The 138,896-nt window shown below is 35.4% G+C and overlaps 3 protein-coding genes across 3 annotated transcripts; 1 reads left to right on the plus strand and 2 right to left on the minus strand.

The window, feature by feature from the left end:
* Positions 1-699: 699 nt before the first annotated feature.
* On the plus strand, positions 700-63,772 carry Oct-TyrR (Octopamine-Tyramine receptor). The gene is made up of 3 exons (XM_028304336.1): positions 700-959; positions 61,448-61,523; positions 61,625-63,772. The coding sequence occupies exon 3, from the start codon at positions 61,788-61,790 to the stop codon at positions 63,222-63,224; it is 1,437 nt and encodes a 478-aa protein (XP_028160137.1). The 5' UTR covers positions 700-959; positions 61,448-61,523; positions 61,625-61,787; the 3' UTR covers positions 63,225-63,772.
* A 42,972-nt stretch (positions 63,773-106,744) lies between these two features.
* On the minus strand, positions 106,745-107,164 carry LOC114352694 (microsomal glutathione S-transferase 1-like). Its single transcript, XM_028304367.1, has one exon. The coding sequence runs from the start codon at positions 107,147-107,149 to the stop codon at positions 106,745-106,747; it is 405 nt and encodes a 134-aa protein (XP_028160168.1). The 5' UTR covers positions 107,150-107,164.
* Positions 107,165-107,865: 701 nt separating this feature from the next.
* On the minus strand, positions 107,866-108,443 carry LOC114352693 (microsomal glutathione S-transferase 1-like). Its single transcript, XM_028304366.1, has one exon. It carries the CDS (start codon positions 108,383-108,385, stop codon positions 107,999-108,001), a length of 387 nt encoding a protein of 128 aa, XP_028160167.1. The 5' UTR covers positions 108,386-108,443; the 3' UTR covers positions 107,866-107,998.
* Between the last annotated feature and the right edge of the window lie 30,453 nt (positions 108,444-138,896).

Below are 138,896 nucleotides of genomic sequence, written 5' to 3' on the forward strand. Positions count from 1 at the left end.
AAATTTATTACATCAAAAATTAATGAGTTAAGCGCGTGTTTAATCGTGTGTAAGCAATGTTGTACGCATGGATTTTATATAGCGAACCAATGAGCTCGATATAAATTAATTGGATTGACATACCGAAATGATAAACCCTTTTCAATTTATTATTCATAAGATAAAATATTGATTTTTCCCTTTGCCTTCAAGAGGCGTAAACATAATTTTTATGTATGTTTTTAACTTCAAAGAGCATTAGTAATTGGTATGTATTACAATCAATATTTCCATTAGCCCCTCTAACTCAGATAAATATGTGTATTATGGTCATGTTAAGAATAGGTTCAATACAATTCACCAGCAGTTGACGGAGATCAAACTACCGACCCTCGAATCGGCAGCCGACTCTGACATCGTAGTAGGTAAGTAGTAGTTATTATAAGAATAGGTAATTGTAAGTATCAAATTAAATACAAGGCAGCACATATTCATGAGGATAAACTGATAAATTATTTCAATGAAAATGCGTAATAGGAATGTCACGGCGACTAACCGAGCGAGTGAAATATCACAAAAATTAAGAAAAAAGGAATTCCACCATCATTCTATATGTTACTCTTTTTATAATAGTTCTTATTGCTTTGAGATAAGATGCATTACAGACAAGTTTGGCTCGCGCGTACTACGGCGTAGCTCGTAGCTGTAGCACCAGTAGATGGCTGGCCGCTACGACGGGCGCCCGCTACGCGACTACGAGCCGATGCTACGGAACTCAGGTCAACTTCGAACGATGTTGTATTGAAGTGAAAGTGGAACTTTCTTTTATTTAAAGAAAAATACTATTATGAAAAATATTTGCAGTTATTATCAAAGCATTAGGAACAATTTTGGATTTATGTGATATTTTTGTGAGCATAAAATTGGAAAAATTGGGAAAACATGAGAGAAAGTCTTCACAAGCTGATAGAAGTATGTGGGTAAGTGTATTGTTTAGTTTAAAAATAATTTTCTGTTCGTTCTGTTCATGTAAAAAAATATATTAGTGGTCGATGAGGGCAAACGTTTTTGCAGATTAAAAATAGATAGAGCTATATTTTATGAATATTTTTTGCAATGGAATTTTATACTACGAAAAGCTACAATGTTATTTTACGTACATGTTTTTTTGAGTATTTTTTTTGGCTACCATTTTTGAAGAGTCGTCATTTAATCAAGAATGTCGTTTAGGGTTTTAATTTTCATTCGGGAAGTTACTAAGACTAAAAATATTTCATGAAATTTTATTCACAGTTTTTAATTTTATAGCAAAAACGTTCATGATTACAACTTGTCAGGGTAATAAAGACTTGATGAAGTGATAGGTACTGGTGAAGTGATAGGTATGGTGATGAAATCGATTTAAAGAGTCAACGATTTTAATTTTGAATACGCCTTGTCTCATGGACAGAAAAATGGAGTAAAACTAACATATTTATTCGACAAAAATTTTGACTTTTAGTAATTCAAGCGCCTCAAACATTTTAAAGTAAAAGAAAATAGTGCCCAAAGGAAAAAAGCCACTTCGTTTGAAAACTAGGCCTCCATTTCAGCTCAGTAGGTCGTCTGAAACGGTTCTCGACTCTGCTTATGTCCAACAAAAAGCATTGTAATATTTCACCGCTAATGGCGCTGTTTGTCGCAAATATTTGTACACAGGTACTCGTTTGCTGTTGCTATTATAATGTACTAACATTACAAGCTACTAAGCTTCGGATTGATTTTACGTGCCAAGTGATTTTAACGATTAGTCCTTCTAAAACGAGTGTTCCAAACAATAAAATGTATTTTTTTCTAGCAAATAATTGTTTATGATAATAGAGACGAAAATTCTGATTGAGTATATTTATCATACTAAAATAAATTGATAGTTTTCACTAGCGCGGACTAATATTACTCATTAAGACTAGTTTTAAGAGTTACCCGAAAGATTATGTTTCTGAGAACAATAATAACCATTTTATTAGTCTATATTTTTTGATACTTTATCAAGAATCCAAATGAAATTCATAAAATATCTCTAAAAAGAACTAGATCGAGATGATTTTAATACTCATAAAAGACTTAACGATAAATCTGTGAACGACAACAATCATAAAAGTTATTTTGATCTTAATTGGAAATCTAAACTCATTACTTTTTTGAGCCAATACTATTAATTTTACTTGTTCCAATTTTCTTTTCAACTTATTACTTGGGTACTTGGTGTTTTCATTAAAATTATTTTGTGAACAGAATAAACTCTGAGAATAAATTAAAACCGAAGTATGATGCCGATTTACTAAAAACAAACGCAGACGTTAAAAGCCGCAGTAATTAAAAGCTTTTAATTTAAGGTTCTTAAATATTATAAATGTAAAAGTCATATTATTTAGAATTAATTTTAGATAAAAAGCTTAAAGTAGTTACGAAAAAGATATTACAATAAAAAAAAGTTCTTGATAGTTAAAATTATTTTATATCTCTTAGCTTGAGTTGCACCATCTAACTTTACCGTAACTATAACGATAACTGGTGCTTTTTGTATGGAGTTTGACAGATTTTTTACGTGTTTTAATGTTAAAATAAGATGGCTCAACCCAGCTTTAATAAATAAACTTATCGGCTCATAAAAGATGTACACGGAAAATTATGTACGCACAAATCTTGTTTTATGAAACACAACAACTCCCATAACGTCAAACCTTGCTTCCTGGCTTTATAGGTAAAAGTTTCACAATTCCTTGTAACTTCTGAATCGACAACTTTATGATCATCCGAAGAAATTCCTACGCAAATAATAATATTCATTTATCAATCATAATATCAAGAATTGACGGCGAGAATTTGGTACAGGCGGCATATCATAGTATATTTTTTTGTTGCGAAATAGCTCCTATTACGTACTAAATAAGATGCCACAGTGGTAAGCTTGATGTGCTGTCGTCCGTACTATGACTTATGGTCGTGACTCGTGACCGCGTCCCTCCTAATGACGATTTATTGAGGTAAATGATTTGGTTATTACATCACACCCAGTTTATGGGCGTAAATATTTGCTGTTATTAAGTGATGTTGATATCATAGTTTAGGGTAAACATTCAACGNGTATATTTTCGTAAAGTACTATGATTTGCCTACTTATACTACTTAACAATTAATGAGAAATTAGTATAGAACATTAAAAAAATCACTTTATTTACCGGGTCCAGCGGACTCAAAAACACCTTTTTCGTATGTAGCACTCACATGCAGTGGGCTATTTGTCAAGTATGACCACTATTGGACGTGCTACAATGTCGAAGAAAGGTACTAAAAGCGACACCATCGCAAACGTCAAAACTTAAAAGTTATTACACAAAAATTGAAGGACTGGGTCCGTTAGACCCATTAGCGAGTCCTTAAGTGTTAATCAAGAATGTCGTTTAGGGTTTTAATTTTCATTCGGGAAGTTACTAAGACTAAAAAATTTTTTAGACTTACTAAGACTAAAAATTCAATTTCATGAAATTTTATTCACAGTTTTTAATTTTATAGCAAAAACGATCATGATTAAAACTTCTTAGGTTAATAAAGACTTGATGAAGTGGTACTGGTGAAGTGATACGGTGATTAAATCGATTTGAAAAGGCAACGATTTTAATTTTGAATACGCCTTATAAATGTCTCCTGGACAGACAAATGGAGTAAAACTAACATATTTATTCGACAAACAAGTTTACTTTTAGTTGTTCAAGCGCCTCAAACATTTTAAAGTAAAAGAAAATAGTGCCCAAAGGAAAAAAGCCACTTCGTTTGAAAACTAGGCCTCCATTTCAGCTCAGTAGGTCGTCTGAAACGGTTCTCGACTCTGCTTATGTCCAACAATAAGCATTGTAATATTTCACCGCTTATGGCGCTGTTATTGTCGCAAATATTTGTACACAGGTACTTGCTTGCTGTTGCTATTATAATGTACTAACATTACAAGCTACTAAGCTTTGGATTGATTTTACGTGCTAAGTGATTTTAACGATTAGTCGTACTAATACTACTGTTCCAAACAATAAAATGTATTTTTTTTCGTAATAATTAATATTGTTGATGATAATAGAGACGAAAACTCTGATTGAGTCTATATTTATCATATTTAACTAGATTGATAGTTTTTACTAGCGCGGACTAATATTACTCAGTAAGACTAGTTTTAAGAGTTACCCGAAAGATTATGTTTCTGAGAACAATAATAACCACTTATTGGTCTTTATTTGATACTTTATTAAGAATCCAAATGAAATTCATAAAATATCTCTAAAAAGAACTAGATCGAGATGATTTTAATACTCATAAAAGACTTAACGATAAATCTTTGAACGACAACAATCATAAAAGTTGATTTTGATCTTAATTGGAAATCTAAACTCAATACTATTTTGAGCCAATATTATTAATTTTACTTGTTCCAATTTTCTTTTCAACTTATTACTTAGGTACTTGGTGTTTTCATTAAAAATATTTTGTGAACAGAATAAACTCCGAGAATAAATTAAAACTGAACTTTGATGCCGATTTACTAAAAACAAACTCAGACGTTGAAAGCCGCAGTAATTAAAAGCTTTCAATTTAAGGTTCTTAATAAATGTAAAAGTCATATTATTTAGAATTAATTTGAGATAAAAAGCTTAAAGTACTTACGAAAAAAGATATTACAATATAAAAGTTCTTGTTAGTTAAAATTGTTTTTGATCTCTTAGGTAGAGTTGCACCATCTAACTTTAACCGTAACTATATCGATAACCGGTGCTTTTTGTTTTAATGTTAAAATAAGATGGAGCAACCCAGCTTTAATAAATAAACTTATCGGCTCATAAAAGATGTACACGGAAAATTATGTACGCACAAATCTTGTTTGATGACACACAACAACTCCCATAACGTCAAACCTTGCTTCTTGGCTTTATAGGTAAAAGTTTCACAATTCCTTGTAACTTCTGAATCGACAACTTTATGAACATCCGAAGAAATTCGCACGCAAATAATAATATTCATTTATCAATCATAATAACAAGAATTGGCGGCGAGAATGTGGTACAGGCGGCATATCATAGTATATTTTTTTGTTGCGAAATAGCTCCTGTGAGGTACTAAATAAGATGCCGCAGTGGTAAGCTTGATGTGCTGTCGTCCGTACTATGACTTATGGTCGTGACTCGTGACCGCGTCCCTCCTAATGACGATTTATTGAGGTAAATGATTTGGTTATTACATCACACCCAGTTTATGGGCGTAAATATTTGCTGTTATTAAGTGATGTTGATATCATAGTTTAGGGTAAACATTCAACGGCAAAATATTTTTTTTAAACATTTGTCTGCTCGTGCCACGAATTAAGTTTGAAAACATCTACAATGGCCTTCAATAGGTACATAATATGTTGCAATTTTCTCTAAACTAAAAGTGCCAACATCAATTTCAGTTAAAAATGTTAACAGTCAAACTCCACATTACTACTGAATTTCGAAACATGTTAAATTAGCATAAATAACGTTATGTTTATGACTCATCATTTAGCTTATTTTATCCACATCAAACAATGATCCAACACTAATCAATACCGACTTCTAGCTTTTCGAATCATCAATATCCCGGGCGAAGTTCCCAATCCGTACAGAAATGCCAGTCATAGCCATCAAGTCACTTGATTCCAATATTGCAACGGAACAAACACAGCCACCGAAATCGCAAAATCCACCACACGACGGCTGAGTCACCATTACATACGAGTATAGAGGAAAATTGCATGGCCTGTCAATAACAGTTCTACGCAACATAATGGATTTTTAATAGTAGTAGTAGGTACCTATTGCTTTTGTTATGCAATTCGAAAAGTTTGCGTTTGTTGTAAAAATATCTGTTTATTTTAATAATTTGTAAATAAAAAACTCGGATTACTAAATATTTGTTGCTAAATTTATTAACTGTTTACTAACAGCGCGCACATTGAAAATGAGTAAAAACGATACAAAATGACAAATACGAGTTGTTGGGAATGTAACAAGGGCAGTTTTCAGAACTAAAATTTCGTAGAATTTAATTTGGATAAAATATGTCAACATCAAGACCTTTCTGGCCCTTGTCTTCATTAAATGTCATGACTATTATACTTACGAGCATCTTAGCGTGGTTATGTGAAATTAACGATATTATAAAAGCTAAAATGTCACATTACCTGTATCGCTTAAACAGATTTAACAAAAGGTCAAGTTCATGTTCCTAATGAAAATTGTATTACCTCTAACAAAATGATTAATTAAACGTTATTCTAAAATCTTTTATGCTTTAGTACGAAGGGAATTAATTGCTTTAAGGTTTTAACCGGCGCAAAGGTCGAAGTTTAAAGTCAAATGGGATTCAATTAACAATTAAAGCTTGAACAAAGGATGATTAAATAGTTTAAGGTTTCAGGGTAGTTATCACAGTTTAGGTACGTTTTCGGGTGCTAAGTTAACTTTACAAAATCAAGAAAAATTTCCACCATTGAAGAAATTTTGTATCAAAGTCAACGTTTTTCCGAAGAAAAGGGGAATCAGACAATATATTTCACAATCCCATTTTACCTCTAAGCAAACCTTTGATCATTTAAGTATGTGACTCGCAAATTCTTTTTAAGGTTTTGTTCCATGTTTCTTGGGAAAATTATTACTTTTTCAATGCTGTCTGCAGCTTTTTTTGTATATCTGATCAATTCATTACATAAATTTTAAACATAATATGTAGAGTCACTCAAATCAAATCGTATTCTGTGTCTAACCTATTTCTGAAATGTGTTAACTGGATCGTACACGTGTAGATCACAATACGTTCCAAGTATTTGCTACCAAATATCATGATAGTTGAATAAGTTTAAATTGATATAGGGTTCAAAACTAACAAACAATTGCCTACTTGATTACACCACACACCAGCAATTTGAATTCGGGTTTAATCAATCACAGATACAGCAAACAGAACTGTTAATCCCATGTAATGACTTCATATCGTTTTGAGGACAGCTTAAATCTAACCCCGTAATACCACATAGTATTGGAGGACCTATTAGACTAAACGGTATCTCTAAATTAAGATTTATCTATCTCTTTCACCCATTGACACCATTAGGCGAGTAAGTGGGACGTATAGAGACGAAATACGGAAATCGTTTTACGGGGTAAAGGTGCAATTCTTTTGGATTCAGACAATGTAATTGGCTACTTACGCCTGCTTCTACGGGGATTGGTGGATTGGGTCGGTAAAGGTCTTTATTGGATCAATCGATTCACCGTAGAATAGACTTTTGATTCGCTTGGGTGCGTCGCATACTTCAAATGTTGCGTATGTAGATGATGAACATCCATAAATTAGATATTGAGATGAAATTCACAATCATATTAGCATGATTTTTTAAACGTCTCATCGTACATACTCGTAGTAGATAGGGAAGCGTTTAACTAAAATTAAATTAATGTACTTATTTTACTGCTTTCACAAAGAAGTAACTTGTCTTACTATGATCTAACTAACTAAACAAAGACTTTCTTTTTTACAAAGTTAAATTTACAAACCTTTAGCTTTAGTTTTTTCAGAATCAGAATCAGAATCAGAATCATCATTTATTTGCTTTAAATGTGGTACAGAAGATTTTAACTTGATGTTACAAGTTGAAAAAGTCACTTTTCAAGTTTCTTTTCCTCAACTCTTTCTTGTGAATGTTAAGGCATTACGAGTATAAGAAAACATCTTAGAATGTAAATGAAATGCCTTTAAATCGAGAAAACAGCTTTGTTAGTTGTCCTTAGTAAATAAAGATCAACTATAGAATAGCTATAGGTATATTAACATACGGTCAACTTAGCATAAGTAGCGAAATTGTGAGTTCTGGACCATTGCCCGGGGAGATTGCGTCGCCTTGCCACGAAACAATACCGATATATTGAACTAGTCTTGTTGGATGACGTCCAAAGCAATTCCCCTGGTTAGACGATGAGACATTATACGAATTTCCATTACTTGTTTGCATTGGTTTTGCTAGCCTAAATGAATATTAAGTCTGGGTTGCACCATCTTACTTTAACTTTGACAAACGTCAAAAATCTGTCAAACTCCGTACAAAAAGCACCGGTTATCGTTATAGTTTCGGTCAAAGTTAGGTGGTGCATCTTCTTTTACTGTAACAATAAACGGTGCTTTTGGAGTTTGACAGATATTTGACGTTTGTCAGAGTTACAGTAAGATAGTGCAACCTAGCCTAAGAAGTTTACTTGATAATGATGATGCAAAAATGTGTTATATTTTTCTAAAGATTACTTATAGCTAATAAAATAAAACTGAGGAAATATTATTATTTTCTATCGGTAAAAGAAAGTGCTACATAAATGATCTTTACGTTACGGTATTATGATTCCTCGTCGCCAAAACAGTGTTCTTTGAAGTTATTTAAAAAATAAATCAGATCATAACCATCATGCCCAATGTTAATAGTTACAGGCAAAGCATGTTAGTCTAGTTTTAAAGTATATTAACTTAGGTAACAAAATTATTAACAAAGACTAACGCCCATATTCACAAATATTACTATGAGGTCTCACAGTACGTGTGGACGCACAGGGTGACACATGAACCCATCACAGAGCTCTATTCAACGCTGTGCGTTCGATTTTCTGTTTCAATTGAGCAAGCATCAAGCAAAGGGAAAACGTACATCTCCAAAACTTTTCTGAAACAATCTAAATAAGTTAAGCTTACAAGATCTTCATACAGCCGGAAAATCAACAAACAGAGATACTGACTAAAACGACTGGCCATTATGCAGATATAAAAATCCCCTGCCGACCGTTGGTATCCGCAAATATAAACTACGCAAACAGAAAACACCCCCATTTATATAATAAAACGTACGTGAGGAGTTTCTAGATCTGGAATGTTGACTAGTAGGATGAAAAATTGCGTGTATAAAGCCTTCCGGGCGCTGACGTAGGTATGCCGAGGTGACGTTTAGAAAGACAGACGACCGCTTTATAATATCCAGGTAGGAGAGCTATCAGCGACTTTTTTTGATCGTTTTATCACTTGTGAGTGGTACTCACTTTAGGGAAAGTTACTCTGTTGGTGAGTTACTATTTCACGCCTTTTGTAAAATAATTGAAACCGTTATGATTAATTCTGGAAATAGATTATACAGTATGAGAGTAGACGAAACTTTACATTGTCTATCACACTTACCTAATTTATGTTTATGTAATTCATCTTATATCAGGATTTTTATTACTGGAAAAGGAATATTTTCGAGTGAATTTATTCTCACTGCAAATATTGTTTGATACGTGATAGTATTGAAACTTTATCCCGTTCGTATTTTGCAAATTAATTTTGAATGTCAAATATTGATAGTGAATTCCTCCTTTTGTTATAACTTGTGTTAAATAAATAAATGATGTATTTGTATTTTGGGAATCCCGTTCGCAATTTTCAAACTACCTACATCGACTTTATAAAAGCGGATAATACGTAGCCATTAAGGGAAATAGCCAATAGAATTGCGTTAAAACACGCTGTTACACCCGAAAGGTTGTAATATCGAACGTTGCAAAACGTAACGATACACATTTCGGCCGATTAGACCACGAAAAAGCCGTTACGTGACACGCGGAGGAGCGTAAAATGTGGGTAGACCGAAACCTCGACGGGTTGAACGCTAAATTATTGGCATTCAAAATTGGAAGACGCGACAGAGATGGATGGGGGCCGGTGAGACCCCGAAGGTTCGCAGATAATCGAAGAGGTCGGGGAAAAACTTTGACCATATTTCTACAATGGACGTTATGTTTTCAGCGAACAAATGGCATGTTGATTTGAAATAAATTCTCGCTTGCTTAGCTTTAATTAATGATGTTTTGCGGAAAAAGTCAGGCAAATATTAAATTTCACTGCGAATATAGGTACTCGCATTACCAATTTGTTTGGAGTTTCGTAAAAAATATCCGAGTTTTAAAGTATCTGCCAAATACACATTTCATTTTCATTTTTTCACAAATAAAGGGTTTAAAAGAGAATGAATTTTTGATAAACCTTTTATTCTCTTGTCGTTGCGTAAAAAGTGAATAGCGACTTTCCATAAAAGGAGCAAATCACATCTTACAAGCGCCTAACCCTAAAAAAACACTTCGACAAAAGAAACAACCTCGCGTCCAAAATACGAATTGATTTTGCTTAAAATGCAAATATTGCTGACTCAGAAAACAGCCGGGCCTCAAGTCGTGGTCCCCAAGGATCGGGACAAAGGCTTTTGTACACAAAATATGCGAATCGAGGTGGCCATTCATATTTTTGTGGGAAATGTGATTAATTATTCAACGTTCTAAGTTTGAACTTGGGGTGAGGACGCGTGACTTTTTCGCGAAACATAAAAAATAAGAAGAATTTAAATTTTTCGAGTGGTCACTTGAAGATTTTTGTATAAAATAAATTGTATTATCCGTTTTTATGTATATTTAAATATTCACAGGCAAAAAGATTTATAAATGTATAAAGATTTTGACATTTTACGTATGTACCTACTTAATTACATTTAGGCAGTTTTATCTATGCTTTTACAGAAAACTTGGTTATAGTTGTTTTAGAGATTATTTAGAAGATACATCGGGCTATAAATCTCTAAACAATAAGATTCAATTTTCTTCTTAGCTATTATTCAATTTAAATGCTCTCTAAGAAGAACCTTGTTAAATGATTTTGAAATAAAATATAGTAACGACAAAGATTAAATTAAGGACACGTCTTTCACAAAAACAAAGGACAGCTTAGAAGAGGAATAACGCTTTTTATGACGAAAACGAATTACGTACGTGATCAACAAACAATAGAGCTCATTAACTGGAAAGGACCTTAGTCATAAAAAAGATATAGTCAGTAAGCTGACACTAGAGGTCGTGGCGGTGATTTTGGAAATAACGTTAACACAAAATATACGGTTAATGATTTGCATGTGCAAATTGTAAGATCTTCGTTTATTCCAACGCGGAGAGACTTAAGCATATTAGAAATATTTTGATAAGTTTTATTGAAAATCTGACATTTTTATAATAAAAAATATACATTAACATTTTTTACCACTTTTAACAATATTCAGTAACTGAAAAATACTTTATCGTTTGTTTTGTTTTTGAAGCAGCAAATGCTGCTAGATTAGAAAAATAATTTACGGTGCATTGAAAATTTATGAATTTTCCTGACCCTACTGTATTGTCGTTTAATAAAGGTACTTAAGCTTTTCCGGTGGGTCTTTTTCTAAAGCATTTCCCGGCAAAAATTCGTCGCCCCAAGTGCAATCTCATGCCATAAGGTCTGTTATGGCGTGAAAGAATTGCTCACGCCTGGGAAATGGGTCAGAGAAAGTAGAGGCATCGATCTTGTGGCTGTGGGGCTGGACAGGAAATTAGCCCTTAGAGCCGTGAGGACATCCACACAATGAGGTTCCGGTGTATGGTGTAGTTGACAAGAACTGCGTTCATGGAGGTAGCTAGTTATTTCCTTGTGTTACCTCTGTACTACAGAAAAACAGTTCCGTATGTCTTAAATTTTAACGTTATGGTAGCGTAGCCTTTCAAGCCCCGCGAATCGAGACACAATAGGAATCAATTATTACGTGACCGCGTTGGGTTTGATGGGCTTATTTAGTTAGATTAATGCCCGTTTTCACCATCAATCCCTAATTTTTAAGTGACCCCTATGGTAACATATAACAGGAAATTTGTTATCATAGGAGTCACTTAAAAATTAGGGATTGATGGTGAAAACGGGCTCATTTTACGCTTATTTTACGTACTTTGCCACTATTCCGCTGTCATGACGAATGAGGTGCAGGGTGACCTTTACGTGTAAAGTTGACAGCTATGGAGTCAGTCATTGCTTGACAGAATCACGTGACGCACGAACGTTGCATGTCATTTTCACACAGCGAGGGTTATTTTAGCAAAACATTCAGTTTTGTAATTATGTCCACCTCCTAATAATTTTTGGTTTTTTGCCAAGCTTATCTCTCAAACAATCTTTAAATTATAATAATAGTCCAGTCATTTCATAGTTTTACCTGAAAAGTTTTCCGGGAGTCCGTACGAGGTTCCGAAAGCTTAAATTTAAAAAAAAGCTATATAAATACCAATTTTCAAAACTCCCGAAAAACTTTCCAGGTAACCACGTGAATTTGTACTAAATGACTGGACTATATTAAGGGATTATTATAAAAAAGGTAAAGATAAAAACGTACAAAAAACCATAAGAGAACCCAGTTATTCTTAATATAAAAGAAGCAAAGTATCGAGAGGTCAGGTGTAGGTAATTATTAAAGGTAATTATTAAATTAATACCTAACTGATAAATAATTTGCAGAGGTATCAAACTGACCTGACTTCGGTAGTCAACCCAAATCGTCCGTTACTTGTCACTTTCGGCTGACGGTGAAGTTCAAGAGTTTATGATCCATGTCTCTTAACTTTAGGGAGCACCCTTGTAAAACTACTGCCGGAGTGTGGAAGACGTTGATAATTTTAACATCATTTACGTAATTTGATAAATGCTTTGATATGAACATGAGAACCAAGTTCAGCATGGTGTTGTTCCTTACAAATAGTTTGTAATAAGCATTTTGTATTAGGGAGAGCAGTTGCCCGGCAAGCGAAAGGTCGTGGGTTCAATTCCCGCCTTAGGCAGTTCGATTTTTTCAAGTTTTAATTTAAAATTTAGTTTGTACTTATACAATATAAATATGAATAATGTTAGCTGCAAGTTTTCTCGTGTGCTTAGCTAGTGTGCTATAAACTAAAGCTAATAATATTACCTAATTCGGTAATGTACCTAATTTTGGAGCACTTCTATGACAAAAGTTTGAATTTATTTGTCCCGACTGACACGTTAACGTGGCGGACAACGCGTTGGTTAGGACCTTCTCGAGACTTGGAAATAATAATATTATAAGATTTTTTGTTGTTATCAATTTCCAAATAAGGGCTAGGAGAAATAAAAGAAGATTATCAATTTACAAAGATGCCTGTTAAAACAATAAATGGATCACACTTCCTCTATAAATAACCGGCAACTAATCAACAATTTTACTCCGTATATTATAATTAAGATTGAAACTATAATAGTGTGAACAATTTCCATCTAAAGCCGCACCTGTGGGATGCCTATTAAGGGCGAGCCTGGTGAAATATTTTGTCAAGTGTTTATGTTACAGTCAAAACTCATAATCGGTCAAAACTACTTTTGACTGCAAAAATCTGTCAAAAGTGTTTTTTTTTAACGACGCACTTGGTCATAATCACTTTTGACGGATTTTACCAGTCAAAAGACCAACGAAGTTAGTCATAATCAATTTTGACAGCAAATAATCAGTCAATCAGTCAGCAGAATTCATACAATATTACGATTAGTGAAAATTCATCAAAAATGTGTTATAAAAATATTTTATAGTGCAACGTTTATGTGATTTGTGCATACAAAATGAGGACACATTTCTTTTTTGCAGTCAAAAGTGGTTCAGACCGATTGTGAGTTTTGACTGTAACATGTATAAGCTTTGGTGACACGCGAAAATTATGTCCACAAACCTTTGCAAACAAGCATTGTTTTCGTTGAAATATTGACCGGCGAGTTATTCGTTGGGCTGAGCGCTTGGGATATTTATGTTATCTACACAGGGTGTTGTTCCCAATGTGTGACATATTTGCGGAAATAGGTTTGCGTGTCAATCAACAAAAACAACGTAAACAAAAGGTACTGATTTAGTCTCCAAGGTAATAAGTATGATAACACATCAATATATTAAAATATTTAGGTGTGTTATTATATCTAAATAACATTAAATATGGTTTACAGCTATTAAAAACACCTAAAGCTTTAAAAAAAACAAGCGTAAAAGGAATGTATAAAACACGAAACGACACACGCTACAAGAATCAGTCTTTATTCCAACATGATGTATTGCTGTATACTTATATGCACACTGCACAGGGCTGTTATAGGGCAGAACAAAAAAACATACATTATCCTTCTCGTAGAGACAGAGAGTTATTCAATTTCAAAGACGTTTTCAAATTTACCATTTACGAACTAAAATTCTATTTACTTTTTTGTGTCTGAAAATCGTTTATTTGTCACCAAAGCCTCGTTTAAATAACCTCCTGAATAAGTTAGCGAAAGTAAACTAAATTTTGTAGCACGTTGAAGATCAAAGGCTATTTTAATATCATTCGCTGTCAAAGTAAGCAATGCACAAGTAATTACAAGGTAAACTAATAGGTTTTCTGGACTTCCTTCCCTTTGAGTCTCGTTTTCCAACTTAATTTAAGATGCTTAAAGTTTGTAGCGTCAAATTTCTTTTGTGAAATAAACTTGAACGATATTGAGTAAATGAAAGCTATGCGTGTTAGATGTACGAGTATTACTTTGAGAACTATAAATACATAATAAATACATGAGACATACATAATATGACATGAGAATATCATATTCGTCATTTTCTAAGAAATAAATTAGGACCCTCTAGCTATTTTTAAAGCACTTATTCGGCAATTGACTATCCAACCAGAATTAATTCCAGTAACGATTATAGTAGAGATTTTTCCGAATGCTGACAGAAATAGCCTCGATTCTGGCTAAATTGGAATGCGATATAAACGCCTCGAGGGATCTTCCCACAAAAAAGTCGCTGGAATTTCCAGAGGCGTTACCCAGAACTCCCATGCTCTTAGTATGTGGGTATCTATCACCATTTACCCGATGCTCGATGGCCGCATGGCGTTTCAGCTTTATACGGCTGGGGCGTCAAATAAATTGCTTGCCAAAGCTGGGTTCAGGCAGGCCTGGCTCACTCCGCGCGGTACATCCGATAATTACCTACAGCGAAGCGCCCCGCCGGCGGGTATTATATCAGTCGAGTGTCACGCGCGCGCCCGTCAGGACGCTGGCGTGCGTTGTAGTACCTAATTCTATGATCGAAGTATTATTTAAAAATGGACATAAAGAGAAAGAAATATTGTGCGGCGTTCGGGTGTTTAAATTCGAAAAGTAATCTACCGGATTTATCTTTATTTTTCGCTTCCCAAAGATGCTGAAAGGTATGTTGGCCATGTAGGTAATCAATAATTCTTTGGATAGTATAGGAACCTAACCTACTATGATGGTTTTCCACAATGAATGCATACTTACCTACATACGTACCTCATTACAAATAAGTAGATTAATTATTTTTGCACTAGACAGCAACCCTAACAGCGTAAGAAGAGTTCAGAGGCACGCGATAGAAAGAGACAAAACTTGTAGGTGAATAAAATTGTAGGTACGTAGTGCTGTGCGAGCTGAATTCCACTGTATCGCGTCGTAGCAAGACTCGCATTTATTTAAATCGTCTTGCGGAGTAATCCTTCTGTACCTGTACTATTACTTATTCTGTGNGCGGCGAGCTGCTGCAGCGCGGCTACAGCACCATGCTGGGCTACTGGGCCGAGCCCGGGAAGACCAGCGAGGTGCTGGCTGACGACGGCTGGCTGAGCACCGGGTGAGTCATACACNGGTTCAGGCAATATCACATGAATACAAATCTTTTTGACTGGCCTTGTAAAGGCTTATATAGGCTGTTAAGGAATATAAACACTACAACTGTGTACAAACAGCGTCATTATTTTATTGCCAAAGTTTACAAGATACAGTTTGCTTAAAACTTGCACAGTCGGCACAGATTTGTTGACACCAAATCACCAAATAACAAGGGCGATGAACTTATAATTTGTACGTATTCGACGTACAGCTTATAAACTGCTGTGCACATATTTTGTGGGCACGAGGCTCATCAAATCAAATACTACGGTGTGAATACTGCCTACTACTACTTAATACTACTTGTGTAGTTGAACAAGGTGTTATTTTTAACTAAAATGTTCAGTCTGATGTTCTGTTTTATACGCAGCTTTCAGCATCAGTTTGTATGGAAATATTTTTGTTTATTTTTCTCAATTACTCGTATGTCATATTTTTTCAGTGTATGTTTTTGCAAATTAAAATTCATGTTTGCCTTTCTCTGATAACTTTTGCACATAAAATTTAACTGCGCATTTTTTAGTTTCACCTACATTTTTGTACTAATTAAATGACATGTTGATTCCGCAGTTAAAGTTGTCGTATACGAGTAGTAATTGACTCGTTTTGTTTGTGCACTTTGTTAAAAAACGAGTAACATAATACATACAGGGTGGCGCAATAGAACGTGCGTTTTTAAAATAATTATTAAAAAATAAATACAAAAGGTATAGTTAAAATAAAACTAAGCAATTATTAAGTGATAACTGAAGTTTATTTTTTAAAAATAACATCATCTAAATGATGACCCTCTCTACGTTGGCACTCCTCTAACCGCAAACGGAAATTACCGAAAACTTTCTTAAGAAGTGCTGGTTATTCCTTTGGCAGAGATTGCGGCCCAAACTGTCACTTTAGGGCTATGTAACGGTTTTTGATGTTTGAGTCTGGGATTCTCACTATTCCAATAACGACAATTTTGGCGGTTTACGAACCCATTCATATGAAAATGTCGCCGAGTGCAACTTGATAAGGCAAGTAGATGGATGTGATACGCTTGCGGGTATGTGAAACTGTGATGGGATGGGAAGTTTGAGTTATTTAAATTAGTAGAGTGAGCCCCTGAAATGGCAATTTAGTGAATGTAATTTTGCCTTTTTACCAACGAACTTTGAGCTTCTGTATAAGGCCTATAGTGAGAGGCCACGTTTCCGAGCCATAAGTTATCACTGGTAACACACATTGGTTATACACTCTAGTCTTCAGGCATTGAGGTATTTTGGACGAAAAGATGTTGCGTAGTTTCCCGAACGCTGCCCAGCCGTGCTATGGAGAGGGCTATGCTTGGTGTTTCTTTGCGAGATCGGATCAGAAATGAGGAGATCCATAAACGAACCAAAGTCGCTGACATAGCCCGACGGATTAGCAAGCTGAAGTGGCAATGGGCAGGGCACATAGTACGCAGAACTGACGGCCGATGGGGCAGAAAGGTTCTGGAATGGAGGCCGCGTACCGGAAAACGCAGCGTGGAACGTCCACCTACAAGGTGGACCGACGACATCGTAAAGGTAGCAGGGAAGCGCTGGACGCAGACCGCTGCCAATCGATCAACATGGAAAGCATTGGGGGAGGCCTATGTTCAGCAGTGGACGTCCTATGGCTGAAATGATGATGATGATGATGATGATGACCAACGAACACGACGACTACCCATTTCATCATCATCATCATCAGCCATAGGACGTCCACTGCTGGTCATAGGCCTCCCCCAATGATTACCACAATGGCCAGTTGGTGCTATGATTACCTATTTACTTTCCAGGTATATTCTCCTGACGGCAATATCAAGAGCTAAGGGCGGGGACTTTTGCTATGTTCACCACCTAACTAGGCTAAATAAAGTCCCGAGGTCAGAAATTGTTCCACGGATTTCTCTCTACACCGTGTCGTTAAGGCATTCATTGACTGGACTAAATGTATAATAACCAAAACATACTAAACCTTTTTAAACACTTTTTACTAGATAATGCCAATAAGTTTTGATTCAGCACTTTTAATATCGCCCGAAGCATCGAAACTTTCGTACGCCATTTATAATCATTACGTCACGGTAAGTAGGCACGCTAGGTAGAAAATAAAAAAGTCAATATAACGTTATTTGGCACAAAATGATAAAGGCAGACACAATGTAGCTTTCAAAACTTTTCAGAGGCAAAACGTGCGACAGGCTTGCCGCGCACATCGCGTTTTGCGTCGCACTTCCGCTTCCCCCTAACACGGATCTTCACGTACTCTGAAAGGGGAACTTCCGAACTTCCGGAAGGAATGTAAATCTCCGTACCTGCTCTAAATCTTGCCAGTGCAGAGTTTTAATTTATTACAGCCGGGATGTGAAACAAAACGTGAGCACGGAGCGCACGGATTCCTTTGGAAGAGCTTCATAAATAGTGGAAGAGCTTTTTATACCCTTAGTGACAATTCCATTTTAATTTATAAAGAAAAGGAAAGTTGGTGTCGGGGTATTTCTTAGGCTGGGTTGCACCATCTTACTTCATCTGTAACAAACGTCAAAAATCTGTCAAACTCCATACAAAATACACCGGTTATCGTCATAGTTACCGTTAAAGTTAGGTGGTGCAACTCATCCTTAGTCTGCCGCATGTTATATTATCCTGTCATTCTTTTAAGAAATCCTCTGCTGCATATACTCCTAGGCACATAGACCTCTCTGATTCGTTTGGAACGTACTCGTAATATCTTTAGGCTGTTTACATGATGCCATATACCCTTATCATTTCTTTAGATATGTATTTTAAATAGGTATCTGAATAAGGCCCAGAACAGACGGTGAAACGCAACTGCAACGAAACTGCAACTGCTAGTTACTTTTGAGTTGCATCTAAGTTTCTGCCATAGCGTCCGTTGAGAGACCACACGTGACGCGATCAGTTTGAAACTTTCAGTTTCATTCATAAGAATCATCAGAAAGTTGCAGTTTCGTTGCAGTTGCGTTTCTCCGTCTGTTCTGGGCCTAAGAGAACGATCTTACCCACAAGATGATCACAAATTCATCTCACTCAATGTTCAATCTGTGATCAAACTAGCACGCATTTCTAGTTAAAGCTGTGTAGGTACTGTCTGAGACGCTCAGATGTTATATGGCATACTAATTCACAACCGTAATCATAACCTCGGCTTTCCTTTAACGACTACAATTTAGTAGAGCGTGTGATATTTATCAACACATTAAGGGAATTAAGCGAACATTAATAAACGAGAGGCGTTTGGAGATTCCGTGTTAACAGTAATGATATTGTAAAACAAGTGAACCCTGGTCTTTTTGATAAAATGCAATAGGTGCTTCAAAAAACAAGAAAATTCGTGGAGCCCTTATAATACTAAGTACCCAGCAATTAAATACATGCTTAATGCTTATGGATATGATATTTTTTACAAATGGAACTTAGGGACTATTAACAACAAAATTGTAAAAAAGGCAAATTATTTTTTTACTGATAAAAATCCTACTTTAAAAACTACTTAATTCCCTTAAGATAGGTACCCCGCAGGCGGCCGACTCTATGTTTGTAGTTAGTGGGGTGTCTAAAGTATTCATTTCCTCAAATAGTATGACTAAATGTTCTTATCCAAATACCCAGTATCCAATATCCAGTGCAGTAAAAGCATACCTCAATTATCCTGCTTTCGCCTCCGAGATTTATTTTACCATGTAGTACCCCTGTACGACAAGCCAATCCGCACACAATATTCAGCGCAGTAGTAGTAAAAAACAAAAGAGCGGGCAACCCCACCCCTACCACGCTGTGGGCTCGGTGTCCGAGCGGTCTCATTCCTTTGTGCGCACGCGCAACGACCGCACGCAGTATAAGAAAAATGCTTAAGTGACGTCACCAGGACGTTTTTACCGACAAAAAACGTAATTATTTTAAGTTGTGCAGTGTAGTGACGAGAATTAGACCCAACACAAGGTTGGTTGTAACAACTATTTNAAAACTTTGCGCAAAAAGCAAATCTAGTATGAAAATCATCAAACTTCTAATGCTCGTAACTCAGTTCAGACTGAGTTTAGAGGTATACATGTCATAGTAAGTTTGGTCTATTACACTATTTTGTAATCAAAAAACAAAGTTTGGTCGATGGCCGCGCGAAAAAAAAAAGACGCCAATTTCCGGCATTGTCTTTTCTTTTGTAAAATAAACTTGAACGATATTGAGTAAATGAAAGCTATGCGTGTTAGATGTACGAGTATTACTTTGAGAACCATAAATACATAATAACTAAAGATACATGAGACATACATAATACAGACATGAGACATACATAACACAGACATGAGACTTACATAATACAGACATGAGAATATCATATTGGTCGTTTTATAAGAAATAAATTAGGACCCTAGCTATTTTGGAAGCACTTACTCGGCAATTGACTATCCAACCAGAATTAATTCCAGTAACGATTATAGTAGAGATTTTTCCGAATGCTGACAGAAATAGGCTCGATTCTGGCTAAATTGGAATGCGATATAAACGCCTCGAGGGATCTTCCCACAAAAAAGTCGCTGGAATTTCCAGAGGCGTTACCCAGAACTCCCATGCTCTTAGTATGTGGTATATCACCATTTACCCGATGCTCGATGGCCGCATGGCGTTTCAGCTTTATACGGCTGGGGCGTCAAATAAATTGCTTGCTAAAGCTGGGTTCAGGCAATATCACATAAATACAAATCTTTTTGACTGGCCTTGTAAGGACTATAAACACTACAACTGTGTACAAACAGCGTCATTATTTTATTGCCAAAGTTTAATTACAAGGTTTAGTATGTACAATTTGCTTAAAACTTGCACAGTCGGCACAGATATGTTGAAACCAAATCACCAAATAACAAGGGCGATGAACTTATAATTTGTACGTATTCGACGTACAGCTTATAAACTGCTGTGCACGTATTTTGTGGGCACGCGGCTCATCAAGTCAAATACTACGGTCTAAATACTGTCAACTACTACTTGAAATACTACTTGTGTAGTTGAACAAGGCGTTATTTTTAACTAAAATGTTCAGTCTGATGTTCTGCTTTGTACTTGCAGCTTTCAGCATCAGTTTGTTTGGACATATTTTTGTTTAAATCAATTACTCGTATGTCATATTTCAGTGTGTGTTTTTGCAAATTAAAATTCATGTTAGCCTTTCCCTGATAACTTTTGCACATAAAATTTAACTGCGCATTTTTGAGTTTTACCTACATTTTTGTACTAATTAAATGACATGTTGATTCCGCAGTTAAAGTTGTCGTATACGAGTAGTAATTGACTCGTTTTGTTTGTGCACTTAGTTAAAAAACGAGTAACATATTAGTTATTTTTTGTTATGTATGCAGATGATTTATTTTAGCTGTTTATTTTATGCTAATGTTTACAACGTCGGGTCTTGTCTCTGATGACCGCGCGATGTGCTTGATGAGAGTAGCGCGCCATAATTTGCTCAACTTAGAGTGAATAAGGCCGAGAATTCACTGATGATTTTATTTTGTATTTTAATACAGAAGCAGAAGAATTTGGTATTCGTATAAATTATAATCAAAATGTCACTCACCTAGTGACGAAAATTTAAGTTTAATAAAAGCTCCTTTCTCATAAGTGAATCAAAATAAAGCAGGTAAATGTTTCAACAGGTGAGTCATAAGAAATTTCACTTGCTTCGTGTAAAAATACAAAGAGGTTTATCTTCCAGATTAAAAGTGTAAGTAATTAAAATTTCCAGCTCACCTACAACAAACTAGGTGCAAAAGTATTAACTAAAGGGATCAAAAGCTTTGTGCACCCTCCCTAATCCTGGAAGAGTGCACGGTGACATTAATTAAGGCTGCAGTGTGCTTAAAGTAATTTAAAGCCGCCGAGTGCAACTTGATAAGGCAAGTAGATGGATGTGATACGCTTGCGGGTATGTGAAACTTGTGATGGGATGGGAAGTTTGAGTTATTTAAATTAGTAGAGTGAGCCCCTGAAATGGCAGTTTAGTGAATGTAATTTTGCCTTACGAACACGACTACCTATTTCATCATCATCATCATTTTAGCCATAGGATGTCCACTGCTGATCATAGGCCTCCCCCAATGATTTCCACAATGGCTGGTTGGTGCTATGATTACCTATTTAATTTCTTCCAGGTATTCTCTTGGCGTCAACATACCTAGTTATGTCTTACCAACTATTAGTAATTTGGGAATAAAAACTGGACTAAAATATTTACTTAATATGGAGAAAATAGAATTCTCTAAATTAGCTGAGACATCTACAGACACAGACATCTGAGACATAACCAAAACATACTAAACCTTTTAAAAACTTTTTACTAGATCATGCCAATAAGTTTTGATTTAGCACTTTTAATATCGCCCGAAGCATCGAAACTTTCGTACCCCATTTATAATCATTACTTCATTGTAAGCCGCTACTGATAACTTGTCGAGGAAGGAAAATAAAAAAGTCAATATAACGTTATTTGGCACAAAATGATAAAGGCAGACACAATGTAGCTTTCAAAACTTTTCAGAGGCAAAACGTGCGAAAGGCTTGCCGCGCACTTCGCGTTTTGCGTCGCACTTCCGCTTCCCCCTAACACGGATCTTCACGTACTCTGAAAGGGGAACTTCCGAACTTCCGGAAGGAATGTAAATCTCCGTACCTGCTCTAAATCTTGCCAGTGCAGAGTTTTTAATTTATTACAGCCGGGATGTGAAACAAAACGTGAGCACGGAGCGCACGGATTCCTTTGGAAGAGCTTCATAAATAGTGGAAGAGCTTTTTATACCTTTAGTAACAATTCCATTTTAATTTATAAAGAAAGGGAAATAAAGTGTCGGGGTATTTCTTAGGCTGGGTTGCACCATCTTACTTCATCTGTAACAAACGTTAAAAATCTGTCAAACTCCATACAAAATACACCGGTTATTGTCATAGTTACCGTTAAAGTTAGGTGGTGCAACTCATCCTTAGTCTGCCGCATGTTATATCCTTTCATTCTTTTAAGAAATCCTCTCCTAGACATACTCCTAGGTACATAGACCTTCTCTCTATTCGTTCTGAACGTACTCGTAATTATCTTTAGGCTGTTTACATGCTGCCACATACCCATATCATTTCTTTAGATATGTATTTCAAATAGGTATCTGAATAAGGCCCAGAACAGACGGTGAAACGCAACTGCAACGAAACTGCAACTGCTAGTTACTTTTGAGTTGCATCTAAGTTTCTGCCATAGCGTCCGTTGAGAGACCACACATGACGCGATCAGTTTGAAACTTTCAGTTTCATTCATAAGAATCATCAGAAAGTTGCAGTTTCGTTGCAGTTGCATTTCACCGTCTGTTCTGGGCCTAAGAGAACGATCTCACCCACAACATGATCACAAATTCATCTCGCTCAATGTTCAATATGTGATCAAACTAGGCCGCATTTCTAGTTAAAGCTATGTACAGTCTGAGACGCTCAGATGTTATATGGCATACTAATTCACAACCGTAATCATAACCTCGGCTTTCCTTTAACGATTACAATTTAGTAGAGCGTGTGAATTTTATCAACACATACACACATTAAGGGAATTAAGCGAACATTAATAAACGAGAGGCGTTTGGAGATCCCGTGTTAACAGTAATGATATAGTAAAACAAATTAATGCGAAACCTCATCTGGTTTTTTTGATAAAATGCAATAGGTAAGAAGATGCCTCGAAAAACAAGACACATCGTGGTGCCCTTATAATACAAAGTAGCAATTAAATACATGCTTATGATTGTACGAGTTTTTACAAATAGAACTTAGGTACTATTAACAACAAAATTGTTAAATTGAATGCTCAAATTGACAATTGACTTTTTTATTGATAAAAATCCTACTTTCAAAACTACTCAATTCCCTTAAGATACCCCGTAGGCGGCCTACTCTATGTTTGTAGTTAGTGGGGTGTCTAAAGTATTCATTTCCTCAAATAGTATGACTAAATTTTCTTATCCAAATACCCAATATCCAATATCCAGTGCAGTAAAAGCATACCTCAATAAATTGATACAGCTAACGCCTCACCGGGCGCATTCTAATGTTATTGCCAAATGTCCTTGCGCTAGTTCCCACAGAAACGACACAAACAAAGATAACTTTATGTATGAGATAAGTAGATTGTACAATAAGTACATGATTTTACTTGCAATATTGCTCAGGGTGAAATCTGAGAAGGGAGGTGACAACTTCTATTAAATCTTTCCATAACAGATTGCAATATTCACTGAGGGATTATCCATTTATTTTATTCAAAATTAAGAATTGCGGATATAAATATTCACTTTTTATCTCTTTAGAAAGACCTATGGTTCCTTTGGACACATTAATCTTCTGCCAGAGGAAGCGGCTTAGATTTTAAAGTTAAATAAATATTAAAATTGCTAAACATAGATCGGCAGCTTCTTATATTTGAAACTTGCTTTTTACAAACTACTTCAAGAAATCAATTGACTAAGAAAGTTTGCTTGTCTAGAGATAAAGTTGAGCTTGCTAAGCTTTAAGTTTTAAAGTTTTGTAGACTTTTTGTTTATTTTATCACCGGCGTGCAGGCTTGGAATAGAGCCAGCTTCTTATATTATTAGAAATGTATTTGGCCACCGCGTTATATTTATTCATAGTTTATGTGCTGCGATAACAGTTCTGCAAGAGATATGAAGTAGAGGTAACCCATAACTTTATTTTATGGCGAAACAATATTTCAGGGTAAGGTAAAATTAGAAATGTATGAAGGTGAGTCGGTTGCCAAATTGTGGGACAATGTTTCCTTTATGAACATTTAGCTTAAAGTTTTAAAAAACTTACTACTGTGCTAAAGACAACGATATCCTTTTTCTTAGCCAAACACAACATAAGCGAAGTAAAATGTAATGACTGTCTCTTTTTATTAATTAAAAATGTATGTACGTACAATGTTGTAAGTTGTCTAGTCTTAACATAGTAGAAGCCTACAATAAGCCTTTGTTTTAGCACGCCGCGAAACTTTTACCTGTTTGAACATAAAATACGTCAAAGCTACGGAAGGGTCATACAATTATGAGCTTGTTTAAAATACAGTTGCACTCTAGGTTATAGTTTGAGAAACCGTAAGACATTATAAATGTCTTACCTAAGATACATATCACTCGATACAAAACTCTCCTATATTATGTTTTAAGTGGGATTTATTTTCAATGAATATTGAAACTAATAAATAAGACCATGAATATTCACTAATAGTCGGTGTGAACAACCTCGCATCCCCGTTCAAATAAACAATCTGGAGCCGACACCGCCCTATTCTATTAGACGAAGATCCCGCCCGGGATCAAGCATCAATTCTATCTGGGCTGTTTGTTCCTATCGAGTGCCTTTGCAATTATCTGCCAGAGATGCGATCCCGTTTTTATAACGTAGGTATTGAATTCAGTTAAATTATCTTTGTAAATTATTTTCAGGGAATACATAACTATTTGGGGTAGTAGTTTGAAGTTGGAGGGCTGGACTTTTTTTAATTTTTCTTTGATAGCGTTTGGCTTGGCATGTTCAAAGTGTAATTTTGGACAAAAATACCATCCTAGACTGCATCTCACTTAACATCAGGTGCGATTGCGGTCAAATACCTGCCTTGTCTTGCATAAAAAAAATAAGCTTTTGGTTTTAAAGAGCAGTAATTTGTTTTATCAAAATTATTCAGATAAGGGAATTTTCATAACGTCGTCCATTACATTGCGATTAAAATTCAATCTGGGCTTTCATTTCGGTAGGGAAGTACGGATACTTTGTACTTCTATAGACCGCTGCCACTTATACAGTTCGCAACTTTTATTCATTCGTGTCTGGTATTTTTGGAATATAAAAGTTTTAAGAGGAAAGTTAATAATTCGCTGTTGATATGTATTTATGTTTCGGACAAAATATAAATTGTAGAGACGAGATCAGTTTAAAATGTTGATACATTCAATAACTAGGTACCTACTTAAAAAAACAAATGTATTTATTTCGTTTGCCTCCTGTCACATAAAAAAAAATCTTATTTATTATTATAAATTGATTTTAATTTTTATTGTAAACTTACCAATTTAATTCGACTACGAAAATGATTTAGGCAAGAAATAAATTGTGTTCTAGAACCGTGTTTTGTATCATCCTAAGTAAATATTTTTTGTGATGGTAATCACAATCGGAAACAAATCTATAGAAAAGTAGTTTCTCCGTAAGTTGTTACGTCATTGTTAAAAGATCTTATCCAGTCCTTAGAGCCTAAGGCGGATATACATACATCAATCCTTCGGTTTTTCTTATACTTGGGAGTTTCCTTGACGTTAAGAAGCATCTAGAACTTGCCCGATATTGATTAATGATACAACTTTTCGTATAAGATAGCTTCTATAAAATACACTGGCCATGACCATGATATACCGGAAAATTAGGAAGAAATATTAGGGCACGGTTCTTACGGGCCTTAGTACATTCAGTAATACATTCACAAAAAGGTTAATAGAGCCATGCATGCGATAGCCATTGCCTTTCTAAGTTGGTTATTCACTTATCATAATGTGGGTAGTAACTTTTTTTGGTTAGGATATGTACGTTAAATGATAGCCTCATTTTCTAAATGGAGCTTCATCTATTATATGAGTTTTTTTATTCAGTTTTCCTTCATACATTGTTACTAGGCATGGCGAGACTGAAGATTTGTATTTATTGTAATCAGTCGGTTATATTGGCAATTTATAGCGATTAAGTTATTTTTCGTTAACAGCGTCACAATTAAAAACTTAATTTTTTATCTACCATAATATATTGTACTATGCTTCAGATACTGACTGATGGTACTTCAAATAAAATCATTACTACTTAAGTCTTTGACTGTCGAGACACTAAAGGTACGTACCTACTAGAAACAATTAGTCTCCCCATTCACAAACACAACACATCAATTCGACGAAATAACGATTATATTGCCAAAATTGCGCCCCTATACGAAACGCAACGTTTGATTATTCGCCTCTCTTTGTACTCAAAGGGTGACGATGCCTACTTAGTGTGCGAGTGATGTTGTGTCATGTCACTCGATATTGGACAGAGGATCAAATTCTCAAAGCTTGTGATGTGTTTTTCTAAGCTAAAATGAGCGCAGTGCACGTGAATGTTGAAAAATTTGATTAAAAGGCGAGCGTCAGGCCTCCCCAACCCGTCTGGCTAGCGTGAAGAGCTCTGGTATACTAAAGAGAGTCGTGTTTCTGTATGAAACGCAATAATAATATAATTGTATAAAAGCGATATTAAAAATCCTATAGTAGAGGAGGCTCATAGTCCAGCAGTGGACTGTAAAGGGCTGCTGATCATGATTATGATGATGATATTAAAAAATTGGTAATTCATTCTCTTTCTTCTGGTGGTCTGGTGAAGGTCGCTAAGGCATTTGAATGCAGGCAGCAAAGATCGTTGCGGAAATCCGTGAGGAAACCCTATATTCAATAGCGGAAAGCATTAGCTTGAAACGAACGAACTTTTTGACAGATTAATAAACCTAAAACATTCAACAATATTAAATTAACGATACGCGCTATCAAACAATGACAGAACATAAATTAGCAGTATTCTAACTCTGAACGTTTTCGACCCTCATTAGTGATTTCACTCATAATGTTGGTTTGCCTACAAATGTACGTTTGTATACGGAGTAGACCTACTAAAACGAGTCAATGTCGACGATTAAATCCTTTTCTATGAACCTAAAATCAGCCACTTCACATTTTAAGCGCTCTTTTGAATTGTAGAAATAATCGTTTGAAGTTACACGTTACATAGAGAGCACAATATAATTTTCTTCTATAGTTCTATACTTAGTTTCTGCGCATTTGACATTTTCCTAGGTTTTAGAGAAGACTATTTTAACGTGCTTTCCGAAGCACCAAATCGTATTTTCTGGCACTTTGATCAAAACAATCCGGCAATGTTTTGCCGAAAGAAGAACCAATACCCAAAGTGAATTTACATTTTAATTAAATGTCCCAATAATTAAGCATCATTACCTCGGCAGTGAGTAAACAATGTAAAGCTATACAAATTCTCGTTTACCGCGTATTTATCTCCTCAAAGACGCACAAACTAATGATTAATTACCCACATTTGCTTTACTTCAGCCTCAGAATTATCCAAGTTACAGTTTAATTTGCGTACAAGAATTTTCCGGGCGTAATGAGAGTAACTTGATTAAACTACCTGCATTGATGTACTAATGAGTGATTAGCGCTTAAGTAACGGTCTCATTCGCTAATGAAGTGTATTGAATTTAGCTTCGTCTGGGCTGTGTAATAAATCATCGCGTTAGCTTTAGAATTGTATTGATGGGTAGCGTTAACGTACTTGTTACAGAAATTTGTTTTTTTTTTTACCAGTTTATTCGTTAATATGGTTGAGAATCGTCCATGTCATAAGATCAATAAGTAAGCCCTCCTTGTCTGAGGTAAATCTCACCAAAAAATCTATTTGGTAAAATGTTGCCAAGACGAACCGTATGGCTGGCTCCGTAAAAAGCTATCAGATCTCATGTAGAGCTATGCTTCTAACTCTACACGCCTTAACTCACCTCAGTCAAAATATGTGGATAAACTCAAAATTAGATTAAATATGACATAGTTCTTGCAATTCACGAAGGCGAGTGAGCTTTACATGTGTGGTGGCTCGCTACTCTTCACAAGTTTTGATAGATATTACGCTATCGTTATAATTATGCATGTACACGTACACACACAAGTAAAGCTCACTCGCCTTAGTGAGTTGCAAGAACTATACATCTATATTCTGCTAGTAATACAGACGCGTCTAATTACAACAAAAACAGTATTCAGAAAATCATTCTATACACGCAACAGGACTATCAAATACTAAACGATAAAATCGTAGTAGTAGAGTACTAACGAGCTTTGGGTTATCAAGGTTGGCTAAAATAATACGTGTATTAATTATTTAAGTTCCAAAACAAAATAATCAATCAATCTATATAATACTAATATTATAAAGAGGAAAACTTTGTTTGTTTGTTTGTTTGGTTGTAATGAATAGGCTCAAAAACTACTGGACCGTTTTTAAAAATTCTTTCACCATTCGAAAGCTACATTATCCACGAGTAACATAGGCTAAATTATATTGTGGAAAAAAATAGGGTTCAGGCGTCCACGCGCGCGAAGCCGCGGGCGAAAAGCTATGTTGAATAAACTAATAATACATCAAGTTATTCACTTCCTTTCCATTGCGGTGTGACTTTCAGGAAATCAAAGGATGAGTGATCTATTCACTGCCACCATACGGATTTAAATTATATTTATTGAAAAAATTAACCCCCCTCTTCTGGCGCAGTCGGGTAAAAAGAAAAAAAACGTGTTTGAAGCATTACAAAACTTGTACTTTTTTGTACCTCTGTAACATTATGGGCGCAATAAAAATTGCGTATTGAGTAGGTAGGTACTTAGTTTACGTAAAATTCTTAAAATACTCGTTCATATTATTTTGGCCAAATATTATCGTGCGCCAAATCACATAATTTATTCATGCGTAAAATTATCATTTACATCATCAGCAAATGATTTACCTTTTCGCATGTTATCTTTTGTAATAAATAAAATATTCTGTTGATATATGAATAAATTATGTAAATTACAATTTTTCCTGAAATAATTGTTCAACTTCAGGGAATTCTCACTCAATGGGTGAAATCGCAATCTATGTACCACTTACATATAATAGTTATTTTCCTAATATTTTCTTTCTCAATAAGTTCCGCATAATTTACTAAAGGCTCTTCATTACTTAATGAAGGATCACACGAAAAGTTATCACTTGATATTTAATAATTTAACAAGTTTGAGTCATAACCTAAATTATCCGTTAGAAGTTAGGGCCGGTGACAAAGTTTCAGCCGATATATTGTTTCCGAGAGAATAGGCTTTCGTAAAGTTATTACAGCGCCACACTATAATCAAAGTATGAAACTAGGTTGGCCCGCGCATCCGCATGCATAGATTTTGGATTCTCCCGCAAAGTTATTATCCTTTGGAAATTGCTTATTTTCCTTTAAAAAATTACACTTCTAATATTGAGTGGTTGGCATACATTTAGTATGGAAGCCGGAAACATTGAATTTTCGGCTAGATCCAGTTTATTATTTAACCTAATATTGGTACCGTTTGATAGAGCTCATGAAGCACTTTCAGGATCAGTAACTAGTTTTTTGATATCTTGTATAGTTTAGAAATAATCGAGTGAGATCACTTATCGTTTCCACCCTGTATAAAGAAGTCTAAAACCCATAATATTTCTTATAAAAACAGAGAAAAAGAATTTAATTTTTTCAAATAATTTTACATGGTACGAGTATGCGGTCTTTAATTTCAAGTTTGTCATTTTTTTACCACAGACGGTGCCCTGTGATGTATGTATCTGAAACATTGAAAACTTGCATTTTAGTTAACTGGAAACGGTCTAAAATTGTAGCGTAAAGTGTTTTTTATACTTAAAAGTTTAACTGCCTAGCTCACATTAATATTTATGACTATTTTAAAGACTGTAAACACTGACAATAGTGACTTTTTTGCGCTGCTTTTTCTTAGTATTGGCCCATTTATTGTCCCGAAGCAGTGGTACTGGTAGGGTTAATACTGGGACGTGTAAAAGTGTTTTTAAAAGGCTATTTGGAAAAAATAAATGAGTTTTATGAGATTTTTATAAAGCCTGATTTTCCTACAACTCCGAAGAAATACAGACTTAAGTATTCGACTTTAGATATCCCCACGCATTCCTAACAATAGCCTTGACAGCTATTCCTGTGAGATTAAAATCAGGAATTAGGTAAAATGAGACAAAGGAGGCTGGGAAATATGACCTCTGACCTACTTATCATTTTATAATCAAACGAACTGGTGATTATACCAACCACGCGATCCATTCCTCCGACACGTGCGACAGTCTAAAGGCTGCGTATTGTTCAGTCAGGCAACAATCCTGCCAGATTAACTATTTGTTAATTAAACAGGGTTTATATTAATGCTAATTCGCACGGAAGGTATATGAACCGAGGTTTGGAATCCCAGCCCCGGGTTTGATTAATTCCAGAACTAACACCCAGATTATGTTCATTTGAATTATTGCTGCTGACGCTGACAAGTTTGCATTGTGGTAGTTGTAGGGTAGAAGTAGAATACTAGATACACCTAATTTCGGAAGTATTTGTAGAGAAAAAAAAATGTATATAAAACATAGTCAATGAAGAGATATTATACCTACTTGAGAAGACAACTAGGCCGGGAGGCCAAAAAAATGACCTAATTTTAAAATTAAATGTTTCATGAGAAAGCCTGAAGTAAAAGTTAACAATCTATTGCCAAATAAAACAAGCTTGCTATTGCTATTGCCATGAAGCATACTCGCGGCCCGTGGTTTAATTAAAAATTCTTTCAAGTTTATGATGCAATCGTTGCAAGACTCACAAGTTTTATGGTTGAAGAATAACATAAGTTAGGTTTTTCTAGTTTCGGTGCAATGAGTTTTAAAACATACATAGTAAAACATTAAGCACCATTTGTTGCAAAAATCATTGTTGTTTGACATAATAAATGTGAAAAAAAATCTGAACAAATCTGTAGTTTCAAAGATAAGTATATTATAGAGTTGGTAGGTAAGCTATGTCGTTTAAGCCAACAGGTTATTGAACGAATACAGTAAACGGAGAGTAAGATGCCATTCTGCCTAATGGATCAACCACCTCAAGAAGATGGTGTCCCTTGAGGACTTGTGGTAGACCTTCATCCTGCAGTTCATCCATAGATTGAACTTCTGCGGATAATAATGACAGTAAAGTTCACGTAAAATAATGTCCCAAACCTCAGACACATTGTAAATCTGTTAAATAACAGATTTACAATGTGTCTGTCAATACATTTTGTATTCAAATGAATACAAAATGTATTTCCTACCTTGTTTTCTTTTACCCAACAAGTTGTTATGACGTAACACGAAGCGAAAGAATACACAAGAAAAATAACCCAAGCTGTGGATAATGCGTATCTAAAAGCTTTCTGACGCCAACCCTTTGAAGTAGACAGACAACGGTTCATTACCAATCTCTTAGCAGGAAACAATAGTTAGGGCATCTCTTTGAAAGAAAGATAAAAAGATGAATCCTTGTCTTGCCCTTGTGTACCGAGAAAATGAAAAGATTCAGTTTAATATAAATTGGATGTTAAGCCTTATTTTTTGATGAAGGATCACTTTGACTTGAAAGTTTTCGTTACCTCTATCGCCATAGTTAGTAATTAATTACATATTAATTATTAAATGGTTTAAAGATTCTCTTTCACAGATAATTTGTTAAAGAGTACTCGTAGCATGTAAGTTTAAATGGAGTTATAAAGTAAAACTTACGTCACAGTTTTCCTTTGCTTCCTTTTATTAAAAATCTGTAGTGAAAAACACTTTGTCTTAATAAAACAATAATCAAGAGAACTTTTAATAGGCTACTTAATTCTTTTTCTTAACTTTTCTAACGAGTTTCTTGCTAGCTTGCTCTCAATTTAAAGTTTTTAAATTATCGATTTACTTCTTTTGATCTGAGAATAGACGTAACACGTTCTAATCAACTAAATTAGTCTTAACCTTGCCTTTGAGAAACGTTATTGATTTCTTTTACTTTTAAACCAGCTTTTCGGTCTCATAATATTAAATGCATAATACTTTTCCCTTACCTTTTTCCTCTCATTTAATGAGCCTTAGATATTACACAGGGAAATAAATAAACAAAATAAACAGCAATAATTACAAAAAGTAAATATTCTTCTGTACACGTGTAAAAAAAGGCTTTTTCGGCACAGATATCATTGTAGTTCCTTGGTAAATATACAATATTTCTCCTATCGTAATCTAAAACTAACAGACAGCTCCTAAACTAAGTCGATATGGTCTAGAGCATGCCAAAATCATCTTTGGTAGACGTAACAAATGTTGGCAAAATATGATAGTTGATACCGGATCAGTCCATTACTCCATTAGTGCTGGGGTTATATTATTATTACAGTGAAGGTACATCCAGTATACCCACTTAACAACGCATCAATAATCCTAGCTAGAAGATGACTACTCGTCATTTACTAGACACTGAAAGGCAAGAAAAAAGGACGGCTTAGTCAATCACGTGCGGAAAATAGCACAGAACGTGCTATATTAAGTGGTGTAAGCAGATTTTCCACTCGATGGACCTCCGATCTGGCGAAGGTCGTGAGAAGCGCCTAAATTCTGACAGCGTAGAAACCAGTCGTTCTTCAAATCCTTGGAAGACTGGTCCCTCAAAGGACTTTTAATATCTAGATCACCAATGACGTAATGAAGAAAATAACCAAGATTTATTCTGTTAGACAATCTATTGTGGTCATATCAATTAATGTTACGACCTCAAAAACACAGGATAGTAATACATTGCGTAAGACAACATCCTAATAAATCAATTCGGATGGCTACTCCATTAATCACATAAGTCATATTATACTTATACTATAATAACAATTATGCTTTGTTCAGTTTTTTCTTTGCATAACTATATTCAGCACTTTTCCTCATTTTTCTCACTCGTATAATATTCATTTATCCGTCAAAGTTGATATTATTATATCTTAGTTAGATGCATCAGAAAGAATCATTTTTGTTGTTTGATTCATTGAAATCATATTATTATTTGAAATCATGTTTAATATCATAATAGCTGTAGATACATTAGTATTTCTTTCGTATGGGAATTCATTTTTCAAATACTTTAGAAGTAAGTATTTTTGATTAAATCTGTAAGTTTATTGTTTCATCTTTAGTTACTATGTGACTCGTTCCCAAGAGAAATCAGTTCTATGAAAACTTGTATTTCAGTTGGCCTACTTCCACTAAGTCACATTTTAAAATTAATTCTGGGATTACACGACGTACAATACTAATATATTATTGTAGTTTTAGATTTCGTGGTTGAGTTTAATAACAGTGTGCTGTTTTAATGCACATTGTAAGTAGGTATCATGTATCATTTTTGATGAATTGAAAAGTTAGGAAAGTATTAAATCAGTGATAGCGTGTCCTGCATCATGATAGATATATCATGATAAAATATGAATGGCTACTTGTACTTAGATTCTTCAAACATGTATGTGATGTCCAGGGGTCCTCAAGTTCAAATTAATAATTACTATAACTGGTCTATAGTTAAGATTTGCAGTTTGATTCCCAATGAATTCCAGCAGGAAAGGCTGCAAAAATGAACAACTGTATATTTGCAAAACTTACTGACATGTTAAAATAATAACCGATTGAACCATAGTTACTGCTATTCCAATTAATACTGCCTGGCGAATGGATACGCCCTCAAAACACAAAGGAATAAGATATATTTTTTTCAATAAATACGACAGTATTTTTCTGAAACAAAAATTGTGTTATTTAGAAAATAGATCCGTATCTGACATGAATACAGACGGCCATGACCGTAAAAGCTAATTTTGTTTGCTTACATACAACCTTTATAGATGGGTAGATAATAATCCTGAGACCATCGATTATACAATTACTGCCTAATGCTATGGAATACAAAATAGTACTAAATATTACTACAATCAAAATCGATCACTGTTTCTACGTAAGTGGACGTACGTTTTTTCTAGGCTAATGATTCTCTTGTTTTCAATCGTTTATGTTAAGCTTTCTTTTGAGTAATAGTAGAAGTATTTTTCTAAAACATTTTTGCCGAAAAGTTCTTACCTACTACTTACTACCTAAACAGGCAACTTATCTACGACTTGCGAATTTTTGGTTCAAAAATGTTTTTAGAGGCTAATTGAATTATTTTGAGATCAAATTCCCACATAACAATATAGACTGCATCTCATTAGCATTTACATGTCAACAACTGCTACTGCTACTATTAGTAGGTTATATTTTAAACCTTATTGACTTGTGCTAAGGTCGGTCGCAAATGAAAAATATCTACCACGTTAATATTCACCCNAAGGGTTAAAGAACAGTAATTTGTTTTATCAAAATTATTTAGATAAGGGAATTTTCATAATGTCGTCCATTACAATGCGATTAAAATTCAATCTGGGCTTTCATTTCGGTAGGGAAGTACGGATACTTTGTACTTCAATAGACCGCTGCCACTTATACAGTTCGCAACTTTTATTCATTCGTGTCTGGTATTTTTGGAATATAAAAGTTTTAAGAGGAAAGTTCATAATTCGCTGTTGATATGTATTTATGTTTCGGACAAAATATAAATTGTAGATGAGATCAGTTTCAAATGTTGAATACATTCAATAACTACTTAAAAAAACCTCCTGTCACATAAAAAAAATCTTATTTATTATTATAAATTGATTTTAAATTTGATTGTAAACTTACCAATTTAATTCGACTACGAAAATGATTTAGGCAAGAAATAAATTGTGTTCTAGAACCGTGTTTTGTATCATAATAAGTAAATAATTTTTGTGACGGTAATCACAATCGGAAACAAATCTATAAAAAAGTAGTTTCTCCGTAAGTTGATACGTCATTGTTAAAAGATCTTATCCAGTCCTTAGAGCCTAAGGCGGATATACATCAATCCTTCGGTTTTTCTTATACTTACTTGGGAGTTTCCTTGACGTTAAGAAGCATTTAGAACTTGCCCGATATTGATTAATGATACAAGTTTTCGTAGAAGATAGCTTCTATAAAATACACTGGCCATGACCATGGTATACCGGAAAATTAGGAAGAAATATTAGGGCACGGTTCTTACGGGCCTTAGTACATTCAGTAATACATTCACAAAAAGGTTAATAGAGCCATGCATGCGATAGCCATTGCCTTTCTATGTTGGTTATTCACTTATCATAATGTGGGTAGTAACTTTTTTTGGTTAGGATGTACGTTAATATAAGCCTCATTTTCTAAATGGAGCTTCATCTATTATATGAGTTTCATTATTCAGTTTTCCTTCATACATTGTTACTAGGCATGGCGAGACTAGGGATTTGTATTTATTGTAATCAGTCGGTTATATTGGCAATTTATAGCGATTAAGTTATTTTTCGTAAACAGCGTCACAATTAAAAACTTAATTTTTTATCTACCATAATATACTCAACATCAAATAAACCGCACCTTCCGCGACGCGAACTTTAACGATTTTCTTCTGACACAATCATGGTGCCCCAACAATATTGGTGTTATTTGAAAGCCCAATAAATATCTTTAAAGAAAAACACATTTAATTTCTTAATAAATGATTAACATATACCATAAATGTGACTTGAAAAAATACCTTACTTTGGGCCCACCTATGGGATCAATTAGACCAATTTTTATGGTTATAAAACCAAATAATGATCTCACGTATCCTTTTTAACAGATGGATAGCAATTAATCCCAACTTAACAGTTTTATAGCCATAAAATTTGGCTCTAGCGTAACTACCTATTTTTTGAAGAAGTGACTCTGGATCCTTCTAAAAACACATTTTTGGGGTAAAAACCTTTCCTTTAATGAAATGAAGGTTAGAACTAGGCTTTCAAATGATACCAATATTGGTGGGAAGTGGGGAAGCATACGTTTGAAAATGCTTGTCGCGTGAGGTGCGATTTATTTGATGTCGAGTGTATATTGTACTATGCTTTAGATACTAACTGATGGTACTGCAAATAAAATCATTACTACTTAAATCTTTGACTGTCGAGACACTAAAGGTACGTACCTACTGGAAACAATTAGACTCCCCATTCACAAACACAACACATCAATTCGACGAAATAACGATTCTATTGCCAAAATTGCGCCCCTATACGAAACGCAACGTTTGATTATTCGCCTCTCTTTGTACTCAAAGGGTGACGATGCCTACTTAGTGTGCGAGTGATGTTGTGTCATGTCACTCGATATTGGACAGAGGATCAAATTCTCAAAGCTTGTGATGTGTTTTTCTAAGCTAAAATGAGCGCAGTACAAGTGAATGTCGAAAAAGTCGATTAAAAGGCGAGCGTCAGGCCTCCCCAACCCGTCTGGCTAGCGCGTAGCGTGAGGAGCTCTGGTATACTAAAGAGAGTCGTGTTTCTGTATGAAACACAATATAATTGTATAAAAGCGATATTAAAAATCCTATAGTAGAGGAGGCTCATAGTCCAGCAGTGGACTGTAAAGGGCTGCATCATGATGATGATGATGATATTAAAAATTGGTAATTCATTCTCTTCTTTCTGGTGATCTAGTGAAGGTCGCTAAGGCATTTGAATGCAGGCAGCAAAGATCGTTGCGAAAATCCGTAAGGAAAGCCTATATTCAGTAGCGGAAAGCATTATCCTGAAACGAGCGAACTTTTTGACAGATTAATAAACCTAAAACATTCAACAATATTAAATTAATGATACGCGCTATCAAACAATGACAGAAGAGAAATTAGCAGTATCCTAACTCTAAGCGTTTTCGCTTAGCGCCGACCCTCATTAGTGATTTCACTCATAATGTTGGTTTGCCTACAAATGTACGTTTGTATACGGAGTATACCTCTAAAACGAGTCAATGTGGACGATTAATACTTTTCTATGAACCTAAAATCAGCCACTTAACATTTTAAGCGCTCTTTTGAATTGTAGAAATGTGCTAATCGTTTAATTTAAAGTTACGCGTTACATAGAGAGCACAATATACTTTTCTTCTATACTTATTAGTTCTATAGTTTCTGCGCATTTGACATTTTCCTAGGTTTTACAGAAGACTATTTTAACGGGCTTTCCAAAGCACCAAATCGTATTTTCTGGCACTTTGATCAAAACAATCTAGCAATGTTTTGCTGAAAGAAGAACCGATACCCAAGTAAATTTACATTTTAATTAAATGTCCCAATAAATAAGCATCATTACCTCGGCAGTAAGTAAACAATGTAAAGCTATACAAATTCTCGTTTACCGCGTATTTATCTCCTCAAAGACGCACAAACTAATGATTAATTACCCACATTTGCTTTACTTCAGCCTCAGAATTATCCAAGTTACAGTTTAATTTGCGTACAAGCATTTTCCGGGCGTAATGAGAGTAACTTGATTAAACTACCTGCATTGATGTACTAATGAGTGATTAGCGCTTAAGTAACGGTCTCATTCGCTAATGAAGTGTATTGAATTTAGCTTCGTCTGGGCTGTGTAATAAATCATCGCGTTAGCTTTAGAATTGTATTGATGGGTAGCGTTAACGTACTTGTTACAGAAATAAAGTTTTTATTTCACCAGTTTATTCGTTAATATGGTTGAGAATCGTCCATGTCATAAGATCAATAAGTAAGTTCTTCTTGTCATCAAAAAATCTTTTTGGTAAAATGTTGCCAAGACGAACCGAATGGCTGGCTCCGTAAAAAGCTACCAGATCTCATGTAGACCTAAGCTTCTAACTCTACACTACACGCCTTAACTCACCTCAGTCAAAATATGTGGGATATCCTCAAAACTAGATTAAATATGACATAGTTCTTGCAATTCACGAAGGCGAGCGAGCTTTACAGTGTGGTGGCTCGCTACTGTTAGTTTTTCATAAGTTTTGATAGATATTACGCTATCGTTATGTGCATGTACACGTACACACACAAGTAAAGCTCACTCGCCTTAGTGAGTTGCAAGAACTATACATCTATGTTCTGCTAGTAATACAGACGCGTCTAATTACAACAAAAACAGTATTCAGAAAATCATTCCATACACGCAACAGGACTATCAAATACTAAACGATAAAATCGTAGTAGTAGAATACTAACGAGCTTTGGGTTATTAAGGTTAGCTAAATTGTAAATACCTACGTCTCATAATTATTTATGTTTCAAAACAAAATAATCAATCAATGTTGAATAAACTAAAAATACATCAAGTTATTCACTTGCTTTCCATTGCGGTGTGACTTTCAGAAAATCCAAAGGTACAGTGAGAGTGATCTATTCACTGCCACCATACAGATTTAAATTATATTTATAGAAAAACATAACCCCCTTCTGGCGCAGTCGGGTAAAAAGATATAAAAAATATTACTTTATTGTACCTCTATAACATTATGGGCGCAGTATGAAATTGAGTATTGAATACTTAGACTGAGTTGCACCACCTAACTTTGACCGTAACTATAAGATAACCGGTGACTTTTGTATGGAGTTTGACGTTTGATAAAGTTAAAGTAAGATGGTGCAACTCAGCCTTAGTTTACATAAAATTCTTAAAATACTCGTTCATATTATTATTTTGGCCAAATATTATCGTGCGCCAAATCACATAATTTATTCACGCGTAAAATTATCATTTACATCATCAACAAATAATTTACTTATTGCATGTTATCTTTTGTAATAAATAAAAATATTGTGTTGATATATGAATACATTATGTAATATTTTTTTTTCTGGAATAATTATTCAGTTTCAGGAATTTTCACTCAATGGATGAAATCGCAATCTATGTACCAGTTACATGTAATATTTATTTTCTTAATATTTTCTTTCTCAATAATTTACTAAAGGCTCTTCATTACTTAATGAAGGATCACACGAAAACTTATCGCTTCAAATTTAATAATTTAACAATTTTGAGTCATACTCTAAATTATCCGTTAGAAGTTAGGGCCGATGACAAAGTTTCAGCCGATATATTGTTTCCGAGAGAATAGGCTTTCGTAAAGTTATAACAGCGCCACATTATAATCAAAGTATTAAACTGGGTTGGCCCGCGCATCCGCATGCATAGATTTTGGATTCTCCCGCAATTGTCCTTTGGAAATTGCTTATTTTCCCGGTATATAAAGGAGTCTAAAACCCATAATATTTCTTACAAAAACAGTGAAAAAGAATTTAATTTGTTCAAATAATTTTACATGGTACGAGTATTTATGCGGTCTTTAATTTCAAGTTTGTAATTTTTTTACCACCGACGGTGCCCTGTGATGTATCTGAAACATTGAAAACTAGCATTTTAGTTAACTGGAAACGGTCTAAAATTGTAGCGTAAAGTGTTATTTTGCTGAAACAACAACAACAACAACAAAGTGTTATTTATACTTAAAAGTTTAACTGCCTAGCTCACATTAATATTTATGACTATTTTAAAGACTGTAAACACTTGAAAATGATACTGACAATAGTGACTTTTTTGCGCTGCTTTTTCTTAGTATTGGCCCATTTATTGTCCCAAAGCAGTGGTAGTGGTAGGGTTAATACTGGGACGTGTAAAAGTGTTTTTAAAAGGCTATTTGGAAAAAATAAATGAGTTTTATGTGATTTTTATCTCTTCTTCTTCGGAGTTGTAGGAAAATCAGTCCTACAACACCGAAGAAATACAGACTTTAGTATTCGACTATAGATATCCCCACGCATTCCTAACAATAGCCTTGACAGCTATTCCTGTGAGATTAAAATTAGGAATTAGGTAAAATGAGACAAAGGAGGCTGGGCAAATATGACCTCTGACCTACTTATCATTTTATAATCAAACGAACTGGTGATTATACCAACCACGCGATCCATTCCTCCGACACGTGCGACAGTCTCAAGGCTGCGTATTGTTCAGTCAGGCAACAATCCTGCCAGATTAACTATTTGTTAATTAAACAGGGTTTATAATAATGCTAATTCGCACGGAAGGTATATGAACCGAGGTTTGGAATCCCAGCCCCGGGTTTGATTAATTCCGGAACTAGCACCCAGATTATGTTCATTTGAATTACTGCTGCTGACGCTGACAAGTTTGCATTGTGGTAGTTGTAGGGAGGTAGATCAGAAGTACAATACTAGATACACCTAATTTCGGAAGTATTTGAAGAGAAAAAAAAAGTATATAAAACATAGTCAATGAAGATATTATACTTGAGAAGACAACTAGGCCAGGAGGCTAAAAAATGACCTAATTTTAAAATTAAATGTTTCATGAGAAAGCCTGAAATAAAAGTTAACAATCTATTGCCAAATAAAACAAGCTTGGTATTGCCATTAAGCATACTCGCAGCCCGTGGTTTAATTAAAAATTCTTTCAAGTTTATGATGCAATCGTTGCAAGACTCACAAGTTTTATGGTCGGTGAATAACATAAGTTAGGTTTTTCTAGTTTCAGTGCAATGAGTTTTAAAACATACATAGTTAAACATTTTGCACCATTTGTTACAAAAATCATTGTTGTTTGACATAATAAATATGAAAAAAAAAATCTGAACAAATCTGTAGTTTAAAAGATGAGTAATATTAAAGAGTTGGTAGCTAAGCTATGTTGTTTCTGCCACAGGAGTCAGAGTCAACAGGTTCTTGAACGAATAAAGCAAATGGAGAGTAAGTTGCCATTCTGCTTAATGGATCAACCCCTCAAGAAGATGGTGTCCCTTGGGGACTTGTGGTAGGCCTTCATCCAGCAGTTCATCCATAGTTTGAACTTCTGCGGATAATAATGAGAGTAAAGTTCACGTAAAATAATGTCCTAAACCTCAGACACATTGTAAATCTGTTATTTGAATACAAAATGTATTTCCTACCTTGTTTTCTTTTACCCAACAAGTTGTTATGACGTAACACGAAGCGAGAGAATACACAAGAAAAATAACCCAAGCTGTGGATAATGCGTATCTAAAAGCTTTCTGACGCCAACCCTTTGAAGTAGACAGACAACGGTTCATTACCAATCTCTTAGCAGGAAACAATAGTTAGGGCATCTCTTTGAAAGAAAGATAAAAAGATGATTCCTTGTCTTGCCCTTGTGTACCGAGAAAATGAAAAGATTCAGTTTAATATAAATTGGATGTTAAGCCTTATTTTTTGATGAAGGATCACTTTGACTTAAACTTGAAAGTTTTCGTTACCTCTCTATCGCCATAGTTAGTAATTAATTACATATTAATTATTAAATGGTTTAAAGATTCTCTTTCACAGATAATTTGTTAAAGAGTACTCGTAGCATGTAATTTTAAATGGAGTTATAAAGTAAAACTTGCGTCACAGTTTTCCTTTGCTTCCTTTTATTGAAAAATCAGTAGTGAAAAACACTTTGTCTTAGTAAAACAATAATCAAGAGAACTTTTAATAGGCTACTTAATTCTTTTTCTTAACTTTTCTAACGAGTTTCTTGCTAGCTTGCTCTCAATTTAAAGTTTTTAAATTATCGATTTACTTCTTTTGATCTGAGAACAGACGTAACACGTTCTAATCAACTAAATTAGTCTTAACCTTGCCTTTGAGAAACGTTGATAATTTCTTTTTCTTTTAAACAAGCTTTTCAGTCTCATAATAATAAATGCATAATACTTTTCCCTTACCTTTTTCCTCTCATTAAATGAGCCTTAGATATTACACAGGAAAATAAATAAACAAAATAAACAGCAATTTAATAATAAATATTCTTCTGTACACGTGTAAAAAAAGGTTTTTTCCGGACAGATATCATTGTAGTTCCTTGGTAAATATACAATATTTCCCCTATCGTAATCTAAAACTAATATACAGCTCCTAAACTAAGTTGATATGGTCCGGAGCTTGCCAAATTCATCTTTGGCAGACGTAACAAATGTTGGCAAAACATGATAGTTGATACCGGATCAGTCCATTACTCCATTAGTGCTGGGGTTATATAATACAGTGAAGGTATATCCAGTATACCCACTTAACAACGCATCAATAATCTTCTAGTTAGAAGATGGCTATGGTCATTGACTAGACGCTGAAAGGAAAGAAACTGAAGGACGGGTTAGTCGATCACGTGTGAAAAATAGCACAGGGAGCTTGAGCGTAGTGTGAGTTTACGTCAAACGCATTAATTTATCGACTGCGTAAAAAAGTGACATAGCGGAAACTTTCAAGGTCTAAAATCTTCATATTTACATTTTTTTAACGCAGTCGATATCGAATGCGTTTGACGTAAACTCACACTACGCCCCCAGAACGTGCTATAGTATACAGGGGTGTAAGCAGATTTTCCACTCGATGGACCTCCGGTCTGGCGAAGGGAAGTGCCTAAATGCAGGCAGTGCTTCAAGAATTTGAAGCACGTTCTAACGCTGGTCCCTCAAAGGACTTTTAATAGTAAGATCACCAATGACGTAATGAAGAAAATAACCAAGAATTATTCTATTAGACATTCTATTGTGGTCATAATATCAATTAATATACCGACCTCAAAAACACAGGATAGTAATACATTGCGTAAGACAACATCCTAATAAATCAATTCGGATGGCTACTCTATTAATCCCATAAGTCATCATCCTATTAATAACAATTATGCTTTGTTCATGTTTTTTCTTTGCATAACTATATTCAGCATTTTTCCTCATTGTTGTATAATATAATATTCATTTATCAGTCAAAGTTAATATCACCTATATTTTACTCGTAGATGCATCAGAAAGAAGAAGCATTTTTGTTGTGTTTGATTCATTAATATTTTAATCATGTTATGTGAAGTCTGGTAAAGGTCGCGGGAAGAGCTTAGATGCGGGCAGCGCAGGACCGTGCATTGTGGAAAACCTTGGAGGAGGCCTTTGTCCAGCAGTGGACGTCATTTGGCTGAAACGAACGAACGAACGAACGATGTGAAATAATGAATGTTAATATTTTATTAGTATTCCTTTCGTATGTGAATTCACTTTTCAAAAAGTTTTGAAGTATTTTGGATTAAATCTGTAAGTTTATTGTTTTATTTATAGAAACTATGTGACTCGTTCCCAAGAGAAATCAGTTCTATGAAAACTTGTATTACAGTTGGCCTATTCCACTAAGTCACATTTTAAAATTAATTCTGGAATTATACGGACAATAGATATTGTGGTTTTAGATTTTGTGGTTGAGTTTAATAACAGTGTGCTGTAAAGTATCATGTATCATTTTTGATGAATTGAAAAGTTAGGAAAGTACCTATTAAATCAGTGATAGCGTGTCCTACATAATATTATTATCATAATAAAATGTGAAGGGTACTTTTACTTAGATTTTTCAAACATGTACGTGATAACCAGGGGTCCTCAAGTTCTAATTACTAATTACTATAACTGGTCCATAACTAAGATTTGCAGTTTGATTCCCAATGAATTCCAGCAGAAAAGGCTGCAAAAATGAACAACTGTACATTTACAAAACTTACTGACATGTTAAATAATAACCGACTGAACCATAGTTACTGCTATTCCAATTAACTGCCTGGCGAATGGTTACGCCCTCAAAATTTATTCCTTTATAGGAATAAGAAATATTATTTTCAATAAATACGACAGTATTTTACTGAAACAAAAATTGTGTTATTTAGAAAATAGATCCGTATCTCACATGAATACAGACGGCCATGACCGTAAAAGCTAATTTTGTGTGGTTACACACAACCTTTATAGATAGGTATTAGGTAGATAATAATTCTGGGACCATCGATTATACAATTACTACATAGAGTAGGCGCACACCGTTGATTTTACGTCGGCCGATAGTTTAGTCGGGCAGTTGATCAGTATGGGCATGTATGGGAGTGCGCACACTACGCCGATTCGATTTGGCCAATTCTTCATATAATTTAAAATCGGGCCAACTAAAAATCAACGGTGTGCGCCCACTATTAATGCTATGGAATACAAAATAGTAGTAAATATTACTACCTACTATCAAAATCGATCACTGTTTCTACGTAGGAAGACGTACGTTTTTTCTAGGCTAATGATTCTCTTGTTTTCAATAGTTTATGTTAAGCTTTCTTTTGAGTAATAGTACTAGAAGTATTTTTCTAAAACATTTTTGCCGAAATAGTTCTTACCTACTACTTAGTTACTACCTAAATAGGCAACTTATCTACGACTTGCTAATTTTTGGTTCAAAAATGTTTACAATAGAGGCTAATTGAATTATTTTGAGATCAAATTCCCATATAACAATACAGACTGTATCTCATTAGCATTTACATGTCAACAACTGCTACTGGTACTATTAGTAGCTCATATTTTAAACCTTATTGACTTGTGTTAAGGTCGGTCGCAAATGAATAATCTCTGGTACCACGTTAAGATTCACCCGATAGTAAAGATGTGACCTCCCTAATTGATCGCAGGCGCCTCAATCGGAACCGATGTAATGGCCGCGACCGCGAACAAATTGAATCTTCACTCAACATCGATCTCAGCTCAGACCTTATTCTTGTAGAGCAGAGAGAGTAGAAACGAAACGAACTTCATTTTAGCATTACGCCAAATAAAGGCGGATTTATAATCTAAATTAAAAATTATCTGACGTGTTGTGTCGTGACGCATCAGAACGGAATTGGTTCATACATTAAGTAATGGTAACCATAGGAGAACCAAAGTGACCGACATAGCCCGCAGAATTGCTAAAATCAAGTGGCAGTGGGCGGGGCACATAGCTCGTAGAGACGGTGNAAACGATGGTCGTTCGGGCGGAAAAGTTCTCAAATGGCGACCACGGACCGGAAGACATAGCGTGGGCAGGTCTCCCACTAGGTGGACCGACGATCTGATGAAGGTCGCGGGAAGAACCTGGATGCGGGCAGCGCAGGACCGGTCGTATGTCGCTGATACGTCGAAATTCCGTTTTACCTTTAGTTCTTGACTACTGTAACTGGAATAAGAGAAGTTTTGGGTTCCTTAGTGGTTCTAAATACACGTTTAAGATATCAAATTTCTTTCAAATCAAATCAATTTTTTTTATTTGCGTAATTCCAGGTACATAGTGGTCTTACATAGATTTGGTAGGTTTCACTGAAATTTGCTCGAACTAGGAAGCGTGCAAATATTAAAAAGAGTAACTAAGTAGTCATATTAAATTAATTGAATAATAGCATAAAGAACCAATAAATTATCATGGATAGGATAGGGATATATGGATGTATGGATATATGGATATACTCGTATGGATAGAAACATACGTACTTTGCTCAAGAGTTTAATATTAAGTCGATCGCAATTGATATCAAGTATTTCATTTAATATTACCGACTAGCGGCCGCCCGCTACTTCGTACGCGTGGATCCCGTTTTACCCCCTTCATCTATCTTACGCGGTTTAGAACTTTTCATATAAATGTTTTTTCCCGCTAACTCCCGTTCCCGTAGGAATTTCGGGAATTCCTTATTGTAACTAAGCTTTTGTTTTATTAAGGTACCTACATNAGACGGTGGTCGTTCGGGCGGAAAAGTTCTCAAATGGCGACCACAGACCGGAAGACATAACGTGGGCAGGTCTCCCACTAGGTGGACCGACGATCTGGTGAAGGTCGCTGGAAGAACCTGGACGCGGGCAGCGCAGGACCGGTCGTATGTCGCTGATACGTCGAAATTCCGTTTTGCCTTTAGTTCTTGACTACTGTAACTGGAATAAGAGAAGTTTTGGGTTCCTTTGTAGTTCTAAATACACGTTTAAGATAGGAACATAATAATATGTAGGTACCTACTTTGCTCAAGACTTTAATATTAAGTCGATCGCAATTGATATCGAGTATTTCATTTAATATTACCGATAAGGTACAACGAATATTGGAAAAGTGAATAATTTTCGACGATGGAATACTTCTCCCACGTTAATAAGACAGATGTCAATTTCTTTTACCATGAATTCAAATTTCTTCAGATCGATCTTTCATTTCATTCCGGGAAAGTATGGGGAAAGTAAACGTTGTGCTTTTACCCAAAAAATAACACAATTCATCGGCGAGGTAAAAGGAAAATGCTGTTGTTTGTTGTGCCTATAGATATGAAATTCATTATTATGTCAGGTATCGGATGGACAGACAATCTAATTTTAATTGTATGCCTTCGTGCAATAATGGACTTATGACAGCTGATTGATTTGATGTTTTATTGAAAAAGAGTAAGTTAACACGCAAACAATTGAGGCAACATTTTCAATTTACCTACTGTACTGCTGACAAAATAACGCGATGCTGGATTTGTCTCATATTTTAAATAACTTAAAAAAGTCGAACTGCCTAAGGTTGAGAATCGTATCGATGACCTTTGGCTTGCGGGGTCTTGCGCACTGCTCTTTCATCTGAGCTACGGACACTGGATAAACCATAAAAAAATTGAGGTGTCATAAATTTAAAAATGCCAATCACCGTTAAATTAAAGCGGTTGAAATCAAAATTGATGTCATCTATCCTCTACTAATTTTATTACTGATGAGAGATTAATATTCATGAGTCGACATAATGGCCGCATTAATTAATAATGTTACGTGTTAAAACATGTTTACAGTCATAATAAAATCGGTGACATAATGCATTACGGTGAATAATGAGCTTTTGTTCGTCATTTCGGAAGATTTATTAATTTATGATGTGGATGAAATGACATCAGTTGAAGCTTTTATGTCACATACCTACCTGTATTTCAGTCTATTCGAATCTAAGATTCGCTTTGGTGTAGACTGAAGAAATGCCTGTTGCACAGTAGGGACTGTACTTTCAGTGTACAATAGCCTCTCAATTTTGGAATATCCTGTTGTAACTAAGCTTTACGTTCACTAAGGTACCTGCATGCCAAATTTCAAGCTTCTAACTCAAGCGGTTTAGATTTTTCATACAAAAGGATTTTCCCGCTAATTCCCGTTCCCGTGGGAATTCCTAAGTATCCTATAACCTGCCCAGGAGTATGAAGAATAATTGTACCAAGTTTCGTTAAAATCCGTCAAGTAGTTTTTGTTTCTATAAGGAACATACAGACAGACAGACAGACAGACAGACGGACAGACAGACAGACAGACAAAAATTTTACTGATTGCATTTTTGGCATCAGTATCGATCACTAATCACCCCCTGATAGTTATTTTGAAAATATATTTCATGTACAGAATTGACCTCTCTACAGATTTATTATAAGTATAGATAAGGTACAACGAATATTGGAAAAGTGAATAATTTTCGACGATGGAATATTTCTCCCACGTTAATAAGACAGATGTCAATTTCTTTTACCATGAATTCAAATTTCTTCAGATCGATCTTTCATTTCATTCCGGGAAAGTATGGGGAAAGTAAACGTTGTGCTTTTACCCAAAAAATAACACAATTCATCGGCGAGGTAAAAGGAAAATGCTGTTGTTTGTTGTGCCTATAGATATGAAATTCATTATTATGTCAGGTATCGGATGGACAGACAATCTAATTTTAATTGTATGCCTTCGTGCAATAATGGACTTATGACAGCTGATTGATTTGATGTTTTATCGAAAAAGAGTAAGTTAACATGCAAACAATTGAGGCAACATTTTCAATTTACCTACTGTACTGCTGACAAAATAACGCGATGCTGGATTTGTGTCATAATTATAAATAACTTGAAAAAATCGAATTGCCTAAGGCGGGAATCGAATCCACGACCTTTCGCTTGTCGGGTGACTGCTCTTCCATCTGAGCTACTTAGACACTGGATGAACCATAGTTAATTATGGTCATAAATGGGTGTGCCATAAAAATGCCAATCACCGTTAAATTAAAGCGGTTGAAATTAAAATTGATGTCATCTATCCTCTACTAATTACTGATGAGAGATTAATATTCATGAGCCGACAAAATGGCTGCATTAATTAATAATGTTACGTGTTAAAACAAGTTTACAGTCATAATCAAAGCGGTGACAGAATGCATTACGTATGAATAATGAGCTTTTGTTTGTCAATTTGGTGGGATATTTTATTTATGATGATTGTGGATGAAATGACATCAGTTGAAGCTTTTATGTCACATACCTGCATTTCAGTGCAATTAGTGACATTAATTCGAATCTAAGATTCGCTTTGGTGTAGACTGAAGAAATGCCTGTTGCACAGGAAGGGACTGTAAGAAGGCAGTGTACGGTCAACAGCACGTCAACGTAAACACTGTGGTATCTTACGTAGTTGCGATAGGGGCGACATTGCAACGAAAATGTATAGCTTGATGTGCTGTCGACTGTACAATCGTTATGGCCTCATACTGAGCAGAGACCAATTTGGTACAACAATTTTATTATTTTTGCTTTATGTCAATTTGCTTTATGTCAATTTGTAGATATTCTATTTTTAGTGCCAAATAAATATTTTTTTCTTTCTTTCTATTTTTCTTTCTTTCTTTCTTTCTTTCAATAGTAGGAGTACTTTAAATGGGTGAATTAAACGTTTTTTTAATACAATACCTAGATAAATACAAATTAATTCTCGAGATTTCATCATAGAACTAGAAACAAAGTTGTCCAACAGATCAGAATTCTAAAAGATATTTAAGAAAGGGTACTTAAGCATCGATATTTATCATCTCATTCGTTTTCGCAATCGACTGATAAAGTCACCATCACCCCTTTAATGTACGATTATGTTCCGCAATGGAAGTTTATGGTCCGAAACGATAATGATGAAATGTAACACGAAAACCGCATCATTATACTTCCTGTCCTCATTTCTTCCGAACCAAATACGCGACAGGCAAAAAATCGGTCGCGTAAAATTTAATGACATGTGACTTTTCACCTCGGAAATTAAAATACTTCTAATGAACAACCGAGTCAAGACCTTTGAACCGTGACAAGGTGATACATGTGTGATAAACGACAACGATATTTTCCCCCGTAAAAATAACGATCAAAGTGAATAAAAATAGCCAGATAATAAAATGTGCTAGCATCCTGTTCGTCTCAATAAAAAGTGTATATTTCTTCTTTGAGTTATTTTTTATTGCTTAGGTTTCGGTCTGAGACGATAAGAAACAAATTTATGTCAAGTCATACTCTATTCAGGCTTTGTTTTGTTCCATACAATTTATATTTAGGTACCTACGCAAAAAAATTGCGATGGTAATAAAGACAAGGTCTGTATCACAAGATAGTAACTTAATCATAATTCAAATTATAAAGATCAGTAGGTACTCGTAGGCAATATAGGATGTAGAACCGACAACGGACCTCCATGGTCGCTGACCTTGGGAGGTCCTTTGTGGATAACCTCTGAATGTAAGCTCTTGGAAAGCTCAAACCCACTAACAATCTAAGGGAGAGGCATTTTATTCTGCAATTGACTTCTAGATTGTTATGGTAAAGTCAATTATTTTTTTCCCTGAAGACGGTTTGGTTTATTTGTAGTTGTAATCAAATATCTGCTGTTAATTCCGGAAAAAATATTAGCGGTCTGCTTAGTTAAGAATCGTTTATTGAAATCACCATGCACCGTGTAAATTACAAATCTAACCTTTTCTATAGTGACTGGCTAGAATCTAGTCTCATCATAGGACTCGATTATGCCTAATGTTCTTTTCATCGGTATCTTTCAACCTCCTTTGTATGTCTGCTAAATCATGCTCTATTCTGATTCAGATAATCATAATGCTGACCTCCATTAAAAGCTTTGCTACATCCATGATGATAAATTAGGTTAGGCCATTCGCACGTCTTGGCTAAGCCTGGAGATAATTTTATAGACATTGTGATATTAGCGAATATTATGACTGAAACAAACGAGCCTAAGAAGCTGCTGACTTGTTCCACCAAATTAGGTTTGAGAAGCCTATTTTCTTTCATTTCTTTTCTATTTTCTCCATAGTAAGTAGGTCTACTTTCTATTTAAGATAAAAGTCAAATAAGCATTTTACTTAATCATTCCTTAAACATAAGGACTCATGTTATGAACAAACTATTATATTGTAAGTAAGCAAATAANCCTAAGCAAATAATGTTTATTCTCTCACGACACAGGCTTGCCTAGTGTGGAGTCCAACGTTATTATGTGAAAATATGTAATGATATTTTGGTAATAAACGATTTTATTTTATTTTATTTTATTATTTTTTAATACCTAGCAAACGTCTAAACCTTGAGTCCTTGACTACAATTCCGAACCTGAAGACAGTGTAATAAAGATTGTATTTCTCAAAATATTTCAGAATTCCAAAGAAAACTATCACTGTTGCCCATCCCATTGGTGGTACGTTTAAAGTGAATTTACTATTTCATGTACCTGACTACAAATAGTAATTTTATAAAAATACTATTAAAGATCTGACAAGCGTAGGGCCACCAATCTTGTTCTGGAATGTTCGGAAGTCGTCCCTGCGACCTCAACCTAAATGGCGATTATCGACTTCTCTATTATGGAGAAGATTGCTGCCGGTCGGGCCGACGGTCCATTTATGGGTCATTTATATAGATAAATGCAGAAAAGAAGTAGGTATATACATGTTGCTTATTTTTGAACCAGCAGGTCAATTTTTTAACACAATTTAAGCGAATTACAATGTGCTTTTTCAAGCTTTAAATATTAGGCTTCATACCAAATAGGTGCGATGTCAGAACAGACAAATTAAGCTTTGTATAATTTTAACAATCGATCATAATATTTTACTTGTAACGGAATTATAATTATTTAAGTAGGTTTTTTAACCCTAATGGTGCAATGGTAAAATATTCCTAAGTAATTGTAAGTCCTTGAACCCATCACTTCAAAAAAATAAACTCTACCTACCATTTCATAGTACATAATTTATAATAGTTTCATAGTATAAAGATTCAACACGTATTGTTGAATTGCCCTGCTGTTTAAGCCAATTGAGCCAGGTCCGAGGAGTGAGGAGTGACGAATCCAACCATGTGAGTGACTAAGTTGGTGTCTTGTGGCCACAGACTAAGTGAAGTGTCGATATTCATTTAGATTTTAGAACAAATGGCTGGACTGTGGATTTCACTTGTTTACTTTAGTGTTGTTAGTGGATTTATAGACAGGTATATCGATGTTTTTGAAGTGAAGTGAATTAATGAGGCCACGTACCGGAAAACGCAGCGTGGGACGTCCACCCACAAGGTGGACCGACGACCTGATAAAGGTAGCGGGAAGGCGCTGGATGCAGGCCGCTACCAACCGTGCGATGTGGAAGTCATTGGGGGAGGCCTATGTTCAGCAGTGGACGTCCTGTGGCTGAAATGATGATGATGATGATGATGAATTACTCGTGTTTCCAATTTGTCAATAAATTTGATCTGATTATAATTAATTTGAATTTACTGGAAATTTTGAAGTTGTCAAAAAATACCGAGAATCATGTCTAAACTATCCAAAATGTCCGTTCTCAATTTGAGATCAAACTCGTGTCTGCGATCTATCGATTCCGAAGTAAAACAATTGATGGCGAAATGTACTTTGAATAATATTGATCTCACAACGATGGGTAATCGATAAAAACCGACTCTTTTTAAAGTAACGACGGATGATATAAGCGACGCGTCTTATTTTGCAACATAAACAATAAGAGGTCGTATTTTATTCAACAACAGCTTTTTTGACGGTTTCCACAATTTGTTATTCCGACGGTGTATTTTATTTTGCGTAATGTATTCGCCGAGCAAAATAATGTTATTTCAGTTCACCCAGTGGATCGAGTGTTTCGATTAGCATATTCGTTGAAAATTTAAACGCTATCGACTTCTGATGGAGCTCGTCTAATGCCAGTTTACCATACATACCTACTAGTAGTAAATATTTAACGTTATACCTACTGACTAAGCAACTATCAAAAGCTACACTTAAATATTTTTTATGTACGGTATTTGACCGTAATCGCACCTGATAATCACTGAAATTAAAAATGACTACAAATATTGATGAGTTTTATTACATCGAAATATTTTAGTGATTTTTTTTTAAATGAGAGATTGAATCTTGCAAATTAATTCGGACATCGTATCAATGGGTAATCTGTCACTTCCCGTTGTAGGAAATAAGAAAATTTATAAAAAAACCATTCTGTCTCTGACTGAATAATTTTTGGCGGGCAAAACCTCGGGCAGAAGCTTGTGAACAATAAAGGTATTTCGGCTAACCAAAACATAGTTTGCAGCAATTTTGTACCCGCATTAGCTTGTTGTGAGGTTAATTAATTAGTCGAAAATTTATCTGACATTATCAGCTCCATATTTCAGCTAATAGTTGTGTTCAAAACTATTCATACTGGTTCTAATTGTATTAGGTGCATTGGACTATTATTATTGTATTGTAGGTGCGTTGGACTGTACGTACATTCATAGAGCAAATATCATTTCAACCACTGAATTGAATAACTAATTGTATTCAGAAAGACTAAATTGATAATGAAAGCAGAAAATGTTAATAATAGACACATTGTTTTTTGTCTTTAATATTTTGTGAGCTACTACACTTTTCGCACATTCGGTCAAAACAGNAAGTCCTTGAACCCATCACTTCAAAAAAATAAACTCTACCTACCATTTCATAGTACATAATTTATAATAGTTTCATAGTATAAAGATTCAACATGTATTTTTGAGTTGCCCTGCCGTTTAAGCCAATTGAGCCAGGTCCGAGGAGTGAGAAGTGACGAATCCAATCATGTGAGTGACTAAGTTGGTGTCTTGTGGCCACAGACCAAGTGAAGTGTCGATATTCATTTAGATTTTAGAACAAATGGCTAGACTGTGGATTTCACTTGGTTACTTTAGTGTTGTTCGTGGATTTATAGACAGGTATATCGATGTTTTTGAAGTGAAGTGAATTACTCGTGTTTCCAATTTGTTAATAAATTTGATCTGATTATAATTAATTTGAATTTACTGGAAATTTTGAAGTTGTCGAAAATACCGAGAATCATGTCTAAACTCTCCAAGATGTCCGTTCTCAATTTGAGATCAAACTCGTGTCTGCGATCTATCGATTCCTATGTAAAACAATTGAAGGCAAAATGTACTTTGAATAATTGATCTCTCAACGATGGGTACTCGATAAAAACCGACTCTTTTTAAAGTAACGACGGATGATATTAAGCGACGCGTCTCATAAATTTGCAACATAAACAATAAGAGGTCGTATTTTATTCAACAACAGCTTTTTTGACGGTTTCCACAATTTGTTATTCCGACGGTGTATTTTATTTTGCGTAATGTATTCGCCGAGCAAAATAATGTTATTTCAGTTCACCCAGTGGATCGAGTGTTTCGATTAGCATATTCGTTGAAAATTTAAACGTTATCGACTTCTGATGGAGCTCGTCTAATGGCAGTTTACCATACATACCTACTAGTAGTAAATATTTAAGGTTATACCTACTGACTAAGCAACTATCAAAAGCTAGACTTAAATATTTCTTATGTACGGTATGTGACCGTAATCGCACCTGATAATCACTGAAATTAAAAATGACTACAAATATTGATGGGCTTTATTAGGTACATCGGAAATATTTTAATGATTTTTTTTAATGAGAGACTGAGTCTGGCAAATTCAGATATCGTATGGGTAATCTGTCACTTCTCGTGGTAGGAAATAAGGAAATTTATAAAAAAACATTCTGTCTCTGACTGAATAATTTTGGGTGGGCAAAACCTCGGGCAGAACCTTGTGAACAATAAAGGTATTTCGGCTAACCAAAACATAGTTTGCAGCAATTTTGTACCCGCATTAGCTTGTTGTGAGGTTAATTAATTAGTCGAAAATTTATCTGACATTATCAGCTCCATATTTCAGTAAATAATTGTGTTCAAAACTATTCATACTAGTTCAGATTGTATTAACTGCATTGGACTATATTCAATTGTAGGTGCGTTGGACTTTACATTCATAGAGTAAATATCATTTCAATCACTAATATGCCAATTGCTTGAATAACTAATTGTATTTAGAAAGACTAAATTGGTAATGAAAGCAGAAAATGTAATAGACAAATTGGTTTTTGTTTTAAATATTTGCATTTTAATGTCAGTAATTTGTTGTACACTAACTTTTGCCCGTGGTTTCGCCCGCATTGAAGTTTAAGTTAAGTTAGTAGCAAAGTAAATCCCAGTAATTAAAAAACAAATACGTAGTGATTAGGTTTAAATCAGAATCGTTATACAGAAAGCAAAGCACTCCACTCGAGTTTTGCAGTTAAAAAGTAGTTAAAAGTTTTTAAAAGTGGATAACTATAGGATCGAGCACTAGGAAACAGTTATTACCACATGTTTGCGAGAAATGTGAGCTTTCGGATACTAATATTTTAGTAAAAAATAGGGAGGGAAACCTCAAAAAATTTTTTATAATTGCTTTACTGAATTTCCGACTCTATCGTTCAGTGTTGAAAGGACATCACAGGAAATGTTTTATTTCTCTACCAATCTTTTTATGACGGAATATATTTTTTTAGGCATTCGAAAACGTTGAAACGAATAACGTTACGGTAGGAACTATCTCTACATAAAATATGTAGACTCGATTAACCTTCCTGTATAACGCATTGGCCTGCCACCGCCAACGAATTTCATTTTGTTGTTCAGGTACCATGCGAATAAATAAATAAAGTATAAAAATTTCACGGCATTCTCGTTTCAGATCGGGTGTGTAATTTTGATTTTCCATATGTAATTGTAAGCTTGTAGTTTGTTCTCCAATTTTGTTCATTAAATTTTTCTTGTTAAGAAAGTTGACAGAAACACTACTGTTTTCTAGGTCTACACACCTATGCCTGTTTTCACCATCAATCCGTAATTTTTAAGTGACCCCTATGGTGACACATAACAGGCATTTTGTTTTTATAGGGCTCACTTAAAAATTAGGGATTGATGGTGAAAACGGGCACGAGTCTACTGTTTCTTTCAACATAAGTAAGGGAGACCGAGGTGAGTTGTAGCAGAGTAGAGTTGTGACATAGTAGATTTTTGTTCAAGTCTCGAGCTTACAAAAGCGCGCTGTTGCGAGCTAATAGGTTTTCGAAAATCGTCAATGTCACAACTCACCTTTACAACTCACCTTGGTCTCCCCTAATTCAAGACAAGTCTTTTCTATTATCCACACAGAGTAAAATGTATGTAGTCTAAGGTCAATGTAGCACGTACAAATATGTAACACATTCACGTACGCAAACAGTACAAAAAACAGTTTCCGGCTTTCCCAGAAACATCTCCGTGACACCCAACAAAGAAAAATATGAATGTTTGGAAAAATAATGTTTTGGCTTACTCGGAAAAAATATTTTCTGTATAAAGGAATTTTTTCTATACCATCAAAATTATTATAGTTCAACGTGTCTCCAAAACGAGTACTCAGGCACTGTTTTGAAGCTTTAATGATGGTTTACTGTTCCATTTTTCAAATGGTTTCACTTCTGCATTTCAAGAAGGTCTTTTTAAAGTATAAACCCATATTGTGCTTGGTTTATTAGTATTGGTATTCCCGAAGCGAGTATGACACTGAGTGCACTGCAACGTTGAATGGGAGTTAGTTGCATGGAAGAATGCCACGTCTCAGTGAGTTTCAAGCTTTAAGGTCAAAATGGAAGCTGGTATTAAGTTGGTTTTTTAAAATACTTTATACTATCTTCTGCTCTTGGTGTTCCCTAAGTACTTGGGTAAACATATTATTATTATAGCTAACATGAGAAATTATGAATTTTTTTACTTCATTTTATTTATTTATATTAGGGAAACAAACAATTGAAATTTACATGCAACGTTTATAATTCCACAATTCATAACTTTTAACATTCTGTGTGCTGTGACAAAATCTTTTTTTATTCGATTAACACTTTATCAAAGTTCAGCCTGTTATACAAACAGTATTTACCTATTCACATTTTACATGAGATTTTACAATAGGTCGGATTCCACTGCACAAAATACAAACGGTGACAAAGTCGATGTAATACCACAGAATAATAATAAGTACTACAACAAGTACTACGTACAGAAGTTTTACTTCGCGAATGTATTTAAATAAATGTATGCTCAATGCCGTTAACAATATGGTGTAATTTAGCCTGTCTCAAGAGTCAAGCACCATTTTGTTGACAAACGTCAGTGATCGGCACTGCGCCGAAGCTATAGGGCTGACTTCGGTAAAATGATGTGACGTGAGGTGCCAAACTGCGGAAAATGGCGGAGGAAATACATGATTTAGCATGAATTATCATGAATAATATTAACTACTTATTTACCTCTCAGTGTCTTGAGGCAACATAAAAAAGTACATTCTGTGTTTTTATTATTATTTAGGCAGTTAAATATTGCACAGTATTTTAAGTATTTAGTACACCATTTTCTTTATTTTCTTCCATCATACACAAGAATACGCGTGCGTGAGTCAATGTTCGCTCGTATGTGAGGCCTTGTCGAATAGTATCCTGTAGGTGGGCCATCGTGCGTGTTTTGTTTTCGATGTAAACTCGCGTAGATGAACAGGCCTGGTAATACAGACAAACATTGATATCTCGGCAGGCCTGCAACTTTTGCTAAATTATATAATTTCTTTAGCCAGTGCAATCCTCGACTTTACCACGACTTTACCCTCCAAGTTATATGTATAACTAGCTGACCCGGCGAACTTTGTTCCGCCTTAATGGCAATAAATAACGGGATACAAAGTATCCTATGTCCTTCTCCTGGCTCTAAACTACCTCCCAGACAATTTTCAGCTAAATCGGTTCAGCCGTTCTTGAGTTATAAGCGAAGTAACTAACACGACTTTTTTTATATATATATAGATACATATGTATTGAAAGTTCAACGACTTGTTAAATACTTGATGAAATGCAAAACTTCTGAAGCAAGTTCAACGCTGGATGTCGAACTAATGTAAAAGTCAAACGTATTTCAAGCTGTAAAGGTTTTAATTAAACGTTATTACACTCGTATATTTTACGTAGTTTATAAATATTAGATAAATTCCAAAGCTGCTTTAAAAAGAAATCTCAACTTAAGGTGAGTTTAACAGTTGTAAGCTTTCACCTGAAGCAACAAAGTTCTCTAGGTTTTGACCAACAAGCACCAAGTGACCGATATTTTCGTGTTTCCGTTTCCTTTGAAAGCTTTTACCTTGGCTCTACGCTACGAGATTTAAAAAGCATTAATATCCTCTTCTGTATTTGGAACTAAACCTTTAAAGCTTTTCAAAATGTTTAAAGGTCGTAGGTTATCTTCAAATGTTTTAAACCTTCTTACAGTCATTACTTATGTTGGTAATTTACTTATCACAAATTAATACTCATTTTATTTAAGAATGAAATAGAAAGATAGTAAGCAATTTATGCCCGTTTTCACCATCAATCCCTAATTTTTAAGTGACCCCTATGGTAACATTTAACAGGAACTTTGTTTTCATAGATGTCACTTAAAAATTATAGGGATTGATGGTGCAAACTGGCATTAGGCATGTAAAAATACTATACGTCATTTTAAATTTACACATTGTACATTATACAGGGTGTTTCTTGTAAGGTGTCAAGCCGAAGGCAGATGATAGGTGAGGACTAGACCTATCGATTTCACCCCCATGTATGTTCTACGATTTTTCGTAGTTTAGAAGTTATCGTTAATTTTGTGATTTTTTCAAATTTCATGACCTAGTGGCTTAATTTTTTTTTTACCTTTTTTTNGAACGAACGAGCTACTACACATTTTAATGTCAGTAAATTATTATACACTAACTTTTGCCCGTCGTTTCATCCGCATTAAAGTTTGGGAAAACGCTTTCTCATTGGAAGCTTACGTCATAATAACTATCTGCGTGCCAAACTTTAGCACAATCTGTTCAGTGGTTTGGGTTTGGTCAATTAGTGGCAAAGTAAATCCCATAAATAAAAAACAAATACGTAGTAATTAGGTTTAAATCAGAAACCTTATACAGAAAGCAAAGCACTCCACTCGAGTTTTTTGTTAAAAGTGGATATCGATGGGATCGAGCACTAGAAAACAGTTATTACCACATGTTTGCGAGAAATGTATGCTTTTGGGTAGTAACATTTCAGTAAAAATAGGAAAACCTCAAAATATTTTTTAAAATTGCTTCACTGAATTTCCGACTCTATCGTTCAGTGTTGAAAGAGCATCACAGGAAATGTTTTATTTCTCTACCAATCTTTATATGACGGAATATATTTTTTTAGGCACTCGAAAACGTTGAAACGAATAACTATATGGTAGGAACTATCTCTACATAAAATATGTAGACTCGATTAACCTCCATGTATAACGCATTGGCCAGCCACCGCCAACGAATTTCATTTAGTTGTTCAGGTACCATTCGAGTAAATAAATAAAGTATAAAAACACGAAATTCTCGTTTCAGATCGGATGTGAAATGTTCATTTTCCATATGTAATAAATTGTAAGCTTGTAGTTTGTTCTCCAATTTTGTTCATTAATTTTTTCTTGTTAAGCAAGTTACTAGGGTCTACTGTTTCTTTCAGCATAAGTAAGGGAGACCGAGGTTGTAGCAGAGTAGAATAGTAGATTTTTGTTCAAGTCTCGAGCTTACAAATGCACGCTGTTGCGAGCTAATAGGTTTTCAAAAATCGTCAATGTCACAACTCACCTTTACAACTCACCTTGGTCTCCCCTAATTCAAGACAAGTCTTTTCTATTATCCACACAGAGTAAAATGTATGTAGTCTAAGGTCAATGTAGCACGTACAAATATGTAACACATTCACGTACGCAAACAGTACAAAAAACAGTTTCCGGCTTTCCCAGAAACATCTCCGTGACACCCAACAAAGAAAATATGAATGTTTGGAAAAATAATGTTTTGGCTTACTTGGAAAAAATATTTTCTGTATAAAGGTATTTTTTCTATACCATAAAAATTATTATAGTTCAATGTGTCTCCAAAACGAGTACTCAGGCAACTTCGTTAGTGAATGTTTTATGGTACCTACTAAATTACAATAAATAAATTGTAAATGTACCTGTATTTTTCATGTTTCGTACATTCCTGTTATTAAGGCTGAGTTGCACCATCTTACTTTAACTTTGACAAACGTCAAAAATCTGTCAAACTCCATACGAAAAGCACCGGTTAATGTTACGGTTAAAATAAGATGGTGCAACTCAGCCTAAGGGATTTAGATTATGACGGTGGTAAAGCTTAGTTTCTAAGCTAAAATCAAGTGGCAGTGGGCGGGGCACATAGCTCGTAGAGACGATGGCCGTTGGGGCAGGAAAGTTCTCGAGTGGCGACCACGGGCTGGAAGACGTAGCGTGGGCAGGCCTCCTACTAGGTGGACCGACGATCTGGTAAAGGTCGCGGGAAGAGCCTGGATGCGGGCAGCGCAGGACCGTTCATTGTGGAAAACCTTGGGGGAGGCCTTTGTCCAGCAGTGGACGTCATTTGGCTGAAACGAACGAACGAAAGCTTAGTTTGAAAAGNGGGGGAGGCCTTTGTCCAGCAGTGGACGTCATTTGGCTGAAACGAACGAACGAAAGCTTAGTTTGAAAAGTTTTTAATTCTGATATGAAGCTTTAAAGATGGTTTACTGATCCATTTTTCAGTGGTTTAACTGCATTTCAAGAAGGTATTTTTAAAGCATAAACCCACATTGTGCTTGTTTTATTAGTATTGGTATTCCCGAAGCGAGTATGACACTGAGTGCACTGCAACGTTGAATGGGAGTTAGTTGCATGGAAGAATGCCACGTCTCAGTGAGTTTCAAGCTTTAAGGTCAAAATGGAAGCTGGTATTAAGTTGACCTTTTAAAATATTTTATATCTTCTGCTCTTGGTGTTCCCTAAGTACTTGGGTAAACATATTATTATTATCGCTAACATGAGAAATTATGAAATTTACATGCAACGTTTATAATTCTACAATTCATAACTTTTAACATTCTGTGTGCTGGGACAATATCCTTCTTAAAAATCTTTTTTTATTCGAATAACACTATATCAAAGTTCAGCCTGTTATACAAACAGTATTATTACCTATTCACATTTTACAATAGGTCGGATTTCACTGCACAAAATATAAATGGTGACAAAGTCGGTATAATACAGAAAGACATTGATATCTCAGCATGCCTGTAACTTTTTCCAAATTATATAACTTCTTTAGCCAGTGTAATCCTAACTTTACCCTTCAAGTAATATGTATAGTATGTATTGAAAGTTCAACGACTTGTTAAATACTTGATGAAATGCAAAACTTCTGAAGCAAGTTCAACGCTGGATGTCGAACTAATGTAAAAGTCAAACGTATTTCAAGCTGTAAAGGTTTTAAACGTTATTAAAGTCGTATTCGAATACAAAATTCAAACCATACTTTACGTAGTTTATAAATATTAGATAAATTCCTTTTTGCCTCCTATCACATAAAAAAAAAAAATCCAAAGCTGCTTTAAAAAAGAAATCTCAACTTACGGTGAGTTTAACAGTTGTAAGCTTTCACCTGAAGCTACAAAGTTCTCTAGCTTTTGACCAACAAGCACCAAGTGACCGATACTTTCGTGTTTCCGTTTCCTTTGAAAGCTTTTACCTTGACTCTACGCTACGAGATTTAAAAAGCATTATCCTCTTCTGGATTTGGAACTAAGCCTGTAAAGCTATTCAAAATGTTTAAAGGTCGTGGGTTATCTTAAAATGATTTAAACCTTCTTACAGTCGTTCCGGGTTGGTAGTTAGAATATGAGTATTTTTCTATTAATAATTATTTTAAAACGTACAATAGGAAGATGTAAGCAATATAGGCATGTAAAAATACTATACGTCATTTTAAATTTATACAAATTGTACATTATAGAATTTTTCAAAAGTCATTGTACGGCGTTGAACGAAACCAGACGGCCGCTGCTTAGATATGTCCGTCACGTTTGCCCTCATCATGACCCTTCCCTGTCAACTGCATATAGGGACTTGTTTTTATTATGACCCCCAGCAACCAAAGCTATTAAACAAAACCATCCGCGCGAGTTCAAACGAACAATGTTTCATCAAAAACCAAAAAGTGTGAAATCAAAACGTTTTCCAAACAACTTTTTATTACAATACTCAACCCATTCTAACGGCTGTCAACTTTTGTTACAGATTCGACCGCCCTCTGAAAAATGAACACAGCACATCTACGTAAATGGGAGCTCTTGGAAAAGAAATCAAACAGACGGTAATAATAACGCAATTCATCATAATACGATGCGAAACTCCAGCGAAACCTCCACAATATTTCTCGATTACACATGAAAGGGTAATTTGTTTTTGTTACAGAAAAATGGCATGTGAGAGGATGAAACATCAAGATATCACGTTTGCTCAAACGAAGAAATATTATGGGCATGCTCCGGCTAAGTATTCGGAAACAAGAACCGCGTTAAACTTTAATGTGTTCGCAAATAACGCCACGTGAAATGTAGCCATAAACTGCGGCAAAATGGGGCAGACACACACGCACGTTGATACAAACTTCACTCTGGTGAATTATTCGGAGATTTATGACGTCATCGCCGATGATAAGGACGCGTGCGCCGTCGCTGACGAGCCCAAATACCCGAGCAGCTTTGGCGTCACGCTAGCCGTGCCCGAATGGGAGGCTATTTGCACAGCCATAGTACTTACACTCATAATAATCTCCACTATCGTCGGGAACATCCTGGTAATCCTCAGCGTATTTACATACAAACCGCTTAGGATCGTGCAAAACTTCTTCATAGTCTCGCTGGCTGTTGCGGATTTGACTGTAGCTATATTAGTACTGCCTCTCAACGTAGCCTACTCCATTTTAGGACAATGGGTCTTCGGAATTTATATGTGCAAAATGTGGCTAACGTGCGACATAATGTGTTGTACGTCGTCCATCTTGAATCTGTGCGCGATCGCTCTCGACCGGTACTGGGCCATTACGGACCCCATAAATTACGCACAAAAGAGAACACTTGAAAGGGTACTCCTAATGATTGGTATTGTATGGGGTCTTTCATTGGTTATTAGTTCCCCTCCGCTGCTCGGATGGAACGACTGGCCTGACGTGTTCGAACCTGATACGCCCTGTAGATTGACTTCCCAACCCGGCTTCGTAGTTTTCTCATCATCTGGATCATTTTACATACCATTAGTTATTATGACAGTAGTGTACTTCGAAATTTATCTGGCCACAAAGAAAAGGTTAAGAGACCGGGCCAAGGCAACAAAAATCAGTACGATATCAAGCGGTCAGAATAGGTTCACCGCTAAAGAGTGCGATCAGAACGACCAAGACTCCGTTAGCTCGGAAGCGAACCACAACGAGCATCAAGGCGTTACACGCTTAGTTTCCGACAATGAAAAGAAAAAGAGGACGAGGAAATTGACCCCTAAGAAAAAGCAAAAGAAGCGATATTGGAGTAAGGACGATAAGTCACAAAATAAATTAATCATACCGATTTTGTCCAACGAGAATTCTGTGACAGATGTGGTGGATAACATGGAGAATAGGAATACGTCTTCCGAGAGTAATTCGAAGGAGACACACGATGACGAGTTATTGGAAGCCGCAGAACCGGTGGTGAAACCCCAGAAGCGGGCAAAACCGAACCAACCTAACGCTGTTTATCAGTTCATCGAAGAAAAACAACGTATCTCGTTAACGCGCGAGCGACGCGCGGCCAGGACCCTTGGGATCATAATGGGCGTGTTTGTCGTGTGTTGGCTACCTTTTTTCGTAATTTACCTTGTGATTCCCTTCTGCGCCAGCTGCTGCTTATCCAATAAATTCATTAACTTCATTACCTGGCTTGGATACGTGAACTCTGCGCTCAACCCTCTAATATACACCATATTTAATATGGACTTTAGACGCGCGTTCAAGAAACTGCTCTGTATAAAACCGTAATAAGCATGTGTTGTGTGCCAAAGACTGTAAAATTAATTAGTTTTGTGCTTCGAGTATAGTTATCAAAAGCCGCTGATTTGCTCAAATTAAAGTTTTGAAACATTGGTAGTTATATGATTATGTGAATTTATCATTGATAATTATTAAGATAAATATGTATTTCAATGACTGTCTTAAAAGTTTTAAGCTTAAGTAGTGTGGTTGTATATAAAATATCGTCATTATGTAACTCGTGAAAGCATTTAATATTAGAGTGAACATCGTAGCACTACAAGTTTTATTGTATTCTGTAAATATTTAACGGTTACATCGTGCATAGCACAGTAGTTAGAGTTCATGTATTTATTCTCTGTAAATAATGGATTTCGTGATACCGAATTTAATGATAACGAGTATAGTACCAACGAAAGTCGCTGATTGTGACGATAAATTAAAACTTACATGTACATACATATCTTTGTCCGTTGTAAATAAATTATAGAATGTTTGTATAAAGTTACTAGTCATACAATAAGTCAAATACTAATCAGAAATGTTTATAATGGCGACCGTAATAGAAATAAGACTAAGATTTTTTTTACGTAGTTAATTTTCAAGTATTATATCCCTTTGAAATAATTTGAGCCCTTATTGAAAAGGGATATTAGTATTTCTGCGGTTTGGTTGTTTCTCCTGGACTGTAATAAAGTACTCAACTGTTTGTTGGTTTGTTTGTTTAATGGAACACCTTCGCCGTCACGTCCCGGCGCCATGTTTAAAACATGCCTCCATTTGTATGCAAAGAGATAAGTCGAACATTTCTCATATTCAAAATTACTGCTGTTGTTTTAGAAGGCATGCAAATTAATTAGATTGACCCACAACTTTTAATAATTAAGAGAAGTAATTAAGAAAAATGAATTTGTGTTGAATTAGCAGGTACTTAGGTAAGTTATTAATAAGATAAATTAATCATAAACAAAAAGTAAGGATAAAATTGATATAATAATCTCACCAGTCAGGATTAATATCTTCCGATCTGATATTTGAGAACAATCCGGGTCAGTGGTGGAGTTGGAGTTACTCCGAAAAACGTTATCCGAATTTTCGAATGTTACCATCCGTACCACGCAAAGCGAGATGCCAATATGAGTGACGGTTACAGATATAGTCGAAATTACGTAAACAGCGGAGTAGACCTGTAGTATCGAAGCAATCAAGTATATTCCTCACTCAATCTATGATGCATAGTTTTGTGGATTATCTACTCGTATAATCTCCTCTCGTATAATGTCGAGGGTCTTATCTCGATTGTTATTTGATTTGGATAGATTCTACGTCTACAAAATTGCGTGGTACTTATCCTTAAAAATACTTATCTAATCTAACGTAATCGTAATAAGTGAAGCTTTTAATAGATATCTTGGAACCTAAAAGTTTCCTTAATTAGATCTACCTTTATAAAGCGTCTGTCATGTTGTCACATCAAAGAAAACTTGATAAACACAAAAAAACACATTTTGTATCACGAGAGCGTAATAAGGATCAAACACAAAACGTCGACTTCAAAGCACACTTTTTGAGGTATTTTTCCATCAAAAATAGCCCAATAAAAGATAATAATCTGTTAAAAGGAAAGCCATCTAATGGAGAAAACGACACAAATTTGCTAAGTGACTTCCTGAACTGTTTCCTAGTCGGGCTGATCAATGAGATTGGTTGCAAAGAACAGGATTTAGCGTTAGTAAGAAAGGAGAACTAAAGTCGCTGATAGCGAGCAGGAAGGCGCTGGACGCAGGCCGCTACCAACCGGGCAACATGGAAAGCATTGGAGGAGGCCTATGTTCAGCAGTGGACGTCCTAAGGCTGAGATGATGATGATGATGAGAAAGAAATCAGGCCTCAGTGATCCTGTCGATTATCTCGAGTTGAAGATTCTGGGTTCGACTCCCAAAGGGATGCATTGTACAATCATTTCAACCTACCAGTCCACTATTTGGAGTAACTCTCCCCCCAGGTAGCCAAACAAAGAACAAGTTCTCGCCACCATCTAGCCAGTAAAACTGGCAGAAGTCAGCTTTCATCTTGTGATCATGGGTCCAACGAGCAGCCCATCGAGAACTTCATTTGTCGAGACGTATTCTCCATGGTGGTGACTTAAGTGTAATCCACTGTATTTAGTCCTTATTTGGTAAGGATAAGGACGTTGTAGCTTGAGTTATTGACCTGTTTGTCTGAAAAGAAAGATGAGGCAAGATAAAAAACACTTAGACCGATTAGGTACCTAATGAGACTAAAATTAAAAACCTGCTCTACATTTTTATCTAAAATAAAGTTATGTTTATTAACTCTTTTCTAAAGGTAAAGTTTTCGCTATCTCTTCATACTTGAACCAGAAATAAGTTTTTCGCGCCATAGATTTCTCGTTAAGAGCCTCGCGGGCCAGCAGTGATCCCGAAGTTCGTGAACCGATACACTAACTTAATTGCCTTCTGTTCCTTTGGAAAATATAATATTATCAATAGATTTTTAAAGACAAATCGATATTATGATTTTAGCTCCACATTAATGTAGAGCTGAGCAGAGCAGAAAATATATAGGTAGACTACTTAAAATATTTTTTTAATTATGCAAGGGTCACCTAAGATGTATAGTGTTGGCAGGCTGTTGTCGGTGACTTGGTGGTCGACGATTTGGTGAAGGTCGCAGGTAGCACCTCTATGTGGACTTGGAGAAAACTTATATATCTGGAATCATTAATATTTAAGTAAGTATGGGTTTGTATCAGATTAAATATTCCTATTTCAGAATTTATTTAACCCTTGTCGTCATTGTAATATAAAATCAGGGCTAGGTAACTAATTACATAAATTCAATGTTAAAATGAAACATTTTGTGCTGTCTATCAACGTCTGCTTATTTCAAAGCTATGAAGTTCTCAGAATGTAATAATGATTTTGGTGATAAGTGGTGCAAATAAAGGTCAGGTAAATTTCATTGAAAACATAATGAATGTTTTGGTATCCAAGTTAATGAAAATTTATTAAAATACTTTACAAGGTCCTTCTCACCTTCAGTAGCTCTTGGTTATCAAGATATTACGAGACCATAAAAATAAATCGAGCGCACCAAACTTGAGTACAATTTAACAGCTATGGAGCTGGGTTAATGGTGCCAGTTTTTTGGGGTTTGAAATAAAATAAATTAATTTTGACTCCTGGAAAGTTTTTAATACATATTTCAAAGTTTAGCATAATCATTGTAAAGCCTCTCACTCACCAGAGGCATTCTTGTGTAAAAAAATAACTGAAAATTATTTTTTTGGCTTCATGATAAACAATAAGATTTTAATACGTATGTATAAGTTTTTATGACTTACCAACAGCACAAAATCTGAAAACTCCTGAAATGAAAATCATAACAAAAATGTAAAGCTCAAATTCATGGTGAAAAACGTTAGTTTTCGTGTAGACACGCATAACAACAACCTTAGCAGTAAGTCAGTACAAAACCAATACAGATAAATAAAGAATCCATCTAACCTTCACACACTCAATCTCGCAAATAGAAGGCACTCCACAAAATCAGCCGCCCAATGTTTCGCACTAGCTCCGAAGAAAGCAATGGCTCTGTAAAGATAAACATTTTAGGGTTAGCTCCGCACTAAGCAAACGGACGGTAAGTATATCGAATAGTAAGCGTGGAACGTTCCAAGAAGTGTTTCTGACTTTTGCGGCCACAAAATGTGCGATTGATGCCCGTTTTCACCATCAATCCCTAATTTTTAAGTGACCCCTATGAAAACGAAATTCCTGTTATGTGTTACCCGTAATAAAAGGGTCATTTAAAAGTTGTTGTTGTTGTAAATGGTGAAAACGGGTATGAGTCTTCTATTTTTAAAGCCTGTTAAGGTAGCTAGGGTCAATAACTGTTCCATGTTCAACTTTTAGTTCTCAGTAGTACCTGTGGTAGCACAGTAGGCGCAAAAAATTACATATAATTTATGCTTGAAGCACGAGTCGCGCTAGTGACAATCGCGAATCACGCTGCGCGATGCTACGCTATACCTACAACGCAAAAGATATGCCTCCTAACCTCCTTACTTAGGTACTGTTAAGTAGTCTATCATCAGATAATTGGCATAGTTTGATCATATTTGTCACAGTATTTAATATGTTACTTAATTATTACTGTTGAACCCTCAATCGCCGTTAAAAAAACTAGGTAACCATAAAATATTTTTCCCATCTCATACACAACTCAGTTTGCTACAAAAACTTTTTCAGTATGGAATGTTATTATTCATTGTTCTCTCAGTTGAAAAAAAACAGGTTGAAAATTCTTCTCGGCAAGCTCAGCGCTCAACAAATGGATGTAGGTACGAGTATGTATAGCGATTAGCGAACCGTGAACTCCAGGAAGGCCTGGACGATCCAGGTTGCTGGAATAACAAAAACGTAAGTGAAATAAAGCGGATTGCTTTTGTATAAGAGATACGAACGTGTAGACTTTCAGGTGTACGGGAATAGTTCTTTCGATATCGTTGGCTATTCGAATTTCCCACGTTATCATGTTAGCAATATATATTTTTATTATGTGCTATCTATTGTTTTCAATTAGACTTTCTGAGAAACTTTTTGTGATAGAACGAGATTTTAATGTAGTTGGCGAAGCTATGTTTAAAGACAATTAATTAATACTTTAAATTAAATACAGGCATTCGTTTAAGTTATTACATTACAAACGTTCATTAATATTTCCCTTGGTGATTTGACTTCAGTCATTCCATTACTAAAAATACCAAAACCTAAAAGAACACTTCATTCTAATACCTTGAAAACGCGATTAGTTTTCAATTAACTATAATAATTCGCTGGCTACGAAAACAATAATAGTTAATGAAAATAAATAAATAATAATAATAAATAAATCTTTGGACAATTTCACACAGCGCCAGCTAGCCCCAAAGTAAGCAACTTAATGCTTGTGTTATGGGTGCTAGCTTAACGGATATACTACTTATATACTTTTTTTTTAAATACATACATATTATACATACCAGACCCGTCACAGAAATTAAAATTCATCATTTCAATTTCTGCCCGGCCGGGAATCGAACCCGGGACCTCTCGGCATAGTAGTCCGTTCTGAACCACTACACCAAACGGCCGACTTTTTTGTATAATTTGTAACTAAATTAACGTATTAGCTGTTGTCCGTTCCTTAACAGAAAAATATCGTTTTGGTAGCTCATAAAAAGTTAAAATGTCAATTCACTTCGTACGCGTTGATCCCGTTTTACCCACTTAGGGGTGGAGTCTCGTAAAATCCTTTCTTAGTGGATGCCTACGTCATAAGATCTACCTGCATGCCTTTCAGTCCGACTTGTCTAGTGATTTGGGCTGTGCGTTGATAGATCACTATGTCAGTCAGTCAGACCTTTGAGTTATATATTTAGATAGATAGATACTTTCATTCAATGTCTTTGAACTATTTTGATATTGGCCCTTTCTCCCCCAACAATGTATTCAGTAACAGTTAACAATTGCAATTTCCATGGATAGTGTGGTATACAGAAGGGTACCCATAACATTTGATGATAACTGTCAATAGCGTAAGTTAGACAGTGATTACCAATATCAACTATCAATGGGGGGAACTACGCATTCAAAGTTTACCAAAGAGGCTCGGTGGGACAGGATATTAAAATACTTCAGTTCACGATAATGCGCCTTAGTTAGAAATTCGCAACATGTGAAAATTATTTAATTGGCAATATGCTGTCGGTAGCTTAAGCTTCAAAGCAATTTCTAGTAAGGGGTTTGGGCGATGTATGTATTATGTATTGTTAGGAGTATTAGGGACATAATTATGTATTTTGATTATTGTTAGGCTCTACTCTTTATTGTTATTTATGATCTTCTTCTTCTTCTTACTTCCAGTCATTTCTTGACAGTGTGTTCGTGATCGTCATGAGTAGTATTTATCTCTCCCTGCTGGTATAATATGATAGGAATTGGTAATGTTATAGGAATAAGAAAATTTACATCACTAAGCGATTGTAGTTTATTATTTTTGTAGTAGTGAGTACATGCTCGCTGTAAGTAGTACATCACAGTCGATGTGCAGATCGAGCTAATCATAGCGATCTTACGTAGATGTTGCTATTTTGGTAAATAGGTACTCGTAAATGTACTATCAACAGCACATCAATATGTAGGTACTGTTGATGGTACTAACAGACTCTTTTATATTTTCTTACACTTAAGCTGGCTATAATGTCTATGCTTTGTCATGATCTATAGCAAGAAAATGATCTTTTGACTCATAAGTGTCTACATAAACTAATACTCCGTCCCATTTCATTCAGAGGAATTAAATGAAAAAGCCGTAAAGGCACCGTGCTAAAGCGTTTTATTTCTGTCGTTTTAAGCTAATTCACACAGCGCGGAATTAGGGAAAACTGTTTCAAAGAGCCTTTAACAAAAACAAACCACGCGGTATATCGAAATTCGTTTGAAGTGGGCTTACTTGTATTAAAGTTGGGTTAACCTCAGCCACTTTGCTGATGAATCGTTTACGTAATTTCAATTACAACTATTTNTTTACAGTAGTAAAGTTTGAAAAAATTATTGCTGTGAAGTACAGAATCACTTTCGTGGCATCAAAAAATTCAAAACGTTAAAGCTTCCAAACGAGACTCACTATTTGACTGATTTACTGAGAATATAATCTTCACATCAAGCGCTACAATTTTTGTTTACAAAAAGTTGAAATAAGTTAGAAATAAAATTCGCCACGAAGGTGACGATGAGAACCGTGGCGATGAGAAATAGCCAAACATTTTAGGGTTAGCTCCGCACTAAGCAAACGGACGGTAAGTATATCGAATAGTAAGCGTGGAACGTTCCAAGAAGTGTTTCTGACTTTTGCGGCCACAAAATGTGCGATTGATGCCCGTTTTCACCATCAATCCCTACTTTTTAAGTGACACCTATGAAAACAAAATTCTTGTTATGTGTTACCCGTGTTATAAGGGCCACTTAAAAATTAGGGGTTGATGGTGAAAACGGGTATGAGTCTTCTATTTTTAAAGCCTGTTAGGGTAGCTAAGGTCAATAAGTGTTCCATGTTCAACTTTTAGTTCTCAGTAGTACCTGTGGTAGCACAGTAGGCGCAAAAAACTACAATTATAATTTATGCTTGAAGCACGAGTCGCGCTAGTGACAATCGCGAATCACGCTGCGCGATGCTACGCTATACCTACAACGCAAAAGATGTCTATCATCAGATAATTGGCATAGTTTGATCATATTTGTCACAGTATTTAATATGTTACTTAATTATTACCACTTAACCCTCAATCACCATTAAAAAAACTAACTATCAAATATTTTTCCCATCTCTACACAACTCAGTTTGCTACAAAACCTTATTTGACCTATGGAATGCTTGAATTTATTGTTCTCTCAGTTGAAAAAATCAGGTTAAAAATCCTTCTCGGTAAGCTCAACAAATGGATGTACGAGTACGTAGCGAACCGTGAACTCCGGGAAGGCCTGGACGATCCAGGTTGCTGGAATAACAAAAACGTAAGTGAAATAAAGCGGATTGCTTTTGTATAAGATATACGAATGTGTAGACTTTCAGGTGTACGGGAATAGTTGTTTTGTTGATACAGTAGCTGTTGAATTTTCAACGTTATCATGATAGCGATATATTTAAAGACAATTAACAAAGCTTTAGGGCATTTGTTTAAGCTATTACATTACAAACGTTCATTAATATTTCTCTTGGCGATTTGACTTCAGTCATTCCATTACTAAAAATACCAAAACCTAAAAGAACACTTCATTCTAAAACGCGATTAGTTTCCAATTAACTATAATAATTCGATAGTCTGGCTACGAAAACAATAATAGTTAATCAATTTGTATAATTTGTAATTAAATTAACGTATTATTAGCTGTTGTCCTTAACAGAAAAATATCGTTGTGGTAGCTCATAAAAAGAAAAAATGTCAATTAACTATAATTTCATTCAATCATCATCATTTCAGCCATAGGACGTCCACTGCTGATCATAGGCCTCCCCCAATGACTTCCACATCGCACGGTTAGTAGCGGCCTGCATCCAGAGCCTTCCTGCTACCTTTATCAGGTCGTCGGTCCACCTTGTGGGTGGACATTTCATTTCATTCAATGTCTTTGAACTATATATATTTTGGTATTGGCCATTTCTCCCCCAACAATGTATTCAGTCAGTAACAGTTAACAATTGAAATTTCCATGGATAGTGTAGTACACAGAAGGGTACCCATAACATTTGATGATAACTGTCAATAGCGTAAGTTAGACAGTGATTACCAATATCAACTATCAATGGGGGGAACTACGCATTCAAAGTTTACCAAGGAGGCTCGGTGGGGCAGGATATTAAAATACTTCAGTTCACGATAATGCGCATTAATTAGAAATTCGCAACATGTGAAAATTATTTAATTGGCAATATGCTGTCGGTAGCTTAAGCTTGAAAGCAATTTCTAGTAAGGATAGCGATGTATACAGGGTGGAATGTTGTAATTCCATCTGGAGGGAAAGTACTCTTAATACTGTAGATAGAAAACTTTCTGAAAGAAAACATTCCTTTATTTTTGAAAAGAAAGAGAACTGCATTCAAGATTTTCGAAAATTTTTCGTAAATTCACTACCATAACCATACATTTTTCTGTAACATAATCAAAATAATTTTAAATTTTATGGTTTTCCTTTCATTTCATTTATCAAGGTTGTTAGAGAGATTTCATCCTTATACTTAACCCTAACGATCGATGTCATAAAAATACAGGGTGTAATTTTTAACAGATTTTAGTTGGTTCGATTCCCGGGTGTGGCAAGCAAATTTTTGGAAATCTTTGACTGCAGTTCTATTTCTTTTCAAAAATAAAGGAATGTTTTCTTTGAGAAAAAATGGCTATCTACAATATTAAGAGTACTTTTCCTTCAGGTGGCATTACAAAATTCCATCCTGTATTGTTAGGAGTAAAGGACATAATATATGGATTGTGATGTATTTTAATTATTGTTAGGCTTTTATCTTCTTCTTTATTGTTATTATGATCTTCTTCTTACTTCTCAGTCATTTCTTGACAGTATGTTCGTGGTCGTCATGAGTAGTACTTCAATCATATGATAGGAAGTGGTATTGTTATAGGAATGAGCTCACTGTACATTGTTAGATGCTCGCTGTAAGTAAGAGATTGCGATCTTACATAGATGTAACAGTTGCTATTTTGGTAAATAATCGTAAATGTACTATCAACAGCACATCAATATGTACTGTTGATGGTACTAACAGACTCTTACACTTAAGCTGGCTATAATGTCTATGCTTTGTCATGTTCTATAGGAACAAAATATTCTTTTGACTTATAAGTGTCTACTTAAACTAATACTCCGTCCCATTTTATGTGTAAAAAGGCCATTATTATGCTGAACAAATGCTGAAATAAAACAGTTCCGAATAAACGTTTTTCAAATTCGCGAGTATTAACCTCGTTTTATTATACGTACATATAATGATTTTGAGCTAGGCTGTAGCTCATCTGAAGGGTTAACGTGTAAAATACGAATAATAACAGTCTGCGCTCAAAGCAGTGTTGTAACGGAAAACAATCGAGTATCGATTATGTATTTTGTAACGGGATTCGAATTTTAAAACCTTGTTTTTGGGGGAAAACTATCAATATTTGTGCCATGGCCTTTGATCATGGTACTGTGACACTAGAGGGATGTGTGGAAAAAAGAATAATACGTACCAGGTAAATAGGCAGTATCATACAAATTATTAATTTTTGTGTTTCCAGCAGGCGACTAACCGTGTCATGATACTATCGATAGAGCTTAATCATTTATCACATCACTGCCTATTTATTTGTAAGAAAAATAAACGTTAATTTCACAGATAGAGAAATTAAAATAAAAAAGCCTTAAAGGCACCGTGCTAAAGCGTTTTATTTCTGTCGTTTTAAGCTAATTCACACATCGCAGAATTAGGGAAAACTGTTTCAAAGAGCCTTTAACAAAAACAAACCGCGCTGTATATCGAGATTCGTTTGAAGTGGGCTTACTTGTATTAAAGTTGGGTTAACCTCAGCCACTTTGCTGATGAATCGTTTACGTAATTTGAATTAGAACTATTTTCACAGGTTTCACAGTTTCTGAAATAGTAAATAGTAACTAACTTTTTTGAACACTTAGGCTGAGTTGCACCACCTAACTTTAACGGTAACTATCTAACTATGACGATAACCAGTGCGTTACTTTGTATGGAGTTTGACAGATTTTTGACGTTTGTCAAAGTCAAAGTAAGATGGTGCAACCCAGCCTTAGGCTGAGGGCCAACTTATTTTAACCGTTACAATAACATTAACCGGTGCTTTTTGTATGGAGTTTGACAGATTTTTGACGTTTGTCAAAGTTAAAATAAGATGGTGCTTCTCCTTAGTAGGTACCTAGTTATCTACGACAACACAGAAAGCTAAACATAATGGTGCTTATCTTGTTGTAATACAGGCCATTTTGCAAAAAAAGTGTATAGTCTGNGTAGTCTGATGTGCTGTCGACTAAATGCTTCTAATGCTACTCCGTCACAACAGAAACAAAATGAAAATAAAAAAAATAATGAAAATCGTTCGGCTTTTGTTTTTGGGATACAATCATCGAATTCAGCAGAGTAATCCGAGTCCGCTATTTGATACCAACCAACTCGTCTATTACACCCTGTATTGGATACACAACTTTTAAATCATATACCCCGTTTTTCGCGTGCTGTTCGTTCACATCCGGTATACATTTAACCATTTTTGTTAGGTAAATACTGTTATTGATGCAACAAAAAGATCAATTTCCTGGCAGACTATATCTCAACGTCGCATCAATTCCACGTCGCAAAAACAAGCAACCGGAAATGGATGGCACTGATTTATTAAAATGAATATCCAGAATTCCCGTGGCAAAGAAATGGCGGTCGTAAACAATGATGTGAGATATGACAGTGTCTAAGAAAATAATAGATTTTGTTGCAAAATAATCCTTATTCAAAAGTACACGCACGCTTTAATCTCGCTTGAAATCCTCGGCTCTGAGTCATGTTAGTTAATTTTATGACATTTTTTAATTTTAATTATGACCTATAAAAATCGTTAAACATAGGTACAAGGAAGTGAAATTGACAGGTCTAGTCCTCATCTGCCTTTCGCTTGACATCTTACTCGAAACACTCTGTATAATAAAAATATTTTAAAATATAATAGGCCTACAGTATTACAGTATAAATAAGATAGAAAAAGAATTAAAACGCATTGCATTTTCCGTATTAAAACTCAAACACTGTTAAATTTATATTTAACTCCGTTGGAATGCCGATATTGAAACTGAAGTGGCGCAGTATTTTACATTTCAAACAGGAGCTGCACCGTCTTTATTGGTTTTTAAAATTCGAAAGCCTTTTGTTTCACGTTGTTTCTTCTAAACTGACGATTAGTTAAGTGCTTTCTATCTTTCAGCTGTCAACTTAACGTGTTTGAAATTCAGTCATCCTTTTATTCCAATGACTGCAGCACTGTTGAGACAAACGTGTATTTAAATAGGATTTTACTAGGATTAACAGGATTATACATTAAACATACCTACATTTCTTGTCACGATTCACCGAATTATACTTCACTTCAAACTAACATTTCAGTAGAATCTTATACTTGACGCTGTTTTCGCTAGCTTTTAATTAAATTGGCTCATTTTTCGTGTAGTATTTTACACTAAACGCATTTTTGCCCTTTCAATACTTGCTAGGGACTCCATAACTCCCATATTTTTCGGATATAACACTTCGCTCCCAATCAATATGAGATGTAGATTATTACAAAATCCACTACAAGTAGGTCACGAAACGCCTGACAAGATTATGTTAGTGCAAGATTGCAGAAAGGATACTTCAAGCTCAGTTCAAGAAGCAAGTCATAATAAGGTTAAAGAATCATTAGATACGGAGTCAATGAACAGAGCCGTGTGGTGACGGCAGAGTAGAATACATTTGTCACCAACCCCTACTCTTCCCGCGGGTGTCGTAAGAGGCGACTTAGGGTCCACACATCAAACAGAGAACGGGCAGCAGCGCTCTCTGAAAAACATCAATCTTTTAAACTGCGATCTCCAACCCGCCTGCCAAGCGTGGGGATTATGGCAAAACCCTCCACTATAGTGGAGGAGGCTCATAGTCCAGCAGTGGACTGTAAAGGGCTGTTGATGATGAACCGAACGAAGCTGGATCAGAGGTGGATCCCTTATTGCTATGATTTATCCAGCGAGCCAAATCGGTGAAATGAGAATTTTGATTTATTGCTACCAACGAGTTCCGAACGTTCGAGCTTGGATTTCAGCAGTAGCTGGAATTAGACTCAATTCAGCAGCAGTCAGGAAAATTGACACTTAACATCAGGTGAGATTGCGGTCAAATACCTGTAATTGTGTTGTATTTTCATGGGGATCTAAGGGTTACAAAACATACAAAAATAGCAGGAGGGTTACGGCCATGATAATATTTATAATAATGTTGAACAGTATATTATTATGAAACTTTATCCTAACCTACCTACTTTCTTTATTTTTATTTTCGTAAATACCTACTTAAAGAGGGGTTTCGTGAGAGTGATTTGAAACTATGAACCTAAGGGGTTGAGGTGACGATTTAATCTCACTCATATAGATCTAAATTGTCGATTTCGCTAGAATCACGCAGTCTGCGATAAACTTTTATTTTACTACCACTGATACGTAGACATTGCTGTTTACTACGAGCGTTCACACACGATCAATTTAATCGGTTTTTACCAGATTATTTGATTTTGTCATAAAACAACACATCAAGATTATGTAGGTAGGTATTAAACATATTAACAAACATAGAACTGGGGCGCTGAATTAATGTATGTATGTAAATGTAGGGACACTAAAATAGTTATAATTGTTAAGGTGAGTATAGACTAGAGCATGTCTGTCTATGTAATGTAACGTTCTTACGAATGGTAAAATACAGGTAAAATGTACGACGCGACGTTTGCTTCGTGAAAGGGTGACACTGACACTAGAACATTTGATAGAGCAGCTCGTTGTTCCGATACAAATAAAATGATCTAGCTAGTCTATACTCACATTGAAAAGAACATTATAACACTTTTTTTTTCAAATATTTAGTTACAATTCAGGCGTTAACTGAAAATTAAATACACAATAAAAATATTAAAAACTCTTCAAGAACATTCTCAAATAATTGTTCAGAAAACAATAGTGGTGGATTGCAAGCTTTAGCGGAGCTCACAAAAGTTTGACAGCTGTCAATTAATCACCCGATGTTTGGACACCTGGAAAATATTCGTCCAAAGAACAAAAGACGTGAAACTCAATAATCATTTGTATAGTAACTTGACAAATTACGGTACTCATAAATGATTGAAGCTGGGACTTAATGACTGTTATATTTATAGTCACTAAAGGAGAAAAAATATTGTACTTACCAAAAGGATGGCTTTTGAACGACTTTTAAATCAGCGTCTTTTGTCCTTGCACATTTGGAATTCCACCTAGTCCCAAGCTAAGTAAAACTAGTACTATAGGCTAGACTGTACCAGAATAGGCTAGACGGATGATTAAACGTAAAAATTATGTACTAATAAGTGACAATAAGGCCCGCCATACACGGACAGCTCCAAGCAGCTAGTATCCGACTTCAAGCTGCGACTGCATAGCAAACTACAGTACACTACGTACACACATACACGGAACCGCTCAAGCAGTTACAACTGTTTCCGTAGTTTGCTATGCAGTCGCAGCTTGAAACTGCCGACACTAACTGCTTCAAGCTGTCCGTGTTTATCAGGCATAATGCTATTTTGTTTTAGCATAAAAGTATTCAATACTCAATAATCTTTTCTTAAATAAACAACTGTGAATCCTTTTAAGGTACGTCAAGTAATTCAGTACTACTACAGATAAAATAAGTACTACGTGGTACTACCTAGGCAAACTGATTACAGACGACGGCACATCAGGTTAAACAAGTAGCACCTTCTTATATTTGTAATAGGTGCGATTTTGCAACAAAACCTCTGAAGAAATGTTGTCTTTAAATTTGGATGCTGTAGATAATTCATATTGTTTGACATGAAAGCCTGCCAACTGTTGATTAACGCCAACGGTATTTAGAGCAAGCCTAGATTAGAATACTTGGAAACAATTTCCAAGTGTTCGATATATTGAACGAACACGTACCAAAATTGCTACCAGGAATCTTAATTTCTACGGAAGACATATTTGGGGTATGTAATAGGAGTTCAACATGTATTCCAATTATTAGGGAGTTTAATTAATTTAATTTGATCGTAGCTATGTTTGTTTCAAATAAACAATCATGTAAGATCGAGATATTTCATTTGATAGTGGAAAGATCAGTAAGAGTCCTAAGAAAATAACTAACTTTTAGACGCAGCTCCTCAGTTAGTTAAAAAAATGTTAATTCAACAAATTTTATTAGTGTGGCATACGATAAAGATTTCCATTAAAGGGACCGCAATGAATCTGGGCTAGGACATTTAAGACTTTACCGACCAGATTGCAACTCCTGTGTAAAGTACAGACAAAGTTTGTCCCAGGGAAAGTTTAACTGTCATTGGATAGATGAAGAGAGGCAAAACTTTATCAAAAGAAATACTAACGCAATTGGTCAATTTAGAGTAAAGCAAAGAAGATGGCACAAGATAAGTATAGAAAACTAGCGGCCTTAAAGGCACTTAGCACCAAACAAATAATATTATTGTTAAACAGCGAGCAAGAATAGTAAGAATTAAAGATAAAAACAAAATGAACTATCGTTCAAAATATATAGACGCGGTCGGCTCAGGTACTTATTAAACACATTTCAAAATATTGTCCATATAATGTACCTACCTAAAAGCAAAGTTAGGTTTTAGTAATGACAGAGAATAACACAAGCATTATTCTTAAGTGCAACTAAAATGACTCATTTTAGTTTTGTCATTTCATCAATGTAAACTCCATTTTTGTGAAGCAAAACTATTTTATGAACCGAATTCCACATGAATGAGGCAAAGATAGGTAAGATCATAAAGCTTTAGTTCGGTAATTCTAATTAAATATTGGCACAGTCTATTTGGTTTCCGATGAAGCCGGCTCCTCGCGGATTCCGTACAGTCATTCACTTAAGGTCAGAGTGGAGTCAATATTTGTACGAGCCCTGACTAGTTCAAGCCTGATTTTAGTTAAAAAGCTTTTTGTAGTTTTCTTCTTAGGGCAGTATAAGTAGATTTTGTGTACCTCTATAAATACTTTCTTTATAACAAAGTTCCAATATCGCTATATTGATTCAAATGAATTGGATTCATAAGTACATAATTATAACAAACGTCAAAGAATATGTTTCTTCCTTCATTCATGGAAAAATAAGTATTTAGCTCATACATTTACCTACCGAATTGAAAAAACCGTAACTGCAATAGGTTCGCTACTTATTTTAATAATGGAAATATTCACGTTCAATAATAATGTTCATGAGTCAAATCAAGATGTTTTACTTGTATTTTGTTACAATACAGGGGTTCCCCCCGAAGCCGGAGTAGTTCGCTCGAGAGCGAACCAGCCTGAGACGGATCTGCGAAGGAGAATGTTCAAGTAAGGTTGTCTTTTTGTTGCGATTGCGGTCAAATACCTACCTTGTTATAATAATATAATAATAATAATATAATATTTCTATATTGCACAAAACTTTTACAATGGTAGTAACACAATATAAATATAAATAGTGCATTGCTGAATTATGCATAAAAAATCTCTAAAAATTTCGTAATAACTAGCGGTACCTATTTTATTGAGCTCCAGTGGACACCATCGAGCTTTAGTGGGTTAGACCCCGCCCTTTGGTCTTTAGTGGGCTGGCCCTGGCGGGGAGTCTCACATAACCCACTGGTCGTCCCCATTAGCCAGTGGGTATGCTCATAGCATCTCCCGACGTAAAAAAAAGTTTGTTATGATTCAGAAAAGGTCATCGACACCGAGTAACTTTGTAGTTTGTAGGTAAAGAGCAAGGTTAATCACCGAAGGTCGATTTCAGTCGGTTTCGATGGCCTTATGCAATACGAAGAACACGCACATAAATAATATGTACTCAATGATGCAGTCTTATGTATTTATTTATTTGTTTGTTATATTCAAATGCATGCCTACATAATTAATTTTACAATGCTTTAGATGAAAATGATATGTAGGCAATAATTTAATTAGGTATTTAATATGCGAATTTGTGATAATAATAAGTAAAAGTAAACTTATGAAAATTGAGATCTAAAAGTTTGGAATTATACATGTTTGTTTACATGGAATTTAATAAGCGTAAAAATATTTAAAAAGCACTTGAAGTAAATTACAAAAATAATTTTATTTTCCATGCTGCTATTACAACTATTGATTTCATAATAATATTTAATTAGTAAAATAACCATATCAGTTTATGGATTGCTAAGTATTTAAACTTCTTGTTTGTGAAGAAGACATTAACATAGTTATGTTAAGAATAATTTTACGATCATAAAAACTGTGTACTGAGTAGGTACATATTTACAAATCGTCAAGGTAAAAAATTATGCTAATCACCGTCTAAATTACATATACCACATACTAATTTTTTACAGAACATCCTGCCCAGTCAGAATCTTGAAACACAATATTATGACAATGATAAATTAGGTAAAAATTAAGATTATTATTCAATAAATTGTGTAAGATTCGTAAAATTGACCATATTAAATACAAAAATTTAAACGACACTATTTACCGATTTTATTGTGATCTTTCCTTGTATCGTATTATTCTATAAATTATTAATTCTATCAGATAGTTGTCAAATAAATAAAACCATAATAATATGCAAATGAAAGAGTCAAAACACATTTGCCGAATTTTCATATTCGACGACAAAAACAAACACAATGATGGAATATAGACAAACGGTCATGGTCAACAACAGGTTCTTAATTCGTTGGTAAAATAAGAAGATAATGAATACAATGCTAATAAAATCTTCTATTATGGATAGACACGAATACATTCTTCAATTAAACGTAATTCCTCATAATAATGTAATGGAATTAGGTTTTTTGCTAACATTTTGCTAACATAAAAAGTGAGTGCAAAAAGCTAAGTAAAATAAATAAAATTAAAATACATTTCTCTCCTGAGCATAATTACATCTCTACGATGTTTTTTACATATCGCACACGTCCTAAACAATTATTTGCACAATAAATAAACACTCAATAAAAATACACTGGTCGTCATTTGACACAAATATTGTGTCAATATCACAATCTTGTATCACACTTGAGAAGGCACAGCCTTATACACTTCCGTGCACAAAATGAGAACACAATCCCGAAACACTGGACTCCTTAATCATTTGGGAAGCAGACCTCCCCGACCATCTCGAATCCTTCAGGGCAGTCCTTTGGTAAAGGACCTTCTTCTCCTTCCCCGTACCTTACATCGATGAGCTTGGAGTAATCCTGCACTTCGTTTTCACTCGTATCGGGGTCAAGGTCGGTGTCCTGACCTTTATAATTTGTAGGACCCTCAAACACAATCGCGTTGGGGTCTTTAGTGTCAGGGTAGTAGATTTTCCTCGCGTCCCCAACGACTATGAGAACAAGTGCAGTGGCGAGCAAAAGTTTAGACATGGCGCTTATTGGTGTAACGTGCGTTCGTTAGCGATACAGCGGTGTGTGTGGTGCCTGTGGTTTGACAGGCGGTTTTAAATAGTCAACAGGTGGGCTCGATGCGTCATTCTGCAACAACGTTGAGAATTTGGTTGGGAGATTAATCTCGGTTATGAAATTGGTGAAAAATATAGTAACTTAGTGTTTTTGTTTTAAGATTTTTAGGAGCTTACAATTATTAGAGCATGTTTCATAAGATTTTAAACGCTCGCGTCCCATTTCAACTAAAATAGAAAGACACGGGTAAAAGTCGCGTCAAGAGCAGTGTCTTTTTCTATTTAAGAGCATGTTTTGATCTAATTGATTTATACAAAATCTCTTTTGTAATTTCCATTATAAAAATATTTTGATTCTTTTATTCAACTGTAATGACTTAAGACTCAGCAACTATTCTAATTCTGGATATTCTTGGCTGAATGCCAAAATTGGTTAATGTTATTTATTTTAAGAAATTATCACATAACGACAAAATTCACAAAAAGTCGCAGAATAAACCGCTAGCTTGAGTAAAGTCCCCTAAACCGGTGTCTCGGTTAATGTACCAGTAGATCCTAAGTGGGGTAACACTTGCACAATACACAATTATCGTATTGTTTTCTGATTCAATCCTCAGTTTTTATACAAATTAAACTTGTAATCGGTTGTTTGTTTTTATTCATTAAGGTGGTAATTGGTAGTAAATGTACATTACCTGTTAAACCATTCTTTAGAAGGTTTTGTGCTATGTAAAATTAGATACCCAATAATAAATAAATACACGTAATTTTTTTTTTTTTTGTAATATTTTTCATTGATGCTTCTATTGGTCGTAGTAAAGCGTGTTGGTATACTTAAAGCCTGTAGATTTTTTTGAAAAAATAGGCTTTCCAATACAATTTTGGACCAGTAGTTCGATTAGCGGCTATAGCGCCATCAAACAACAAACAAACAAACTCTTCACCTTTGACAACATACGCATGCGCTGCCGCAGGCAGAAGCTAGTATTAATTGAATTCAATGAAGATACTTGAACTGACCATTTATGTATAATTAAGATAAGTGAAGATGTGATTTAATCGTACCATCATATCAATGTTTAGAATAATCATCAGTATTTTATGTATGTATTTGTGAAGTTTTTGTTATGTTACTTAGATTGTTATGCATGTTTTTATGGCTGTGTCATGTTTACCCTGATGTCATTGTATTATTAATTAATTGGTTCCTAAAATAAGTTGTCTTAAAAAATGATGGAACACTATTATGCTTACTGACATTGTAATAAATATTCATAAAAACTGTACCAAAAAACGCAATAAAAACATTGACTATGAAAATCAACTTGAATGAATCACTTACGCCTTTGACCTCCACAACATTTGTAAAGTTGTGCTTGCGTCGACGTTATTTACCGGCGAATTTCGAACTTTAGAAAACTTGTGGCGGATCGCTATTATATCCAATCTTATTTATCTTATTAACCTTGGGTTACACTTACATTAAATATACAAAAATCAAAGGTCTGTCAAACTCCATACAAAAACACCTGTTATGGTTATAGTTACGGTTAAATTTAAGGTGATGCAACTTAGCTTAAGAGACTAATCTTGGTACATTGGCCCAAGTTCGTATTTTACGAACTCAAAATTATTATTAAGCTAGTTTAAACAGTTTGACTTAGGCTGAGTTACACCACCTAACTTTAACGATAACCGGTGCTTTTTGCATGGAGTTTGACAGATTTTTGACGTTTGTTAAAGTTAAAGTAAGATGGTGCAATTCAGCCTTAAAATCCACATGAAGCTGATGTTACACAATATCGTGGCCTAAGGATCATACCTTCATGACTGTCCGCGCACGCGACTATCTCGTGAACATTTCTACCTTTGGAGAATCCAGCTGCAGCATAGAGAAGACTTTAGTCACGCTTCTGGCATTTGCTAAATGAGTATAATCACTGGGCAATACCTGCCCCAGAAAAACTTATAGGATTTCTAGTTATCACGGGATTTTAGTTTTACTTACGAGAATTTGAATTTTGGTAAAATTGAGTTTTAGTCACTGGGATAAGACGTTTTATTCTACGAGTAGGTTAATGTCTAAAATGTAGAATACTAAAAAAAGATTTTTTACAGTTACGCTGTAAGGATTGTCGCAGAAGGCGGTCAATTTTGATGTTGATAACGTTGTTTCAACAAAATTGTTTATAAAATGAACTCAATTGTTACAGTCCAGATCACGAAGAATGTATAAAAATACACATCATCATCATCAATATGTCAGCCAATATCAGTCCACTGTTCGGTTCATCATAATCATCATTTCTGCCACAGGACAATTATTTATTTTTCAGGTTAAAAACACATAAATGTAAGTTATTAGATTATCTTGTCGCATAACCTTATACGCTCTTATGATTTATTAAATTGTCTGTTGGACAAAGAGCATGTTAATTTATCACCCGACAGTCTTACACAAAGTAATAGTACGTAGAACAAATTAATAGCAACTATAACATCGACGGATATGTTCTTATGGCTCATAACAATTTATGGCCTAAACCGCAATGTCCGTGCCTTTTGTTCCGCTTTGGTTTCCTATAGCGAATAAATATTAATAGTGCGTCATTGTGTGTGTAACTGACGATATGGTTCAAAGAAAATCACTTTTACTTGTTACCGTGTAAGGATATCGATCGAGTTCCTTTATCATAGACATTGTCGAGTTTGCGCCTGATTGAGGCCAAGAAATGTATCGATAAATATTACAAAACATAGATAAGATAAGGCCTGCCTTGATGGCGCAATGGCGTCTTGAATCACATTAAAAAAATATCCACAACGAGGAAGCTCTTAGCCCGTATCTTACCTGATGGTAAGTGATGATCAGGCCGAAGTTAGAAGCGATTTCATTAGATCCAGAGACGATTCTAGGTGGAGTCAATTTAGAATACTACGAAAACTGCTTTAATAGTTACGACCTGAAAAAACTTAATTATCATCTACTTACTTTTGGTAAGAAACATTCATACAAAAGGAGGATAAGGGAGAGTTTTCGGGATAACCGGTCCAGCGCTGTCCGCATGCAGGTAAGTCTGCGACTGTGCTGTGACCTTCACTAGATGGTTGATTCATTGAGTGAGAAGCAAAATAAACAATGTGTTGTACAATTTACAATATCTTGATAAACCTATAGATTGGAATTATATTTTCATTTGTTTCAATTTGTTATAGTTGATACGCGAGTTGTTAGGGAACCAATAATTTCCATGTCATTCAACAATAGGTAATCATTTTGCGATGGTGCTTAAAAATTGTAATCTAGTCGTCATGTCGAACTTTAAGTACTCCTAAGTCTTAATATTCGTAATTTATATTTTTTACCATCAGTCATTGAACCGCCGTCCTCATTTTTCAGGAATTACCAACTCACATTTTAAGAGTCCAAATGCTGGTTTTTTTGTTTACTTGGAATTTCAATCCATAAAATGTTAATCTTCAGGCGAGCTAACCATTTTTTTAGAAGTTTTGGTAATAACCAAGTCAAAACTAGAATGGCACGTGTATCTTAAAAGGTGTAAAAAACGTAGATAATTAGTTAATTGTAGCGTGTGTCGTTTTTTATGTTTTATGTATTCCGGCTTCTACGCGAAATATGGTGGGAATCTATACATGTGATATTCATTTGTTATTATTACAAATATAGGAATGGCATTCCAACGTTGTAATTCAAAATTAATTAACTAGATAATAATGATATTATATGACTTTTATTGTCAATTATGTAGGTAAGCTATGAGCTGTTACGCAAGCAATAGTAGAACTTAAAACCACTTTCTGAACCCCTAAAGTACACGTGTCAGTATGTGCTAAGTAAGAACTTCATAACGTGGCGAGGCATCTTTAACCACAAGTTAACGGTAACGTGTCTCGTAGTAATGATGCGCTCGAATTTCACCGCGTATTCACATATTACTCATACCCCATATGATTCATTTTCCTATTACGCAATATTATCCTGTATGGCCCAGAACAGACGGTAAAACGCAACTGCAACGAAACTGCAACTATCTGAAGATTCTGATGAATGAAACTGAAACTGAAAGTTTCAAACTGGTCGCGTCATGTGTGGTCTCTTAACGGACGCTATGGCAGAAACTTAGATGCAACTCAAAGGTAACTAGCAGTTGCAGTTTCGTTGCAGTTGCGTTTCACTGTCTGTTCTGGGCCTAACAGTCATGGAATACGACGAAAGGACAAATACGCGATCATGCGTTCCAAACCCGTTTACCAATTTGCTCTTTGCCCAGCATGGGGAGCAAATGGTGAAACTCTTTATTTGCCTTGGGTTAATTGAAAGGTCGTGCTCTTACTTGGAGACTGATGGCTGGTGATGACGAATCTTGGATACCTGGAATCTGAGATAATTATTATAGCTTCATCCAGTTTTTGAGCTGAGGAAGCACGTGCGGTTCCTTTAACTGTCACATAACACGGCGAAGTCGCAGGTAAAACAATTTCTAAAAGGCTGGGTTGCACCATCATCATTTAAACCTTTAACTGGTAGTGGCAGAATTGTTGTCACCATATTTTGAACCTTATTGAGAAAACATAAGGTACAAAACTATTGAAAAATATTTTTCTCTATACCAGTTATAGGGTTAACTATAACAAACGTTAAAAGTCTGTCTAACTCCATACAAAAATCATCGGTTATGGTTATAGTTACTGTTAAAGTAAGATGGTGCAACTTAATAAAACTATTCTCAAGGAAAACAGTTAAAATTCAATCAATGGCACTGAGTCACGAGAAAAAAAAAACAAAATAACCAACTAATTAAATTACTGCTACAGATAAATAAATAAATAAATAAATATCCTTAGACATTTTACACTGCGCTTCTAGTCCCAAACTAAGCAAAGCTTGTACTATGGGTACTAGACAACGGATATAAACATACTTAAATACTTTTTTTTTTGTAAATACATACTTATTATAGATAGAAAACACCCAGTCCAATACAAACAAATATGTTCATGCACACAACTGTTTGTACTGTGCGGGAATCGAACCCGCTACCTCCGGAATAGTAGTCCGTTTCGAACCACTACACCAAACGGCCGAAAAGAGGGATTTCTTATATGCAGCTGTATTGGTAGTCATCAAAATGCAATTTATTTAAGTTACCTTTTTAGGGTTCCGTAGCCAAAATGGCAAAAACGGAACCCTTATAGTTTCGTCATGTCCGTCTGTCCGTCTGTCCGTCTGTCCGTCTGTCCGTCTGTCCGTCTGTCCGTCTGTCCGTCTGTCCGTCTGTCACAGCCGATTTACTCGGAAACTATAAGTACTACAGTGATGAAATTTGATGGGAATATGTGTTGTATGAANGCAGTATTTAACTGCCTAAATAATAATAAAAACACAGAATGTACTTTTTTAAGTTGCCTGAAGACACTGAGAGGTAAATAAGTAGTTAATATTATTCATGATAATTCATGCTAAATCATGTATTTCCTCCGCCATTTTCTGCAGATTGGCACCTCACGTCACATCATTCTACCGAAGTCAGCCCTATAGCTTCGGCGCAGTACCGATCACTGACGTTTGTCAACAAAACTTCTGACAAACTTGCTTGACTCTTGAGACAAGCTAAATTACACCATATTGTTAATGACATTGAGCATACATTTTTTTAAATACCTTCGCGAAGTAAAACTTCTGTACGTAGTACTTATTATTATTCTGTGGTATTACTTACGAATAAATACTAATCGGTCCTATGCATCAGATCGTAATAATTTACGATAGAAATATAATTTATGATTACGACAATACTTGCCATTTTACAGAAAAAGAATATTTTTTTGAAAACCTTTTACCTTGATTTGACGACATCATCATCATCATCATCACTGCTGCTTCTTGTACTAGATGCAATGGTTGCAATTGTGCAACAAAAATATAAATAGTTTTAAGTTTTATCTACTTTTAAGCTCAATTTATACTTCATCTTTCCAGCATTGTTCGCCCGTACTTTAAGTTCTATACAAAATCGCTATATTTCTAGAGCTGGCGGAGAATTCCCGGGGGTTACAATGCGCTCTAGTTGTGTGTTACAGACAGCAGCATGTCAAGCTAACTAAGTTTCTTATGTAGTTGTATTAAGATCTATTTTTAACAAAATTGCGTTGTCTACAAGATAAAAGCTGTACATTTTTCAAGATAAAAGCTAGATTAAGAGTGTACACAGACTCAGTGGGTTAGATAAATAAATTGGGTATTATTAAGACTCATCGAAAGAGTGCACAGTTGACAGCACGTCACGTTATACATTTTTTGTTGCAAAGTAGCACCTGTTTCAACGGATATAAGGTAGCACGTGCTATTTGTACAATATTCTTTTGAAAGTCCAATTTTGTTTTGCATTTCGATCATTGAAATGATTCATACTAAATTAATATTGATGTTTTACCGGGATGCTTTTCCCGTGACCAATTCAACTGTCATTGAACCTTAACATCAATTTAGATGCAGCGATGCTATGATTCAACACAAAATACTTAAGTCCGTACACCAAACAACGCTCAAGACTCGATTCAATCTAAGTCATAACGAGGAAATTCAAGAAATCGATATAATATTCTTGAGCTACTCACAGCTTGATTCAGTCAGACGAAGCTCACATCGTTCCTGTCCTTATGGACCAATTGAGTCCTAAATCATCAACTAAACTAGACCAAAGCTTAATACAGGTTAGTACTGATAGTGTCGATATTTTGATTACTCAAAAACGGTTTTTACTTGGCTTGCTCAGATCAGGTTACTGAACCACGAACCAGTTATAAAAAACCCTAAGCACACTTCACAAGAACACCACGGAGAATCCAGCGTATTTATTTTCCCCATTGTTAATCTAAAACCTGTTGATCTCTAAAAGGTCTGGACAAACCGTTTAGGCGTTTCAATAAAATTAATCCCCACCATTAATCAGTCTTTAATTATTAAAGTTAGGAGAGTAATCTCCGGTTAATGATTATCGGAAGACAAATGAACTGTTTGCTGAAGCCCCCGATGAACTACTATCCATCACAGCACCGACATCTTCTGGAATAATTTGGAACTTTTGCTATCTGGCGTCCCTCAATTTTCCGATATGTGACTTCGGATCGGTAAATCGATCAATCGTTGCGAATTGATTGAAGGACTCGTAGGCAAAATCGATGGCGTGTGAGTCTCACTCATAAAATAATCACATGGGTATGATGATGGAATACAAACGAACAGGTCATGGTCTCAATGAAATACACTCTGCAGTACAATTTTGTAGGTAGCGTATTATGTATTTCTGTATTCTGTTGTCCTATGTACTCTTACTTAAGAAATTATAGTAGGTACATATACAATATATCAGACGTTCTCTCCAAAATCAGCCGTTGCATATTACCATGGTTTGTTTTACCCTTCGATCTATTCTTTGAAGTAGCCTGGCCCAAAATAATAAAGGTTACCGCTGCTATGAAGAGTCAAATAAATAAGCGTAGGAACTGTAATTAAACCCAGCCTATACACGACTTACTTACGAGTAATTATAATCCCATCAAAAACAATACTTGTCAAAAAAACCAAGTCTCGCAACTCAGTTGTTCTACGGTAAAAAGTTGTGAGATCCATGTAATACCAAGTCCAGGCCAGGAAATCTTTAACGTTTTACATAAATTATTGACTTGGCCATCGCACTAAATAATTTAATTTACACGTGTTTTCATGCGATGGCCAAGTCAATATATTTATGTAAAACGTTAAAGATTTCCTGGCCTGGACTTGGTATTACATGGATCTCACAACTTTTTACCGTAGAACAACTGAGTTGCGAGACTTGGTTTTTTTGACAAGTATTGTTTTTGATGGGATCTCATTTCTTTTTGTATTTTGTAGACAGCAGTTATGTATCTAGAAAACTGGACCGAAATTGAAAAATTTTACTCGACTTGGCGGTTGCACTACCGTGCCCCCAAATATTTTAGTTTTTCCTTGATTCATACACCAAACACTACTTATATTCCAAATTTGAAGCTTCTAGGTCTGCTAGAAGTGCCTTAGAATTTTGATGATCGGTGAGTCAGTCAGTCAGTGAGTGACAAAATTAAGTAACTTTGACCCGTTATAATTCTTAAACTACTGGTTCAAATTGAATGAAATTTTAAATATACCGTGTCTTTACAATGCCTGTATAGCTATTGAAAATTCAGCCTTCTAGTTTTATCCACAACGAAGTTACAGGTGGTCGAAAATGGCCTGAATTGCTTCGAGAAAAGGATGGTACGGCCGTGCCGCTTTTTTGCTCGGCAGTGCCCCCACCAAGTATGTATATATATATATATACCAGATGTATACTTTTTACGTTTTAGGTTACGTTCTGTTTTGATGTTACGTGTGTAACACTGGCACAGATATCCTCTCCAAAAGGCATGCAGCTGTAATAAGTCGTTGACATTGATAAAACTAACTGGTTTTACAACATGTAACACACACTGCGACGTCACAATGACGTAGATCGAATCGATATTTTTTATTGTTGAGTGTAGTTTTTGTTGACACCTAAAAACTGCCAAAACAAATAATTTAAATGCAAATTAGATAATATAATGAAAGCTTAAAAATGTTGTTTTGAGTTTTTATATAAATTTTATTCATGTCTATTAAGTCATCTGCGTCTAATAAAAATAGGAACAGACGACAGTTTTAAGATAAAAACAGTGGCATCCTACTTGGTTGTGATAGGAGCTATTTTACAACAAAATTGTTTAGTCTGATGTCATCATCATCATCATTTCAGCCATAGGACGTCCACTGCTGAACATATGCCTCCCCCAATGACTTCCACATCGCACGGTTGGTAGTCTGATGTACCTACTAACAATTAGGAGGATTCATCTTTAATAGGTTTTAAAGAAATAATTCATTTTATTATTAGCTAGCCAGTATCAATTTTAAGAATTTAATGAACCCTACAATCACCATTATAAATTGCTCTACCATAGAGTAAGAAATGAGTAATCGAAGCTACAATATTCAAGTCGAGTAAGTAGCTTTTTCTACTGAGTGTACTTATCACAGAGTTTGCTTAATAACTTATTATATCACTTATTTCAATAGATTTAGTTTTATATTAATAACGACTCTATATTTCATAATATTAATGAATGCGAGACCTTCCAGCAGCAAGCTTTCACGACACGTCATCAAGGTTACTATTTGTACGTAAGTTCGTATGACACATTTTTTAAATATCCGTATGTGAGATCCTGTATCTATTTTTGGATTAAGATAATAGTGAGTCTTAGTGTAAATTAGTTAATTTATAAAAACTACAAATTTAAACAAAACAAAAATTTATTGATTTAATAATTCGTCTTGTCACATTAATTCCAACTATAATTTCACAATAAGTAATAATTATATGCATAATATCACGATTGACATCAGATCCTTTGGTCTCTACAGCAGGACTACAACCTTAGCATAATTTGATTATAACTACCTACCAAATTTAATGATGTTTTAAAATAAATGCGGAAAGGCATCCGCATCTAGGAGCAACATAGGACCGGTCGTTGTGGAAATCCTTCAGGGAGGCAAAGAGCCACTGCTGATGACATCATTTGGCTGAAATTAATAAATAAATGTAGAGATAGATAGATAGATAGATAAAACGTTTATTTGCATAACAGAAACACACATTACAAACAGAAAGTACCAAAAGTAGGACAAAATAGTACCCTCAGGACAATATGACATGGTATGGTAAGACAGAAATAAAAAGAAAAAAAATCATTATGACATACAATATAGGTACACACTTTAGAGTGGAAAAAAAATTGCAGAACAATTCTAAAAACATCGGAAACGGCACAAGCTTAGAACACCGAGCTCACAATTGCCTGCCACTACGCATGCGGCAAATAAATAAATTATGCAGATCGCACAATTTCCATATCAAGTGTTGTCGTTGGATCGCACAGACAATTTAGACCTATAGACTGCTTAATTGGTTGAGACTCAAGCTCAGTTGATCCTCAATGAAATTAATTAGGAGTTTGAGGGATAATACCACCATGGAAATACAGGAGCCAAAAGACTTAGAAGTAGTAGTTTTAAACGTAGCTTAAAATCGGCCAACTAAATCTTGCTCTTTATCTTAGTTTCGAACTCACCACAGATTATTATCAGAATCTTAGTTGCAATTATTTTGACGTGTGATTTACCTAAGTGCAATGGTCGAGGAGGAAGAGCACAACTAAAAAGATTTCTTGGTGAAGGAAATGGCGATTTTTTTGTTAAAATGGTGAAATACTTAAATCCTCAATCAGCTCCTCAATTTTCAGCACTTCAATCCTCAATAAAGAAACATTGCGCTAAAAGCAGAGCTGAAAATATTTTTATTCCAGATACTAATCAAAATCTTGTAATTAATGCTTGTTCACGGTTGCTAATTTGTCTATGTTGGATCGTTTTGGCTTTAGAAAACGTTATCGCGTTTTTCTTGTCGTATTAAGTGGTTTATTTGAACGTGTAAATAGCCGTTTTCAGCCTGTTTACATTACACGAAATCTGGTGAATATGAATGTACGCAACTAAGCGTGTTATTACCATAATACAGTTACAGATTTGCCATTTTATAGCTTTTATAAATTGCTCTGATGCTGTTAGTAACGTTGAAAACGTGCTTTTTAAAACACAGTTTGGACAAAGTTACTCGATTTACCAAGTTTGGACTCATTTTCTTTGTAGGTTGATAGTGTCATTAATGTGATAATGTAATGAAGATGGACGATCATGGACCCGAAGATGTGGTGTGGGTAGGCTTCTTATTCAATAGACCCATTATTAGGAAAGGTTGCGGGATGCACCTGGATGCGAGCAACGCAGGACTTGGTTTTGTCCAGCAGTAGTACTCTTTTGGGTAAAACATACGAACAAAAGAAAGTTAAATAGAATAGAAAACCTTTACCTATTTGATACGAAAACACAAAATAATGAAAATGAACAAATAAAAGAAGAGAAAAAGAACATAACATTACATTAAACATAGTAGGTATCTTGTGCCAAAAATGCGAAAAAAAGAAGTTAATGAATTAATCATTATTACATAATGACCTTTATTCAATAGGTACAGTAGCCGCCCGCGACTTCGTACGCGTGGATCCCGTTTTATCCCTAAGAGAGTTGAATTTTGCAAAATCCCATCTTAGTGACCTCCTACGTTCTAAAAGGAACCCCCATGCAAAATTTGAGACTCCTAGCACTTGTGGTTTCTGAGATTTCGTGATGAGTGAGTGGGTGAGTTATTGACCTTTCACTTTTATAGATATAGAAGACGGAGTTCCATTTGAATCTATCGCAATGTGAACTCTAATAAACCGCAAGTGAAAATTGAACGTAAAATATTGAATTTCAACTTTACAGAGCGAATTTGCACCAGAAGTGTGAACTAAAGCTGTTACGGTGTGAAGTTGAGGACATTTGGCGAAAAGTTTTGGCTGGTCTCCAATTCTGTACCCATACAACTATGATCATAGTGTTATTTGTGCTTTAATGGTCCGAAAGGTTTGTATTTGGGACCCGTTGTGTCTTATTTTACGATTTCGGAAAAGCAAAGTTATGTCGAACAAAAATTAACACGCTCGTACAAAATATTCTAAGCCAAGTTTGAATTGAGATATTTTAAAAAATAGATTCTAATGTTAAATTGACGTTTTCAATTTAACTGTACCTACATTACAGAAAAAAGAATGGGAAGTTAACAATCTCACTACCAATGCATTACGTATATGTACCTAAGTACATAAATCACATATAGTATGGTGCTTCATAAATTAATACATATTTATTATTTATTTGTTACACCCCACTAAATTCCTAACTCTACATAATTAATTTGGTAACATCAGTAATGCCCACACACGAGCCACGAGCAATGAGTATAGTATAGTACTTACTTACAAATGACACCCAGATTGTAACAAATAGCCACTACATTGTAAGTAGGCCACTAAGACTCTATTTTATTGGGGATATCCAGTGCCTTCAGACAATGTACAAGTCGTTTCAGATTTTAACTGAAGCAGCAAATCGAACGAACAGCGTTGAATAGAGCTCTGTATTGGTTCGTGTGTCACCCTATGCGTCCACCACTCCACGCGCACTGTGAGACCTCATAGTAATGTTTGTGAATACGGGCGTTACGGACATCAAATGGTTAACAGTCTTCAGTGTCTGGGTTTTCTCTTTATAACTAGGGTGATAAGTGTCGCCGTATTATTGCGCATGACTTTACCTTCGCTGTTTGGGCTTTTATTGATGGTCAAGCTGTAGGTCCTGGCCACACAGGAGTCGAAGCGGTGGGAATAGTCCTGTTTTTGGGTGGGATTGATGTCTTGGTAAATACTTAGACGTTAATATGGTTTATGTAATACATATTTTTATAGAAAGATACTTTTGTGAGGATAGTGTAGAGTGGGTACAATATCTCTAGTTTGTCCACAAATCACACTCAGTTGACAATTTAATGAATGCCAACTAAGCGGGCGAGCTTCAAATTCAATTCACGCGAGGTTATAATTCAGTAATACAGTGGCATTTAATGCTGGTGACAGCCATAAAGCCCGTTAAGTGCGTTTATAATGCAAGTAGGGTTAATTTCGCAGTTATGACATAGAAACTGGAATCAATGAGGTATAATACTTTTTATAAAAAAAATTACAATACATGTAGTAAGTATTTGGTGAGCTTTTTCAAGATTTTGATGTTGTTTAGAACAGAATGGCATTTGTACACACTTTTTTAATATACATTCCATTCATTGTTGCACCAGGCACAAAATAGTTTATTAAGAGAGATTCGTATTTGAAAATTTAAAAATTATAAATTTTGTCATTTTTTTTTAAATATTTGTCATATTGTCCTGCTGTCCGTTTATCCTGTTATTGTTATCTGTTTGTTAATGTATTGGTAAATGAAACACTTAGTCCTTGACCTGTCTGCAAACTTTTTATACTAATTTTATGAGCTCATCGTAAATTCTGACTATCAAAATTATTTATTATGGTTATATATAACCTTTGTGAAGGTCGTCTCACAGTTTTCAAACTCTGTCACGCAGTTTTGACCTCGCTCTGAAATACTTTAAAGCTTAGCAATGTAGTAATTATGTACATGAACATAACATAATAATGACGAAAAATGGTGTTCAGTAAACGGTATTTTTAAACCCTAGAGAAAGCTGAACCTTATTTTTTTATGTGATAGGAAGCAAACGAGCAGACGGATCACATGATGGTAAGTGATTACCGTCGCCCATAGACACCCGCAGTCTCAGGGGCGTTACAGGTGCGTTGCCGGCCTTTAAGGTGAAGATTACGCTCTCTTCTTTTATTTTATTGAAACCGACAATATCAAAATTTGGCAATATATTTTAACCATTTTAAGAATCATGCAGCTTTAGACAGCAAAAAACGATAGGGATACAACAAAATATTCTAAAACTTTCAAAACTCCTTACAAAAATGCGAAAGAAAAGTAATTTTTCGCCTCCGTTCTTAAGATTGCCCCGAATTTTTTGTCAGGCGTCGTTCGCATCGCTGTCCCCTTGTTTTGTTTTTGATTGATCGTATTTTTTCATTCAGTTTGGTCATCTATCAAAGATATCTGTCCTTGGTTTAAGTACTTTACTTACTTAATTTTTTGATGGCAGGAACTTGATGTCTTGACTGGGACGTTAAGTAAATAACAATAGTTACATAGTAATAAGCATAGGTACTATTGATTTAAGATAAATAATAATATTAAAGACATGTTGTGAAATAACTGCATACTCTCAATTCTTTGGTTCAATACCAAGTGGTGGCGCAGGAGTAAAAAAATCTATGTGATTGACCCTAGTATAAATAGTTCATCCATTAGATAGATAGGTAATAATTAGGGCACGTAGTTGGTTTGACTTCTGAAGTCACCTGTTCAACGAAATTCTTCTGTGTTGTGATGGGGCATTCCTGCCCTGTTGTGATTTCAGCTTCACGAATTCAAGCTTGTCTAATCCCAAGAGGGGCATGGCGTAAACTTTGAACTACATTTCAGAATATACACAGATCCCGCAGGATCCGCGTAACTCTTTCTTTGCCAGACGGAAATCAAAGCGGGCAAAAGGCAAAAGCAGGAAATGTAAAATCAATAAAATTCTTTCTGAAGTTAAATCGTTTTGTCGACATAAGTAGCGACTTGCGATTGAATTGTGTTACACAAACTAGTCGGTCTATTGAGGGAAAGATGTTATGTTCATAAATATGAGGGCGTTTGTCTAGAATAGTAACAATCTAGTTAACAGAAGCTCTGCCAACTGAGGACCAGTTATTCCTTTCGTAATTTTTGAACACATGATACAACGAAGCATTTTTATCTAACTTTAGTGATATTTTCAAAATGTCTCCGAGTTTCGAACCAGCAACTACCTACAGTTGTTATTGCAGTTCAGTTCGCAGACCACTCCATCAACAAGTATGTTTAAATAGTTAAGTTTTAGAAATATAAAGATCAATCAATCAGGGAAAATATTAATGAACTCATATTAAACAAATATTATAGCTTTACAAAGTTGAAATTATTTGGCTGTTACAATCCAGACTTCATAAGACGTGTTTTTGTTTATTAGCTATTTGCTATTTGGCATGAACATGGTTTTTACTACGAATCAAATTACCTTTTACGCACTCAAATAATTCCTAAAAAGTTTTTGAAATACTGAAAGCCGTCTTTTAAAAGTAACAACATTAATAACTTGTAACGCCATCCATAAATTTGCTCAGTTTGGTTGAAATATATTTATTGTATTAATTAACAAAAATACATATTCGTATTTATTAATGTTAGATTTGTACTTTAATAGTAGGTGTAGTTGCACACTACTCATTTTTGTTGCATGCTCGTACTCAGGCCCTTTGTAAATGCACAACGTACCTGCGATGCATAACGTAGGTAGGTACCTGTGTAACCCCAAGGATGTGATTCTGGAAGATAGAAATAGGTAGAACAATCAATCATCAGTCGTTCGTTTGTTCCAGCCAAATGAGGTCCACTGCTGGACAAAGATCCCCAAAGATTTCTATAACAACCGGTCCTGCATCAGAATACTATGCAGAGTGGAGCCAGGAATATAACCTTGGACAAAATCTCAAAGTTCCAAAAACTCTCAAAACACGGCATGTGAATTGAATTTTAGACTATTCAAAAGCCCATTTGCATTATAAGTACGAATTCTAATTTCATTTAAAACTGATTAATTTAATTTGGGCTTCTAAAACGACAAACACGGATCCACAAAACAAAGTTAGAGAAAACTTTGTCACGAATTGTTCCCAGCTAACTAGTTCTGCGGGCATAATCATGGTAGTACGTGAGGCTGTTAGGGGAGACCGAGGAGAGTTGTAACAGAGTTGTCACAAAGCTTATGTCGCTACACCTATGATAGTTAAGTTCACATTTTCTCGAAAACTGTAGAGTGTCGAAAAAGAAAGGAATTCGCGAAGTTGCTGGCTCAACAAATGATAAGGAGAAAAGTAAAGTTTAATAAGGTCTATAAGGGCTACCTTTATTATTATTATTGACATTCGCAAATGCCAAAATACTGGTCGAAACTGAATACAATATTTTTGATTTGGTCTTAGGTCCAGAGAAATTGACTTTGTTACAACTCTTCTCGGTCTCCCCTACTTTCTGTGTGGGACATTTGGGAATTGGGGGCAGGTGCAGTTTGGGAACCGATGACATTTGTAAGGTCCACTCGATACGGCTAGAGGATTGGGACCCGAATTCGGATTATGTTGTCAATGAGTTTAAAAGTAATTTTCTTGTTACTTTTGCAGTGTGTTAGCGGGATGTTTTCTTTTTCCCTGATACGATTGTTTTTGCTACAGGTTTGCAGCGCGTTATCGTAGATAAGTTTTAGGGTATAATATATTCTATATCTGGAGGCCGCGTACCGGAAAACGCAGCGTGAGACGTCCACCTACAAGGTGGACCGCCGACATCGTAAAGGTAGCAGGGAAGCGCTGGACGCAGGCCGCTACCAATTGATCAACATGGAAAGCATTGGGGGAGGCCTATGTTCAGCAGTGGACGTCCTATGGCTGAAATGATGATGATGATGATCCATTAATTATGACTTCTCGTTCATCGGGTTGCAAACACGCAATTCAACAAACCGTTATTTGAGTCATTGTATCAAAGATACTGTTTCAAGTTTATCTTGTAAAACGTAATTTAAACTTATGAAGGCCTTACACACATATTCTTGATTATTCTCCCATTGCTTAAGGGAAAACACACAGTATAAATTTAACAGTTAGGCCACCATCAGTGTGGATTTCAGCGGAGCTATAAGTAGGAGCATTTGTATTTCCTTTCCATTTAATCTACGCGAAATGCCAGAATGATTTTACACAATCATGTACTTATTAAAATTGTATTGACATTAGACTCGTTTATTCGTAAATGTTCGTTCTTTCGTTCGTTTCAGTCAAATGACGTCCAGTGCTTGATAAAGGCCACCCCCAAGGATTTTCACAGAGGCCAGTACTGCGCTATCTGCACCAAGATGCTCCCCGCGACCTTCACCAGATCATCAGTCCATCTAGTGGGATGTGTACCCACACTAGGTTTTCCGGCTCGTAGTTGCTACTCGAAAACTTTCTTATAATGTATAGCACATTATAATAAGTACTAAATCTAAATCAACGTAATGTTTAGACTGGCTGGCTGTTTCACAAAGGCTTTGTTATGTGAATGTGTATGCCTAACGCTACCAACTGCACTCTAATTAAACAATTAACTTAAATACTAGCGGTTATCTCGCAGCGTGTAATTTACTACGGCTCCTTTGCGCCACTGACCCTTAATAAATTGTTGTAGAGTATTCGAAATGGCGGAATTTAACTTGCAGGCAATTTGTGGGTTCTAATTATTTTGAACAAAGTCACTAACAACTCAAGGGATGATGGTCTTTTTTATTTGGTGAACATAATAATTAGCAGAGATAACAAAATATTTTATGTAGATAAATATGCCAGATGCAAATTATTAGTGGTAAAATCCGACACTGCAGTTCTGACCTCCGGTAAATCGTGTGACCTATTTTATAAATTGTAAAAAAACATAACCCTTCTTCTGGCGCAGTCGGGTACTAAATGCCGAACTGTAAGCTAATGTCCTAAAATAGCTCTACTCGTATATCTCTTTAAATAATCACCAGATTAAAGAAGATTTTTAAAACATTATTTCAAAACTAATTTATTTCTCGGGTTGTGCCTTGTTATTGTTTGGACACATGTCAGAATGAACTTTCGTTCTCAAAGGAGAAATAATTTTGCATTGTTTTAAAAGTTTCAATGCGAAAGCATTTTCTTTTGTTTGCAAAGAGCAACAGCGTTAGAATTTTTAATTCAAGAGCACGACAGACCCTGGGTTTAATTAAATCTGGATGTTAGTAGGTATTATACGTAAGTTGTAAGTGCAGAATACAAATGGCGCAACTTCGTATGTCCACAAAAACATAAATACAACAATTTGACTCAGTTTCTTGCGCTCACTGGCCCATATTTCATCCCAAAGTAAGTAGGTTAATCTTCAAAAAGTTTTGTAGGGATTTCTAGTAGAGCTTTTATCAAAAGATCTGAGAATCATCATCATTGAAGTTACAGGGACGTCTAATGCTGAACATAGACCTCCCCCAATGATTTTCACAGATTGACCGGTTTATAGCGACCGACATCCAGCGTCTTTATAAGGCCGTCGGCCCCACGCTGCGTTTTCTGATTCGTGGCCTCCACTCCAGAACTGTGCTGCCCTATCGGCCGTCAGTTCGGCGTACCTACTATAGTGCCTCCTCATAATTCAAACAACTATATTATCTACCTAAGTTGTTTAACAGAGAGAGGTCCCTTGCTTACGATAAGACACTGCCCAATACTGTCCAAATTATTGTTTGATGTATTTATAATTTTCATAATTTCGCTGTGTCCAGAAAATAAGACGTTTGTTTTCATTCTTACATTAGTTAGCAACGTTTAGTATAGTAAATAATTCAAAATTAACAACTGGGTAAACGGTACGATAGAAGTAGCATTATGTAATGAACTCTATTACTATAGGTACGTTTGAGCATGATACTAATTTTCCAAGACTTCATCCACGTACAAACCTGATATCGCTACTGGGAAACATAACACTGGTAAGACGTACCCTGTAACGGCACGAGACACAGTGAATACTGAAGCAGTAAGACATGTACAAATAACTTAATAAAAAATATTATAAGGATTTTTTTACTGAAAATTAGGTATGATATCTTGTTTACAGGTAAGTGATAGAGTAACGTAATGTTAAGAAGTTAGCGTAATATAAATTAATGCACTAATAAGGTACAATACTAAAGTGATACAAAATCTGCATTATTTAGATCAAGGGTAACGCTTCGTTTTAGGTTGTCCTTATTTCTTATTAAATTAAGTTCTGAGAAATTTTCAAAATGAAAGTCGCTATACTCATTAGTAAGTAAGGTTAGTCATTATAATAACTGAATAAAGAGTAGATTCGAAGAAATTAATAAAGTCACACATTCTGTAAACGCGTATGCACTATACTCTAGTCACGAGTATTAACCTTTTACGATTACCTTTACGGCTACACCCCAATCATGATTCCATTGCTCCTGTAAAACTCCTTATTTCACCCTTGAGGTCGACGTGACAAGGTTTACAATCCCATATCCGAAATCGCATTAAATAAATTTCTACTCTTAAGAAGATGACACAAGGTTGAGATTTAAACAATCTTGGAGGATGAGTGTACACTCGTACTGACGATAATCTGGAAATTACACGTCATAAGTGGCTTTTACTTTGTCAGAACATGTGTATTGTTGACATCGTTTATAAGGAGGATGCTGCGTGAATTCGTGCAATAAAATTGTCGTGAACCTACTGTTATTGCCATCCACATACGCACAAGTATAATAAGACAAATGAATGCGAAAGTAACTACTTATGTTTGTTCCATTTCCAGAACTAAAAGGCTGCACTAATTGTTGTAATCTAGGAACCAAAGAACTTGGAGCAAATAAAGGTCTATATTTCGTGGCAAAAAAACTCGTAGACATTATGTGGTACAAAAGATTAGGTCCATCATTTCTCAAGATAGAAATACTAAAATTTACATTTTACTTTGACATAAGATTTAACCGTGTTTCTGATATCAAGTCGCGTCTTCTGTCAGACATCGTGAAAGTGGAACAAAAGTTATGTATTAAAATATTTCTCAGAACAAAGGCATCTACGAGTATGTACCTAATATTAAACAACAGCCTGGAACTCTATCATGTCGTCTTTCTTGTACATGAAATAGGCTGAACACTGGGTCCAACAAGGCTGTTTATTGGTTTTTAGAGGCTGTTCACTGGGACACTGGGCCATTTTTTGTTTAAAATTAATTATATATTTTACTAAGAGAATTATTGTTTTTGATAAACGTTGATTCGAAACTACAATAAACAATAAATCCATACATGTTGTACGTTTTTTTATTCGACGATTGTAGTAGAAATGACAATTGTCAAAACTTCAAAAAGCTGTTATGAGGCTGACCACTGGTGCCGTTACCCTATAATAATTTTTCACGACAGCGAAATTGACAAAGAATGTGTTGTCCTTAAGAACCTTTTACTTCATAATACAGCAAAGAGATGAAAATTTACCTTTACAAGACTGAAGTTGAATAAGGTCTGTGTGTAGGTATACGTATAAAAATAATCGTAATTGACGTCCGTTGGAATGGACAGTGGGGAGTAATGTTACAGAGTTTTGCACTTAGTTCCGCCATGTTTTGTGGTTTAAAAGAGGTAGGTTGGTACTGATGGTGTTGTCATACTTAAATTCGGAACGAAATAATATTTCCAGGACGTTTTTTTTTTTAAGTTTCATTTTGTCGGCCGTTTGGTGTAGTGATTCGAAACGGACTACTATGCCGAGAGTTCCCGGGTTCGATTCCCGGCCGGGCAGAAATTTAAATGATGAATTTTAATTTCTGTGACGGGTGTGTTACGTATGTATAATAATATTATTATAATGTAGGTATTAAAAAAAAGTTCGGGCACTTCCGCATCATAACTTATTTAATGTTAGAAAAATAAACAGTTTTGTAGTGTTCGTTCCTAGCTAAAATTTAGCAGTCTTTGCAACTAAAGCAATATCGAATATCCATACAAAGTAATTTATGAAGAAAAGTTAAGCTGTATGTAAAGCCAGGATTCGTTTACACGACCCCGGTTTTATTACAGTCGTAAATTTTGTATCAGATTTGATACATAGTTTTGATGCAAACTACAGGGACTGCATCTGACTGCTTGCGTACTAAACATTAGTAGGGCATAAACTGAAACCGTGAATTCAAAATACTGTCTCAAAATTACCTTTTGGTTAATGGAAAAGCTGAGTTTTTCATTTATTTTTTCACACCTCAGTACAACATAATGATTGATTCAGATTTTTTTACAGTACCTACCTAGTAAGTACTTATTAAGATTCATTGTGAATTCATTCAGAATAATACATGATTTTATTAATTACAAATTGAAGCGTATGTTTGATTTTTTCAGGAAAATAACCATGTTTTGTCATCATAGTTTTTTTCCGACTTGTTTCTGTAGGTACGATACACATAAACCTTGAGCTTCGTTCTTTCAAAATCTTTGCATACAAAATGACGTGACTTTATTTTTAGTTCTCCCCGACATAGCTCCGCTTCGTTTACTTAGTTTTCTATTTACACTGGTTTAGCTGTAACATTGAATCTGTTTGCAGTCCGGAGAGAAATAATGCAATTTGCGAATCTGAATCCTGCAAGCGATTGTCAGTGCACTCCAATTTTGAGGAACTCCAGGATTTTGTTGGTGCAAAACGTGACTTGGGTTCATTGTTTCTTGAAAAATAGAAACCTACCTCTAGGTACTTTTAGCGCACTAGTTGAGGCGAACACATACTCACACTAACGTAATATTTGAACACAGTGTACCTACCATGAGTTTACGTTAGGTGTGCTCGCTAGCGAGAACGTCAAAAATCTCTATGAAGATTTTGTTTCTTGAAAGTAGCCGCTAGGGGCGCTGCACAATATGTCATTCAATTAATATCATTTTTTTACGCAGTCGCTAGCGAGCACACCTAACGTAAACTCATGGTAGGCACACTGAACACACATACAAAATACGCAAGACGTCCAACGCGATAAGCATTTATCAGACACAAAATAATTAATTTTATCTTTGCTCGTGTTGATCGCCTCAAGTCTCAAGCCCTATACGTAAAAATATCATTGTCTAATAAATGATTCTAAATAAGGTTTTCATAGGGTCAAAATCATCTCTGTTTCTTAAACCTTTAGCTTTCTTCTTAAAATGGGTTATCTGAGTTTAAGCACAGTTTAAGTTTTAGAAGCCGAGTACGTAGTCTGCTAATTAGAGTCAATAAGGTCTACTCTTTTTTGCGGCACTTATTTTTTATGCTAAGCATCAAAGATAGAACAAAGATAAGCTCCTTGCAAGACAATACAAAACCGATACATTTTCTGAGCCTTGACCGGTTCTATTTCTAGAAAGATCGATTGCATTTGCACGTTATTGGATCACGGCGTTTGGAATGCGATTTTCATACAATTTCTCGTGGACTTGTCTAAGGACGAACTCGGAGATAAAACGGGGAACAACATAATATCTTCAATACACTTTATTTTATACTCAAATATACAAAGATAAATGTCATGCTCACCAAGCGAATAAGCACTTTAAACTTACGATGACTACACGATTTTATATTTGGTCTTTTTTTATACCTAGGTAGGTATGTCATTTTAATGAAGGTACGTCCAGTTTTTATAACACTTTAAAAAATCTCATAAATCTCATTTATTTTCTGTAAGTACGTTCTCAAAGAGCACTTTTACGCGTCCTAACCATACTGCTACGGGACAAAATACCAGTGCTGAGAAGCAGCGCAAGAAACTTGTTTACTTTTCATTGCAAACAAGAGTAGTTTTCATCAAAGAATGTTAGGTTAGGTTATTTTTTCATTTACTCGTACCTACACTACACAATGTTCTATTAGCGCGTGCAATTATTGTAAGACACCCCAGTAAGGTCAGGTCAATGTAAATTTACATGGAGTAAAAATTTCACATGACAAATCTTCGCCGATAGAATATTGAAAATTGAATAAAATATTTTGAAATCGTGAAAATCCGAACAAAATGTATTCCTGAATCCGCTCGTGTATCGTTCCTAGTGCATGAAAATATCACTTTACCTGCAGAACGGAATAGCTATGAGCACGTTTGCCATTCCTTTGCATGTTCCTAGCTGGTTTAGGCATCAGCCCGTATGGCAGTGACGAATGTGTAATGTATGAGCTCCTGTTTGCTGCACAACCACCAAATAATTCTATTTGAGGCTGGGGATTGTTTTGGAGATAAATTTGGATGTCTTAACAATGCAATTAGATGATCGTTTACCTACATTATGAAGTTAAAATATCTTTCTTTGGAAAATTTGGACTATGTTCCCAATCCACGATCTGCGAGAATAGACTTTGATACTCGTTTACAACAAAAAAGGCTTCGATATGTCTTTATTAAATTCGAAAAACGTATAATATCCGAATACAAAGGCAAAAATAATATGATTATAAAGATAAAGTCAGTTTGACCTATGTTTACTAACTGCCTTGCAAAATTGACAAATTATTTACAGTATTTTAAATCAGACATTTTTAATCAGGTTACCAAGCGTTAAAGAAGTTCTTTCACCACTTACTATAGGTAGATACCATTTAGAACTTAAGAGTATGAACTACACTAATTGATTCAAATAACAAGACCCAGTAATAATTCAAACTTTGTAGCAATAAGCAAAAACGAGAATAATTACATTCCACGTCCGCACGGGGTTTCAATTCGCTGACGTGGGTCGGGAAGTTTTTGTGTCACATTCAAACTCCGCATATGCTGCGACCAATTAAGTGATTAAAACACGTTGCTTCTCTCAGGAGAGTCCAGACTTCTCTCTCTCTCTCTCTCTCTCTCTTTCTCTCTCTTGAATTTATTGGTAGACGTATCAGAAGTACAGTTAATTTCTGTCTTCAGATAGAAGCGCAGTTTGCGATATTTTTTGTATTCTCAAGATGCATTCAGACCAACGATATCAAGAATGTTTTTCGTTAACGTTACGATGTTTTTAAATGAAGCGAACAGTAACCGACGTTGCGTTTATTTACATAAAAAATAATAACCATTATCTAATGTATAGCAATATCGCGGATAGATTTAGTTTCAGATGTTACAACTAAAACTCTTTGAAAATTGTAATACTTAATTATAATAATGGATTTTGGCTAAGGCTAAAATTTCATAATAATAAAGATGGATCAGAAACACGACCAGTGTAAAATTTAACGCAGACAAACTAATTGGTAGTCAATTTAAGAGATACGATCCAATTAAGGTCTCAAAGTGGCAAGAGAGGGGCCTGTGGCATGGACACCTTTCTCAAAATAGGGATATAATTTATTAGATATTATTTTACTAATAGCAAGTTTAAAATTAAATGACTAGAAATGTATTACCTCAAAGTGCTCGTAGGGCTACACTTAAGGTTTTTCTTTTCTTTAAAAGCTGGCTGATGAATAACTTGTTCGTAACTAACTTCTAGTTTCAATACAATAAAGTTAATGAAGCTTAAAATCTATACAAAATATCGCGACAAAACTATTTTAAGACCACACGGGTAGCGTAAAAAAATATTGGCTTCACGTGCTTTCCGCGAATATTTAGCCGACCTTAGATTTCGGCGGTGATAAAAATACTTTTACGATCGAAACGTTCCCGCTTTGCGACTATCTGTCACGTATCAAAAACTTTATCGCTGCCCTTAGACTCTATCGTTGGGTGTAGTGTACACAGGTCACAAATAAACAAGGTTCATGAGTGATTGAAGACTCTTCCCATAACTATAGTAAGAGGCAAAAGAGGGAGCAATATGCGAAAATCCTTCCTAAACCGTGGCAAGCGTGCGACAAAACTTCCATTGCCTTCTGGTAAGTGTGGTAATACTTCTGGAGAGTCGTGTCATCATCATCATCATCATATCAGCCATAGGACGTCCACTGCTGAACATAGGCCCCTAAAGATTTCCATATTGGCTGGTTGGTAGGTAGCGGCCTGCGTCCAGCGCCTTTAATAGGTAACCAGTTCCAATAACAGGTAACCTCAAAAAAAAACTTCACTATTGGAGTACACATGTGATCCAGTTGTTGTTCCGGGCTAGCCTGGAAACATATTCCAATCTCCACATCAATTTAAAAGTTCAAGTAATATTTCATTGTTTTTCACGCGTCGTGAGCACTCCCCCCAAATCTAGAATCAAAATAATGCAAACCGTACACGTGAGCAAAACCTGGAATTATTTCAATAGACGCTACAACTCTCTGTAATACCAAATTTATACAGTAGCAGAGATTACGTGACATGATTTAAGAAATGGAAAAGCAAAACGCTTGGTGCGCATTCATGGCGGGTATTATCCTTACCTTTCTTCGCGCCTTCGTTGAGAGTTTAATAAATTATTGAACAAAACAGTCTTTTAAAAATTGAGTAAAATATTTGGTTTTGCTGAGTGCTTGGAGGATATTAGAATTGGAATTTGTATTGGAAAAAGCCTGCTCAGGGCGGAGCATTGTGTAATAATTTATGTGCAGAATTAGACCTATTGTGTTTGATGTAATCGAAATAAAGAAAGAAAGAAATATGTATTACAATGGTAGGTGTGAAATGTTATTTAACACTAACATCTATCACTTGTTGTACAGCACGCTACGGTGGTTGACGATGGAATGTCCCACTGATCTACACTATACTACAGGAGGTATTAACTGTGAAACTATATTTTAAAGAGCTTCAACTTCCTTTTAATAGCCCAGCACAACCAGCAACTTTCCGCGAACGTATCGTGGGGGTGGGCCCACGTGTACAAAGTTTTCTGGCTTTAAATAGTCTACTGCCCACTCGAATACTCTGGTAAAAATGTTATTCTTAACAACATTTGGAATTAAATATCAGATTCAAAACTGAAAGAAAAAACTCTTACCTTTTTTTTGGAAGCAAAACAAACGAAGCACTCAAAGGCTAGTAAGAGATAAAGTCTAAAAATTGAAATCAACTTTAGAGAAGCACTGTATTCCTTTTTTTAAATTGCAAAGTGAAGATTAAATAAGTTAAGCTGCTGAAATACTTTCATGTTTAGTCAAAGGAATTAAAAATGTTGCAGAAGTCTGAAATTAGCTGTGAGCTACAGCATCAAAACAGTCAACCTAAATCTACTTAACTTTTTGTAAGGAACATTGTAAAATGTAGAAAGTAAAATAACGGAACAATAGTGAGAGGCTTACTCGCGTTCTAAGTGACTTTACTTATTTTCCTGAAATAAAAACTCAATATCAACGAATTGGCTTGTTAAATTTGTATAAAAATGAAGTAAAAAGTGAAATAAGCAAAAAATCCTTTATAAACATGGATTATGTATACAATAAACAACTCGTACAGACGTCGTACTATCATAATTTACTATTTATTTTCACAAAGCCTTCCTATAGAAATACACCACCCAGACCGACATGTAACACGTTATGAAGTACGAACCGATCAGCGCTAGATCAGTGAAGAAAACTGGCAGTGGTTTCGTTGCGTATCCTAGTATCACCACCAGCCTTGCTATGCTGTAGAGCCTGAACAACGTGACGCCTAGACTTGTGGGGGGGTTGGTGGTCACGTATAGAGCTCCAACTATCCAGAATGGGGCTAGGTTCTTGAGTTCTGATAGGTAGGCTCGCCGCACGATGTCTGGGTTGTCGAATATGCCCTTGTTCACCCACGTCATGGCGGCTAATGGACTGAGAGCCAGCAGCTTTATAGCGAGCAACGCCGCGTGCACCATGTAAGTCTGCGTGAGGGGGTTGTCCAAGCCGATCGTTATCTGCATCGAAGAGAGCGCTAAGCGCGGTTTTCTAGGTTGTTATTGANACGAAGTTACATTACTGAATTTGTTGTTGTTATTGACAGTTCTTCTTCTTCTTCTTCTTTTATTACATTTCTCATTGCGATACTGTCATGTCCACAGATGACAGTTATGTCATGTTTGAACGCTGCGTTTCATTTCATCAACTCAGGATACTTTAGGTTAAAATTATTAAAAATTCTAATAAGCGTATTGTCTTTCTTAGCGTTATCAGAAGAAAAAAGAAGCTATAATCTTGCAACAAACCAATTTAACTACTTCTTATTGTATAATAGTAGAATTTTTTAATCACTTTTCAAATTATTTATTATTCTCCTCACTTCCCTCTTTATTATAATGGTATAAAAAAATTAGGACAATATTAAGTTGCTAAGACAAAATAACCTGGTGTAACAAACTTTACTTCAAAGAAACAATTCCAGCCCATAGTTATGAACCGTTCAGATTTTTACCTAAGTCACGAATTACCTTTATCCTTATTTGTAGCATACACAAACTTCTGAAGTCCTTTCCCCTTGAATGAATTTCTGGCGGAAAATCAACAAGTACCAAAAACTTCAAAGACGAATTTAGATGCAAACAAAACACCGTGAAATCTCAAAGTTACTTTTATATTGACTCAGCGTAAAAAGGTTAAGTAAACACAAAGTTGGAGACATTTTATGTTAAGCCTCTGCCCGGTCAAAGTTGGAATTAATAACTTTCTTTGATTTTAAATGTTGCTCATCTCGGATCTCTTCTTCACGGCGATTGGTTCGGGGGTAATCTCAGAAAGTCAAGCTTACAAAACAATCGCTGATCTGTTTTAATCCTTTACAAAGCAGCTCTGTATGTATAGACCACGCAACCGCCCATGTAGCTGGTGATAGCGAAAGACACGAAGAACGCCATTTCTACAGCCATTTTAGGTAACCTCTTCACATACCCCAAGGCAGCTACGAATCTTGCAAGGACGAATACACGAAGGAGTATGATTGCTGTTACGTGATCTGGTGAAGTCGTCATGTATAGCGCAGCGACGAGCCAGAAAGGCGTGAGGTTCTTCAAGTCGCTTAGATTCGCGCGTTGAATTTTCTCTGGATTGCACACCAGCGAGGCCAATGGAGCCAGGGCCAGGAGTTTCAAGGCCAAAATGGCAGAGTACAGAAAATAACTTTGCATTAGATCTGTACATGGCAGGGCACATGACATTTTCGACATTTGAAATGCTTTTTGCCTCAGAACAATAAATTGTTCTGAGTTTTCGTGGATTATTTCACTGACAATTTGGCGGTGTATGTCATTCTGATTGACGGCTAGAGAGTAAAGAGATCTATGACTCATCGTTAATCTATGAGATATTTTCATCAAAAAAGTTTGATTGCTTTGAATTCCTGTATGAAAAGACTCTCTGACTCTACTGTGGTAAACAAATACCTGCTGTATTAACTCTAAAGGTTTTTCTTCAAATGGTAAAATGAAACCATTCTTACATTATTTCCTTCGATTTGCCTTTAGTGCAAATAAATTGCAGCATTCTATTCAAATAGTGATCGTGCACATTTTTCTAAAATGAGAATCCCTACAATTTATCGGGAATGTCGACACAAAGGACCTAGAGAATATGGCGAAAGCCGAACTCCACCTCAATAAAGTAAGTCGGTGAAAATACAAATTGTAAATTGAGGAAAATCAGTATTACAGATATTATTTTTGCAAGTTGATTCGAGACAAAGGCAATCAGACTGTTTCTACAAAGGGTTGGAGTAAAGCAAGGAATACAAATGCCCTGTTAAAAATAATGGCGAAAGCTCTTTTTAGATTGCCCGAAGTGTAAATATAGGGCAATTGAAATTTTTATATTAAAAACGAAAAACCTGATAGCATAGTTAATCAGTTGGAAAAGGTTGTAAAGTTCTAAAAAGTCTTTAAAAACCCAGAAATATTATATTTTATTAAGACTCAGCCTTTATAACAAGAATATAAAATACATTTAATATTATAAGTTATAACAGTTTTAACTGTTACTGTAACAGTTTAACCTAAATACCTAAGAGCGTAAATATTTCAGCATCCTACAGACTTGGGGACTTTCATGTTATTAAAACTCTCAGTAATTTGGGAAATGGACGGACCATTTTCGAAATACGACTCCACATTAAAAATCACATAAAATGCGACTCTTGTGTCTATTAATTTTTATGCTGATTATGATATTTTATGCTGATATTCAGTGCTAAAAGCGTTCTCTGAAAACAATTAAATACCTATTTTGAACGTATTTCATTTCAAGTTTTAAAAGCATAAGCATTATTTTGTAATCTCCATATTAACATATCGACATAACAGCCCAATTAATTTGCTCATTACATTGTAGCTAGTTGTGGCAGATTAAGGGAATTAATTCTAAAAGAACAAATATCGCTTCTACTGAAAATTCCTATTGGCCAATATGATTATGACAAATACTAAAAAAGTTTTTACTTAACAAAAAAATCATTGACTTCTCAATTTATTCAAATAAAACACGAGAATGTAGCTACAAATAGATGAAAATAGCCAGACTCTATTTAAGTTTTTATTCAGCCTTATTAAGTTACTTCTGTTCTCTGTCTAATCTTGGGCGGTAATGCACTGAAACCAAAACTGCGGCTTAAAACAGGTTCTAACCGAAACCGACAGTTCTTTACACTTACCTATATAGAATACATTAACCTTCAACACTAGTAAAGCGTCCCGTGATCGGCCGCCTAAATTATGTGCGTCCCAGCGATAATGCCTTTCGGCTTCTTTATTGACGCCATCAATTCGTCCCCGTCAATCCTATGTCTGCGTATTTTTCTCATAACTCACCTTTGTAATAACACGTGGATAAACTGGTGGTAGGGACACCTTTTTCCAAAATTCCTTCGAAATTAGTAAGTAAGTATTTTATACTCGTATAGTGATTTCCTTAAGTTTTTCGTTATTACGAAGCAACTGACTAGTTGAATCGTAAACGCTGTGTAAGCTGCGTTATACATTCGACAGTACATTAGTCTATACGAGTACCTACATTTTAGTTGCAAAATACTAACTGCACAAAGTCTAAATCTGTACAAAGTCGCTGGTTATTAAGTTTGCTTTCCGAAAAACAATCACTTGCAAAGTTAAAGTCAAAGTCAAAATTTCTTTATTGAATGGTGCTTACAAATCGTCAGATATTTTGCTCTTAAGGAGCCTCTACATGTCTCGAAGTTATGTATAGACGTCACTTAAGTAAGTAGTACCAAGTACTTAACTAACAGCGTTATTGATTAAGTATAGAAATACAAGCATACTTAATACTTAATCAGACTACAAGTTAATACTACTAGTACTAGTATTTCCGTATAACCAAACATGTTTAAGTGCAATAGATACGTATGCCTGTGCTATCTTGAATCAAATCGAGGCCGAGTTTACTCAATTCGTTAGCTATTCATGAGTTTGATTCGAAGCACAAATATGTTGGAATATTACGGAGAGACCTTAGTCACAGTATAGATCAAGTTCCGTAAGTCTCTTTCTTTTACAGAAAATAGTTATACGGAACAAAGCTGCTACTGCTAGGACAAATAAATTTAAAAAAGAGTCTAATTTTGAAAATTTTATCGGTTACTAAAAATAATTTCAAACCACATGCTACGTCATAGCATTAAAAATCAGTATTTATTAACAACATATTATCAGTCTCATACATTTATGGTAGTGTCAGCTTGTTAACTAAATCCTTTATGACACATAAAGCGACACATCTACTCTCTTCACTCGCTCGCAAACAATCTAATCCTTTCAACACAGCCTATCATATTTTATAAACTAAGATTAGAATCTCCTGAACATTTTTATGTTATGCCCCAATATTGCTGTAGGGTAAACGGAGTCAGCAGTTCAAAACGATACTGGTTCATAATGAAAAAGACAATTTTGGCAACACCTCTCTCGTGTAAATGCAGGCAAGAAAAAGAAAATAGAACAAGAATTCCGTTATTAGGTATACAATGCCAATATATACAGCCAAATATATACAATAAAAGAAAGGTGCGAAATAAGAACTAGCATTCGTAACCTGGGGATATTTTTGCCCAAATAACCAAAGCTAGACTAAATAAATACAATTACAACAATAAAAAGTATTTTTTCATAACAATTTACGGACGACAGCACATCAAGATAAACAATCTGGGGTCTTATGCAGTTGTATTAGAAGTTTATTTGCAATGAAAATGTATAGTCTGATGTCTGATGTGCTGGCTGTCGTCTGTGCTTACCCTACTAATATTATAAATGCGAAAGTTTGGATGTCTGGATGTTTGTTACTCTTTCAGGCAAAAACTATTGAACTGATTTTGACGAAAATTTGCAGTATTATTGTTTATAACCCAGAATATTTTATAGGCTATAATTTATGACGATCTGTGACAAACTAAATTTCACGCGGGTGAAGCCGCGGGCAAAAGCTAGTAACATTACAAATGTGACAGTAAAGCTCTCTCTTTAGGTCCCGAAGTATGTAACGTTAGATACATTTTATTATGAATAGAGATAGTCTAAAAGAAGAAGTGGACAAAACCACTATTTCCTATGTTAGTTAATGAAAGGAAGCGTTCTATTTTATGTACAATGTACAATATAAAATCGCGTTCCTGTTTCCTAAAAATAAACTTCCACAAGATATGATAGGCCGACTGACTTCAACAATAACTGTTTCAAGAGTGAGATACGAAGCAAGTTGGAATTCATCAAGTTTATTTTAAGAGTTGCCAAGTCTCGGTTTGTTTAGCGACGTTTGATCGACATTTACACTCCAAATCCAGTCAGAAATGTTGTGCTACAACATACAATATGATAACTGAAGATAATTTCAGTTTAGTCTCAGTGACGTCACATAATTCACAACTCTACCTCTAATTCAGCAATAAAGAACACTGCTTCAAGCTTCTACATTTAACATGCATTTACTCTCAGCAAATCTGCTACGACCCATGTACCCTATACACATACAAGTTCGAAGTGACGTCATGTACGAGGACGTCATGTATGTGGTTGATCTAGAGTTGGAGTCCGAATTGCAAATTACTACGATTATCTGAGCCGATACTCGATTGTGATCAACTAGCATTTCCATTGATGAGCTAGGATGTGATGTGTGATTGAAATATATTTCATAATACTAGCGGCTGCCGCGACTTCGTACGCGTGAACCTCGTTTTACCCTTTAGGGGTGGAGTATCGTGAAATTCTTTCTTAGCGGATGCCTACGTCATAACATCTACCTGCATGCCAAATTTCAGCCCGATCCGTCCAGTGGTTTGGGCTGTGCGTTGATAGATCACTATGTCAGTCAGTCAGTCAGTCAGTCACCTTTGAGAGATTATAGCATATTAAATATCTGAAAAATATAATGCAAAATAATGTCAATGTGAACAACAAAAGCCTCCTGTAATAGAAATTGCGAGAAAATTACTAATTAATTGCATTAATCAAAATAAAACGCCAAAATATTAAATATCTTCGATGTTTCCTTAAATGAAATATCTTCAATATTTCTTATTTACCTATTAAATAATGTTATCCTATTGCTGTATTTGACAATTATTAAGTTCTGAATCGTTTATTTACAGACTAGAGGGGCATTTTGTTTGAAGTAACTAATTGAACGGCAATTAGTTTGGGCAAAGTTTGTACAAGGGTTTTTGAATTTGTACGAAATGTTCTCGGTATTTAACGACTGAAATGTAATACGTAACTATTGTATTACCATGTTTGGGAAACTTGCGAACTTTGAGATCATAATGACGTAATACGTACGTTCACACATTCATATGAAGGTTTTAAATTCTATTGGGGGCTTTAAAATAAAAAAAATAGCATCTTGAGTAAGTATACAATTTAACTATTATTTTTACTATATGTATTAGCTATAATCAGATTATTCTACAAAATTTCGTGCTGGAAAAACCTTAGGAAAAACAAATCATAAAAAATTAAAAATAGCGTCTATTTTGGCTTCAAACAGCGAGGTTTAATCTAACTGCACTATACCTGAGAGACGTGATCTGGTACAGGCAATCACTGTTTAAATTGAATATTTAAAAGGAAAGCTCAGTTTTTAGTTATCCTGGGATAATGAGTTCATGACCCTAACATTAGTTTAGAGTAGCCTTTAAAAATACGGTTTCATATAGAGCAATGTGTGTTATACAATAACCATTATCAAGGATTTAGTAATTAACCCTTTCACACAGTCTAATAATACCATTATGATTTTACGATTCCATAAACTAAGTAATATTATTGCGAGTAGATTTAAAATAACATAACTCAAAATGCATTACCCCGGAAACATAAGCTGTAATGCAGAATTTTGAAACCTGAGGTTTCGAATAATCTTTCATGAAGCAGAAAAGAACAACATTTTCTGCCAGCCAATTAGTTCAACAATGTTTGAAGGGATGCATGAAAAAGTCTATCACCCGTATTCACAAACGATGCTTGCTTAAGTAAAGCAGCAAATTGAACGCACTGAGATTGATTCGTGTAAGACTCTGTGCGTCCACGCGCACTGTGAGACCTCATAGTAATGTTTGTGGATACGAGCGTATATAATATCCCAACCTGTCTTTGCCATTGTGAACTTTATTTTCTGTTTATAAATTTTCTCCAAAATTAGACGCTTGTGAGTTGTGTTCGGGCCCAGAAGGAACGCTGATACGTATGGGAAGCTATTAGTTGAGCGATCGGCCCTTGTTAACAAAATTACTGACTTGAACCTATCTGTCTAGTGAAAAACGACTTGGCAATAAGTTGTTCAAAGCGAGTTTCACAGCGATTCAAAAATAGATATTGTAAAATTGTTATTGTAAATTATTTCACTATGGCCGTGGTCGCCGTTCGAGAACTTTTCTGCGCCAACGACCATCAGTTCTACGAGTATGTGCCGCCCGCCCACTTAAGTTTGGCAATTCTGCGGGCTATGTATACTTTAGTTTTCCTAGAGATCTTCTTATTTCAGATTTTATTAAGGGTAATTCCGAGCACAGCACACTTTATCGCCCTTTGAGTGACTTTGAGTCTTCTAATAAGATCCATAGTATGTTTTCTATATTGGTTTTTTTATTATGATTTTAGAATGTACCGTGTAGCACCTGCCTTACGGATCACCAATCGTTAACATCTTGCGCTGTTTATTTAACCCTTTAGATTCCACCCCGTATATTTCTTAGCAGAACAAAAGTTAAATTAGATATTTGGTGTGTGGGGTAGATTTATGACTTAATTAACGCGAACTTTTGGCTGTAAGTACAGACAACGGTATAAAGGTAAACACTAAACAGTTTTGGACCTTAAGTAGTAGGAAAAAGGTGCAATTTTGCAACAAAAATATGCTGACTGTACGTTCTGGGATAAACCTGTAAATCTTTTTTAAATACTTCCCTTGATTAGATTACTATCTGAAATTAAATTACCTTTATAAGGTCCACTTAACGAAAATATTCACGATTATTTTCTTAACTTTTTACGGTAACTGCCTCTTCGCCCTTTTATTAATTTAATTTTATTAACTTATACTGTATTTCGGTTTCATTAAAGTAATTGTGAAAACGAAGGTTTGAAATATTTTATCTCAAATCAACTTTCCTTAAAAACTACACCACAACAACTAATAACCCCCGTGCATGTTTCTCTAGCATGTTAGAGTTATTTTCGAAAAAAAAGGACTCAGTCTTTAATCTCGTTATATCAGAAAAACTGAACATCTTCTAATGGTTCAAATTCATCAGCAAATTAGAGAGGATTGCCAATGCTGCAAATTTACTAATGCATAAAATTTAAAATGAAACTCGCTGCGTATTTCATATTTGAGATGGGTAAAAAGTTAACCATAAAACTTATTAATAATTTGGATTGCACTTTAATAATCCAAATCGTATCGTAATCTAGTAATACGTACCTACTTGTGAGTTTTTGTGGCTTGTTTAACATAATTATGTATCTTTGTAACTTTAAGAAAGAGCGGGGCCTCCTAACACAGGTATTATACTTAAAAGGAGACCCCAGCCAATTGCAACAATATGTTAACTTAAAAGATACCTACTGAATAAATGTTTTTTCATTTTTTTTTTTTTATATTTTTCAAGTCGAAAAGCAAAATGTTTGATCTCTTGCTTATAAAAGTGATATTTATTAAACTTCAACATTTTAGTGATAATTGAATGAATGAGTACCTAAGCTTTTAATAGTGTAGAGTAGTAATAACTAGTATAATGCACTGTGTATTCTATGTTGTAACTTATCAGTTTAAGTTACTTTACTCCATACCTTTATTGGCTTTTAGATAAACCGTGTACTGTAGGTACTTATTAAATGTTATATTTTTTCTTGTAGATATCTCGTAGACGTAGACGTAGATGACGTAGACTACTGTAGAGTCTAACAAATGTTTTCTTTTCGGAATGATTTTCTGTTACAACTTTAACAAGATGTCACAGTATTCACCTTGAGGTAAGTACTGTACCTAAACCTAGTCCATACTCAAAGATTCCATGTCAAAACTGCAATTTAGAGTTAATAGCATATCAACCAAAGTTACGTCATGTCTAACATGCCAAGCCCGCAGCCCCCGTTCAAATTGTTTTGATAAGTGACCATTACCTCAAGCAAGCCTGCATGTAACTACTCAGGTAGTTTCAAGTAATTCCCTGCACGGTTAATACCCTATGACCTGAATGCAATGATTGGTTTTGGTAAAAGTAATTTACCTGATTAGTGCATTTGCACTCAAAACTTTTAGGATTTATTGCATCGAGGCATAACTGATTAGTTAGGTTTTTTCCTTTGCAAGGATATTAAAACAACCTTTCTTACGGAATGGAACAATATAACTTCATAATAACCTGTACACTACACTTACTAAACTAGGTGTACCGACGATCTGTAGGCCTAGGATGCGCGCCGCGATAAGCAGTTATCGCGCCATTTTATCGACTTGCCCATACTTTTTGACGTCTAAAATCATCGTTATGAGTACATCACGGCGCAAATCCTAGCCCGGCTGATGAAAGACGCGGGTACCGGGTGATATTGAAAACTTGGGGGAGACCTATGTCCAGCAGTGGACGTCATTTGGCTGAAACGAACGAACGAAATAAATGAACACAACCTTTACAATATTAGAAGTCAAAAGTATTCGGATAACTCATAGTAAGGATAACCCTTCAACTAATAAGTCACGCCCGTATTCACAAACAATGCTTGCTTAAATGAAGCAGCAAATCGAACACACAGCGTTGAATAGAGCTCTGTGATTGGTTCATGTGTGACCCTGTGCGTCCACGCGCACTGTGAGACCTCATAGTAATGTTTGTGAATACGGGCATTAGTGTTCTAACACTAGATCTATCTAGATCAGTACAAATCAAATATTTCTTGATCCTAGAATAATATTGTAATTAAATGAGGATTTGTTAGCAAAAGCTGGTAGTGGATTCATTCTCGGAGCCAAGACTGAAGACAATGTTATCTTTTCATACCACAGTCTCAGCTCCGTCTAACATTACAGCTTTTGAAAGAACAGCCATCTAATTATCAGCTTTATTTTTCATCATCAGGTTATTCAATGTCAACTTTAGGAGCACCACTCTCTCTACATGCCTGAGGTAGATAGAGGATTTTTCCTACATAATCACACTGCCTACATAATTATGGGCAGGGCACATACTTAGTACGCAGAACTGACTGCCGAAGGGGCAGCAAGGTTCTGGAGTGGAGGCCACGTACCGGAAAGCGCAGCGTAGGACGTCCATGCACAAGGTGGACCGACGACCTCATAAAGGTTGGAAGGTGCTGGATGCAGGGGGGAGGGAGGCCTATGTTCAGCAGTGGACGTCCTATAGCTGAAATGATGATGATAATGAATCACGCTGCCGCGCTGGCCAAACGAGTTAGGGTGCCAAATTTTTATAGAGGAATATTTAACTTGATTTTATAGATAAGTATGTGGTACGCACAGACATCAACTCTGAGGCAAAATATTTCATCTTCTTTCTCGTAGGTACTCGATGTCTTGCTAGAAGACAAAATGCATACTAGACACGCAGTAACAACGATTTTTTGCTTTTTATGCTTATTTATGAGTAACCCACGTTGAAAGACAATTTACAAGATTCTGGCTGATCTACCTTAGCTATGTTTCAGTCAGTCTACAGACTAATTACAAGGGTTCCGAATTCCGTTCAAGGGTTTCTTAAATCTACAACGATAAGCCTTATTACTCAGACTTTACTACTTTAGTAAATATTTGACAGAAAATACAGCCAATGAGAAGTTAGTTAGCGGAAGTTTTAAATTAAAGCTTTAAGTTCGAAGTTGTTGAACTCAAATCAAATGAAATGTTAGTTAAAATCAAAATAAATTACAGAAAACGTAAATTAAAAGTAAATAAGCTAGCTAGTTTGAAAATGAAAATTCGCAATAACATTTTGAGCTTATATTATACTGATGGCCAGTCACCCAGATTGACTTTACCTAAATGAATAATGATTTATTCTAATTCTGACCTCTACATTTTAAGCTTCAGCCAGATATCTTTACTTTAATAAATCTCCCATTTTTTCGAGTCTAAACGAATTATTTTCCCTATTTCAACGTAATCCCCTGTCGCGATCGGATCAATTTACCCGCAAATTCCTTAAGTCGATGCGATACCCATTATCGTCCACGTCATTTGCTGTCGGTTAAGAGGCTCTGACATCGGGAACGTAACTGAAATAGATACAGTAAGGTAACATCAAAAACAAGTGGTCGTGGACGTTTTCCCGTATATTATTCGCGAAAATATTCCTTTTATTACCTACAAAAAAATATGCCTTTAAGTAGTTTCGGCAGGGTTAACTTTAATCATAAGAAGTAATAAAAATGTCTACTAATAACTTGCATTAATTGCTGATGCAAGACAAATGACTGTGCCAACTGTCTATAAAAACCAACGAGCTTGCCCAGCGTTCGTCTGTATATTCATTAGGGCTGTTGTAGGATCCTAATTGTGTTTTTTTTTAAATCAGTACATTACTTTCGGAGTCTTCAATACGAAAAAGTAAACAGTCAAATCTTTCCTCTTCATAAATAAGTGAAGACATCTCCCAACATCTCCCAAGTGAATGAAAGGCCTTAAACTTAAAGGTTAGTAATCTAGCTTTACAATATTGAGCCTACCATATTCATACACGAATGTGCTTCGTCAGAAAATGCAAAAAAGCCTATTACTTCCCTGTGCAGGTACATTATATTTCAAAGCAATTTCTTTCACAATGAAGATATCTAAGAAACTCATCCAAAAATTCCGCTTTATACAGGCCTGGGGCGCGTATTTGCAAGTCAAATGGTTTGACAGCAACGGTGGCGGATTAAATCTAACGATGAACCTAATTGTAAGGCGTTATGATGATGAAGTGCGTTAGTAACATCGTGATTATGTTTGACCTTCATTCTCTCTAAGTAAATATCTATTCCTGACCTTATAAAAAGATTAAAGCCGANTAAATTACCAAAAAAGCTGTTTTCGTTCATTCTTTTTGTATAGTCTGTGGAAAGAAAATATTAAACTCTGTTTTAGCTATCAAAGGTTTATAAACGATTATGAATAACGTTTTTTATCAGAGGTTTATAAGAGTGTTTTAAGCCTATCAAACGTTTTAGCTAATGTAGGTTTTAAACCTATATTAGCATTTTATTATGAATAAGACCGTTACACTCCAAATCCAGTCAGAAATGTTGTGTTAACATACAACATAATACTGAATACTGAAGAGAATTTCAGTTTAGTCTCAGTGACGTCACATAATTCTCAACTCTAAAGTACGGCCAACGAGAAGCGATACCAAATGTAAACAAACCCAATGTCATGGTCATTTGGAATAGCAGGGGTGCATAACTTTTTAATAGTTCGATTACATATTTTTGTAGACAATATAGTTTGAAAAAATATCTGCCAAACCATAATAAAATAGATGTTTTATCGAATTTTGTTTTTGTTTTAATTTGAATTATTGTATAATGTAGATTTAATTTAATTAACAAGAATAATAATAACACATCTGCCTCACAATGTGCCCGGTGTAGGTATGGCAAACAGGTCTACCCCTTTTTTATAGAGACTTAAATATATCGGAATAATAAAATAAGAACCGAAAAGTAACAGATTTGCCCTCGTGAATTACAAAAAATAGGTGTATACTAAAATGGATGTACGAATGTTGACGAACCTGTCTAGCTTTGACATATTTTGGCGGGAGAACGAAACATTAAGACAAATACACAAGATGGGAAGAGACAGAATAGATTGTCAATTCGACAGTCGAATCGACCTTTTGTATCCCTGATAGTTGGCCGTACTTTACCTCTAATTCTACAAAAAAGGAACACTGCTTCAAGCTTCTAAATTTAACATGCATTTACTTTCAGCAAATATGCTACGACCCATGTACCCTATACACATACACATTCGAAGTGACGTCATGTACGAGCAAGTGGTTGATCTAGAGTTGGAAACCAAGTCCGAATTGCAAATTACCACGATTATCTGAGCCGATACTCGATTGTGATAGACTAGCATTTCAATTGATATGGAGCTATGATGTGATGTGTGATTGTTCTTGTATTTCTTGTAATTCTGTACCTCTAGTAGGAAAAACTTTCGAGTTCGTTTCGTTGCGTATTCAAAGTGTCATCGAAAAATTTTGTATGAAAAATTAAACAGCGCCCCCTAGGGCGGCTATAATATAGGGGGCGCTGTTTAATTTTTCATACAAAATTTTTCGATGACACTTTGAATACGCAACGAAACGAACTCGAAAGTTTTTCCTACTAGAGGTACTGATACGAGTAAGTATATTAATGTTAAAGTGAAAAGTGTAAGCTGATTGTATGGCACATAGAAGATACTTAGTGACCAGTTACAGGTATACTAAATACCTAGCATAGGCATCAGACTCACACAAGAATGAACATCAAACGTATCTTATACATTCACTATGTAGCTCTGTTCGATTTTTTGTGTGACTAAAATAAAGATTTATTATTGTTTTATTATCATCATCATCGTCATCTCAGCCATAGGACGTCCACTGCTGAACATAGGCCTCCCCAATGCTTTCCATGTTGCCCAGTTGGTAGCGGCCTGCGTCCAGCGCCTTCCTGCTACCTTTATTTATTTACCTTCGGTCCACCTTGTGGGTGGACGTCGCACGCTGCATTTTCTATGCATATTAAATACCTGAAAAATATAATGCAAAATTATGGGATGTTATTGAACAACAAAAGCCTCCTGTAATAGAAATTGCGAGAAAATTACTTAATTGCATTAATCAAAATAAAACGCCAAAATATTAAATATCTTCGATGTTTCCTTAAATGAAATATCTTCAATATTTCTTATTTACCTATTAAATAATGTTATCCTATTGCTGTATTTGACAATTATTAAGTTCTGAATCGTTTATTTACAGACTAGAGGGGCATTTTGTTTGAAGTAACTAATTGAACGGCAATTAGTTTGGACAAAGTTTGTACAAGGGTTTTTGAATTTGTACGAAATGTTCTCGGTATTTATCCACTGAAATGTAATACGTAACGATTGTATTACATGTTTGGGAAACTTGCGAACTTTCAGATCAAAATGACATAATACGTAAGTTCACACATTCATGTGAAGGGTTTAAACTGTATTGGGGGCTTTAAAAAAAAATAGCATCTTGAGTATACAATTTAACTATCTCCTATCGCCAAGTCGAGCGCGAAGCAAACACTGCCGTACCATCCTTTACTGGAACCATTTCGTCGCATTTTCAGGCCCCTTTGAGAACCTCTGAATAAGACCAGAACGCAGAAATTTTCGTTATCTAGTAAGCTATAATCACATAACTAGAATCCAACATTTTAAGTCCCACAACATTAACTATAATAATAAAGAAATCGCAGTAAGGAACCATAAACTTAGCACGACTTTGTCTACATTTCATTACTTTTTAGAGATAAACAAGCAGCTTCATCGAGACTTGGCTAGTTTTTTACAGAATTTTTTGGTAGGATTATTATTTTTTACTATATATATTAGCTATTATCAGATTTTGTGCTGGAAGAACCTTAGGAAAAACAAATCATAAAAAATTAAAAATAGCGTCTATTTTGGCTTCATTCAGCGAGGTTTAATCTACGAGTAACTGCACTATACCTGAGAGACGTGATCTGGTACAGGCAATCACTGTTTAAATTGAATATTTAAAAGGAAAGCTCAGTTTTTTAGTTATCCTGGGGTAATGAGTTCATGACCCTAACATTAGTTAGGTTAGGTTAGTTTAAAGTAGCCTCTAAAAATACGGCTTCATATAGAGTAAAGTGTGTTTACAATAACCATTATCAAGAATTTAGTAATTAACCCTTGCACACAGTCTAATAATACCATTATGATTTTACGATTCCATAAACTAAGTAATATTATTGCGAGTAGATTTAAAATAATATAACTCAAATTGCATTCCCCAACTTTATTGCAGAATTTTGAAACCTGAGGTTTCGAATAATCTTTCATGCAGCAGAAAAGAACAACATTTTTAACAACATTTGGTGTGCAATAAAGTGTATTTATTATTATTATTATATTTTCTGCCAGCCATTTCAGTTTCAGTTCAACAATGGTTGAAGGGATGCATGAAAGAGTCTATCACCGTATTCACAAACGATGCTTGCTTAAGTAAAGCAGCAAATTGAACGCACTGAGATTGATTCGTGTAAGACTCTGTGCGTCCACGCGCACTGTGAGACCTCATAGTAATTAATGTTTTTGAATACGGGCGTATATAATATCCCAACCTGTTTTTGCCATTGTGAACTTTATTTTCTGTTTATAGATGTTTTCCAAAATTAGACGGTTGTGAGTTGTGTTCTGGCCCAGAAGGAACGCTGATACGAATGGGAAGCTATTAGTTGAGCGATCGGCCCTTGTTAACAAAATTACTGACTTGAACCTATCTGTCTAGTGAAAAACGACTTGGCAATAAGTTTTTCAAAGCAAGTTTCACACCGTTTCAAAGAAAATAGGAATTTAAAATTTCTTTCGGTATTTGGTCACCATTCAAGCCCAACGGCCATCAGTTCTACGAACTATGTGTCCCGCCCACTACAACATAAGTTTGAAAATTCTGCGGGCTATGTCGGTTACTTATTTGGTTCTCCTACAGATCTCCTTATTTTAGAGTCGATCAAGAATAATTCCGATATGTTCCATCACCATTTGGGAGACCATCGTAAGAGGCCCTTAGGAAAGATATAGTGGTTTATTAAATTATGATTTGCAATATGTCGTGTAGCACCTGCCTTACGGATCACCAGTCGTTATAACATCTTGCGCTGTTTATTTAACCCTTTAGATTCCACCCTGTATATTTCTTAGCAGAACAAAAGTTAAATTAGATATTTGGTGTGTGGGGTAGATTTATGACTTAATTAACGCGAACTTTTAGCTGTAAGTACAGACAACGGTATATTAAGGTAAACAGTGTCGGACCTTATGTAGTTGGAATAAGGTGCAATTTTACAACAAAAATATCCAGGCTGATATGCTGACTGTACGTTCTGGGTTAAACCTGTAAATCTTTTTTAAATACTTCCCTTGATTAGATTACTATCTAAAATTAAATTACCTTTATAAGATCCACTTAACGAAAATATTCACGGTTATTTTCTTAACTTTTTACGGTAACTGCTTCTTCGCCCTTTTATTAATTTAATTGTATTATTTTATACTTTGGTTCGGTTTCATTGAAGTGAATGTGAAAACTATGGCTCGAAAATGACAAACCAATTTTCCTAAAAAACTATACCTCGAGAACTAATAGTCCCCTGTGCATGTTTCTCTTGCATGTTAGAGTTATTTTCGAAAAATAAGGACTCAGTCTTTAATCTCGTTATATCAGAAAAACTGAACATCTTCTTATGGTTAAAATTCATCAGCAAATTAGAGAAGATTGCCGATGCTGCAAATTTACTAATGCATAAAATTTAAAATGAAACTCGCTGCATTTTTCATCTTTGAGATGGGTAAAAAGTTAGCCATAAAACTTATTAATAATTTGGATTGCACTTTAATAATCAAAATTGAAAAGCAAAATGTTTGATGTCTTGCTTATAAAAGTGATATTTAAACTTCAACATTTTAATGATAAATTGAATGAATGAGTGCCTAAGCTTTTAATAGTGTGGAGTAGTAATAACTAGTATAATGCACTGTGTATTCTATGTTGTAACTTATCAGTTTAAGTTACTTTACTCCATACCTTTATTGGCTTTTAGATAAACCGTGTACTGTACTATTAAATGTTATATTTTTTCTTGTTATTATCTCATAGACGTAGACGACGTAGACTACAGTAGAGTCTAACAATTTTCTTTTCGGAATGATTTTTTCTTACAACTATAACAAGATGTCAAAGTGTTCGCTTTGAGGTACTGTACCTAGTCCATACTCAGATTCCGTGTCAAAACTGCATTAGAGCTATAACAAGATGTCACAGTGTTCGCCATGAGGTAATGTACCTAGCCCATACTCAAAGATTCCATGTCAAAACTGCATTAGAGTTAATAGCATATCAACCGAAGTTACGTCATGTCTAACATGCCAAGCCCGCAGCCCTCGCTCAAATTGTTTTGATAAGTGACCATTACCTTAAGCAAGCCTGCATGTAACTACTCAGGTAGTTTCAAGTAATTCCCTGCACGGTTAATACCCTATGACCTGATTGCAATGATTGGTTTTGGTAAAAGTAATTTACCCGATTTGTGCATTTGCACTCATTTATGTGATTTATCACATCATAACGGATTAGTTAGGACAATTTTTCATAACTTCATACGGAATGGAACAATATGTATAACTTCATAATAACCTGTACACTACCTTACTACACTAGGTGGACCGATGATGGTGAAAGTCGCGTGAACCGGATGTTATGGAAATCCTTGGAGACGTCTAACCCAACCTTTACAATATTAGGAGTCAAAAGTATTCGGAAAACTTTGATATGAATAAGTATTCAATTGTAGTTAGTTAATGTTCTAACACTTGATCTATCTACATAGATCAGTACAAATCAAATATTTCTTGATCCTAGAATAATACTGTAATTAAATGAGGATTTGTTAGCAAAAGCTGGTAGTGGATTCATTCTCAGAGCGAAGACTGAAGACAATGTTATCTTTTCATACCACAGTCTCAGCTCCGTCTAACATTACAGCTTTTGAAAGAACAGCCATCTAATTATCAGCTTTATTTTTCATCATCAGGTTATTCAATGTCAACTTTAGGAGCACCACTCTCTCTACATGCCTGAGGTAGATAGAGGATTTTTCCTACATAATCACACTGCCTACATAATTATGGGCAGGGCACATATGTATTTAGTACGCAGAACTGACTGCCGATGGGGCAGTAAGGTTCTGGAGTGGAGGCCACGTACCGGAAAGCGCAGCGTAGGACGTCCATGCTCAAGGTGGACCGGCGACCTCATAAAGGTCGGAAGGTGCTGGATGCAGGGGGAAGGGAGACCTATGTTCAGCAGTGGATGTCCTATAGCTGAAATGATGATGATGATGAATCACGCTGCCGCGCTGGCCAAACGAGTTAGGGTGCCAAATTTTTATAGAGGAATATTTAACTTGATTTTATAGATAAGTATGGGGTACGTAGAGACATCAACCCTAAGGCAAAATATTTCATCTACTTTCTCGTACTCGATGTCTTGCTAGAAGACAAAATGCATACTAGACATGCAGTAATAACGAATTTTTGCTTGTTATCCTTATTTATGAGTAACCCACGTTGAAAGACAATTTACAAGATTCTGGCTGATCTACCTTAGCTATGTTTCAGTCAGTCTACAGACTAATTACAAGGGTTCCGAATTCCGTTCAAGGGTTTCTTAAATCTACAACGATAAGCCTTATTACTCAGACTTTACTACTTTAGTAAATATTTGACAGAAAATACAGCCAATGAGAAGTTAGCTAGCGGAAGTTTTAAATTAAAGCTTTAAGTTCGAAGTTGTTGAACTCAAATCAAATGAAATGTTAGTTAAAATCAAAATAAATTACAGAAAACGTAAATTAAAAGTAAATAAGCTAGCTAGTTTGAAAATGAAAATTCGCAATAACATTTTAAGCTTATATTATACTGATGGCCAGTCACCCAGATTGACTTTACCTAAATGAATAATGGTTTATTCTAATTCTGACCTCTACATTTTAAGCTTCAGCCAGATATCTTTACTTTAATAAATCTCCCATTTTTTCGAGTCTAAACGAATTATTTTCCCTATTTCAACGTAATCCCCTGTCGCGATCGGATCAATTTACCCGCAAATTCCTTAAGTCGATGCGATACCCATTATCGTCCACGTCATTTGCTGTCGGTTAAGCGGCTCTGACATCGGGAACGTAACTGAAATAGATACAGTAAGGTAACATCAAAAACAAGTGGTTGTGGACGTTTTCCCGTATATTATTCGCGAAATATTCCGTTTATTACCTACAAAAAAATATGCCTTTAAGTAGTTTCAGCAGTCTTAACTTTTATCATAAGAAGTAATAAAAATGTCTACTAGTAACTTGCATTAATTGCTAATGCAAGACAAATGACTGAGCCAACTGTCTATAAAAACCAACTAACTTGCCCAGTGAACGTCTGTATATTCATTAGGGCTGTTGTAGGATTGTTTTTATTTTTTTAAATCGGTCCATTACTTTCGGAGCCTTCAGTACGAAAAAACAAACAGTCAAATCTTTCCTCTTTATAATATTAGTGAAGACATATCCCAAGTGAATGCAAGGCGTTATACTTAAAGGTTAGTAATCTAGCTTCACAATATCAAGCCTACCGTATTCATTCACAAATGTGCTTCGTCAGAAAATGCAAAAAAGCCTATTACTTCCCTGTGCAGGTACATTATATTTCAAAGCAATTTCTTTCACAATGAAGATATCTAAGAAACTCATCCAAAAATTCCGCTTTATACAGGCCTGGGGCGCGTATTTGCAAGTCTAATGGTTTGACAGCAACGGTGGCGGATTAAATCTAACGATGAACCTAATTGTAAGGCGTTATGATGATGAAGTGCGTTAGTAACATCGTGATTATGTTTGACCTTCATTCTCTCTAAGTAAATATCTATTCCTGACCTTATAAAAAGACTAAAGCCGATGGAATATCATGCTAAATACTGATAAATTTCTAAGTACAGTAGAATCCGATTATAATGACGCTCATATTACGTCGTACTTCCGGACGTCGCGTCGTACTAAAGAAGTAATTTTTTACGTTATTTAATTTTCTCAACAAATCAACCAACCAAATCAAAAATATGCGTTGCTAAAAGCGGTCGGTCATTAACGGTCGTACTAAAAGGATTCTACTGTAATTTCTACCTACTTGGCTATTATACAGTCTGATGTGCTGTATTATATTCAATTTGTTAATTTCGCTGTACATCTAGGTATCTTGACAATGTAATATTAGTGACTTTTATAGAGTAGGTACAAAGCAAAGCAATCCTCCAGACACGTCCGCTTCACCATAGATTGCATTCGCGCAGTGCAGTAACTAGCCCGTCATGTCACGTAACTCGTACGTTACGAGTCGTCTGAGGGGGCTGTAGAGTCAGTCTGAATCGACGTAGTCCAATTGCAGGGCTAGATTTGTATGTGTGAATAACCTACAAAGCAAGTAAAATGCAGTTGCCAAATACTACCAAACGACATCATTGTTCAATCAGAAATCTCAAACACAGTAATGTTGGTAATGTGGTCGTCAAACAAAAGACGATGCAAAATAATGCCAATTGACGAACCATTTCAAGCTGTATAATTAATTAAACCAGTAATGCCATATTTATTAATCCAACCACCAAACAAAATCATTCAATTTAAAAGCACACAATCCAGAATTGAATTAAACAAGGATTCAGAAATATTAATGAAACGAAACTTTACGGATTTACTTGTGGTTTACTTGTTTACGTTTAACCAAACGTTGCGATTGCTTTTACATTTTCAAAAGTATAATAAATCAATCTCAATTCAAACTGAATAAAAATTATATTGACTTTAAATATCCGAATGTGCTTTTTGAAACTACACATAGGTAGGTAATTGAAAATACAAAGATTTGATTTTTTTATTGATTGAATTTACAATTAAAAGTCTTGAAAGATTATTAGGTTTCATATCAAGTGTCTTCTGAAGCACGAAATCTTTTTTTTTTCAGTCAATCAAGCCTACAGTCGCCTAACCAAGATTAAACACAGTTATGAGCTTTACTGGGAATCGAACCCAGAACCATATTGTAAGTCCCAGCCTACATGATTTGCACCCTGAGTGACAATGACAACGACCTACTACAGTCATATCACCTTGTCTCGGAAAATTCCAGACATTTCAATTATTTTGTTGAATGGAATCAATTTCGAGACACTGTAATAAAAAATTCTATTATTTATAGACTTCTTACCTTACTTATATATCTTTCATTAGATTACTGTGATAGGTTTTCATTTTTGAAGTAAAACTAAATAAATTAGTATGTGTATTAAAATTAAAAGTTCGATTCATCAATTTACTGTAAAAAATCTCAAATAGGTAATTACACTCAGCGGCACGGAATTTGGCCCAAGCCTAAACAACCAGATATAAGGCCAAATTGGTGTTGTATACCTAAATTCGTGTGACATGTTAACAGAACATTTGTTAATTTAAGAGGCTAAATTAATAAAAAAAAATGCGTCTGTTTAACTTTTTTGTCTCTAGAAACGCATTTCGTTGTTAGAGCGTAAAGAGTACGGGTAAGTTTAAATTCGATATTAAATGTTGTAAGGGTTTGACGTTTTGTTTTTTGTTTCCAAATTAATCTTAGGGTTATTCTCGTTTCCATAATTTGAGAATAATGCCCATTACTCCAGCTCAAGTTGCTCAAATAGTGTTGCTTAGGAGTCAAGGGCGTATGCAGCGGGAGATGGCTGAAACTTTCAATTTATGCCGTACAAACTTAAGATACACGTTAAAAAGGCATGACCAGACCGCCTTTTACACAAGAAGACCAAGAAGTGGGGAATTAAGGTGTATGCCAGCGCGCGATGACCCGAATATCGTGCTTGCAATATCAAGAAATCGGGTTCTCACTACGTTTGAGATACGCCAGCGTTTACAAACAGCAAGCCCAGTGAATGTCAGTGAGCACACAATAAGGAGAAGAATGGAGGATCATAACCTGCATACTTGAAGACCAGCTCGAGGATCAGAACTTCTCCAATACCTTCGCGAAGTGCGACTTACGTTTTCTAGAGTGTTTAGGCTTGGGCCAAATTCCGTGCCGCTGAGTGTATATCAATGCACCTACATTTTTTATTTACTAAGTACTAGCCTTCTTGATCTACATTGTTACATATTTAAAAGGCCCAATCCATTATGCTTGCCTTGCTACCACGTCTTGCCGCGCTCTATACCGGAAAAGATCTGTGCTTACCATGAGTTTACGTTAGGATTACTCCCTAGCGAGTGCATCAAAAAAATCTATGAAGATTTTAGCTCTTGAAAGTAGCCGCTAGGGGCGTTGTACAATTTGTCATACATTTAATGTCATTTTTACGCAGTCCCTAGCGAGCACACCTAACGTAAACTCATGGTAAGCACGAAATGGGTGGATCACAAATTCAGTGTAACTCCACCGTTGTTTGAAAAGTATCGCGACCCACTGAGACGCCGTTAATGAGTAAATGTTACACTTTTGCAGGTTCAAGAGCTCTCCAATTTCAAAGTAACAAACTCGAACTAAAGGGCAGCCTAGTTTATAAGACACAACCCCGAAGTTTTCTCATTGGAATAAGTTTAACGAGGATAAGGAAACGTTTACATTAATGTTTTTGATAGTTTGAGTGGCTTGGAGTGCTAATTAAAGCATAATTTGGTGATGAAAGTTGAGCCGCGTCATCATCATCTTACTTTACAGCCTAACGTACACCTTACTACCTAACTAACTAAAACTAAAACCGGTTATTGTTAATAACCGGTGTTTTTTGTGTGGATTTTGACAGGCTTTTGACGTTTTTTACAGTTAAAATAAGCTGGTGCAACTCAGCCTTATTCGTCACCTAAAGCATTGTCTATGAATGTGTTTTTTGTTTATTTTTTTAACAACTAACTGAAGTGTTCAATGTGGATAATATAAAACTTATTGGTAATCTGTAGTAATAGCACAGATAACCATGTTCTTTAAGCAAGGGGATTATACAGGCGACGCGACGACATAAAAAGATATACATACAGCATCTTATTTTGTTATAACGGGAGCTATTTTGCAGCAAAAAAATGTGTGTCTGATATGCTGCCGTCTGTACAAAAAACCCATCAACTAGAGTCTCTAATGTAATTGACACCTGCTTCAAAATGCAACTTGATTTGATTCTCTAAAAATCCGAACTAAGAGTGAATTCACCTTTCCAACCCAAGCACGGCAAGCTACATAATTTTCTCTTGCAAGAAAGTGCACGAAGCCCGTTCCTGTCGTACGTCTTGCACTGAGACCTCCTTTTAACTCCAGCACAAATAAAATTTATGTTCACACTGGCACAGAAGATATTTTTTAGCCTAAGTGTACTCTCAACTCGACATTTCCCGTTGATTGCAACAAAATATATGGCGCGTGAAAATATATGAACGTTTGGGATACTGCTCTTACCTTAGTTTGGTGTTTACGGTAGCAGTATAAAACGCCTCTTAAAACTCACTTTAGAAACATAGAACACTCGTGAAGACACGGCAAGTTGTTTTATGGTAATCGTGAGTAGGTACTTCTAAAGATGTTTTTGTCTGAGAGTAAGTTAGCTCTGAATAACAGCATGCCTTACCGACACTATAGTTGGCATAGTCATTTAGGCTATACTTTTGGTTTAAAGAATTATGCACATAATTTACACTGACCATTAGCATGACATGCAATTACATTGTAATTAATAATACCTACTTACATACATTAACAGCTACACAGCCGGAATGAGTATCAAACGGCACGAACAAGAGTGGACGTAATTTTGCTCCCTAATTTCTTGTCTATTGTATAAAGAAGGCCCCCCACTAGGTGGACCGACGATCTGGTGAAGATCGCGGGAAGATGGGGGCAGCGAAGGAGTGGTCGTTATGGAAAAAAATATGGTGGAGGCCTTTGTCAAGTACCTCTAGCATGAACAACTTTCGTTTTCGAATCATTTGCGTATTCGATAAAATTCGATACTCAATCTTCGAATTAAACGATTGTTAGCGCCATCTATGGGCGCAAGAAAACAACTCATGACGTCAAAGGCGCGGAACCAGAGTGAAGATCGCAGCTAACTTCGCGCCGCTCCGCCCTCCTGTCAACTTAAAATCGAACGTTTCTAACACTCGACAATTTGATCTCGTTGCATACAGTCTGTAAACCTGTCACTTTAAATAAACGTTAAAACCGTAATTTCAATAATAATTAGTCATTGAAGAGACCCTTATTCCAACATAATATTCGAAAGTCTGAGCTCGAAACATGTTCCTTCGCGCCGGATGACATGTTCCATCGCACCAGCTGACGGGATTCAAGATACCACAGAAGTCGATACCTGTTGCGTGTCAAGAGAGAAACCCTGTGAAAGAAGCAGCTCTGGAATAACGGTCANACCGATTGAAAGACAATCGCACCCCCCACCCCCCCGTATCATGACATAGACCGCAGATTTGCCATGCAGATGTGCCAGGGAGTACTAATCTGCGCGACTTGTGTCACCCCCTGATGCTTGGCACCCGGGGCGGACCACTAACTTCTGCGTTGAAGTGATTTTGATATTGAATTAGAAAAAAACTGTGATTGAATATCCGAAATATCCGTTCATATTCAAAATGCATAATTTAACATCTTTTTAATTTGTCATAATATTGACATTTTCAATTGGCATTGGAAATTGGTAACCCATCAATTTGCAAATACCATCACCAATCCCATACACAAACCATCCATTACCCCACAAACGTTTCGGAGATTTCGCGGAAACGTATTTTGTAATCATATCTGGACACAATATTATTATGTTTTATCATTAACTGTCCCGATGCCATTCTGTCTTACATCTAAGCATAATAATGGATCCGAAATAGGAAGTTTAGAAGATCTCATAAGAATATAGTGCCGTTAATGGGTCTCATTCGTCTAAAAAAAATTGACACGTACTTACTCGTACATAATAACGCCTACCTGTAGATCACTACGATGGTAATGGTACTGACAAATCAGTTGTATGCCATTTAAACTTAAGATAACACAGACTTAAAATTGAATATCACTTCCACCATACCCATGGCAATACATATCTAATTTAATTCGCACATCTCATATGACATGCATTTCCACGATCGCCCCCAAGGGTGTGTTTAGGCAAATTCCCCTACGACGTTTCCTAACACGTCACCGCTGTAAATCTCTGGTGCCATCAGTTCTCATCTCTCTTAAGAGTTTTGGAACTGGGCCAAAGACAACATCCTTCAGATGTTATCAGTGTAATGTTGTGTCTAGTAGTGCGAGGATTGAGATTGATGATGATGCTTCACGTGGGAAATACTAAGTCTAGACAGTTTTTCTACAAATTCAAACAATAATAGCCTTTTAAGCAAGAAAGAAGAAACTGCCGCTAGGAATAGAAAACAAATTTTTTGTAGTAAAATTTTTGATTTCTCTTAGGAATGGCTTTAAAACTTTTTATCTATTAAAGTATGAACTAGTTCAGAATGTTGTATTACTCGCAAAAAGCTTATTGAGAGAAAAATAGGTAACACATCCATTCTCTCAGGCGTTTGAACTTCATTAAAATACCCAAAAGGAGGTCTAACAAATAAGCAGGTGTATCTTTAAAAGACTACTGATTTTAGGGATTTATCTTTGTCATTCTGCCATTCGCTTTGCACTAGAGATGCCGATTCTTAACTTCGAATTCCAATGTACCGGACATTGGACTACCTAACCGTTTAACTTACCTTTTTTGTATGATCCCATTGGAGGTCAAGCTCTAGTAGAGCCTGATTACACAATAATTGCAGACGGATGGAACGGGTAGTGATAATATTTTTGTACCGAATTTCCAACCCTTTATTAGATACCTGTTTTGTATGTGTTCTTTAGAACCGAGCTTAGGGCGGGCGCGCCCGGGCGGAGCGAAAACAAAAACGTTTTGTTTAGCAACTTCGAGATTTTGTCAAACGGAAATTTGTCACATGTTGCCGTAATTAATTCTTGGAACTCCGCAAACTCGTCAGCCAGGATCTTGTTTATGAAAATTAGCACAAACTCCGTGCAAGCATTTCCGTAGCATTCATCAGAACACAGTTCGCAGTCTATTAACATTCTTGAAACCACATTCCCAACTTCATAATTTACAGAAGGTTTAGCAGAATAACTACTTTGGAAGTAATAAAAGTGCAGTGGTACACAACAAACTTCTACTGTTTCCTGAACGTTGCAATTGAAGAACTTACTTGAAGTTGCTCACTGCATTATGTACATAGAAACTAGTAGTTAAACATTTGAGTAAATCTAAGTAAAACTGAATAGATTTAAGTGTTTACAAATCTGAACAATATGCCTTAATCTTATTTGGTAGTTTATAAAACATTCCAGGGTACTCAAAAACAAACACTCAAATCTTTTAGGGCTTTCAGTACCTAGAGCTTTTCACGACTTTAAAAAGGTTATAATTTGGCAATGAAAAAAGTGGAACACATACAACACATTCTCGTTCTTTATTTTCACGATCCAAACTCAAATGAGATTACAATATAATGTACAGCCTAGTCGGAAAATTTATTGCGCCCTCAAACAGTAGAAAGCGGAACTTATGAAGTTTTATTAAAGTTAAGAAAAGAAACTGCAATAAATTTTCTTAAGGGACATAAATTGAAAGTTATTAAACCAATAATAGGATATGACTCTCCGCTATACACTGCAGGGGCATAAATAACTCGGAAAACAGAAACAAATAAATCAATACTAAATTGTTTTAGTTAAAAGTTGGCACAAACTACAATAAGTATGAAATAGTGTAACGTCGGTTTAGTGAATATTGCTGCTAGTTTTGTAGCTATGAAATGTCGATGGCTGTTAGATACGTTAAAGATGTAAATGAAGAAAGACAATATAATATAAATACTTTTATTGGAGGAGTATCTGAAATTCTGACACACGAAAAATTTTATATTCATGGTACTTGGTCATGGTACATTTGAATTAAGTGATACTCGCAGAGAGACGAGCGGAAGCGGGTTGTGTTGAACGCGTTGGTCATTTACCCCCTTACTAATAAAACTTACACGCTCGTTGAACAGTGTTTTAAAGTGACGTTTAGTATGGCAAATATCATTTTAAAACAGTGTTCAACAACTGTGTAACTTTTTATTAGTAAGGTAATGCTGACTTGTTTATGGTTGACTAAAATTTGACTTATTAACATTCTCCAGGTCGGGAACTTAAAGGAAAAAAAAACCAGATGCTACAAAAACAAAAGGACACTCGCTCAATACATTATATCCAGCGCTTACACTCAAAAATATTTCAGAAAGACGTAGATTTCTTTAACAAACAAACCTATGTTGCACGTAAGGACCTTTGTCCTTTGTAATAGTTTGTTTTGTACTTATAAAAAGAGTAAGTATACATGTATAAAGACGCTACAATTACCTACTTCCCGCTCCTCTCACCACGAGCTTTGTATTTGTAACACTTTAGTGGCATCGATCATATTGAAATATAATCTAGAAGACGGTAAATATTTAGTCAAATAAAAAGTGTCGTAAAATATCAATATCTGCGCAGACAGTTGTCCATATAGGTATCCATGTTCGATTTTATTACCATTAAAGTAAATGTAGTTCATATAAATAAATTAATTACCTTAATATTATTAAAAAGGCATAACATGTCTCAGTAGCAGGTGGCTCAGTCAGACAATCGCTAATAACTAAGAGGGATCCCGGTTCGATTCCCGATCGGGTTAGTTTAAGTGAATGAACTTCACTAAATTAAGTCACATTTTCTGTACATTTTAAGGCGAAGAGACGCTCCCCTGCAACCTCCACTGTAATACAAAGTTTAAGTTTCGTAAGTCTAAGTTATAGTTCGGATCTTGTCAATAAGTAAGTAATTTGTCTGGCACATTTATTATTTACCCTTTTAAGGAATAAATACAATATCGTGTCGTATAAAATGGTCCACAACCTGAAAATGTCACACAGTAAATCGTTTAAGGAACTCTTTATATCAACTAACTCAAATGGAAAACCTCGTTCCGCTCGATTGCAACTGAAGTACACTAAATACAATAAAATATCATTTTCTAGAAGCAGGGGAGACCGAGGAGACTTGTAACAGAGGATNAAGCAATATAATTATTGACATGTTAAATTGAATATAAAATATGTTTCATCAAATAAGCATCTCGGTGAAGGTCGTTGTATAGCGGGATCTTATACTATATTACTCGCAAAAAGCTTATTGAGAGAAAAATAGGTACACATCCATTCTCTCAGGCGTTTGAACTTCATTAAAATACCCAAAAGGAGGTCTAACAAATAAGGTGTATCTTTAAAAGACTACTGATTTTAGGGATTTATCTTTGTCATTCTGCCATTCGCTTTGCACTAGAGATGTCGATCCTTAACTTCGAATTTCAATGTACCGGACATTGGACTACCTAACCGTTTAACTTACCTTTTTTGTATGATCCCAGGTCAAGCTATAGTAGAGCCTGGTTACACAAGAATTGCAGAAGTATGGAACGGGTAATGATAATATTTTTGTACCGAATTTCCAACCCTTTATTAGACACCTGTTTTGTATGTGTTCTTTAGAACCGAGCTTAGGGCGGGCGCGCCCGGGCGGAGCGAAAACAAAAACGTTTTGTTTAGCAACTTCGAAATTTTGTCAAACGGAATTTGTCACATGTTGCCGTAATTAATTCTTGGAACTCCGCAAACTCGTCAGCCAGGATCTTGTTTATGAAAATTAGCACAAACTCCGTGCAAGCATTTCCGTAGCATTCATCAGAACACAGTTCGCAGTCTATTAACATTCTTGAAACCACATTCCCAACTTCATAATTTACAGAAGGTTTAGCAGAATACTTTGGAAGTAATAAAAGTGCAGTGGTACACAACAAACTTCTACTGTTTCCTGAACGTTGCAATTGAAGAACTTATTTGAAGTTGCTCACTACATTATGTACATAGATACAACTCGTAGTTGAGTAAATCTACCATTAAATCTACTGAATGGAATTATTTAAAACAATGTGCCTTATTCTGTATTTAATAGTTAATTACAGCTACCTACAGCTTTTTAAGTTTTTACCACTTGAATAAACACATTGAAAAAAAAAGTCGAACGCATACAACACATTTTCGTTCTTCGATCCAAACACAAATGAGATTAAAATATAATGTACAGCCTAGTCGGAAAATTTATTGCGCCCTCAAACAGTAGAACGCGGAACTTATGAAGTTTTATTAAAGTTAAGAAAAGAAACTGCAATAAATTTTCTTAAGGGACATAAATTGAAAGTTCTTAAACCAATAATAGGATATGACTCCCCGCTACACACTGCAGGGGTATAAATAACTCGGAAAACAGAAACAAATAAATCAATACTAAATTGTTACAGTCAAAAGTTGGCACAAACTAAGTACAATACTTGAGCAGAAGTATAAAATAATAGCGCAGTACGAAATAATATTACTGCCAGTTTTGTAGTTATGAAATGTCGACGGCTGTAAGATACGTTAAAGATGTAAATGAAGAAAGACAATATAATATAAATACTTTTATTGGAGGAGTATCTGAAATTCTGACACACGAAAAGTTTTATATTCGTAGTACTTCTTTGATTTAAGTGATACACGCAGAGAGAGAACGGGCGGAAGCGGGTTGTGTTGAACGCACATGTTGGTCATTTAACGTAATGCTGACTTGTTTATGGTATACTAAATTTGACTTGTTTGGGCACATTCTCCAGGTCGGGAACATGAAGGGAAAAAAACAGAGATTACAAAAAGAAAGGACAGCCGCTCAATATATTCAGCGCTTACACTCAAGATTTCAGAAAGACGTAGATTTCTTTAACAAACAAACCTATGTTGTACGTAAGGACCTTTGTCCTTTGTAATAGTTTGTTTTGTACCTATAAAAAGAGTAAGTATACATGTATAAAGACGCTACAAATACCTACTTCCCGCTCCTCTCACCACGAGCTTTGTGTTTGTAACACTTTAGTGGCTTCTATCTCATTGAAATATAATCTAGAAGACGGTAAATATTGAGTCACATAAAAAGTGTCGTAAAATATCAATATCTAGGCACACAGGTCCATGTAGGTATCCATGTTCGATTTTATTACCATTAAAGTAAATGTAGTCCATATAAATTATTTAATTACCTCAATAATTATTAAAAAGGCAATAATGTCTCAGTAGCACGTGGCTCAGTCAGACAATCGCTAATAACTAAGAGGGATCCCGGTTCGATTCCCGGGTTAATTTAAGTGAATGAACTTCACTAAATTAAGTCACATTTTCCACTGTAATACAAGGTTTAAGTTTCGTAAGTCAGTAAGTTATAGTTCGGATCTTGTCAATAAGTAAGTAATTTGTCTGGCACATTTATTATTTTCCCTTTTAAGGAATAAATACAATATCGCGTCGTATAAAATGGTCCACAACCTGAAAATGTCACACAGTAAATCGTTTAAGGAACTCTTTATATCAACTAACTCAAATGGAAAACCTCGTTCCGCTCGATTGCAACTGAAGTACACTAAATACAATAAAATATCATTTTCTAGAAGCAGGGGAGACCAAGGAGAGTTGTAACAAAGAGAGTGTGACCTTTAGTACGCGTTTTTAGTTTAAGGCTGAGACGTTGAGTTGCACCAACTTACTTGGACTGTAATTTTAACAATAACCGGTGCTTTTTGTATGGAGTTTGACAAATTGTTGACGTTTGTCAAAGTTAAAGTAAGATTTTTTTTGTTTGTTGTCGCGGTGGAAATGCTTTGCGCACCGTCGCCACTGCCGGGGGACAGGGTGGTGTGTGGGACTCGTTCCGTCATCGCCCGAGTGGGGGTGTCGCGAGTATCCCGGGGGAAAGTTAAACTGTCATTGGACCCGCAACGAAATTAATCAGAAGAACATAGGAGGAGTTCGAAATTAAGGTTCTACTTCCCTCCATTGCAAAGCGGATGACAGGTGACAAACAAAGGTTGACGAGCTCGATGATAGTTAATAGGTTTCCAAAATTCGACAAAGTCACAACTCTCTGTTACAACTCTCCTCGATCTCCTCACTTCTTTGTAAGTTCGAGATCGCACTTCAGCGCCCGCACTTTGTGGCAAGCTCAGCAACATTATTAGGCAAAGTGCATTTTCAAGTGCAATAATTTTAAAATTTAATCTTACCGACGTCAGGGCACTTCCAGTGGAGTCTGGAATTTCTTCTCCGAGATAATTCACAGCTATTCCACTATCAGGAATTGAAGTATTTATGAAGTTCGCTGGCGCTACTTGTAAAAGAGCAGGTGGGGATTGTTGATTTAAAGCTCTGAGAGTAAGCGCGAGTTTGTTTTCAACAGTTCTGTTATGTTGTTTGCAGATTGCAGAGTATTTTAGTTTTAGTAATAGTTTTATTCGGTGTATTAAATATTGAGTACGAGTTTTTAGGCTCGGCTTTTTGGACAAAAAAGTTATGTGAACATTTAAATATCTCGTTTTTTACACGTAACAATATTCTAAACAAAATTTTACTTAATGATCTTACTTAAGATAACAAGATCGATGAACTTAGAATAAGTAATAAGAAAAAACGCCTACGCTGTTTAGCAGGAAGAAATTTCAACAAATTTCGTCGTCACGTTACATCATTATTTTGAGTAAAAGCATTCTTTTTGGCCTCAGCATGACTTGAAAGATTGTAACTGTGCGTTGTGCTATAATGAAACTGAAGACATGACTCGCATAGTTCACCTTAATCAATAGACGTATCCAAGCTTACATACCAGTACATACATAACGTGTTACAATCGTATACGCACGTATTGCTTGACAATACGTGCCACACCTTGGCCTTCATTTCATATGAAAGCCGCGTCGTTGCAATCCAGAGCGTTTATTGGACCGTAATAATGAGTTTTCTAATTGTGAACGAAGATTTAAACCTTCAGATGAGCCTCACTTGAAATATAAGATTTAGCTTTGTAAGAGCAAAAGCACACGATACGGTGCCGCGCCGCGCGTACGGCGAAATTTGCGGTGCGGCGCCGCAACGCATCATGTGCTTTGTCTCTTACTTCTTACCAAGATTTGCTTTCAGAATCTTGCTGCAACTTGTTATAGAATTATGCTTGAACTACAGCAGAATAAGTTTATATAATTTTATGTCACCTAGAGTTTAGTAAGGTGCCTGAGGTATCTACAATGAGTGTATGGTTAATTTTGTGTTATTTTGCTCGTAAGTTTTAATTAGTAGGTACCTACTATTAGAGGCCGGTAGATCTATTCTCATAAATAAAACACTTGGCTATAATGATACAGCTATTTTAACCTTTTAGATTTTTCAC

Source organism: Ostrinia furnacalis, unplaced genomic scaffold, assembly GCF_004193835.3.
Source record: "Ostrinia furnacalis isolate ACB-3 unplaced genomic scaffold, ASM419383v2 OfSCF1416, whole genome shotgun sequence".
NCBI classification, from domain to species: Eukaryota; Metazoa; Arthropoda; class Insecta; order Lepidoptera; family Crambidae; genus Ostrinia; species Ostrinia furnacalis.

Bases quoted from the DNA above. Each gene is read 5' to 3' on its own strand.
- Oct-TyrR (XM_028304336.1), top strand. From the start codon at position 61,788: ATGGGGCAGACACACACGCACGTTGATACAAACTTCACTCTGGTGAAT.
- LOC114352694 (XM_028304367.1), bottom strand. From the start codon at position 107,149: ATGCAGATAACGATCGGCTTGGACAACCCCCTCACGCAGACTTACATG.
- LOC114352693 (XM_028304366.1), bottom strand. From the start codon at position 108,385: ATGTCGAAAATGTCATGTGCCCTGCCATGTACAGATCTAATGCAAAGT.